The sequence below is a fragment of the Callithrix jacchus genome, chromosome 5 (assembly GCF_049354715.1).
Source record: "Callithrix jacchus isolate 240 chromosome 5, calJac240_pri, whole genome shotgun sequence".
NCBI lineage: Eukaryota > Metazoa > Chordata > Mammalia > Primates > Cebidae > Callithrix > Callithrix jacchus.
This window is the reverse complement of record NC_133506.1, coordinates 45,174,497-45,318,350: the sequence shown is the minus strand read 5'-3', so window position 1 is coordinate 45,318,350 and position 143,854 is coordinate 45,174,497. Positions and strand designations below refer to the sequence as shown.

Sequence of the window (143,854 nt, the reverse complement as noted above, 5' to 3'; positions counted from 1 at the left end):
ATTTAAAAATAAAACGGGCCAGGCGCAGTGGCTCAAGCCTGTAATCCCAGCACTTTGGGAGGCCGAGGTGGGCGGATCATGAGCTCAAGAGATCGAGACCATCCTGGCCAACATGGTGAAACCCCGTCTCTACTAAAAATACAAAAAAATTAGCTGGGTGTGGTGGCGTGCACCTGTAGTCCCACCTACCTGGGAGGCTGAGGCAGGAGAATTTGCTTGAATCCAAGAGGTGGAGGTTGCAGTGAGCTGAGATTACGCCACTGCCCTCCAGCCTGGTGCCTGGCGATAGAGCAAGACTCTGCCTCAAAAAAATAAAATAAAAAGCGAAGCCTCAAATTTCCCCTGACATCTCATTGGCTAAAAGCTGGACCAGGTGCCCGTCCTGGACCAATTCCTGTAGAACGGAGTGGACTTACTGTGTCTACTTACGCCAGATCATGATTTATCTGCTATGGCTGGAGAGCAACCCACTCTCCAAAGATGAAGGGATTTCGATCTGGTAGCTCAGCCCCAAATCAAGATGAATTGGGCAGGCATATGTGGAGATAGAGTGAGAATGGCTGCAGGATAGTAAAGGCAGCATGTCAGTTCTAGTCCTCTGGGAAGCAGATGCTACAGTGGAGCTAGGAGGGCCAGAGGGAGGAGTGTCATGCTTGTGAAAGACGAAACTGGGTGAAAGTGACACTGAGCAGGGGAGCCTCAGATGGCAATGCAGGACTGACAAAGGCTTTGTCAGCTCAGCTGGGAGCTCCAGAACAAACACTGTTTGTTAGGGGAGTCCCATGTTGGGCAGCACTGGTCAGGTTCCAGTTCCCACCGTGCAGGTCCTTGGCTGGAGGCTGCTCAGGAATAGCTGGCCTTGGCTTGAAAGTTAAGGCAGATCCCGGGGTGGACATGGTGGCTCACGCCTGTAATCCTAGCACTTTGGGAGACCAAGGTGGGCGAATCATGAGGTCAGGCCAAGGTGTAAAACTCCGTCTCTACTAAAAATATAAAAATTAGCACGGCATTGTGTGAAACCCCATTTTCACATCCTGGCCAAGGTGTGAAACCCTGTCTCTACTAAAAAGACAAAAATTAGCTGGGCGTGGTGGCAGGTGCCTGTAATCCCAGCTACTCTGGAGGCTGAGGCAATAGAATTGCTTGAACCCAGGAGGCAGAGGTTGCAGTGAGCTGAGATCGTGCCACTGCACTCCAGCCTGGCACCAAAGCTAGACTCCATCTCAAAAAAAAAAAGGCAAATCCCAAATGAGCTGTAGCTGAAGGCTGTTGGCTAACTACATGCTTTGCAGGGGAACAGCAAGTTCTTTCTCAAAGTTCTATTCCTCCAGGGCCACCACAAGGTACCCAGCGTCTGGCCTAGTTGTACCCAAGGAAGTCAACTTTGAGGTGACAAATCCATTTCTTCCCAGACCAGCATCAGACCTGATAGAGTAAGAAGAGAGACTGAGATTGTGATATCAGGCTCAATTCAGAAATTGTCTCATTTTTTTGAAAAACATTTTCCCCCACATAGAATTTTTTGCTTTTTGAGACAGAGTCTCACTCCATCACCAGGAATGCAGTGGCATGATCTCAGTTCATTGCAACCTCTGCCTCCCAAGTTCAAGCGATTCTCATGCCTCAGCCTCCCAAGTAGCTGGGACTATAGGGATGAGCCACCATACCTGGCTAATTTTTGTCTTTTTAGTAGAGATGGGGTTTTGCTAAGTTGGCCAGGCTGGTCTTTAACGTCTGACCTCAAGTGATCTGCCACCTTGGCCTCCCAAAGTCCGGGAATTACAAGTGTGAGTCACCACACACAGCTTGGAATATTTTTATTATAGTAAAATTAGAAATTGCACATGGGTGCAAAGAAGATAAAAGTTAGTCATGGCCAGATGTGGTGGCTCACGCCTGTAATCCCAATACTTTGGGAGGCCTCAGCAGGAGGATTGCTTGAGCCTAGGAGTTCAAGAACAGCCTGGGCAACATGGCAAAACCTCATCTCTACAAAGATGTTTAAAATTAGCTGAGTGTGGTGGCACACACCTATAATAGTTCCAGTTGCTTGGGGGACTGAGCTGGGAGGATTGCTTGAGCCCAAGAAGTGGAGGATGCAATGAGCCATGATTGCACCACTGCACTTCAGCCTGGTGACAGAGCAAGAGCCTGTCTGAAAAACATAAAAAATAGAAAAGATTGGCTGGGCACAGTGGCTCACACCTATAATCCCAGCACTTTGGGAGGCTGAGGCAAACAGATCACCTGAGTTCAGGTGTGTGAGACCAACCTAACCAACATGAAGAAACCTGTCTCTACTAAAAACACAAAATTAGCCAAAAGTGGTGGTACATGCCTGTAATCCCTGCTACTCAGGAGGGAGTCAGGAGGATCGCTTGAACCCAGGAAGCAGAGGTTGCAGGGAGAGGAGACCCCACCGTTGCACAAGAGCAACAAGAGCAAGACTCCTTCTCAGAAAGAAGGGCAGGCACAGTGGCTCACGCCTCCCAAAGTGGCTCACTTTGGGAGGCTGTGGCAGGTGGATCATGAGGTCAAGAGATCGAGACCATCCTGGTCAACAAGGTGAAACCCCGTCTCTACTAAAAATAAAAAAATTAGCTGGGCATGGTGGTGCGCGCCTGTAGTACCAGCTACTCGGGAGGCTGAGGCAGGAGAATTGCCTGAACCCAGGAGGCGGAGGTTGCGGTGAGCCGAGATCGTGCCATTGCATTCCAGTCTGGGTAACAACAGCGAAACTCCATCTCAAAAAAAATAAAAATAAAAATAAAATAAAATAAAAAATAAAAAAGGTTAGTCATAATTCTCCCATCCTGAATGGGAGGATAATAGCTAATGATTATATGGACTGTTTGTTTATTATGTGCTAGGCATTGTGATAAACAATTCATATACATTGTCTCATTTAATCCCAGCTCTGCTACTTAGTCTCCCTATACCTCAGTTTGCTCATTTGCCCAATGGCATTTATAATACTATCTGTCACCTGGGGTTGTTCTGCGGATTCAATAAGTTAATTGATGTGAGGCACTTGGAACATTGCCGGGTTTCACAAAAATGCTCAACAAATATTAGCTAATATCTTCATTACAAGTGTTCATTTTTTTATCCACAATTCTAACATCAAAAAAGGCTAACATACTGCAGGAGGAGGATAGGTATCAGAAAACAATAACAAACACTCTGACAACTAGAAACGTCTCTGAAAAACAAGACAGCCTTTTGGCTATGAAATGATCTGTTTTGGCCGGGCGCGGTGGCTCACGCCTATAATCCCAGCACTTTGGGAGGCCAAGGCGGGCGGATCACGAGGTCAAGAGATCGAGACCATCCTGGCCAACATGGTGAAACCCCGTCTCTACTAAAATATAAAAATTAGCTGGGCGTGGTGGCACACGCCTGTAGTCCCAGCGGGAGGCTGAGGCAGGAGAATTGCTTGAACCTGGGAGGCGGAGGTTGCGGTGAGCCGAGATCGCGCCACTGCACTCCAGCCTGGAGCCTGGCAACAGAGCGAGACTTGGTCTCAAAAAAAAAAAAAAGAAAAAGAAATGAACTGTTTCTCAGAAGTCTGGTGCCAGCACTCATTTAGAAGGAAATCCTGGCCTGAGCTGAAGTTATACATGATTTTACTGAACCCACATAGTGTAAATTTTGAAAGCCTGCTATCCGTTAAAGGGTTGCAGCCTTGTGATACTAATCTTCATGACAACACTATGAGGTGAGTACTATTAATAGCCTTGCTTTATAGAAAAGGCAGCTGAGTTGGAGTGATTTTCCCCAGGCCATCTAGCTAGGAGGTAGAAGAACAAGGGTTGGAACCCAGCAGGCTGATTCCAAAGCTTCTGTTTGGGTTTTTTTGTTTTTTCTGTTTTTAATAGAGACAGGATTTCACTCTGTCATCCAGAATGGAGTGCAGTGGGGCAATCATACCTCACTGTAACTCCTGGGCTCAAGCCATCTACTTGCTTTGGCCTCCCAAAGTGCTGGGATTACAGGTATGAGCCACCATACCTGACCTGGGAGGAACTGTGTTTGTCTGTTTGTTTGTTTGTTTGTTTGTTTTTGAGACTGAGAGCCACCATACCTGACCTGTGAGGAATTGTGTTTGTTTGAGACAGAGTTTTGCTCTTGTTACCCAGGCTGGAGTGCAATGGCGCCGTCTCAGTTCATTGCAACCTCTGCTTCACGAGTTCAAGTGATTCTCCTGCCTCAGCCTCCTGAGTAGCTGGGATTATAGGTGCACACCACCATACCAGGCTAATTTTGTATTTTTAGTAGAGTGGGGGTTTCTTCATGTTGGTCAGGCTGGTCTCCTGACCTCAGGTGATCTGCCCACCTTGACCTCCCAGAATGCTGGGATTCCGGGCATGAGCCACCACGCCCAGCCTTGTTTTCGTTTTTGTGACAGATCAAGATCAGGCTGGAGTGCAGTGATGCAATCTCAACTCACTGCTACCTCCGCCTCCTAGGTTCAGGTTATTCTCCTGCCTTAGCTTCCCAAGTAACTGAGATTACAGGTGCCCGTCACCACTCCTGGCTAATTTTTTGTATTTTTAGTAGAGACATGTTGGCCATGCTGGTCTCGAACTCCTGACCTCAAGTGATCCACCTGCCTTGGCCTCCCTAAGTGCTAGGATTATAGGCATGAGCCACTATGTCCATCTGGGAATTTTTTTAAAGCAGTTTTCTTTACTGCAGGACTATCCAGAACTTTTAGTCTGCCAACATGCTCTGTAAGTCTCCAGGAGGGTGCTATAGAATGCAGCCTTCCCAGACTCACAGACTGTGGATGTCAACGTCATTCTTCCCCAGGGGATCTCCCCATGCTATCACTTTGAGAACCTAGGAGGCCTAGTGGGTGGAACAGCCTGGAAGAACTAAGGACTCTAGGCAGAATAGGAGCAGGAAGGAGCAGAGCTAAGTGGACACTGGAGTCCTATCACCAATTAACTGTGTGTGACCTTGAAAAAAATCTCTCCTCCTCTCAGACACTTAGCCTCCTGACTCATAAAACACATGACAAAACCATCTTTGAAGTTCCTTAGCTTGCTAGCAGCATTTTCTCTCTTGTCTTTTGAAGAAGAAGCAGGCGGATGCATTTGAAGAAGACATTCACAAGGACTTCAAGGGGGTACAGCTGGTGTCAGGTTCCCCTTCCTGGAAATCCTTTGAAATTCCAGGCTGGGCTGGGTGAGCTGCTCAGGAGTGGGAAGCAGGCAGGAGGAACTCCAAATATCCCTCCAGCTCCAGGATGCTGAGTGCCAGATCATTTTCCAACCCGTTAGCATCTGAATTTGCCAGTGACATTTCTTTCTTTGTTGTTTCAATAGCTCTCTGAGACCATTTCAGCAAGAGCTAGGCTTGCCAGATTAAATGTATTTCTTTCTTGTGCTTAAAAGAAATATAAAACCAGCCAGGTACGGTGGCTCACGCCTGTAATCCCAGCACTTTGGGAGGCCGAGGCGGGCAGATCAGGAGGTCAAGAGATTGAGACCATCCTGGCCAACACGGTGAAACCCTGATTCTACTAAAAATACAAAAACATTAGCCGGGCGTGGTGGCACGCACCTGTGGTCACAGCTACTCGGGAGGCTGAGGCAGAAGAATCGCTTGAACCCAGGAGGCGGAGGTTGCAGGGAGCCAAGATTGCGCCACTGCACTCCAGCCTGGTGACAGAGCAAGACTCCGTCTCAAAAAAAAAAAAAAAAAGAAATATAAAACCTGGCTGGGTACGGTGGCTAACACCTGTAATCCTGGCACTTTGGGAGGCCAGGTGGATGGATCACCGGAATTTAGGAGTTTGTAGACCAGCCTGGGCAACATGGTAAAATCCCAACTCTACTAAAAATACAAAAAATTAGTCAGGCGTGGTGGAGCATGCCTGTAACCTCAGCTATTTGGGAGGCTGAGGCTCAAGAATCGCTTGAACCTGGGTCAAGGTGGTTGCAGTGAGCCGAGACTGCACCACTGCACTCCAGCCTGGGTGACAGAGCAAGAGCAAAAATAAAGTAAAACCCAAGTGTTCCACTTACTTTTGAAGTTTTATTGTCTAGTTTTTGAAATGGTGAAAGTTGGTCCCAGAGAAACAAAATTCAAGCACAATAAAAATATCTGAATGAAATAGGTCTCCCTCCCATCCCCCTCTGGTGCTTGTCCCCTTCCCCAGAGGTATTAAGCATTACCAGTCTTGTGTATCTCCTTTCAGGTGAACTTTAGATGTATGGAAGCATATATTGTTGTATCTGTTGGGATGATTTTGGCTGTAAGTACAAAACAATACTCAATCCGCAAATGCGTAATTTACATGTGAGGAGTCTGGATGTAGAACAGTTTCAAAGGTGGTTCATTTAGGGAAGCAGTGCTATCACCAAGGATCCAGATTCTTTCTCTCTTCCTGCTCTGGCATCCTTAGTGCTATGACTTTTGTGTCTTTTTTTAATTTTAATTTTTTAAATATTTATTTATTTATTTATTTGAGACGGAGTTTCGCTGTTGTTACCCAGACTGGAGTGCAATGGCACGATCTCGGCTCACTGCAACCTCCACCTCCTGGGTTCAAGCAATTCTCCTGCCTCAGCCTCTCGAGTAGCTGGGACTACAGGCTCACACTGCCATGCCTAGCTAATTTTTTATATTTTTAGTCGAGAAGGGGTTTTGGTCTCGATCTCTTGATCTCATGATCCACCTGCCTCGGCCTCCCAAAGTGCTGGGATTATAGGCGTGAGCCACCGCGCCCGGCCTTATTTATTTATTTTTGAGACGAAGTCTCGCTCTGTCACCCAGGCTGGAGTGACTTGGCTCACTGCAACCTCTGCCTCCCAGGTTCTTCTGCCTCAGCCTCCCAAGTAGCTGGGATTACAGGCACATGCAACCATGCCAGCTAATTGTTTATATTTTAGTAGAAACGGGGTTTCACCGTGTTGGACAGGATGATCTCGATCTCCTGACCTCGTGATCCACTCACCTCAGCCTCCAAAAGTGCTGGGATTACAGGTGTGAGCCACCACACCTGGCCATTTAATTTTTATTTTTTAATTTGAGACAGGGCTTCTTTCTGTTGCCCAGGCTGGAGTGCAGTGGTACAATCATGGCTCACTGCAGTTTTGACCTCCTGGGCTCAAGTGATCCTCCCACCTCAGCCTCAATAACAGCTGGGACTACAGGAACACATCACCACCACTCCAGGCTAATTAAAAACTTTTTTTTTTTTTAAGAGATAGGGTTTCACTATGTTGCCCAGACTGGTCTGGAACTCCTGGGCTCAGTCTTCCTGCCTCAGCCTCTCAAAGTGCTGAAATTACAGGTATAAGCCACTGTGCCTGACTTTTGCGTCTTGATACTGGGTGAGTCAGTAGCATGGGCAGAGGAGTATCCTGGAAGCCATTTCTCTGCCAGGACAACAAGCAACACTTTCTTTATTCACCGAAAAGATTGTGAGCTACAAGATTACATCCTGCTAAAGCTGAGTGCAGTGGTGCACACTTGTAGTCCCAGCTACTCAGGAGCTTGAGGTAGGAGAATCACTTGAGCCAAGGAGCTCAAGTCTAGCCTGGGCGACATAGTGAGACCCCCCTGCCCCCCAATCTCTATTTAAAAAAAAAAAAAAAGATTACATCCACTAAACCCAAATTTATTTTTTTCTTTGTTTTTTTTTTCTCAAACCCATACTGGCTAATACCAAACCCAAATTTAAGGGATTCCCTAATTCTTTTTTTTTTTTTTTTGAGACGGAGTTTCACTCTTATTACTCAGGCTGGAGTGCAATGGCGTGATCTCAGCTCACCGCAACCTCCACCTCCTGGGTTCAGGCAATTCTCCTGCCTCAGCCTCCTGAGTAGCTGGGATTACAGGCACGCGCCACCATGCCCAGCTAATTTTTTGTATTTTTAGTAGAGATGGGGTTTCACCATGTTGACCAGGATGGTCTTGATCTCTTGACCTTGTGATCCACCCGCCTTGGCCTCCCAAAGTGCTGGGATTACAGGCTTGAGCCACCGCGCCCGGCCCTGGATTCCCTAATTCATCTTTCCCTTAGCTGATCCCTGCCCATAGTTCCCCCAGTGCCACCCGATGCCTGGCAGGGAATGTTGGGGAGTTGGAGAAACAGTGTCCAACCAGTTGCAGCTAAAATACTTACCTTTGTAGATGTTGCAGAAACACATGACTGTGTGAACACATTGCTAGGGCTTTGGAAGGGGCTGTGCAATTGAAGAGCCCTGAACTCAGCTTTGCTTCATTCACTTAATGATGGCTCTAATTCCAGATTTTCAGAAAAGCTGGACAGGACTGGGTGATAAATCAGATGTAAAAAGTGAGTGAAGGCCGGGCGTGGTGGCTCACGCCTGTAATCCTAGCACTTTGGGAGGCCGAGGTGGGTGGATCACCTGAGGTCAGGAGTTCAAGACCAGCCTGGCCATCATGGTGAAACCCCATCTTTGAAAGAAAAAAAAAAAAGTGAGTGAAAGGCCAGGCATGGTGGCTCATGGCTGTAATTCCAGCACTTTAGTAGGACAAGGCAAGTTAGGAGTTCAAGACCAGCCTGGCCAACATGGTGAAACCCTGAAACCTTGTCTCTACTAAAAATACAAAAAAAAGGGCCGGGCACGGTGGCTCACACCTATAATCCCAGCACTTTGGGAGGCTGAGGTGGGCGGATCACCTGAGGTCAGGGGTTCAAGACCACCTAGCCAACAACTGTGAAACCCCGTCTCTACCAAAAATACGAAAATTATCAGGGCATGGTGGCAGGTCCCTGTAATGTCAGCTATTTGGGAGGCTAAGGAATGAGTATGAACCCAGGAGGCAGAGGCTGCAGTGAGCCAAGATCACACCATTGCACTCCAGCCTGTGCAAGAAGAGTGAAACTCCGTCTCAAAAAAAAAAAAAAAAAAAAGGCCAGGCGCAGTGGCTCACACCTGTAATCCCGGCACTTCAGGAGGCTGAGGTGGGCAGATCACCTGAGGTCAGGAGTTCAAGACCAGCCTGTCCAACGTGGTGAAATCCCGTCTCTATAAAAAAAAAAAAAAAAGAACTGGAGAGTAGGAGGAAACTGGGAAGCTTATCTAAGGTCACATAGCTAGTGGGTGGCAGGGCTGCCATCTGGACCAAGGTTGGCCTGGCCCCAAGTCCAAGCCTTTTCTATTCTAACAGGTTCTCTAGCCTAAATGTGTCCCTCCAGGATCAATGCTGTCTTTCTCGCTGCCTCTGCCTGGGCTGGCTTCTCTGTGTGTCACTGTGGCATCTCCTGTGGCTGAGCGTTAGTAACTGGCTAAAAGGATTCCTGCCTGTGGCCAGGAAAGGTTGCGTGCACTCTTCTTCCCCTCCATTATGGAAACAATCTATGTAGCCTGTGGCTGCAGCTGCAATGGAAATAGTCCTGGAAGGTTCCCAGACAACACACCTGCCCCAAATGGATCAATTTCTCCTGGCCTTCCTTTACTTAAAGATGAGAGATGTTTAGGATTCTGGTCACAGGCCTGGGTTACAACTGCAGCTCTTTCACTGCTGATGGTGCTACATGTCCTTGGGAAAGTTACTTATCTCCTCTGTGCCTCGATTTCCTCATCTGCAAAATTACGTTAATAACAGTAGCTATCTCACAGGGCTGTAGTAAGGGTCAAAGAGCCAGCGGATGTAAACTGTGTGGCTCTCTGCCTCTCTGGCACACCATCAGTCAACTGGCATTGCTCCCACCTCACACATGCCCTTCCCCCACAGTGTCTTAGCATATGCAATTCCCTCTCCCTGGAATGCCTTTCCTTCCCCTTTTATTAGTCTAATAGTCTACTTAATGACTATTCACCCTTCAGATCTTCCAACATTTTACTGTAACATTCACAAAGATAGGACTGCTTGTGTCCCAACACCCAGCACACACGGTATTTGGTATTTAGTTGACATTCATTATTTATTCACTGAGTGAATGACTAAGTTAATTAATAAGGTGAAAATTCAGTTAATGCTTACTCATTCAATAAATGTTCTGTACATGAGGATAATAAATACCCTCCTCACTGTATCATTAGGCTTGAAAATGCTGTGCATTTAGGTCAGGCAAAGTGGCTCACACCTGTAATCTCAGCGCTTTGGAAGGCCGGAACAAGTGGATCACTTTGAAGCCAGAAGTTTGAGACCAGCCAGACCAATACGGTGCAACACTGCCTCCACTAAAAATACAAAAAATAGCTGGGTGTGGTGGCGCACAACTGTAATCCCAACTACTCCGGAGGCTGAGGAATGAGAATGGCTTGAACCCAGGAGGCAGAGGTTGTAGTGAGCCAAGATGGCGCCTCTGCACTCCAGCCTGGGGGACAGAGTGAGGCTCTGTTTCAAAAACAAACCAAAAACCAAAAATGCTGTGCATTTGAGTATCTAGAGTGATATGTGGTCGGTAGCATTGAATAAGGTTTATTATTAGTGCTATTTTATATTATGATCATTTTTACATTTTTTTTCCTTTTTATGGAGACAGGGGTGTGGGGGAGGGGTGCTGCCAGGTTGCCCAGGCTGGTCTCAAACTCCTGGGCCCAAGTCATTCTCCTGTCTCTGCCTCCTTGAGGGCCGGGATTACAGGTGTCAGGCACCACGCCCAGCAATGACCATTGCTATTATTTCCCACAGGTGTTCTTGCCTCTTACTGGTGGGTTTAGGTGTTCTTGGCCCTGCTGTCATGGGCAGGCCCCTTCAGAGCTTCACCCTGGCAGCTGGGTCCACTTCTCCATCCAAGCAGCTTCAGCCTCCAGATGCAGGAATGTCCCTGTCTTGAGGAAACATTATCAGCTTCAGGCCTGACTTCTGCCTGGCTGTGGCTTCAGTCTCTTTGTAAATAACCATTCGGCAGCAGAACGTAGACACTTCCTGTGGTATCTCCCCGGTTTGTGGTGACCCACCTCTCTTTGAAACAGGTGCAACTATCTCAGGAAACCAGGCTTACAAGCTACTCAGCCCTGTCCTCCAGCCAGAATTGACTGGACAAAGATGGGCGCCTGACCGGATGAGCTGATTGGATCCTCTGTCCTGAGCTGTTCCTTAAAGGAAGGGGTTGTACATTCAGGTGCTGTGAGGCAGCCGGGTTTGCTCATGGGCTCAGAGAAGACAGAGAGAGAGAGAAAAGAGAGAGAAGCAGAGATGAGGAAACCTGTGGGCAGAGGAATAGAGACCAGGATGCGGCTGCCACAATTCCTGACGGCTTTTCGGGTGCTCATTTCAGAAATGTGGGGTCCACTGCCCTTGTGTTTCATGTGATAACAGCGATTCTCACAAAAAGTACAGCCAGGTGGCATAGTGGACACCTGTTGTCTTTGCCTTTCTGGCCTTGATACCCCTTCTGGAAACAGCACCTGCATTTTCCCTGGGGAGCTTCGGATCTCCTCCTTTCTGCCTGTGGGCACCCCTCTGCCTAGCTCTAGACAGGCAGACACAGCGATTGGTTCAGAAAAGGGCACGTGACCAGGCTAGACCCAGTGAGACTTCCTTCTGGGACTTTTTGTTCTTATCCCTGACAAACCAGAATCGCCTGGCTCTGCAGTTGCAGAGAGGCCATCTTGACCCAGGAGGGGAGGCACAGCAAAGGCTGGAGCACAGCACTAGAAATGGAGGGAGTGTCTCTGCAGCCACATGTTAACCTTGGGTCCAGCTGTGCTGGAAACTGGTACTTGTCCTGATGTTTTCAATTAAGGAGCAAAAAGAGAAGTTGAGTCTCCTCTTGCTCCAACCAAATTTAGTTGGGTTTCTGTAACAGTAGAAACACTCCTGACTGATACTCCTTATGGCGAATTTTCCCTTTTCTTTCTTTATATATTTTTTTTGTGACAGGGTCTTACTCTGTTACCCAGGCTGGAGAGCAGTAGCACAGTCATGGCTCACTGCAACCTCAAATTCCCTGGGCTCAGGTGATCCTCTGGCCTTGGCCTCCTGAGTAGCTGGGACTATAGGCACTCATCACCACACCTAGCTAATTTTTTGTAGAGATAGGGTTTTACCATGTTCAGTCGGGTCTCAAACTCCTGGTCTCAAGCAATCTGCCCGCCTTGCCCTCCCAAAGTGCTAGGATTACAGGCTGAGCCACCGAGCCCAGCCTCTCCCTTTTACTACAGTTAGAGCCAGGTTTAGTGGGTTATTTTCTGCCAGATCATAGACCTTGGACTGGGATATTGAGTCTCCATTATAATGCCCACACTTCTGTCCCATTCTCAGTGATTTTGTAGGTTCCCAGATTTTGGCCTTGGTTCTTTTTCCTTTCTCTTTTGAGAAACTGCTTGGGAAAAAGAGAAGTGGGAACTTCCATTCATCAAGTGATTACAATTTCAATAATTGTAACTTTCATGAGGAAGGCATTCTGATCAGCCCCATCTTGGGATACGGTGGTTTAGAGTCAGAAGTGAGATGAGGACCAATGAAGGCAGGATTTTACAGATGAGGAAACGGAGGCTCAAACTGGTGAAGTGACCTGCCAAAGATGACCCCTAAATACTGAGCTGGGATTTGGACTCTGCTCAACAGGACCTCAAAGCCTGGCTTTTAGCCACTACCTGTCCTGCCCAGCAACAAGAGCACTTTGATGCACGACCATCTGCCTAGGTGACATGCATTGGAGTCCCCAGGTTTATGTTTTCTCCCCTAAAAATTCCAGGTCTAGGTGTTTGTCTTAAAAAACAGGGCTGAGTGTGGTGGCTCATCCTGCGTTCACGCCCAGCACTTTGGGAGGCTGAGGTGGGCAGATCACACACAGGTCAAGAGTTGGAGACCAGCCTGACCAACATGGTGAAACCGTATTTCTACTAAAAAAAAAAAAATATATATATATATATATATACACACAATGATATATAAATATATATATATACAATTATATATATAAAATTAGCCATTAGCCAGGCATGGTGGCGCGCGCCTGTAATCTCAGCTACTCAGGAGGCTGAGGCAGGAGAACTGCTTGAGCCCAGGAGGCAGAGGTTGCAGTGAGCCGAAATCGTGCCACTGCACTCCAGCCTGGTGACGGAGTGAGACTCCATCTCAAAAAAAAAGTGCAGATCACTTGAGACCAGGAGTTTGAGACCCTCCTGGCTAATATGGTAAGACCCATCTCTACTAAAAATACAAAAATTAGCTGGGCATGGTGGCTCGTGCCTGTAATTCCAGCTACTTGGGAGGCTGAGGTAGAAGAATTGCTTGAACCAGGACCCTTGAGGCACAGGTTGCAGTGAGCTGAGATTGCGCCACTGAACTCCAGCCTGGGCTACAGACGAAGACTCCATCTCAAAAAAAAAAAAAAAAAAAAAAAAAAATTGCTGAGCGTGGTGGTGCACACCTGTAATCCAGCTACTGGCGAGGCTGAGGCAGGAGAATTGCTTGAACCCAGGAAGCAGAGGTTGCAGTGAACCAAGAATGTGCCACTGCACTCCAGCCTGAACAAGAGAGTGAGCTTCTATCTCAAATAAATAAAAATAAGTAAATAAGTAAAAATTTAAAAAAAGAATATTTAGTGACACTTGAAAAGTATATAAAATTCAAGTTTCAGTATTCAGAAATAAAATTTTATTGGCACATGGCCATACTCATTTGTGTATTTTGTTTTTTGCTCTGCAACGGCGGAGTCGAATAGTCATGGCAGAGACTGTACTGCCGACAAAGCCTAAAATCGGTATTATATGGCTCTTTACCTAAAAGGTTTGTCAACCCTGGCTGATTTGATTCTTAAAACATTTTTATCCCCTTTCTACGAGTCCTATTTTTATCTACTGTCACATATTTAATCCCTTTCTACCAATGAGAAGGCTGAGAGAGAAGTCTCAGAGAGGTTATGCCATGCCCAGGGTCACACAGCAGAAAAAAGCTAGGATCAGAGCTTGGGGATCCTGGCTTCTGAGTTCAGGCCTTAACCCTGAGCTAGAGCTAAGTCACAGCCTCTCTGCCTAGGACTCGCCCTGGGAATCCTCCAGCCTTCAGCTCGAAGTCCTGTGCTGGTGGAGGCCCATCCAGGGTGAGGAACTGCAGTGTCTCCTCAGATAGCCTCACAGGGCCCTTTGCCAGGCCCTTTTTTCCTCTGGAGCCTGGCCTGGCTCACACAGGCCACTCTGTGAGGCTGTGGGCAGGAGGCCTCTCTGGCCAGCAGTGTTCGGTTACTGCAGTGACATTCAATTGTTCCTAAGAGAGGAGGCCCGTTTTTGGCAGCTCCTGGACCTGGATTCCAGGAAGCTCGGCCTGACTCCCTTTCTGTTTGTTTCCCATCAGCGTATCTGCCTGTATCACTTTCCACCAGGTTACGTAAGTCAACCTGTTGCTTTCACTCTGTCATTCTTGCTGTTATTTCCTTACCACCTGAGCACGTCACCAGCCAGGGAGGAAGACTCAGGGCTTATAATAGGGGGGTGGGACAGGATACAGGGCATGTCTGTAGTTTATTGCTGCCAAGATGAGCCCAAACTTCAGCTCTGCCCAGTTCCAAGGCTCCAGGGATGCATGTCTTACCCTAGAGGAGCCCAGGACCTCAAACATGGAAAGAGATCCCTGGGGTGGCAGTGCAGCTTTGTGGGTGAAGAACCCATGCCTGTGTGGACACTAACATAGTCCACCTGCAGGCTAGCTTGGTAAGAGCTAGGAAAACAGGAAATGGACATTCAGACTGGAGGGAGATGTCTAGGTTCAACATCTCAGCTTGCCACTGGCTGGCTGTGTAATTTTTGGGCAAATTTCTAAAACAGGCTCAGATTCTGCATCTGAACTACAGAACAGCAACATTTGCTGCAGTTCTTTTTTTTTTTAAAGATGGGGTTTCTTTAAACCCAGGCTGGGTTGGCCAGGCTGGTCTTGAACTCCTGACCTCAGGTGATCCACCCAACTCGGCCTCCCAAAGTGCTAGGATTACAGGCATGAGCCACCGCGCCCGGCCTGAAATTCTATTTTTAATAGAGACAAGTTGAAAACCATCTAAATGGCCCTTGAGGCCAGGTGTTCATGATGAGCTTGGGTAACATAGTGAGACCCCATCTCTACAAAAAATTTAAAACTTAACCAGCACAGGGATATGCACCTGCAGTCTTTTTTTTTTTTGAGACGGAGTTTCATTCTGTTGCCCGGGCTGGAGTGCAGTGGCCAATCTTGGCAAACTCTGCCTCCCAGATTCAAGCAAGTCTCCTGCCTCTGCCTCCCAAGTAGCTGAGATTACAGGCACCCACCACCACACCCAGCTAATTTTTGTATTTTTAGTAGATCCAGGGTTTTGCCATGTTGGCCAGGCTGGTCTCGAACTCCTGACCTCAAGCAATCTGCCTGTCTTGGCCTCCCAAAGTGCTGGGACTATAGGTGTGAGCTACCATGCCCAGTCATGAGACCCTATCTCTAATAACAATAATAATAAAATTGGCCAAGTGTGGTGGCTAACATCTGTAATCCCACCACTTTGGGAGGCCAAGGCGAGAAAATTACTTGAGGCCAAGAGTTCGAGACCAACCTGGGCAAAAATAGAAAGACCCTCTCCCCAATCTTTATTTAAAAAACAAAAGAGAAAAGTAACTAAGTAAATAAGTAAATATCTCCTGATAGAAAATGGCTAAACATCAAGATCAAGATAATGGTATTAAAATAAATTAAAAAAGAAAAGAAAATGGATAAGCAAATTATGGCACATCCATACTATGGACTTCTATGCAGCAGGTAAAAAGAACGAGGCCTGTATGGCCTGATATGAAAAGCCTTCCAAATGCAGTGTTCGATGCAAAAAAGCAAGTAGCAGCCAGGTGCACTGGCTCTCGCCTGTAATCCCAGCACTTTGGGAGGCTGAGGTGGATGGATCACCTGAGGTCAGGAGTTTGAGACAAGCCTGACCAATATGGAGAAACCTTGTCTCTACTAAAAATACAAAATTAGCTGGGCATGGTGGCACATGCCTGTAATCCCAGCTCTTCGGGAGGTAGAGGCAGAAGAATCGCTTGAACCCAGGAGGCAGAGGTTGTAGTGAGCCAAGATCGTGCCCTTGCACTCCATCCAGGGCAGCAAGAGTGAAACTCCATCTCAAAAAATAATTAAAAAAAAAAACAAACAAAAACGAGCTGGGCGCGGTGGCTCAAACCTGTAATCCCAGCACTTTGGGAGGCCGATGTGGGTGGATCACAAGGTCAAGAGATCAAGACCATCCTGGTCAACATGGTGAAACCCCGTCTCTACTAAAAATTAGCTGGGCATGGTGGCATGTGCCTGTAATCCCAGCTACTCAGGAGGCTGAGGCAGGAGAATTCACTGAACCCAGGAGGCGGAGGTTGCGGTGAGCTGAGATCGCTCCATTGAACTCCAGCCTGGGTAACAAGAGCGAAACTCCGTCTCAAAAAAAAAAACCCCACACACATAAAAAAGAAGTGGCAGCAGAAGTGTATATGAAGCATGAAAATGTATGTAAAACACAAAAATGCAAAGTAGTCTGCGATGGCATATACAATGTAAATGCCCAGAAAAAAATATCTAGAACAGCTGATATACTTGTCACTAGCCACATGCAGCTGTTTACGTTTAAATGCAAATTAAGTACAACTAAATAAAATGTAGTTTGGTTCCTCAATGGCATCGGGCCCATTTCCAGTGTGGCTAGCAGCTAGTGTATTAGATGGTGCAGATACAGGATGTATGCATCACTGCAGAATCTTCTATTGGATGGTACTGGTCTAGAATAGCAAAGCCAAACTGAGAGCAGCAATTATGTTGGCACGGAGAGGAGCAAGGATTGCAGGGCGTTATTTACTTATTCATTTTTGTGATGGAGACGTGGTCTCACTATGTTACCCAGGCTGTCTCAAACTCTTCAGCTCAAGCAGTCCTCCCACTTCAGCCTCCCAAAGTACTGGGATGACAGGTGTGAGCCACCATGACTGGCTGCATTCTTTATTCTTTTTGTTTTTTTTTTTGACAGTATTTGTTTTTTAATTGTACTTTAGGTTCTGGGGTACATGTGCAGATCATGCAGGATTGTTGCATAGGTACATACATGGCGAGGCGGTTTGCTGCCTCCATCCCCCCATCACCTATACCTGGCATTTCTCCCCACGTTATCCCTCCCCACCCTCTCCATCCCCCACTGTCCCTCCCCTACCCCCCACAACAGACCCCAGTGTGTTATTCTTTTAAGCACATATTTACCGAGCATTTACTCTGTGCCAGGCACTGTCCTCAGCACTGAGACCACAGCTATGCATTAATCCATGCGTTCTGGGAGTTCCCATTCCAGGGGCTGATATGTCAAGTGGAAATAAGTGCTTTGGCAAAAAAAAAAAAAAACAGAGCAGGGGATATGGATAGAGAATGTTGGCAGATGGCACAGGATGATGATTAGTGACTTTTTTTTTTCACTTACTTGCATTTTTTTCTTTTTTTAAGACAGGGTTTCATCATGTTGGTCAGACTGGTCTTGAACTCCTGATCTCAGGTGATCTGCCCACCTTGGCCTCCAAAGTGATTGGATTTCAGGCATGAGCCACTACGCCTGGCCACTTACTTGCATTTTTTTTTTTAAAGACGAGACCTCCTTACTTTTTTTTTGAGACAAATTGAAAACCATCTAAATGATCCTTGAGGCCAGGTGTTCACAATGAGCTTGGGCAACATAGTGAGACCCTATCTCTACAAAAAGTTTAAAACTTAAAGCACAGGGATGTGCACCTATGGTCTTGGTTACTCAGGAGGCGGAGGTGGGAGGATCCTTTGAGCTCTGTCAACCAGGCTGGAGTGCAGTGGTGCCATCTTGGCTCATGGCAACCTCTGCCTCCCAGGTTCAAGTGTTTCTTCTGCCTCAACTTCCCAAGTAGCTGGGCCTACAGGTGTTAGCCACCACACCTGGCTAATTTTTTTTTAAATTTTTATTAGACATGAGGTTTCCCCATATTGGCCAGGCTGGTCTTGAACTCCTGACCTCATGATCCTCCAGCCTCGGCCTCCCAAAATGCTGTGATGACAGGCGCAAGTCACCACTCCTGGCCCTTCTTATCTTACATACTTTTACTTTTACTCCTTATGTGCTTTTTTTTTGAGACAGAGTTTCGCTGTTGTTACCCAGACTGGAGTGCAATGGCACGATCTCGGCTCACTGCAACCTCCGCCTTCTGGGTTCAAGCAATTCTCCTGCCTCAGCCTCCCGAGTAGCTGGGACTACAGGCGAGCACCACCATGCCCAGCTAATTTTTGTATTTTTAGTAGAGACGGGGTTTCACCTCGTTGACCAGGATGGTCTTGATCTCTTGACCTCGTGATCCCCACCTTGGCATCCCAAAGTGCTGGGATCATAGGTGTGAGCCACTGCGCCCGGCCTTCCTTATGTGCTTTTAAAACTATATAAAAGGAGAGCTGGGTGCGGTGGCTCACGCCTGTAATCCCAGAACTTTGGGAGGCCAAGACAGGAGGATCACTTGAGGTCAGGAGTTTGAGACCATCCTGGCCAACAGGGCAAAACTCCATCTCTAATGAAAATACAAAAATTAGCCAGGTGTGGTGGCACATGCCTGTAATCTTAGCTACTGGGGAGGCTGAGGCATGAGAATCATTTAAACCCAGGAGTCGAGGGTTGCAGTGAGCCAAGACCGAACCACTTCATTCTAGCCTAGGCAACAGAGTAAGATCTTTCTCAAAAAAGAAAAAAAAAAAAAGTGGGCCAGGTGCAGTGACTCATGCCTATAATCCCAGCACTTTGGGAGGCCAAGGCAGGTAGATCATGAGGTCAAGAGATCAAGACCATCCTGGCCAACATGGTGAAACCCCATCTCTCTATTAAAAAAAAAAAAAAAAAAAGTATATAAAAGGAAACAAACATGCCCCAGGGCTGGAGAGAGGAAACCTGAATTCCTACTCAGTTCTGCTCTTACCTTGTGTGCCCTATGCCAAGTGGCTTAACCTTTCTGGGCCCCCATTTCTTTATCTGCAATATGCATTAGATAATGTCTCCAAGGCCACCAGCTCTGCCCTCCTGTGCCTGGATGCTTCTGTGAGTTTCTTTACCTGTCCCGGAAACCCATGGATCAGTGGAATTCTTTGGAAGTATTAAAATGGCAAGATTCGGCAGGAACCAGTTGCAAGAATCACAACAATCCAGAGGAAGGAGGAGAAGAAACGAGAGACCTAGACAACCAGCAGAGGCTTCGATCTCCAGCAAACTGTCTAAGGGCTGCTTCCATGCACCTGGCTTAAAGCAATATAGCATTCCTTAGAAAGTCATGTTATAGGCTGGGTGCAGTGGCTCACGCCTGTAATCCCAGCACTTTGGGAGGCCTAGGTGGGCAGATCACCTGAGGTCAGGAGTTCGAGACCAGCCTGACCAAAATGGAGAAACCCTGTCTCTACTAAAAATACAAAATTAGCCGGGCATGGTGACACATGCCTGTAATCCCAGCTGCTCAGGAGGCTGAGTCAGTAGAATCATTTGAACCTGGAAGGCAGAGGTTGCAGTGAGCCGAGATCATGCTGTTGCACTCCAGCCCAGGAAACAAGAGCAAAATTCCATCTCAAAAATAAAAAGAGAAGAAGAAGACAAAATCATGTTGTAGCAGTACAGACAGACACTTCCTAATAATGGCTAATATTTCTTGAGCACTGACAATACTCTGGACACCCTTTACAAAGAAAATTCATTTAATCCTTGCAACAACCCTATGGAGGGAGTTCAGTATAATTTATCCACCCACATTTCACAGATGAAGAAACTGAAGTTCCAATAAGCTGAGTAACACTCAGTTACATAAGCAGAGTGGCTGGGCTGCATAGCGCTTGGTCTTAACCACTGTGCTTCAGCGCCTGCAGTGTGTAGGAAACTAAAACATAAGACAGAAGAAACCAAGGCGTTTGCTTATTTAAAGCAGTATATTCATGTGCCCTGGGTACACAGATGAAGTGGGGATTAATTCTTATTGAGCGTGTTGGGGTCTTCCTGCTTCTTGCCAGCCAGATGCCAGAAGAATCCTGAATCATGTTTCTCTGCTGAAAATCTTCCTTGGCTCCCACCTCATTCAGCATGAAAGCCAAAGTCTCACTGTGATCCATTGACAAGGCCTTCCATGATCGCTCACTTTGCCATGCCCTCTGACCTCACCCTTCCACTGTCTCAACCCACTCCTGCCAAGCTGGCTTCCTCCCTGCTCCTCTGTGCGCTTGCCTGAGCTGCGGCCTCCTCCAGGGAAGCTCTGTGGTGGAGGTTAGGTCTGAGCTGAGCCCAGCAGCGTGAGTAGGTGTATTTAGCCTAAGAAAGTAGGAAGGTGAGGGGAGAGAAAAGATGTGACACATAGCGTGAGAATGCATGGCTCATTCAGGGACTCCGAGGAAACCAGTGTGGTGGTGTTCCTAAGAAAGAAACTGAGTGGAAAATGGCAGGGGAGGAGTGGGAGAGGTGAGCAAAAGCTGCTTTATGCAGGAACTGGGAGGCATACCAGGCTGTTTGGATTTTCTCCCGAGGGCAATGGGGAGCTATGGAAGAGTTTATTTGCTCTTCATGTTTTTTAATTTTAATTTTTAAAATATTTTGTAGAGGTAAGGTCTTGCAACATTACCCATGCTGGTCTCAAACTCCTAGCCTCAAGTGATCCTCTGGCCTTGGCCTCCAAAAGTGTTGGGACTACAGGTGTGAGCTACCACATCTGGCTAGAAGGATTCTGAACAAAGAAAGAACAGGTTTGGGGCCGGGCGTAGTGGCTCACGCCTGTAATCCCACTACCTTGGGAGGCTAAGGCAAACAGATCCCTTGAACCCAGGAGTTTAGGACAAGCCTGGGCAAGATGGTGAAACCTTGTTACTACAAAAAATACAAAAATTAGCCAGGCATGGTGGAGCGCACCCATAGTCCCAGCTACTAAGGAGGGTGAGGCAGGAGGATCCCTTGAGTCCAGGAGGTGGAAGTTGCAGTGAGCTGAGATTATGCCACTGTACTCCAGCCTGGGTGATAGAGTGAAACTCTGTATCAAAAAGAAGGAAGGGAGGAGAGAAAGAGAGAGAGGAAGAAAGAAAGAGAGAGAGAGAGAAGAAAGAAGAAAGAAAGAAAAAGAGAAAGAAAGTAAGAAGAAAAGAAAGAATGGAGGGAGGGAAGGAAGGAAAAAAGAAAAAAAGCAAGCTGTAGAGAGAACCCCGATCTTCTCAAAGAAGACCTAAGTGATCATAAATAGAGTGTTGGTGGAAATATGGATAATAAAGGTCATTTTGATGAGGCCTCAGAGAGAAATGAGGAACATGTTACTGGATACAGGAGGAAAGTCAATTCTTGTTATAAAGCGCAAAGTACTTGCCTGAATTGTGTTTATGACCCACTATTTTGTGGAAGATAAGAATTTGTGAGGAACAAAAGTAGACATGTAGCTTAAGCTATTTCTTTTTTTTATATATAAAGATGGGGTTTCACCATCATGACCAGGCTGGTCTTGAACTCTTGACCTCAGGTGATCCACCCACCTTGGTCTCCCAAAGTGCTGGGATTACAGGGGTGAGCCCCCTCCCCTGGCCAAGCTATTTCTTTTTAGTTTATTTTTCGAGTTGGAGTCTGGCTCTGTTGCAGAGTCTGGTGTGCAGTGGCACAATCTTAGCTCACTGCAACCCCTGCCTCCTGCATTCAAGTGATTCTCATGCCTCAGCCTCCCTTGTAGCTGGGATTATAGGTGTGTGCCATTGTGCCCTATAGAAAGCCTATATAATTTTTGTATTTTTAGTAGAGATGGAGTTTTGCCATGTTGGTCAGGCTGGTCTCAAACTCCTAACCTCAAGTTATTGGCCCACTTCAGCCTCCCAAAATGCTGCGATTATAGGTGTGAGCCACATGCCTGGCCTACAGCTATTTTTAAGGAAAGAATTGAAGGTGCAGACTTCTCTTGACTGGTGCAGGGTTCTCTTGACTATTTACAGTAAAATGAGGTGAGAGAGAAATGACGTAAAGATGGAATTGTTGGCTGGGCGTGGTGGCTCATGCCTGTGACACCAGCACTTTGGGAGGCCGAGGCGGGTGGATCACCAGAGGTCAAGAGCTAGAGCCTGGCCAACATTGTGAAACCCTGTCTCTACTAAAAATACAAAAAACTAGCTGGACATGGTGGCAGGAGCCTGTAATGCCAGCTACTTGGGTGGCTGAGTCAGAAGAATTGCTTGAACCCAGGAGGCAGAGGTTGCAGTGAGCCAAGATTTCGCCACTGCACTCCAGTCTGGGTGACAGAGTGAGATTCTGTCTTACAAAAAAAAAAAAGAAAGGAATTGTTAATAAAAAAGGTAGAACTTAAAAATTTAAAAATTCCAGAAACAAAGAAAAAAAAAAGAAAGAAAAAAACTGAAAATTCCCAGCCTATCCATACTGGAAAAAAATAGAAGAGATATATAAGAGATAACAGCTGGGTGTGGTGGCTCAGGCCTGTAATCTGAGGCAAGAGGATAGCTTGAGGTAGGGAGATTGAGACCAGCCTGGGCAATGTAGAGACTCTGTTTCTACAACAAATTTAAAAAAAATAGCTGGGTGGCATGTGCCTGTAGTCCCAGCTACCTGAAGGGCTGAGGTAGGAGGATCACTTGAGCTTGGGAAGTCAAGGCTGCAGAAAGCCACAATCACACCACTGCACTTCGGTCTGGACAACAGAGCAAGACCCTGTCTCAACAAAGAGAGAGAGAGAGAGAGAGAGAGAGAGAGAGAGAGAGAACGAACAAAGGCATGCCCCAGGATACATTTAATAAGGAGATTAGTATGGGTCGCCATCTCAACAGAAACCAGGCTCTATTGTCCAAGAGAATGAAAGAAGGACCCCAAGGCCAGGCGAAGTGGTTCATGCCTGTAATCCTAGCACTTTGGGAGCTGTGGTGGGTGGATCACTTGAGGTCAGAAGTTTGAAACCAGCTTGACCTTCAAGGTGAAACCCGATCTCTACTAAAAATACAAAAATTAGCCAGGCATGGTGGCAGGCGCCTGTAATCCCAGCTACCTGGGAGACTGAGACAAGAGAATCTCTTGAACCTGGGAGGCAGAGGTTGCCATGAGCTGAGATCGTGCTATCGCACTCCAGCCTGGAGGATAGAGCCAGACTCAAAAAAAAGGCCGGGCACCGTGGCTTGTGTTTGTAATCTCAGCACTTTGGGAAGCTGAGGCGGGAGGATCACCCGAGGCCAGGGGGTTCGTGACCAGCCTGACCAATATGGAGAAACCCTGTCTCTACTGAAAATACAAAATTAGCCATGCAGAGTGGTGCATGCCTGTAGTCCCAGCTACTCAGGAGGCTGAGGCAGGAGAATCGCTTGAACCCAGGAGGCAGAGGTTGCAGTGAGCCGAGATTGTGCCAGCCTGGGCAACAAGAGCAAAACTCTGTCTCAAAACAAAAACAAAAGAAGAAGGACCCCAAAGACATTTCAGAGATGACTGGGGCGGCTCCTTCCATGATAGGCCACTTGTGCCAGGGCCCAGGGGACTGAGCAATGTCAAAGGAGGGGCCACAGGTGCCTGTGGGACTTTGGCTGCCATTGCCTCTCAACTCTGCCCTCCACACTCCATTTCTACCTCCTCAGCCACCCCAGAGGCTGCTCCAGTGGGCCCTGGTTTGGGGTGTGCTATGCCCAGGAAAGCTGTGGGGGTGTGGCTGCCTCCACCTAGGTTTCAAAGGATGCCCCAGAAGGCCTCAGGGCCTTGGCAGAAAAACAAGGCAGCAACAGGGTGTCTGTGGAGAGCCCCCATGAGGGCAATGCCCGGTGGAGTCATGGGTGTGGGGTGCCTGCAGGGGTGGGGCCACCCTGAGGCTCTAGACCAGTTGCACCACCAGAGCGTGATGCCAGCCTGGGACAGCCACAGGCACATGATTCCATGAGAGCTGTGGCATGGGCTGCACCCAGCAAAGCTGTGGGAACAGAACACTCAGAGCCTTGGGGGTCAAACCGTGGAGGCAGGATCTCCATCCCAGTGGGTCTAGAAGGCAGGGCACAGCCCCCAGTGGGCCTGGAGAGCAGAGGCTTGAGTCAAAGATTGTTCCTGAGACTTAAGGTTTTGGACTTGCATCCGATCTCTTACCCCTTTCCTCCTTCCTATTTCCCTTTTCTGGAATGTCTGTCCTATGCCTGTCCCATCAATGTATTTTGGTCTGAGTTCACAGGTTCACAGCTAGAGAGCAATTTGCTTCAGGATGAATTGTATCTTGAGTTTTACCAGTATTTTATTTTTATTTTATTTCATTTTCTTTTTTGAGACAGAGTCTTGCTCTGTCAGCCAGGCTGCAGTGCGGTTGTGATCTCAGCTCACTGCAACCTCCACCTCCCGGGTTCAAGCGATCCTCTCACCTCAACCTCCTGAGTAGCTGAGATTACAGGACTGTGCCACCATGTCCAGCTAATTTTTTTGTATTTTTAGTAGAGATGGGGTTTCACCATATTGGCCATGCTGGTCTTGAACTCCTGACCTCAAATGATTCACCCACCTCGGCCTCCCAAAGTGCTGGAATTACAAGCATGGGCTGATAGATGATTTAAGACTTTAGGGGCTATTGGGATGGGATGAATATATTTTGCATGCAAGAAGGATGTGAATTCTGGGGAGCCAGAGGAGCAGTGCTAAAATCTGAATGATTGTGTCCCCCCTACCAAATTCATATGTTGAAACTTAATCACCAGTGGGATAGTATTAGGAGGTGAGGCCTTGGAAAGGGTTTAGGTCATGAGGGTGGAACCACATAAATGGCATTAATGCCACATACAAAAGAGGTCCCAGAGCCAGGCACGGTGGCTCACACCTGTAATCCCAACACTTTGGGAGGCTGAGGCGGGCAGATCATGAGGTCAAGAGATTGAGTCCATCCTGGCCAACATGGTGAGAAACCCTGTCTCTACTAAAATACAAAAAATTAGCCGGGCAGGGTGGCGCACGCCTGTAGTCCCAGCTACTTGGGAGACTGAGGCAGGAGAATTGCTTGAACCCGGGAGGTGGAGGTTGCAGTGAGCTGAGATCTCACCACTGCACTCCAGCCTATTGCCTGGCAAGACTCTGTCTCAAAAAAAAAAAAAAAAATTTTTTTAAAAAGCATGGGGGAAAATAATCTATATTTATATTTTATGCACATATAAACTGGAAAAATGCAAGAAACTAACTATAGTAGTTAGGGGTGTGTGTGTGTGTGTTTATGTGTGTGTGCATGGCAAGGGGCAAGTAGTGATGGGAACTGGTTCAATTGAGAATAAAAGTGGGAGGGAGATTTTTTTACTGGATTAAAAAATATATGTATATGTAACAGCTTCATTGAAATATAATTTACATACCATACAATTTTTTCCTTTAAAGTATTCAATCTGCCAGGTGCAGTGGCTTGTCCTGTAATCCCTGTACTTTGGGAGGCCGAGGCGGGTGGATCACGAGGTCAAGAGATTGAGACCATCCTGGCCAACATGGTGAAACCCCGTCTCTACTAAAAATACAAAAAAAAATTAGCTGGGCATGGTGGCACGTGCCTGTAATCCCAGCTACTTGGGAGGCTAAGGCAGGAGAATTGCCTGAACCCAGGAGGAGAGGTTGCGGTGAGCCGAGATCGCGCCATTGCACTCCAGACTGGGTAAAAAGAGCAAAACTCCGTCTCAAAAAAAAAAAAAAAATTAGCCAGGCATGGTGGTGCACACCTGTAATCCCAGCTATCAGGAGGCCAAGGCAGGAGAATCGCTTGAACCTAGGAGGTGGAGGTTGCAATGAGCCGGGATCATGCCGCTGCACTCCAGTCTGGGTGACAGAGCGAGACTCTGTCTCTAAATTAATAAATATTCAATCTAATGGTTTTTAGCATATTCACAGAGTTGTACAACCCACAATCAATTTTAGAACATTTTCATCACATACTTAAGGAGCCTCATACCTATTAGCAGTCACTCCCCATTTCTCCCTATGCTCCCAGGCTTAGACAACTAATAATCCATGATAAATTTGCCTATTCTGTACATTTCCTATAAGTAGAATCATACAATATGTGGCCTTTTGTGTCTGGCTTTTCTCGTTTAGCATAACATTTTCAAGATTAATGCCTGGCTAGTCACAGTGACTTATGCCTCCAATCCCAGCACTTTGGGAGGCCAAGCGGGGAAGATCGCTTGAGCCCAGGAGTTTGAGATCAGCCTGGGCAACACAGCAAGATCTCATCTCTTAAAAAAAAAAAAAAATTAAAACAGCTGGGCATAGTGGCATGTACCTATGGTCCCAGATATGTGGGAGACAAAAGCAGGAAGATGGCTTGGAACTAAGAGTTGGAGGCTGCAGTGAGCCGTGATTGTGCCACTGCACTCCAGCATGGGTGACAGAATAAGACCTTGTCTCAAAAATTAAAAAGATTAATGCCTGCTGAAGCGGGTTATGGAGGTGCCTGCCTGTAATCCCAGCTACTCAGAAGGCTGAGGGAAGGGAATTACTTGAGCCTGTCTCAAAGTAAAGCCCTGTCTCAAAGAATAAAACAAAAGGTTCATTCCCGTTGGCCCATTGCAGTATGTAGCATAGTATGTAGCACACTTCTTTCAGTACATCATTCTTCATTTTTTTCTTTTGAGACAAGAACTCACTCTGTCGCCCAGGCTGGAGTGCAATGGTGCAATCCAGGCTCACTGTAGCCTCAACCTCCCCTGCTCAAACGATCCTCCCACTTCAGCCTCCTGAGTAGCTGTGACCATAGGTATACACCACTACACCTGGCTAATTAAAAAAATTTTTTTTTTTTGTAGGGATGATGTCTCACAATGTTGCCCTGGCTGGTCTCAAACTCCTGGGTTCAAGCAATCCTCCTGTCTCAGCTTCCCAAAGTGCTGGAATTACAGGCATAAGCCACCAAGCCCCGCCTCATCTTTTTTTTTTTTTTTTTTTTGGTTAATTTTCCATTGCATGACTATACCATATTTTGTTTATCCATTCATTAGTTGATGGGTATTTGGATTGTTTTCACCTTCCCCCCCATCCCTTTTTTTTTTTGACAGGGAGTCTTGTCGTCCAAGCTGGAGTGCAGTGACAGAATCTCAGTAATCTCAGCCTCCCGGATTCAAGTGATTCTTGTGCCTCAGCCTCCTGAGTAGCTGAGATTACAGGCACCCACCACCACATCTGGCTAATTTTTTGTATTTTTAGTAGAGACAGGGTTTCATCATGTTGGTCAGGTTGGTCTGGATCTCCTGACCCCAAGTGATTGCCCTCTTCGGCCTCCCAAAGTGCTGGGATTACTGGCATGAGCCACTGCACCCAGTAAGGTTTTTCCGCTTTTGGCTATGATGATGTAAAAGGAAAACAAATCTTGGGGCCCCATATTAGGAAGCTAAAGGGAAGTCAAGCCGGGAACTGCTTGGGGCCAACTTGCCTCCCATTCTATTCAAAGTCACCCCTCTGCTCACTGACATAAATGCGTATCTCATTGCCTCCTTTGGAGAGGCCAATCAGAAACTCAAAAGAATACAACCGTTTGAGCCAGGCGCAGTGGCCCTTGAGAGACTTTTAAGCAGCGAAGTGTGAAAATAAGTATTTTCAGCTATAGGAGCTCTAATACCTGGGAAAAAAAAGAAAGAAAGAAAAATGAGAAAAAAAAGAAAATAAGTATTTCAAAATCTAAACTGTTGAAACTAATTTAAAGTATTTCAAGCCTTAAGGGAATGTGATTATGGGATGCAAGTCCTCTGTAACCTATACAGCTGTAACCTAGGCAGGTGTTACCTCTCTATCTCTGATTATAATTAACCCTCTTGTGTACCTACATTGTTTTAGAAAATATTGTAAACAGGTGATGGTTCAGGCCTGTAATCTCGGCACTTTGGGAGGCCAAGGTGGGCGGAATCATGGGGTCAGAAGTTTGAGACCAGCCCGGCCAACATGGTGAACCCCAATCTCTACTAAAAATACAAAAATCAGCCGGGTGTGGTGGCGGGCGACTGTAATCCCAGCTACTCAGGAGGCTGAGACAGGAAAATCACTTGAACCTGGGAGGCAGAGGTTGCAGTGAGCCAAGATTGTGCTACTACATTCCAGCCTGGAAAACATTGTAAATGACTAAAGGGCACCAGGGAAGACCCCTTCCCTCTTCACTGTTCATCTTCATTACATAATAACTTCCCTCTTACCTTTCTCACACAAAGACTTCATGACTATCAACATACTGTCTTGAGATGGAATGTTAAATACACTCTTTAAAACTACAAAGGAAATAAAAACAAACCATATGGAAAAGAAAACAAACCATAACTAATTAAATGGTTGTACCTCATAAACCAGCCGTGTACAGAAAATGTTGTAACGAAGCCAGGTACAGTGGTTCATGCCTGTAATCCCAGCCACTTAGGAGGCTGAGATGGGAGTATGGCTTGAGCCCAGGAGTTTGAAGCGGCTATGAGCCCTGATGGCACCACTGCATTCCAGCCTGGGCAACAGAGGGAGACCTTATTTCTTAAAAAGAAAAAAATCATAATACTGTTAAATTTCTTTGTTTTCTGCCTATATAAGCAAGACCTTAACTTTTAACTTTTGAGCATCTCCCCATTTCTTTGGAGTCTGTGTTTCCGAGTGACCATTCACAGTTTATCTCTTGAATACACTCTTTAAAACTGGATTCTCAGCCGGGCGCAGTGGCTCACGCCTGTAATCCCAGCACGTTGGGAGGCCGAGGCAGGCGGATCATGAGGTCAGGAGATCCAGACCATCCTGGCCATGGTAAAACCCCGTCTCTACTAAAATTTAAAAAAATTAGCTGGGCGTGATGGCGCTCGGCTGTAGTCCCAGCTACTCAGGAAGCTGAAGCAGGGGAATCACTTGAATCTGGGAGGTGGAGGTTGCAGTGAGCCAAGATTGTGCCACTGCACTCCACCCTCAGGGACAGAGCGAGACTCTGTCTCAGAAAAAACCCACTAGATTATGATTCTTTTATTTCAGGTTGACAAAAGAAATAGGAACTGATTTGCATATGTGTGAATGTATGTGTGTGTTATCAGTATTTTATTTTATTTTATTTTTTGAGACAGAGTCTTGCTCTGTCATCTAGGCTGGGTGCAATGGCACCATCTCAGCTGCAACATCTGCCTCCTGGGTTCACGTGATTCTCCTGCCTCAGCCTCCCAAGTAGCTGGGATAGGCACCCACCACACAACCAGATAATTTTTGTATTTTTAGCAGGGATGGGATTTTGCCATGTTGGCCAGGCAGGTCTTGAACTCCTGGCCTCAGGTGATCTGCCCACCTCAGCCTCCCAAAGTGCTGTGATTACAGATGTGAGCCACCATGCCCGGCTCTCTCTCTATATATATATTCAATTGTATATAGATCCACAAATACTATTTTTTTTTTCTTTTTAAGACAGAGTCTTGCTCCGTCGCCAGGCGCCAGGCTGGAGTTCAGTGGTGCGATCTCGGCTCACTGCAACCTCTGCCTCCCGGGTTCAAGCAATTCTCCTGCCTCAGCCTCCCAAGTAGCTGGGACTACAGGTGCGTGCCACCCTGCCCAGCTAATTTTTGTATTTTAGCAGAGATGGGGTGGGCTGGCCAGGATACTCTCAATCTCTTGACCTCGTGATCTGCCCGCCTTGGCCTCCCAAAGTGCTGGGATTACAGGCATGAGCCACCTCGCCTTGCCCACAAATACTTTTTAACCTAACACTGTATCTTAGAGACTTTTCTACATCCTCTGTAGAGAGCTTCATCATTCTTCTTTTTTTTTTTTTTGGGGGGATAGAGTCTCACTGTCGACTATGCTGGAGTACAGTGGCTCAATCTTGGCTTACTGCAATCTCTGCCTCCTGGGTCCAAGTGATTCTCATCCCTCAGCCTCCTTTGTAGCTGGGATTACAGGTGTGTGCCATCCCACTCAACTAATTTTTTTATTTTTATTTATTTATTTATTTTTGAGATGGAGTTTCCCTCTTGTCTTCTAGGCTGGAATGCAGTGGCGTGATCTCAGCTCACTGCAACCTCTGCCTCCCAGGTTCAAGCGATTCTCCTGTCTCAGCCTCCCAGGTAACTGAGATTACAGGCACCCAACGCCTTGCCTGGCTAATTTTTTTTTTTTATTTTTAGTAGAGACAGGGTTTCACCATGTAGGCCAGGCTGGTCTTGAACTCCTGAGCTCAGGCGATCCACCTACCTCAGTCTCTTGAGGTGGGTGGGATTACAGGCGTAAATCACTCCACTGGGCCATGAAATCAAGGAATATTTACAGAATGCATTTATATCTGTAGTATCATTAACAGCAGGCAGAATTCCCTATGTTTACTAACATGAAATCTTTCCCGAGCACTGGTGTTCTAGGTAGGTTCAGTGAACCCTATACCCTCCTTTACGTCGAATCACTAATTGTTTGAAGAGTGCTCTTCAGCTATAGAATCACCAGCTGTGTACAAAAGCATAAAATCAAGAAGTTCTATACAGCATATTTCTAGCTATTAGAATTATATAATATTTATAAGGCCTATTTATAGCAATGAAATCATAAATGTTTACAGAGCACTTCCAGTGTTCAGAATTTTGGGGTGTTAGAACAAATAAGTTTTCCTTCTTATATATAGAATTATGAACTGTTGGTCGGGCACAGTGGCTCACGCCTGTAATCCCAGAACTTTGGGAGGCTGAGGCGGGCGGATCATCTGAGGTCAGGAGTTTGAGACCAGCCTGGACAACATGGTGAAACCCCATCTCTACCAAAAATATAAAAACTAGCCAGGTGTGGTGGCCCATGCCTGTAATCTCAGCTACTTGGGAGGCTGAGGTAGGAGAATCGCTTGAATCTGGGAGGCAGAGGTTGCTGTGAGCCAAGATTGTGCCATTGCACTCCAGCCTGGGTGGCAGAGTGAGACTCCGTCTCAAAAATAAATAAATAAAAATAATAAAATAAAAAAATCAAATTAGAATTATTGTTGAGGAACACCCTCATGTATGCAATGCATACAGAATCATGGAATGTTTATAGTCTTTCTTTTTCTTTCTTTCTTTTCTTTTTTTTTTTTTTGGAGAGGGAGTCTCACTGTCATCCTGGCTGGAGTGCAGTTGCAGTGGTGCGATCTCAGCTCACTATAACCTTCACCTCCCAGGTTCAAGTGATTCTCTTGCCTCAACTTCCCAAGTTATTGGGATTACAGGTGCCCAACACCATACCCGGCTGATTTTTGTATTTTTAGACGAAGTTTCACCATATTGGCCAGACTGGTCTCAAATTTCTGACCTCAGGTGATCCACCTGCCTTCACCTCCCAAAGTGCTGGGATTACAGATGTAAGCCACCGCACCCAGCTAGAGTCCTTTCTTGTGGCATGAATTTTGAACTGTTTGCAGAACATGCGTCATTGAATGTTTCCAGAACCATTTTGCTTATCATTATGGAACGTCTTCAGAGCTTCCTCATCTCTTTACACTCAAGGAATGTCAGCTGAACCCCCTTCTATGAGGAATCATGGAATGTTGGCTCAGCCTTCTACGGTATAAAATCATGAAATGTTACCAAACACATTCCTTACTATAAAATCTTGAACATAGTTTTCTCTTGAAGCTCAGCGTCTCAGGGCCTGCCATAGCTGCTGTAGTCAGGAGGGACAGTCAGTGGCCTGGTCAGTGGCCAGTAGCCTGCAGCATTTGCCTGTGGTTACAATGATGCGTTTAGCTCTCAGTCCCAAACCTTTCCTCAATGGAGTAACAGGAAAGCCATAGATGGTGAAACTTAAGTGAGAAATGGAGTGAAAGGGCTACCTGGTATCTATATATGAACATGCAGCTTGCACAAATACAGAAGAATATGCTGGGCGCGGTGGCTCAAGCCTATAATCCCAGCACTTTGGAAGGCCAAGGCGGGTGGATCACGAGGCCAAGAGATCGAGACCATCCTGGTCAACATGGTGAAACCCCGTCTCTACTAAAAATACAAGAAATTAGCTGGGCATGGTGGCATGTGCTTGTATTCCCAGCTACTCAGGAGGCTGAGGCGGGAGAATTGCCTGAACCCAGGGGGTGGAGGTTGCGGTGAGCCGAGATCGTGCCATTGCACTCCAGCCTGGGTAACAAGAGCGAAACTCCGTCTCAAAAAAAAAAAAAAAAAAAAAAGAATACAGAAGAATACATAGATGGAGCATTGTCTGTACATCTGGGTGAAATTTTAATAAGGTGTAATAATGTCCTTTATATCAGAGGTGTGGAAGAAGATGGAGAAATGATTGGGAGGCTGAGATGGGTGAATCACTTAAGATCAGGATTCAAGCCGGGCGTAGTGGCTCATGCCTGTAATCCAAGCACTTTGGAGGCCAAGGCGGGTGGATCACCTGAGGTCGGGGGTTCAAGACTAGCCTGACTAACGTGGTGAAACCCCTTCTTAAAAAAAAAAAAAAGATCAGGATTCAAGACCAGCCTGGGCAACGTGGTAAAATCCTGTCTCTACAAAAACTACAAAAAGTAGCCGGGCATGGTGGTGCATGCCTGCTATTCCAACTACTTAAGAGGCTGAGGCTGGAGAATCACTCAAACCTGGGAGGCGGAGCTTGCAGCGGAGACACACTATTGCATTCCAGCCTCGGTGGCAGAGCAAGACTCTGTCTTAAAAAAAAAGAAAGAAAAATAAGATGGAGAAATAGAGAATAGCATCTTTTGTTGGAGATTTAAAATATATATATATATTTCTAGACAATAAAGATTTGTTTTTCAAAAACATAAAAATAAATGAAATAAAATATTGAAACGTTTAACTCTATATTCCCTACTTACATATTGGAGAGGGCCAGGTTTGGTGGCTCATACCACACCTAGCACTTAGGGAGGCCGAGGTGGGCAGATCACTTGAGGTCAGGAGTTCAAGATTAGCCTGGCCAACATGGCGAAACCTTGTCTCTCCTTAAAATACAAAAATTAGCTAGGTGTGGTGGCTCACACCTGTAATCCCAGCTACCTGAGAGACTGAGGCAAGAGAATCGCTTGAACCTGAGAGGCAGAGGTTGCAATGAGCCAAGATCAAGCCACTGCATTCCAGCCTGGGGGACAGAGTGGGACTCCATCTCAAAAAAAAAGAATAAAATAAAATAGTCTAGGCATGGTGGCTCACACCTGTAATCCCAGCACTTTGGAAGGACGAGGCCAGGAGTTCGAGATCAGCCTGACCAACATAGAGAAACCCCGTCTCTATTAAAAATACAAAATTAGCCAGGCATGGTGGCGCATGCCTGTAATCCCAGCTACTTGAGAGGCTGAGGCAGGAGAATCTCTTGAACCCGGGAGGCAGAGGCTGCAGTGAGCTGAGATCCCACCACTGCACTCCAGCCTGGGCAAAAGAACAAGATTCTATCTCGAAAAAAAAAATTTACTATCGGTAATTCCTGCCCTTTGGGAGGCTGAGGTGGGAGGATCACTTGAGCCCGGGAGTGTGAGACCACCTTGGGTAACACAGTGATACCTTGTTTCTACAGAAAAAAATAAACTTTGCCAGGCATAGTGGTATGAGTCTGTGTCTCAAATACTTGGGAGGCCAAGGTGGGAGGATCACTTGAGCCCAAGAGGTAAAGATGCAGTGAGTGGTAATCATGTGACTGTATTCCAGCCTGGGTGACAGAGTGAGACCCTGTCTCAAAAGAAAAAAAAAAAAAAACAGGGTGGGGTAGCAAATGTAGAAAAAAAGAAAAAGAAAAAAAAATTAGTCTGTTTATAAAAAAACCTTTGCTCACCTATGCTCTAGTGGGAAAATATACTCCGATTTTTTTTAATCTTCAGTTTTTTTTCTTTTCACAGCAAACTCAGTTGAATTCATGAAAAGTTTCATTCAAACATTCATTCATTCATTCATTCAACCATTCATTCATTCAACCATTCATTCATTCATTCGACCAATATTTACCAAACACCTATTAAGTGCCTAGGGTGCTGATTTAGGCCCTAGGGTACAGAGATGAAAAAAGGACAGCTTTTTCAAGAATAGTCCTTGCCATCAAGGGCATTTCCTGTGGCTTTATGAAATCTAGCCATATTCTTACATAATTTACAAGAAACCAGTTGTGTGATCTTGGACAAATTTCTTAATCCTTCTAGACTTTAGTTTCGTTATCTGCAAATGAGAGTGGTAGTAGTACTTATCTCAAGATGTTGTTGTAAAAATTAAGGGTTTTGTTTGTTCTTTTTTTTTTTTTTTTAGAAACTCGATGTTTATTTTGCAGGTATCTTATATGTTGTTTAAGAGGCCACACAAGAACAGCTGAAGGCCATTCAGTGGTTGCTACTACCCATTCAGTGGCCTGAGCAGTAGGAGCTGCAGACCAGTCTTCCGTGGCAGGCTGGGCACTCCAGTCTTCAGTAGGGAACTGCTGCATAGGCACAGAGGGCACCTGCACACTTTCAGACCAGTCAGCAACCTCAGGCTGAGTAGCAATGAACTCACGAGCTGGAGCAGTCCATTCGCCCTGAAATTCCTCCTTGGTTACAGCCTTTTCAGCAGCAGCCTGCTCTTCTTTTTCAATCTCTTCGGGATCTCTGTAGAAGCAGAGATCAGGCATGACCTCCCATGGGTGTTCACGGGAAATGGTGCCACTTATGCGCAGAACTTCCCGAGCCAGCATCCACCACATCAAACCCACTGAGTGAGCTCCCTTGTTGTTGCATGGGATGGCAACGTCCACATAGCGTAGAGGAGAATCTGTGTTACACAGAGCAATGGTAGGTAGGTTAACATAAGACGCCTCTGTGAGAAGCTGGTGGTCAGCCCTTGGGTCAGTGGCCACAAGCAGCCGTGGCTCCCGGAAGGCTGCCTGGATCTGGTTGGTGGAGGTTCCAGGAGTAAAGCGGCCAGCAACTGGAGTGGCTCCAGTGGCAGCAGCAAACTTCAGCACGGCCCTCTGGCCAGTATTCCTGGAGGATGTAACACTGACATCAGCAGGGTTTTCAATGGCAACAATGACACGAGCTGCCTGGAGAAGCTTCTCCCAGGTCCGCTTCAGATTTATGATGTAGATGCCACCACTTTTCCTTTTATACATACACTGTTCCATCTGGAAGTCAAGGTTGGTGCCACCTAAATGGGTTCCTGCAGCCAGGAACTTAAGGACCTCCTCCTCCTTCATATGCAGGACATCAAGGGCTCCGGACATTGTGAAAGTTTCCCTTTAAGTTACGACGGGAATCCAGAACAATGCCGTATGGAGCCCTCGGCAGGTAGCGCGGAAAGCTGTTCCTTTTTTTTTTTAAGATGAAGTTTCACTCTTGTTGCCAAAGCTGGAGTGCAATGGCACAAACTTGGCTCACTGCAACCTCCGCCTCCCAGGTTCAAGCAATTCTCTTGCCTCAGCTTCCTGAGTAGCTGGGATTACAGGCATGCGCCACCATTGCCGGGCAATTTTGTATTTTTTAGTAGAGACGGGGTTTCTCCATGTTGGTCAGGCTGGTCTTGAACTTTCAACCTCAGGTGATCCCCCAGCCTCAGCTTCCCAAAGTGCTGGGATTACAGGCATGAGCCACTGTGCCCGGCCTGTTCTTTTGTTTCTGTTGTGTTGTTTTGTTTTAAGACAGGATCTTGCTGTGTCACCCAGGCTGGAGTGCAGTGGAGCGATCTGGGCTCACTGAAACCTCTGCCTCCCAGGTTCAAGCCATTCTCCTGCCTCAGCCTCCCGAGTACCTGGGACTACAGGCACGCAGCACCATGGCCCAGCTAATTTTTTGTATTTTCAGTATAGAGAAGTTTCCCTATGTTGGCCATGCTGGTCTTGAACTTCTGGATCAAATGAACCACCAACCTTGGTGGCTCCTGCCTATAAAGTGCCAGGATTATAGGCAGGAGCCACCACACCCAGCTGATTTAGTAAAAATTTTTTTTTGAGATGGAGACTTACCCCGTTGGTCATGCTGGAGTGCAATGGCACAATCTCAGCTCACTGCAATCTCCACCTCCCGAATTTAAGCAATTCTCCCACCTCCTGAGTAGCTTGTTACAGGTGTCCGCCACCATACCCAGCTAATTTTTTTTTTTTTTGTATTTTTTTTAGTAGAGACAGGGTTTCATCATGTTATCCAGGCTGGTCTCAAACCCCTGACCTTGTGATCCACCCACTTCGGCCTCCCAAAGTGCTGAGATTACAGGCATGAGCCACTGTGCCCAGTCGTTTGTTTGTTTGTTTGTTTGAGACGAAGTCTCACTCTTTCGCCTGGGCTGGAGTGCAGTGACAGGATCTTGGCTCACTGCAACCTCCACCTCCTGGATTCAGAAGATTCTCCTGCCTCAGCCTTTGGACTAGCTGGGACTACAGGTGTGTGCCACCACACCTGACTAATGTTTGTATTTTTAGTAGAGGTGGGGTTTCACCATGTTGGCCAAGCTGGTCTAAAACTCCAGACCTCAGGTGATCTGCCCACCTCTACCTTCCAAAGTACTGGGATTACAGGTGTGAACCACCATGTCTGGTTCTAATTTTTTTTTTTTTTAAATGGAGTTTCGCTCTTGTCACCCAGGCTGGAGTGGAATGCTGCAATCTTGGCTCACTGCTTCCGAGTTCAAGAGACTCTCCTTCCCCAGCCTCCCAAGTAGCTGGAATTACAGGTGCATGCCACCATGCCTGGCTAATTTTTATTTTTAGTAGAGATGGGGTTTCACCATGTTGTTCAGGCTTGTCTTGAACACCTGACCTCAAGTGATCTACCTTGCCCTCCCAAAGAGTTGGGATTACAGGCATGAGCCACCATGCCCAGACCATAAATTTTTATTTTTTTAAAATTTTATTTATTTATTTATTTATTTATTTAGAGATGGAGTTTTGCTCTTGTTGCTCAGGCTGGAGTGCAATGGAACTATCTTTACTCACTGCAACCTCTGCCTCCAGGGTTCATGCCATTCTCCTGCCTCAGTCTCCTGAGTTGCTGGGATTATAGGCATATGCCACCACACCCCACTAATTTTGTATTTTTAGTAGAGATGGGGTTTCTCCATGTTGGTCAGGCTGGTCTCGAACTCCCAACCTCAGGTGATCTGCCTACCTCAGCCTCCCAACCCATCTCAGCCTCCCAAAGTGCTGGGATGACAGTTGGGAGCAACTGCACCTGGCCCAAAAAAGAATTTTAAGGCCAGGCACAGTTGTTCACATCTGTAATCCCAGTGTTTTGGGAGGCCCAGGAGGGAGGATTGCTTGAGGCTAGGAGTTTGAGACCAGCCTGGGCAACATAATAAGACTCCATGTATATGATTTTTTAAAAAAGAAAAGTTTTAATACCGGGATATAGGTGCTTACAAAATCACCAGGAGGTCTGGAAGAGTAGAAATCAAGGGCCATTTTGGGCTTTTCATTTCAAGCTTCCTCCAGCAAGGCCATGTTCCCAAGGTTACCAAACTGCTGCTGTTCTGTCCCTGCCATCACCATGACCTCCAACCTACTGCCTCACACCCTCCTAAGAGGGGACTACACAGTGGACTCCACTGTAAACACTCCACTCAGCTGCCAGAACTGTTCCCTTGGCTGACACAGCCCCAAGATGACCTCTGCCTCTCTCCCACCCTCCAGATCTCGTGCAAATGAATGTAACTGACAGAACTTAATTTCCCACTGACCTAGCTGCAAGAGAGCCTGCTAAATGTTGTTTTAAGCTTCTGAGCCTCTTCCAACAGGAGAGTGAATGGAGGTTAAGAACATCTATCCAGTCCGGGTATGGTGGCTCAGGCCCGTAATCCCACCCAGCACTTTGGGAGGCTACAGTGGGTGGATCTCCTGAGGCAGAAGTTCAAGACCAGCTTGGCTAACATGGCAAAACTCTGTATCTAGTAAAAATACAAAAATTAGCTGGGTGTCCTGGCGGGCACCTGTAATGCCAGCTGTTTGGGAGGGTGAGGCAGGAGAATCACTTGAACCCAGGAGGCAGAGCTTGCAGTGAGCCAAGATCATGCCACTGCACTCCAGCCTGAGCAACAGAGTGGGACTCCGTCCAAAGGAAAAAAAAAAAAAAAAAAGAACATCCATCCAGAGTCAAGTCTAAAAATAATTCTGGGAGGTTTCAGGATGGGAAAAATATTTAAGCTGGGTCATAGAGGATGTGGAGAAAGAGAACACAGTATTTCCTGGTAGCAGAAACAGAGCACCTAAAGGCATGAAGGCATTGAAAAATAAAAACTTGGTGTGGTCCACAAATACCTGTTGTTTTTGCCTGCCCAGCAACAATTCCACTTGAATAACTGTACTTTGATTTCCCCTCGGGGAGCCGTCCCTCCCCACATAAGCCAAGTGGTTCACAGGAAGCTGATCTTGCTTCCTGGCTCCAGGGTGTGGGCGGATTGGGGCGTGGGGTTGGAGGTGTGGGCATGTGACCACTTCTGTCCAATTAGCACACTCCATCCCTTTAGTCACAGGGATTGGCTTAGGGAGGAACATGTGAATGAAGCCAGACCAGTGAGGCTTTATTATGAAATTTCTTTTTTGGCTAACTTAGCTGTGGAATGGAAGCCTGGAGCAGCTGGGAATGAGCTGGTCAAGAGGAACACGTGAATCTCATGAAACCAGCTCAGAGGGAAACGGAACTGAGATATTGAGAGAAACTAAGGGATACCGCATGAGCCGCGCTGTCCCAGGGAGCTGATGGCAGCTTTATTCCTAGTATCCTCTAACTAGAAACTATCCAAATGCCAGATGACAGCAGTTGACTGGAACGTAAACTATGGCGTATTCACACAACAGGATACTATTCAGCAATTAAAATGAATGGTTTTACAGTCTCACTCATCGGTATGCACGAATCTCAAAAACATGGTGAGCAAAAGCCAGATATAACAGCACAGATGCTTCTCGACAGATAGAGGGGCTACAGCCTGCTAAACGCACTGTGAGCTGAAAATACCATAAACTGAAAATGCATTGAATCCACCTGACCTACCAAACATCTTAGTTTAGCCTAGTGCACCTTAAATGTGCTTGGAACACTTATACTAGCCTAAAGTTGGGTAAAATTATCTAACACAATTTTTATAATATTTTATAATCAAGTGTTGAATATCTCATGTCATTTATTGAATACTGTACTGAAACTGAAAAACAGAATGATTGTATAGGTACTTGAAGTCCAGTTTCTTTCTCTTTTTTTTGGAGCTGGAGTCTTGTTCTGTCCCCCAGGCTGGAGTGCAGTGGTGCGATCTCCCCTCACTGCTACCTCTGCCTCCCGGGTTCAAGCAATTCTCATGCCTCAGCCTCCTGAGTACCTAGCATTACAGGCACCCGCCATGACATCCGGCTAATTACGTTTTGTATTTTTAGTAGAAACGAGGTTTCACCATGTAAGCCAAGCTGGCCTCGAACTCCTGACCTCAAAGGATTTGCTGTTCTTGGACTCTTGGCCTCCCAAAGTGCTGGGATTATAGGGCTGAGCCACCGTGCCCGGCCAGTACTTGATAAATATTAATATCTGTTGAATGAGGGAATGAGTTCTATCAGGCAATACTAGGAGCAATCTTCTCATGCCTTAGGCCTTCTTGTCCAGGATAGGAAAGACTGAGCAGAATTTAGGAAAGGGTTGTAAGTCAATTTTTATTTTTTATTTTCATTATTATATATGTATTTTTTGAGACGGAGTTTTGCTCTTGTTACCCAGGCTGGAGTGCAATGGCGCGATCTCGGCTCACTGCAACCTTCTGGGTTCAAGCAATTCTCCTGCCTCAGCCTCCCGAGTAGCTGGGACTACAGGCACACGCCACCATGCCCAGCTAATTTTTGTATTTTTAGTAGAGACGGGGTTTCACCTTATTGACGAGGATGGTCTTGATCTCTTGACCTCGTGATCCACCCACCTCGGCCTCCCAAAGTGCTGGGATTATTGGCGTGAGCCACCGCGCCCAGCCTATTATTACTATATGTTTTGAGAAGGAGTTTCAGTTGTCGCCGGGGCTGGAGTGCAATAGGTTCGATCTCAGCTCACTGCAACCTCTGCCTCCCAGGTTCAAGCGATTCTCTTGCCTTAGCCTCCCAAGTAGCTGGGACTACAGGCACGTGCCACCATGCCCGACTAATTTTTGTATTTTTAGTAGAGACAGGGTTTCACCATGTTGGCCAGGCTGGTCTCAAACTCCTAACCTCAAGTGATCCACTCTCCTTAGCCTCCCAAAGTGCTAGGATTACAGGTGTGAGCCACTACGCCCGGCCTATTTTATTTTATTTTTAATTTTTTAATTATTTTAGAGGCAGGGTCTCATTATGTTGTCCAGGCTGGAGTGCAGTGGCTATTCACAGGCATGATCCCACTACTAATCAACATGGGGGTTTTGACCTGCTCCATGCCCAACCTGGGCTGGTTCATCCCACTGTAGTCAACCTGGTGGTCCCCCCTGTCCTGGGAGGTCACCGTATTGATGCCGAAATTAGTGCAGACACCCAACTGACATAGCGCACTACAACACAGAACTCTTGGACTCAAGTGATCCTCCTGTCTCAGCCTCATGAGTAGCTGGGACTATAGGCTCATGCCACCACGCCTGGCTATGTCAGTTTTTTGACAGCGAAGACATAGTCCTGTATAGAATCAAAGCTCTTGGAGGCCTTTGCTAACTCTTTTTTTTTTTTTGAGACGGAGTTTCGCTGCTGTTACCCAGGCTGGAGTGCAATGACGCGATCTCAGCTCACCGCAATCTCCGCCTCTTGGGTTCAGGCAATTCTCCTGCCTCAGCCTCCTGAGTAGCTGGGATTACAGGTGTGCACCACCATGCCCAGCTAATTTTTTGTATTTTTAGTAGAGACGGGGTTTCACCATGTTGACCAGGATGGTCTCGATCTCTTGACCTCGTGATCTACCCACTTCGGCCTCCCAAAGTGCTGGGATTACAGGCTTGAGCCACCACACCCGGCGGCCTTTGCTAACTCTTATCTTACTCTCGCTCTTCAGAGGGGATTGGTGGCAGAAGGACCAAACCTTGGAAAATTCTGATCACAGTAACAGTGGGTGAAGCAGAAAATAAAGGAAGCCCTCCTTCACTGCTGCTGGGAGTGTAATTTGCTGCAACCATTTTGGAGAACACTTTAGAAAATAGCTAAGCAGAAGATTTGCATATCTCACCTGTTCACCAAATCCTCTCTTGTAAACCCTGTGCTCTGGATACACTGTTGCCCCTATGCACAAGTTACATATAGAAGTGTGTTGCAGCTGAACATGGTGGCTCATGTCTGTAATCCCAGCACTTTGTGAGACTGAGGCAGGGGGATGGGGGGAATCACTTGCGGTCAGGGGTTCAAGACCAGCCTGGACGATATGGTGAAAACCCATCTCTACTAAAAATACAAAAATTAGCTGGGCATGGTGGTGCACCTTTAATCCCAGCTACTCCGGAGGCTGAAGCAGGAGACTAGCTTGAACACAGGAGGCAGAAGTTGCAGTGAGCCAAGATAGCGCCACTACACTTCAGCTTGGGTGATAGAGCAAGACTTTCTCTCAAAAAAAAGAAAAAAGAAAAAGAAAAGGAAGTGTGGTGCTCCACTTACAATTGCTACTGCATAACAAATCATCCCAGCCATGCTTGGTGGCTCACGTAATCCCAGCATTCCACCCAGATTCACAGGAAGGGAAATTAGAGAAAGTTCTAGAAGAGCATGAGGACAGGAAATATTGTTGAGGGCGTCTTTGGAAAATACATTCTGCCACACACGTACATTGCAGTCATGTTTGTGCTGGTCCACCATCTCTTATCCAGAGCCCTTGGAGCTAAATGTGTTATGAGTTTTAGAAATTCTTACAATTTTAAAAGATAATATGGTGCATTCATGAAATCTATCATACTTCTTGAGAGGAATGGTTCATCATGTAAGCAAAAATCTAAACTTGGTGCGGTGGCCCACACCTATAGTCCCAGCTATTGAGGAGGCCAAGGCAGGAGGATCTATTGAGCCCAGGATGTTGATGCTGGAATGAGCTATGATCGCACCTCTGCACTCCAGCCTGGGTGACAGAGGGAGACCCTGTCTCAAAAAAAAAAAAAAAGTCCGCTTTGGGAGGCCGAGGAGTGTGGGATCACGAGGTCAAGAGATCAAGACCATCCTGGTCAACATGGTGAAACCCCGTCTCTACTAAAAATACAAAAAATTAGCTGGGCATGGTGGCGCACGCCTGTAATCCCAGCTACTCGGGAGGCTGAGGCAGGAGAATTGCCTGAACCCAGGAGGCAGAGGTCGCGGTGAGCCAAGATTGCGCCATTGCACTCCAGCCTGGGTAACAAGAGCGAAACCATCTCAAAAAAAAAAAAAAAAATCTAAATATTTCCTCAGTGGAACATATGAATATTCACATTAAGTGGCATAATGATTATAGATAGCTTTCTGTCTATTCAGACCAGGTTTTGCCACTAAAGAAGTTCAAGTCAGGTCAGATCTCGCTGCTAAAGCTAAATAAATTATAAAAAAGCCTTCCATTTTTAGGTTTCCTAGAATTTGAATTATGGCTAGGGATCTGAGGACCAGTATGAGCCAAAAATTGGAACAAACTTAAATAATATCATTAGAGAAAAGGATTTTAGAAGGTGAGGCCAAATTATATGATGAAATATTACACAGCAGTGAAAATGAATAAACTTGAGCAACATGTATGATTATGGAAATATAATAAAAATAATGTCAAGAGAAAGCGAGTTGCAGAAGAGTATATTTATGATAAGTAAAGATAGCCCAGGTTTTCTGTATTACAAATAGCTTCTGGTCTAGGGTGGTGGTTCATGCCTGTAATCTCAGCACTTTGGGAGGCTGAGGTGGGCAGATCACGTGAAGTCAGGAGTTGGAGACCAGCATGGCCAAGATGGTGAAACCCTGTCTCTACCAAAAATGCAATAATTAGCTGAGCCTGGTCATGCACGACTGCTGTCCCAGCTACTTGGGAGGCTGAGGCAAGAGAATCACTTGAGCCCAGGAGGCAGAGGTTGCAGTGAGCCAAGATCACACCATTGCACTCCAGCCTGGGTGACAGACTCTGTCTCAAAAAAAAAAAAAGCTCCCGTATCTCAGAGACTTTATTTATTGCTCATGGTACATGTCATTATTGGCCAAATGGGGTTGGGACAATCTCCTCCTCATTCTGGAATTCAGCTGGTGGGCCGCTGCTCTGAAGGTCATTGATGGTTATTTGGTGGAAGGAAATGTAGGGGGAAGGATGCACTGCCTCTTTTTTTCTTGAGACAGAGTCTCACTCTATCACCCAGGCTGGAGTGCAGTGGTAGGATCACAGGTCACTGCAACTTCTGCCTCCCAGGCTTAAGTGATTTTCATGCCTCAGCCTCCCGAGGAGCTGGAACTTCAGGCATGCACCACCACGCGCAGCTAATTTTTGTTAGAGACAGGTTTTCGCCATGTTGGCCAGGCTGGTCTTGAACTCCTGGTGTCCAGTGATCCTCTCAACTTGGCCTCCCAAATGCTGGGATTACAGTCATGAGCCACCACACCTGGTCCATGCACAGGCTCTTAAAGCTGCTGGCAGGAAGTAATGCCTGTCACTTCTCTTCTGAGCCTCAGTTTCACTGGAGAGGGGTGAGGGCTCACGTATAGCTTGGTTATCAGGGTAAACCACATGGTCAATGCTCAATCGACAGGAGTGCCCAGCACAGGAAGCATTTGGAGCTGTGGCTTCTGGGACCTCCTGAGCATTTACACACATACTGGTTCCCTTTGTCTCTCATGGCCTCTGGGTGTTTCAACAGAGACAGTTATTGCTATGTGATGTTATCTTGCTACTGATGATTACTGTTTATGGATTGTGCAATGTCCTCCTCAGGGTGGATGCCTGGAACCTTCTTCGGTGGAGTTTGAAAGGGTGAGCAGGCCAGGTGCTATGGATCACACTTGTAATCCCAGTACCTTGAGAGGCCAAGGCAGGAGGATTGCCTGAGGCCAGGAGTTCAAGACCACTCTAGTCAACATGGTGAGATCTGGTCTCTACACCAACAATAAAAACAGCTGGGCATGGTGGCCTGTAGTCCCAGAGCACGTTGTTAGTTGCAATTTTTAAGTTTAGGTTGTAGGTTCTTTTCTCTTCTTCTTTTTTCTTTTTGAGACAGAGTCTTGCTCTGTTACCCAGGCTGGAATGCTGTGGCGCAATCTCGGCTTACTGCTACCTCCGCCTCCTTCAAGCAATTCTCCTGCCTCAGCCTCCCAAGTAGCTGGGATTACAGGCACTATGCCTGGCTAATTTTTGTATTTTTACTAGAAACAGGGTTTCAACATCTTGGCCAGGCTGGTCTCAAACTCCTGACCTCAGGTGATCCGCCCACCTCAGCCTCCCAAAGTGCTGGGATTACAGGCAGGAGCCACTGCAACCGGCTGGATGTTTTCTTTATGTGTTTGATTTCGGCCAGCTTGCAATTAGGTGTTGACAAGCACAAGAGGCCCAATTTGTGCTCTCCTGAGATTTCACCAAGCACCTCCCTTTCTTTAGGCCACTCCCCTGCTCTAAAACCTCCAAGAGCTCTCTATGACTCACAGGAAAAATGTAAGAATAGTGATGGCTCTTGTGGATTGAGCACTTCCTACATATCAGGCACTTTATAGAGACACTATTTGTAATCTGTGCACAATCCCAGAAGGAAGGAACTGTCTGATCTCCATTTCACAGATGCAGAAATGGAGGTTCTGAGAGGTGAAGTGACTTGCCAAGATGACAGAGTGACGGCAAGGAAGAAGCTAGACTGGCAGCCAGATCCATCTGATTCTAGGGCCCATGCTGAGCCACAGGGTCAGGCCTCACCCCTCCAGCCTCACCCCTCGCCTCCTTCTTTTCCTTGGGGGACCAGCTGCTCCAACCAGGCAGGCCTCTTCTCACTGCTCCTTGAGCAAGCCTGTCTCAATGTCCCTTCAAAGACCATCTAGAATCTCACAGGACTCCTTTCCCTACTTTCACCCATGCTGAGTCCTGCCCTTATGACAGAGTCCCTCAGTTAGTCACTTTCCTGTCGGTCATATGTCACTAGGCTGCAAGCATGTCTTAATCATCTTTGTGTCCACCATGCTCAGTGCACACTCACTGTACACCTGTCATCCTTCAGCAATTATTCAGCTCCTACTGGCTGCTGAGCACTGTGCTAGGTGCAAGGATCCAGCAGAGAGTGAAACCAAATCCCTGCTCTCGTGAAGTGTATGTTCTGATCAGGAGATGAAAATGAACAAGTAGAATGTCAGGGGGATAAGAAGTGCTGTGGAGGAAAGTGAAGTTGAGGAAGCTATGGGTAGAGAGTGGTGGGATAGGGAAAGAAAAGCTACTTTTGAGGAAAGGTCTTTTTGAGAAGGTAACATTTGAGCAGAGATTAGAATACCGTGAGTTTATCTGAGGGACTGAATAGTTAAATGAATACATGAATAACTTGGAGATGAAAAAGGAGTGCAGAGGAAAGAGTTTGAGGTAGGAATGCCTGACCCCCTGTCACCTTTCTTTTTCTTCCATTTAAAAACATAACCAATTGGCCGGGTGCAGTGGTTCATGCCTGTCATCCCAGCACTTTGGGAGGCTGAGGTGAGTGGATCACCTGAGGTCAGGAGTTCAAGACCAGCCTTGCCAACATAGTGAAACCCTGTCTCAACTAAAAACACACAAAAAAATTAGCTGGGCTTGGTGGCGGGCTCCTGTAAAACCAGCTACTTTGGGAGGCTGAGGCAGGAGAATTGCTTGAACCCAGGAGGCAGAGGTTGCAGTGAGCTGAGATCACACAATTGCACTCCAGCCTGGGCAATAAGAGTGAAACTCTGTCTCAAAAAAAAAACCACACCAATTTATTTATTTCATTTATTTTAAGATGGAGTTTCACTCTGTCGCCCAGGATGGAGTGCAGTGGTGTAATCTCAGCTCATTGCAATCTCTGTCTCTGGAGTTCAAGCGATTCTTATGCCTCAGCCTCCCGAGTAGCTGGGATTACAGGCTGCCCACCACCATGCCCGGCTAATTTTTGTATTTTTGTATTTTTTTTTTTTGAGATGAAGTCTCACTCGTGCCTTTGCCCAGGCAGGAGTGCAATGGCACAATCTCAGCTCACTGCAACCTCTGCCTCCCAAGTTCAAGCAGTCCTCCTGCCTCAGCCTCCCAAGTAATTGGGATTACAGGCACGTGCTATCACGCCCAGATAATTTTTGTATTTTTTCGTAAAAATAGAGTTTCACCATGTTGGACATGCTGGTCTTCAAATTCCTGACCTCAAGTTATCTTGCTGTTTCAGCCTCCCAGAGTGCTGGGATTGCAGGCATGAGCCACTGCACCCAGCCTAAAAACATAACCAATTTATTTTGATGCCTTGTTATTTCAGATAGGACAGAAGTAGAGACTGACCATCTAAACTGTACATAGTTTAGATGTAGGATGGCTTCTCTTTCTCTGTTTATCCAGAATTGACTGGATATTACAGAATGTTATGGTATAATTGTTAATTCTCTTAAAATTACTGTGGTTTTGGAGGATAATGTAATTTTCCTTAGGATTTGATACTAAAGTATCAAGGCAGGAAGTTCCAGTAAGGCAGCAACTTACTTTTTTCGTAGTTTTTTGAGGCTGGAGTGCAGTGGCGCTATCTCAGCTCACTACAACCTCGACCTCCTGGGTTTAAAAGATCCTCCCACCTCAGCCTCCCAAGTAGCTGGGACTATAGGCATGCGCCATCATGCCCAGCTAATTATTTTGTATTTTTTGTGGAAATGGGGATTTGCCATGTTGGCCAGACTGGTCTCAAACACCTGAGCTCAAGTGATTCACGTGCCTTGGCCTCCCAGATTGCTGGGATTACAGGTGTAATTGCCTGGCCTACCTTTAAATATTTAGTAAAAAATAAAAAATTTTCAACATATGAATATAAATACATAAATGTGGAAAAATGATAACACTCATTGAATCCAGGTGGGGAGTGTGTACAGGTGTTTCTTGTACTATTCTTTCAACTTTTCTTTTTTTTGAAAAGGAGTCTTGCCCTGTCGCCCAGGCTGATGTGCAATGGCACGATCTTGGCTCACTGCAATCTCTGCCTCCCAGGTTCAAATGATTCTCCTGCCTCAGCCTCCCAAGTAGCTGGGATTACCAGTCCCCACCACCACACCCAGCTAATTTTTGTATTTTCAGTAGAAATGGGGTTTCACCATGTTGACCAGGCTGGTCTCGAACTCCTGACCCCATGATCCACCCACCTTGGCTTCCCAAAGTGCTGGGATTACAGGCATGAGCCACTGTGTCTGGCCCTATTCTTTCAACTTTTTTTTTTTTTTTTTTTTGAGACGGAGTTTCGCTATTGTTACCCAGACTGGAGTGCAATGGGACGATCTCGGCTCACCGCAACCTCCGCCTTCTGGGTTCAAGCAATTCTCCCGCCTCAGCCTCCTGAGTAGCTGGGACTACAGGTGCGCACCACCATGCCCAGCTAATTTTTTTATTTTTAGTAGAGACGGGGTTTCACCTCGTTGACCAGGATGGTCTCCATCTCTTGACCTCGTGATCCACCCACCTCGGCCTCCCAAAGTGCTGGGATTATAGGCGTGAGCCACCGCACCTGGCCAACTTTTCTTTTTTTTTCAACTTTTCTATATATTTGAAAATGTTTACTAGATGTGAAGGTTGGAAGGGGCTATTGTGTGGGCCAAGAAAAAATATTTGCAAGTTAGATGATTCCTGCTAGTCTGGGATTTGGTCTAGGGCCTTACAGGCACTATTTCATCTGATCCACATCACATCCCTGTGGGGTGGGCAGCACTGGGTCCAGTTCACAGGTGATGAATAGAGATGCTTAGAGAGGTAAGTGACTTGCCCAAAGTCACGCACGACTAGGAGAGGCCAAGCTGAGATTTGAGTCAGAATTCTCTGCTTTCCTTTTTTGTTGTTGAAGCCTCTTCTCTTCCACCATACCATTTCCCAGGGGCATTGAATTAGGTGGCAGCTAAGTGCACTTACTATGAGTTAGGCTTTGCATGTGTTACTTAAATCCTCGCAGCAACCTGATGAGGTTGCTACTAATAACATCCTCCATTTTACGGAGGCACAGAGAGTTTAACTTGCGTGAGGTCATAGAGTTAACAATAGAAGAGCTGGGGGTTGGAGAACCTGGGCAGTGTGGCTCTAGACCCCCACTTAAAGGATCAAATAAACACTGTAAAGTGTAGAAATCACTTTAGAAATATAAATCAGGATTATAGTTGATTCTCACAGAATCCCTGCAAAGTCCTCTCCCCTCCTCACTGCTTCTGGCATTCCGAGACAGTACCCTAGTTTCAGATGTATCTACACAGGGGACACTTGCCTCCCGGTCCAGCTCCTTGAAGCTACTGCCCCTGGCCATAAATCTCTAGCACTGCTCATTGCCTTCTGATGTCCTCTGGGCTGATGCTGTTTGGAAAACATTGTTTTGTATATGGTCACACACCCAGGTGATAGGGATAGGATACTGATTTGCCTGCAGGAAAATAATTAGAGGCCACACAGATCACAAGGTCAGGAGTTTGAGACCAGCCTGACCAATATGGTGAAACCCCGTATCTACTAAAAATACAAAAAAATTAGCTGGGCATGGTGGCGCATGCCTGTAATCCCAGCTACTTGGGAGGCTGAGGCAGGAGAATTGCTTGGACCCAGGAGGCAGAGGTTGCAGTGAGCTGAGATCGAGCCACTGTACTCCAGCCTGGGTGACAGAGCGAGACTCTGTCTCAAAACAACAACAACAACAACAACAACAAACCACTTAGAGACCACAAGGACGGCTGAGACAGTTACAACCTGGAGGTCAAGAGCCTGACATGGGAGGCAGGCCAGTTTTGATTTGAGCAGTCACTGTAAGGCTTGGGTGAATTGCCATTCCATCTAGAAACCTGTTTCCTCACTTGTACGATTGTAATAATAGAAGCATACATCTCAACACTGGTGGGGGGATTTCATGGCATTAGTAAAGTCCATGTTTCTCAGCAAAAGTCTAGAGATATTGACAGTTGTTATCATTATGCTATTTCTGATGCAGTAGGATGTGGACACTGACTAGAGCTCCAAGCTCATCCCTATTCCTCCCTCTATTTCACTGGATTTTATACATGTTGGCCTTGGATTCAACCCCAGGGGCAGATCAGCCCTTTTCCTACCTCAGGACCTTTGCACCTGCTGTTACTCCTGGTATGACTGTTCTTTCCCCAGCTTATTCTGAAGAGCTGGCTCTTTCTCATCCTTTTATGTCTCAGCTCATGTCACTTGCTCAGTGATGCCTTCCTTGACCACTCCAGCAGCCTGCAATACATCCTCCTGTTTTATCATACTCATATGTGTTATCAGTACCTGATATAACTAGTTGATTTGTTTCTTTCACCTCTCACATAAGTTTCAAGAAGAAAGAGATTTTATCGTTTTTTTTTCTTTGTAGCATGCTCAGTGCAACAACTGTCTGGCATTCAATCAATAAATGGTGAACTGAATGAATGAGTGAGTGAATGAATGAATGAAGGTGTATACCAGGCCGAACCCCCAAAGCCTTGCAATCCCCACTCTTCTGCCGCAGTGGGCAACGAGATCGGTCAGACTTTGTAGATGGCCCCTTGGCCCTGAGATAGGGGCAAGAGAGCGAGGAGCACTTGGGAGACGTTCCCCGACAGCTTGGGCGGTGGCCGCACTAGGGGAGGGGCTGTCGCCATTTGGCGATATTCCATGCGGGCTGCCGCGGGGGCCGGGCAGGGGTCGGCGGCGAGCGCAGGCGCGCGGGTCTTTTGCGACGGTGCCCGGCGGTGCTGGCTCCGCCTCCTGCGCGTGCGCCCCGCCCCGCCCCGCCGCTGCGCCCGCTCGGGGCCGCTCTGGCCCCCGCCCGCTTCATGTTGCCCGGCCCGCGGCGGCCGGCGGCTGGGAGCTGCGAGACAGCGGCGGCGAGTGGCGGCCCGCGAGGCCCGGGAGGTGGTGGCCGAGGCCCAGGCGGCGGCGGCGGCGGCCCAGGAGGCGGCGGACGGGGAGCGGCGGCAGCAGGCCCGGCCCGGCTCTCGAGCGGCCGCCTGGCTGCAGCATGCGCGCCCGCCGGGGGCTGCTGCGGCTGCCGCGCCGTTCGTTGCTCGCCGCGCTCTTCTTCTTTTCGCTCTCGTCCTCGCTGCTCTACTTCGTCTATGTGGCGCCCGGCATAGGTAGGAAGGGGGCTTGGGACCCCGGCAGCTGCGGCTCTGGCCTTCTAGGGACCGGGGGAATCCCCGCCCCTCCCTGAGGGGCCCCAGCCCGGAGGCGGCCCCGAGAGTGGTCCTCCGAAGACTCCCGGGTCCCGGCCCAGCTCTCTGGGTGTCCCGCGCCCAGCTCTCGGGGACGCCAGGACATTCCCGCCATCCGCCCCCTAAGGAGCTCCCGGGACCCTTTTCCCGCGCCAGCCTCCGGCCCACCCCGCCCCTCCTAACGCCGCCCTCGCGAACCGGACGACGCCTTCGCACCCGCCCTTTGCTCTGGGACCCCCTTCCCGCTGGAACTCGCACTTCCCGCTCCTCGGCTCGAGAACTCCCTCTTGCCCTTCCAGTCCCCGGGGTCTCCTGGAACCCCATTCCCGGCATTCCCCGCACCCCAAACCCCCGCCCCTCCTTGCCGAGCCCTTGTGCCCGGGTCTCAGGCCGCCCCACCTTCTCGGATCCCATCCATCTTCCCCGACTCCCCGTGACTCCATCGTTTCCTGCTCCCGTGAGCCCCCTGCCTCCCCTTTCTTCCTCCACTTCCCTGGTTACATCAACCTCCAGGTCCTCCTCCCTAACTCAGGTTCATCTCTTCAGTTGCCTGATATCTCTGCTTTCCGGTGGCACCCCCCTTCCCATTACAGAGGTCCACCCTCATTCAATTTTCTGCTAACCCCCTGATCGTCCCCTGCCTCCTCCCCATCTCCACCCGAACCTCGCGTACCCCAAAGGGCACATCCTTGTCACCTCTGCCCCCAGGCCCCCAGTCTTTCAGCCATAGCTTCTTTCTCAACTGAAGACCTGGAAAAGGGGTGCTGTCGGCGTTCCTTCTTTCTTCCACTTCTGCCCTCTCCCAGCCTTGAGGGTAGATGGTGGCTCTTCAGTATCGGATAATGCCTGCTCTGGGGACAAAGTTTAAATTGGCCCTAGAGAACGGGATATGACTGGGGCCTTTGGGAATTGGTACCAGGTGAGAAGGGGGAGAATGGAGGAAAGATGAAATAGGTACTCTTTCTTTTCAAAGAGTCTCTGGAGAAACTGACCTTCCCACCCCTCCCCTACCCCGCCTCAAGCATAGTCTTTTGTAAGACCACAGGGCAGCTTTTAGGACAGGAAGAGATCAGAAGGAAAGACAGCATGAAGGTTTAAGAGCAGAGGACACCAGAGGCCAGTCAGACTTGGATTCTAATCTCTGCCCTGGATGACCTTGGGCAGGTTACTAAGCCTTAGTTTTTCTCCTCTGTAAAATGGGAGTATGAATCCCAATGTCATACCGTGTTAAGGATAGAAGTAGATAAATGCCCTTTAAAAGCACTTAGCACTGTACCTGATGCTTGAAGAGTTTCAAAAATAAGTAAAGCAGCTATTACATGTAACTTCTAGGAAGAAGGGAGTTAGGTGGAAGGCTTAAGGGATGCGTTTGCCTGACTTGGCATTACTGTGAGTAAACCTCAGTTTATGGTGAGAAATGATCAGAAGATGCTGCTGGGACTGGGGCAGGGAGAGTAAATTCTGCTAGAAAAATTTTGGATTATATGGATGTTAGGAAAGGGTTGATGGTTTAGCTGTGGGGAAATGCCTTTTAGGATTGTAGCAATAACTAGTGCCATTCTCTTTTGACCTGTCAACACTGAACTAGCTGAATAGAGAAATTTCCAGATAGAGCAGGAGATTGTCTCCTGATTATTTTTTTAAGCATATTTTACTTGTAGTTAATGTTCATGTTTTGAACTATCAGCTAGATCTGGGAAGATAGAATCAGATTGCCCTGTTTACAAAGTGTCATAGGGAAAAGTGTCCCTCTAGGAAGGTATAGTATGTGGCCTGATGGATTTGATGAGTAGATTGTAAAAGAGTTGGGATTCTGGCAGAAAAGGAACAGATAACTAATTAGTGGAATTAATTGAGAAAAGAGTTCATTAGCATGTTGGCTATTAGACTCTAATAAAGATGGGTGTGAAAAGTTGGATTTGGACCTAGAGGCAGTCTTAGAGACATAACCTTTTTTTTCTCCTTTTGTGAAAGTGACAGGTATTTCTGGTCTGAGTCCATAAATCAGCTATATTTAAATGGAAAACAATACCCCACTGGGATGATAATCACCCTTTTGATTAGAAAGGTTAGAATCCAGATTATCCAACAGAATGGAACTTATCAACTTAATTAAGATTCCTCAACAGTAGATTTTTGGGTCAGTGGAACCCCTGTGTAAAGTGTTGTGCTACTGCCATGCCTAGAATCCTGTATCTAATAGCTGAAAAACATGTAGAGCACTTACATTTTCATTAGTACTGTATCTCCTTGAATGTAAGCCATCTGAAGGGCAATTCTACTTAGGATGGAAATTTTGTTCCTGGGAAAGGGGAACAATTAAAAACGGATGTGGAGTAGTTACATTTAGCTGTTTGCCCTTCCTAGCAATGAATTTTTTTTTTTTTTTTTGAGACAGAGTCTCGCTGTGTTGCCCAGGCTAGAGTGGAGTGATGTTCATAGCTTACTGCAGCCTTGACGGCCTGGGTGCACAAGTGATCCTCCTGCCTCAGCCTCCTGAGTAGCTGGGACTACAGGTACATGCCACCTTGCCTGGCTAACTTAAAACAAGTTTTTGTAGAAACAGCATCTGGCTATGATGCACAGGCTTTTTTAATGAACTTAAATTTTTCAAATGTCTAGCTTTGGACAGTGGGGTGGCAAATTTTTTTCCAAAGGTTAAGACAATCTGGAGAAATAAAGGGTTGTTTTATGTTCCTTGGGATAGGAACACCTTATTTGAACAATTACTAAAATGAGCTTAGAAAATAATATTAGGTTGAGCCAGATGAAATTTCTGTTTTTGCAGGTCAAAACAGTTGTATATCAGCAAGTTTCATGTAGTTCACTTTAATAAATTTCCCAGTGACAGTTCTGTTTTCTGGCACAGTGGAAAGTGTTGGTCTTGTATTTCCTTCCAGGTTTAACTTTTTCCAGTGCTTGCTTTTGATTTGCTTTGTATGCCCTGTGGCTACATTGTGCTCAAGGGCTAGAGATATCATCACTCCAAGAGTATATTACAGTTACCTTCAGAAATAGTAGACTTGAATTTGAAATAAGAAAAATCATGTTAGCTATAAATGTTTTTAAATTGTCCGTGTGTACTGTAACCCAGCCAAAATTTCAGCCTATTAACTTAGTGTTTTTGAGATCTAATGCCACTTAATAGGGGTGAGCTGTAGTCTAAGAGCACAGGCAACTTTTCTTGGACTTGAGAGTCATCTGTGAAACAGGATACCATCTTACCTAGAAAATTGGATAGGAGGAAAATGACTACATAAGACTGACAGTGTGTTTGCAGAAAATATAAAGTGCCCTAAGCTACTGTAAGAAGCCCATTCAATCCATTTAATGTTTTAAAAATATGGCTTCACTGGGATTTTTTTTTTTTTTTTTGAGATAGAGTTTTGCTCTTTTTGTCCAGGATGGAGTGAAATGGTGCAGTCTTGGCTCCCTGCAACCTCTGCCCCTGGGTTCAAGCGATTCTCCTGCTTCAGCTTCCCGAGTACCTGGGCGTATAGGTGACTGCCACCTCCAGCTAATTTTTGTATTTATAGTAGAGATGGGGTTTTGCCATGTTGGCCAGGCTGGTCTTGAACTCCTGACCTCGGGTGATCCACCCACCTCAGCCTGCCGAAGCACTGGGATTACAGACCATGCCTGGCCAGGAGTTGTGTTTGTATTGTTAATTTTAGAAGTAGTGTTTTATATCAGCCATTTAAAAGGAGAAGGTTGGAACAGAAAGTGAGAGAGTGAAAGAGAGAAAGTGGTAGATTTGAGAAAGACAGAGCAAGGTAATAACGTTGCATAAAAATGTGATGTCCCTTCTCTTCAACCCTCTACCCCCTAGCCTGTATGATTCTTAATTAATAAGGTGTTTTATTTGCAATGTTGAAATATCCCTATTTCCTTCAGGGTTTTACAGAAAACTTTGAACTTATTTATGACCTGTTAACTTAAAAAAAAAAAATCCAAGTGCTCAGAGTACTCCCATACTTCAGTCTAATCAGGTCTTTTAAAAGATAACAGAAGTGAGCTATTTATAAATATACTTATGAAGTGCTGATTTAAAATCTTAATAAGTTTATGGTGCCATCATATGGCAACTTTGCATAGAGGTTACTGACCTTAGCAAATTGTTAAAACAGTTACCAGTTTTGAGAGAGATACCTGTGGTTGGTTGGGGTAATTGTTTATGCACTGATGACATTTTATTAATTGAAATTCTGGGAGGGGGAAATTAAAAAAAAATCTGTTCTACATTTAATTTTTCTCTTTTTTCTTGATTACTGAAAAAAGGAGATGGGGAATGATTTTGACATTTTTGACCTGCTTAGATCCAAGAAAAGTTTGATTTATGGCTGGCTTTTGGAAGGCAGGAACCAGTAATTCTAATCTTACCTGATTTGACCGAATGACCTTGAGCAAGTCACTTGATTTCTTTGATCTGATACTTTCAAAAAATACCCAAAACTCTTTGAAAAACCAGAACTGTATTGTTGTCAAATTTATAGTGAATTTTTAAGAAATCATGCCTCAATAAAGTTAGTGAGATGCTTTTGTATACAGAAAGTTGAGAATTCATTTACGTTCTGTACCATCATTGGTCCTAAGATTTTATTTTATTTTTATTATTTGAGAATGAGTTATGCCCTTGTGGCCCAGGCTGGAGTGCAATGGTGCAGCCTGGCCTCACTGTAACCTCCACCTGCCGGGTTCAAGTGATCCTCCTGCCTCAGCCTCCCAAGTAGTTGGGATTACTGGTGCCTGCCACCATGCCTGGCTAATTTTTTTGTATTTTTAGTAGAGACGGGGTTTCACCATGGTTCGGCCAGGTAGGCTGGTCTCGAACACCCGACTTCAGGTGATCTGCCCATCTTGGCCTCCTAAATTACTGGGATTATAGGTGTGAGCCACCATGCCTGGCTGGTCCTAAGATTTTAGACAGAAGAAAAGAGGCTGGGCAAAGTGGCTCATCTGTGTAATCACAGCTCTCTGGGAAGCCAAGATGGGTGGATAGCTTGAGTCTAGGAGTTTGAGACCATCCTGGGCAATATAGTGATACCCTGTCTCTACTAAAAATACAAGTTAGTTGGATGTGGTGCATGCCTGTATTCCAGCTACTCGGGAGGCTGAGGAGGGAGGATCACCTGAACCTGGGATGTCGAGGCTGCAGTGAGCCATGATCGCATCACTGCACTCCAGTCTGGGCAACCAGAGTGAGATCCTATCTCCAAACAAACAAATGATTTTAGAGAAGATTCATGTTTTATATAATAAAATATAACTTTTCCTAATAACCACAGGACATTTTCAGATTTTCCCTAGTCAAGTGTAGTCTGAAAATTGCCTTTTTGTTCCCTCTCAGATGAAAAAGCCCTCTGAATCCCTCAGCACACTTAGTTTCTGAGCTTTCTAGAATGAAATACACATGGGGAAGTGTGGGTTACTTCATTTTAGAAAATTAAAGAGGCTTACCCTGTTAAGGACACCTTGTTTTTCCTCCTAATTCACATGCACTTCTGCCCACATATTTGAGTATAGTGTTTTCCATTCTTCTTAAGAGAAATTAATATTTGGAGAACAGGTTGATGTTACAAAACTAAACAGCACCACTTTTGACCAGGACTTTGGTGGTGGTTTATGTTCTCTTTGTAGAGTTTTTGCTATATTGGAAGCCATGTTTTGGGTTTGGAGTTGAAATTTTCTTTAGTAGTAGATATATGTCGGTTTTGGATAGTCTCAGCCATTCAAACAGTGTTAATGGTAAATTCCAGGACATCTAGCCCGCAGATGATTCTGCTCCAGCGTCAGTCAGCTCCCCCACCCCAGCTGAAGAGACTGGTGGGAGTCGTGTATAGTAATCACCAGGAAGGAGGGTCTCTGTGTTGCTATGCTTCTTTAGAGCTTTCTGAGAGTAGAAATTCCAAAGGAGTAGAAGGCCAGAATACAACTGTCTTCTTGCTTCCCTAAATTTTGCTGCTTTTTAGATCCTGGAAATATGTTGGGTACATCTAATCACATAAGGCAAAGAAAAACCTTAGCACATAAAAATGAGCAGTGTAATGCTGCTGAGGCCTGTCAAAGAAATAGAAAAAAAGAGGCCGGGTGCAGTGGCTCACGCCTGTAATTCCAGCACTTTAGGAGGCTGAGGCAGGTGGATCACCTGAGGTCAGGAGTTCGAGACCAGCTTGGCCAACATGGTGAAACCCTGTCTTTACTAAAAATACACACACACAAAAATTAGCCGGGCATAGTAGCATGCACCTGTAATCGCAGCTACTCGGGAGGCTGAGGCAGGATAATCACTTGAACCTGAGAGACAGAGGTTGCAGTGAGCCAAGATCATGCCATTGCATTCCAGCCTGGGCAACAAGGGCGAAACTCCATCTTAAAAAAAAAAAAAAGAGAGAGAGAAAAGGGAGGTTGACCTTTGCCAAGATAACAGATAATCGGAAGCAAGCAGATTGGGTGTGGACTTGAAAGAAGAACAGAGGCAGACTTATGTGCCCTGTCAGTGAAAGGGCAGTTATCCTTCAGTTTTTAGTAGTAGCCAGTAAAGGTATGCTTGGCTTTGCACAGTAGCTGTTTTTTCAGAGAATTGTGAGAAAAATTAATGGGATTTTTAGATCCACTAGCATTTGAGTGTCATGTCACCAGCTATGGAGATCTTTGAATTCTAAACTTTTGATTACGTCTCTCTTTTTATGGATGATCATATAAGTCCAGGTTGAATTGTTAACTTGCCCAAAGTTGAGAATTATTAAGATATTCCTGAGGCACGTATAATATGGTTGAAAAGAGATTTGAGGTTCAGATCAGCCCAGAAGTGGGCAGATTATTTTGTTTTCAAATACAGAATACTACCTTTCTCAGAGTATTTGTCAGAATTAAGTAGAATATGCATGTAAAAGGGCTTAGCACAGAGCTTGACACAAAGGTCCTTATGTTTATGATTCCTTTTTTTTTGAGACGGAGTTTTGCTCTTGTTGCCCAGGCTGGGGTGCAATGGCGTGATCTCAGCCCACTGCAACCTCTGTCTCCTGGGTTCAAGTGAGTCTCCTGCCTCAACCTCCCGAGTAGCTGGGATTACAGGTGCCTGCCACCATGCCTGGCTAATTTTTTTTTTTGATTTTTGGTAGAGATGGGGGTTTCACCATGTTGGCCAGGCTGGTCTCGAACTCCTGACCTCAGGTGATCCACCCACCTCCGCCTTCTAAAGTGCTGGGATTAAAGGTGTGAACTTTATGATTCCTGGCCATATGATTCTTTTTATTTATAACCATAGGAGGTGCCTGCCCTCTTGGTCTCATGCTTATATTAAACTGAGAGTTAGGTTTGGGCTCCTGTCTGACTTTACCAATAACTATGTATAAATTTTTTTTTTCCTGTTTTCTCATCTGTGAACTGAGGAAACTGGACTATTGTGCAAATTCTAGGGTCCCTTTTAGATCTGAAGTTTCTTTCTTTTTTTTTTTCTTTGTTTATATTTTTTTGTTAGATCTGAAGTTTCATGATTCTGAGCATGTGTGAATTGAACTTTTGAAGTAAAGAAGGAATAATTTTGTCAAGTAAAGACACTGTCTTTTCAAGTTCTGATTTCCCATTGACTTCATCTCCCCAGACTGCTGTGGTGAGAATGGTGAAATGCTTGTGTGTAATCTTCAGACTTTATAGTTTCACTGTTTGGGGTGAATGGCAAGGTCCCCACTCTGCAATGCCATTGCTTTGGGACATGAGCCTGGGAACTCAAGACTTGGTGTCTCTACATGGAAATCTATCTTTGAAATCATTGTCACTAAGGAAGGGGGAAGAAAAATTTGTGCTGTCTTGGTCAAAGGAAAGAAAATCAAAAAGAATTTTATGGAAATATCTTTGGGATGTTATTTTTTTTGGACCATTTTTTGTCCTGTGGGCTAATCCTTTTAAATTTTGATCTGCTAAGTCAGTCCTTTCCTCTGGCTTCACACTTCAGCTTCTAAGCGTGAAATAGAGCCCCAGACTCATTACCTCAATCCTCTAGGTAGTTGGATGTTAAATGAAAATGAATATTGCATTTGGATCCAGTAATTCTTTTTTTATGGTGGCTTTTGTACTGAGGAGCGTTTTGGCTCCTGCTGGTTGCGTGAATTCGGTGCTTTCCCAAGCATGGGAATCACATTAAATAATTTAGAGTGCTGCCCCTTCTCTAATTCCTCCCTTTTTTTTCTCCTTTTGTTAGTTTGAGTAAGCAATTATTAGACCCTGCATATTGTTCCTCTGCCTTTCCAGGTGATGGAGCTACCCAGGTACTTTGCAGCAACCAGAAGTAAACCTGGTCATTGTTTCTGAGGCACCTTCATTACTGTCATCAATTATGAACAGCTCTCTTAGGCAGTTAGTGGCCTAATTGTGAAGGTGAAAACTATCGTGGAGTGTTGGGTACCGGAAAGAGTACATTGTAAGAGAGCAGTGTCGTGTTTTTACATGTCAGTGGGTTCAGGGTATACTAGTGAGCACAGTTGTTTATTATGATTATTAAAAAGTTGTAGGATATTTAAATATTAGTATAGAGGTAACTTTTTCCACCCCCTCCCAAGTAGTCCTAAAAGTATGGTTAATTGACATTTAAACCTTTTTCTTAATTCTCCTGTGTTGAACAATTATAAGCTTGGAAAGATGGAGAGACAGGATTGTTTTTTCCTCACAGAGCTGCTCATTATCCCATTTGAAGTTCTTTCAGGAACCAAGTCTACATTGTATTTTTGATCAGGATGTATATATTTGCTGATAGGTAGACCATTGGCTGGTAAAGGTCATAAAATAGCATTTTCCTAAATACTGTGTTGTGCCTTGTTGATGTAATTAAAAAAGGAAAAAAAAAACTTTATTCCTGTTCAGAAAAATGACAGAATTGCCAACCTAAGGAAGTCAAACCAGATAGACAAAAATGATGGTAGACTGGCTTTGGGATTCATGATATACTTATTTTGAATCTGTATGTGTGGGTTTTGTTTTGTTTTGTTTTGTTTAAGACAGAGTCTCACCGTGTCATCCAGGCTGGAGTGCAGTGGCTGGATCTTGACTCACCTCAACCCCTGCTTCCTGGGTTCACGTGATTCTCCTGCCTCAGCCTCCTGAGTAGCTGGGTTTACAGGCATGCGCCACAACACCCAGCTAATTTGTTTTTGTATATATATATTTTTTAGTAGAGTGGGGCTTTGCCATGTTGGCCAGGCTGGTCTCAAACTCCGGACCTCAGGTAATCTGCCTGCCTTGGCCTCCTGAAGTGCTGGGATTACAGGCATGAGCCACCATGCCTGGTTGAATCTGTTTGTTTTAAATAAAAGCATTTAATCTTTTAACTTTTTAAGAAAAGCTTATTTGATCCATATCCTTATAATCTAAATAGTCATGAGAGGGAAGTTTTCTGGATTGTAATTTTCTTGTGCCTAGAATCATGCCCAGCACATTGTATGTACTAAATATTTAGTGAAAGAAGAAATTATTGTCTGAGTAGGTCAGCCTCTTGGTTGTTAGACTGCATTTACTTTGGGGAAAGGAATTAATTAATCCTGATTTTGAAGTGACTGAGTTAATTTTTTCCAAATCTACTTTGTACTTTGTTTTTTTTTTTTTTTTTGGTGGTAAAATATACAAAATTTGCCATGTATCTATTTTGGTAATGTAAGTAATGAAGTATACAGTTTAGTGGCATAAATTACATTCACAATGTTATACAGTAATCACTCACTTTTTTTTAAGGGTTTTTTTTGTTTGTTTGGTTTTTTGTTTTTTTGAGATGGAGTCTCGCTCTGTTGCCCAGGCTGGAGTGCAGTGGCATGATCATGGCTCACTGTAACCTCCGCCTCCTGGGTTCAAGCGATTCTCTTGCCTCAGCCTCCCGAGTAGTTGGGACTACAGGCATACACCACCATGCCTGGCTAATTTTTGTAATTTTGGTAGAGACGGGGTTTCACCATGTTGGCCAAGCTGGTCTTGAACTCCTGACCTCAAGTGATCCTCACAACTGAGCCTCCCAAAATGCCACGATTACACGCGTGAGTCACCTTGCCTGGTTGGGTGTTTAAATTTTTTTTTTTAATTTTATAATTTTTTTTCCTTTTATAGTAGAGACAGAGTCTCTCTATGTTGCCCAGGCTGGTCGCAAACTCCTGCACTCAAACAATCCTCTTGCCTTGGCCTCGCTCCTTAGCTGGACGTTCCAGGCTCAGGTGATTCTCCTGCCTCAACTTCCTAGTTAGCTAGGATTACAGGCATGGGCCATCATGCTTGGCCCTAGCCCTATTTTTCAACATTTCTTTTTTCCAAAATATTTTAGCACCCTAAACAGAAACTGTTCTTGTTAAGCAATAACTCCCCCAGCATATGTCATTTTTGTGTTTTTTTAATTATAGATACTCTGGTAGCTGTGAAATGGTATTTCATGGGTGTGTGCGTGTGTGTCTGTGTGTCTGTCCCTGTGTGTGTGGTGTTTTTTTTCCTTAAATGAGTCATGATGGTTTTGATGTGCATTTCTCTAATAAGGAGTGACCCATTTGTATATTTCGTTTGGAGAAATGGCAGTTCAGGTCCTTTGTTCATTCTCAAAGGATGAATTTTGTTGAGTTGTTAGGAGTTTTGTTTTTGTTTTTGAGAGGGGATCTCTGTTGCTCAGATTGGAGTGCAGTGGCTTGACGATGGCTCACTGCAGCCTCATCCTCCCAGGCTCAAGTAGTTCTCTAACCTCAGCCTCCCAAGCAGCTGAGACCACCAGTGCATGCCAGCACACCGGGCTGATTTTTAAATTATTTGTAGAGATGGGATCGCCCTGTGTAACCCAGGCTTCTCTCAAACTCCTGGGTAAAGCTGTCCTCTCACCCTCGGCCTCTCAAAGTGCTGGGATTACAGGCATGAGCTACTGTGCCCAGTCTGTTAGAAATTCTTTACAAATTCTGAATAATATTAAACCTTTATCAGATACATGATTTGCAAATATTTTCTATTCTGTGGGTTGGCTTCTTCACTTTTAATAGTGTCCTTTGATACACAAAAGTTTTTAATGAGACCCAATTATTTTTTCTTTTGTTCGTACTTTTTAAAATACACTACTTTGTAGCTATTATCACTTACCTTTGCCCCCTACAGTGTGCCCATTCCTTTTTCTGCCCATGAAGCTCTCTATAAGCTGCTGATGTGATTTTTGAGAAAGCAGGAGTCATTTCTTGTTGTTATTGTTGTTTCTCTTGCTCTAACTTGTTTAAGTTTGATGCTGGTTTCTTTATTATTCTTTGTCTTTATTTATTGAGACAGAGTCTAGCTCTGTTGCCCAGGCTGGAGTGCAGTTGTGTGATCTCGGCTCACTGCAACCTCCACTGTCCAGGTTCACGCGATTCTCCTGCCTCAGCCTCCTGAGTAGCTGGGATTACAGGCTCCCGCTACCACGGTAGCCCAGCTAATCTTTATATTTTTAGTAAAGACAGGGTTTCACTGCATTGGCCAGGCTGGTCTTGAACTCCTGACCTCGTGATCTGCCTACCTCAGCCTCCTAAAGTGCTGGGATTACAAGTGTGAGCCACTGCGCCCCGCCTATTTATTTTTTTGATTCAGAGTCTCACTCTGTCACCCAGGCTGGAGTGCAGTGGTGCCACCTTGGGTCACTGCAAACTCCGCCTCCCGTGTTCAAGCAGTTCTCCTGCCTCAGTCTCTCGAATAGCTGGAATTACAGGCCTGAGCCACCACGCCCGGCTAATATTTGTAATTTTAGAAGAGATGGGGTTTCACTGTGTTGACCAGGCTGGTCTCTACCCTTGACCTCAAGTGATCTGCCTGCCTCAGGCTCCCAAACTGCTGGGATTATAGGCATGAGCCACCATGCCCAGCCTATTCTTTATCTTTAAAATGGTTATTCTGTTTACCAAACTTCAAGTACAGTGCAGATTTCAATAAATGTTTCAGATGTTTGAAGAGTCCTATGAGCTCTCTTGATGAAAGGGGGACTCTGCATATCTTATTTGATATTTTTGGTTTGTTGGCTATTTTGTTCAATGGGACTGTAATATAACTTAAGTTTTAATGTTTTCTGGTTTGAATTGCAGCTCTCTAAAAGTGCATGGGCCAGATGTTGAAACAGCTAATTTTTGGTGTGAGGGACAGTACATTTTGCTAGTTAAACAGACATAAAATATTGGAGAGAAAATTGGGAAGTACATAATATAGTTAAAGAAACACGGGTTTCATTTTTTGCCACACAAGAATAAAACAGGATGATTTCAAAGATAAGAAAAAGTAAATTTTGATTGATATTTTTTTTTGAGGCGGAGTCTCACTCTGCCACCTAGGTTGGAATGCGATGGCATGATCTCAGCTCACTACAGCCTCTGCCTCCCAGGTTCAAGTGATTCTCCTGTCTCAGCCTCCTGAGTAGCCGGGATTACAGGCGCATGCCACCACCACGCCCAGCGAATTTTTATAATTTTGTGTTTCACCATGTTAGTCAGACTGGTTTCAATACCTTCAGGTGATCTACCAGCCTTGGCTTCCCAAAGTGCTGGGATTACAGGCCTGAGGCACCACACCCGGCCTGTTTTGTGTTTTCTCAGCCTCAAATTTCCATTAACCAGCATCATTTATGTTTTGCTGTTTAGTGATGAGTAGTTGCGATAAGGACCCTGAGGCATGACTTTGAGTTTGGTGTTGTGGGTCTTTGTTTTGCCTTCTGATTCTTTGAAAATTGGTAATGCTTTATCCACCAGAACATTGTTTGCCTATGCCTTCCTCATCCACAGCACAGGCTCTGGGTGGCAGGTGGTGACGAGAAACAGGCTGCCAAGATGGTCCCTGGATGACTAGGAGGGATGTGATGTGAACACAGGATTTTTTTTTTCTATTATCCTTTATAATATCAGAAAATGATGTCAAATGCTGACAAATAAGGAAATAGAAAAATCTAACATGTAAAAGCTGCTGGACTCCCACAACTCTGATATAGTAAAATTTGGGAATTTGATACATATTTTTTTCTGATATCAGCTGAACTGCAAATGTATTTATCTAAATGGAGTGATTAAAATGGTGATTAAAGGCAGGGGTGGGTACTTAGAAAACTTTTATGTTCTGGTGCCTGTGATAAAAGAGAAAAAATGACAAACTCGTCTTTGCATTTGCCTGATTTTGCTGTTTTCTAATAGCTAAATTCATTAATCTCTGTGTTACACCCCTGTAGTGTGCTAGGCTTGAAGCGTACACTGATGAACAAAGCAGACAGTATATCGCTGCTGTTTTTTGAGTCTTCTAAGGAGCATGGCTTCACTTTAGTAAAGTTTCAGTTTTAGGTGATTTTATATTTCTGGACAAATGTGTTTAATTGAGGGCCAATTCATCTGGTGTTCAGTTGGAGTTAACATTTCTTAATTGCCAGGAATAGTAGTGAATATAGTAATTACCCCTTATCCACAATTTCACTTTCTGCGGTTTCACTGAGGTCTGAAAATAGTAAATGGAAAATTCCAGAAATAATTCACAATTTTAAATTGTTCACCATTCTGGGTGGCGTGATTAAATCATTCACCATCTTGCTCTGTCCCCCTTTGTCTTGCCTGGGATGTGAGTCATTCCTTTTTGTCCAGCATATTTCCGCTGTGTATACATTTAGCAGTCATCTGGGTTATCACATCTCGTCATGGTGTCACAGTGCTTGTGTTCAAGTGGTCCTTATTTTTACTTTTATTACTTTTAATACTTTTAAAATTTAATTTTATGGCCAGGTGTGGTGGCTCATGCCTGTAATCCAAGCATTTTGGGAGGCTGAGGCCAGAGAATTGCTTAAGCCCAGGAGTTTGAGACCAGTGTAGGCAACCTGGGGGAAAAATTGTTTCTATAAAAATACAAATAAAAATTAGCCAGGTGTGGCACACGCCTGTAGTCCCAGCTACTTGGGATCACATGAGCCTGGGAGTGATGATTGCTCCAGTCTGGACGACAGAGTGAGACTCTCTCAGAAAAATTAATTTTACTTAATTATTTCTATTATTGTTATAATTGTTCCATTTTATTATTGTTGTAAACCAAATTGTAAAACCATTTTATTACTATATTTGTTGCAAACCAAAAAATATCTGAGACAGGTTTTAATCTATTTAGAAATTTATTTTGCCAAGGTTAAGGACGTGCACCCAGGCCCAAGGTGTGTGCCTTACTCCAAAGATAATTTTTCGGGCTTCGATATTTGAGAGAAGAAATTTTAAGGGCTGGGTGCGGTGGCTCACACCTGTAATTCCAGCACTTTGGGAGGCCGAGGCAGGTGGATCACGAGGTCAAGAGATCGAGACCATCCTGGCCAACACGGTGAAACCCTGTGTCTACTAAAAATACAAAAAAAAAAAAAAAAAAAATTTAAGAAGGTGTGGGTAGATAAGAGACAAATGGTTGCATTCTTTTGAGTCTTTGATTAGCTGTTCACATGCAGTGGGTGGGGGAGGAATAGTCCCTTATGCATTCATCTAGCTCATTGAATCTCCATTTTTACATGAGATAAAATACAGGGCAGAGGAAGCAATCAGATGTGCATTTGTCTCAGGTGAGCAGAGGAATGACTCACTTCTGTCCTTTGTCCCATACCTATGAAGATAAGCTGTCAATTTACATTGTCAGGGTGAAATTCAGCAGAATGATGGTAAGGTAAGGTTCTTGAGGTAAACAAGGAATTTCCTATTGGGCAGATTGTAAGGGAGGTAGGTTTGCGTGATGCCATTCCTAACTTGACTTTTCTCTTTGACTTAGTGAGTTTGGGGTTCCCAAGTTTATTTTCCTTTTACATTGTTGTTTATCTTTTACTGTGCCTAATTTATAAGTTAAAATTTACCGGCCAGGCACTGTGGCTCAAGCCTGTAATCCCAGAACTTTGGGAGGCCGAGGCAGGTGTATCACGAGGTCAAGAGATCGAGACCATCCTGGTCAACATGGTGAAACCCCGTCTCTACAAAATATAAAAAATTAACTGGACATGGTGGCTCGTGCCTATAATCCCAGCTACTCAGGAGGCTGAGGCAGGAGAATTGCCTGAACCCAGGAGGCGGAGGTTGTGGTGAGCCGAGATCACGCCATTGCACTCCAAACAAGAGCGAAACTCCGTCTCAACCAAAAAAAAATTTACCATAGATGTATAGGAAAAAACAATGTATTTAGATTTTGGTACTGTCTGCAGTTTCAGGCACCCACTGGGGAATTCCAGAACATATCCCTCTAAGATAAGGGAGGACTACTGTATGATTCATAGCACAGTTTTGGATTAATCATGTGTGGTGCAGTCAAATGCTTGATGGTTATATGGGGCCTTGTTTGTGGGCAGATGACTAGTGGGAGGTGTTATTTTTGCCCATTTAGGATTCAAGTTGGGTTTTAAGTTACAATTAAGCACTTTGTGTTTTATACAGTATGTATAAAATAATGCTTTGAAATGGCTGATCATGAATGTATTAAAATGGTTTATCTTGTACTGAGACAAGAATCTAGATGAAAAGGTTTGATAAACATAAGAAGGCAATCAGTACTGTTTGTCATTGTCGTCTACCCCAATACATTCGAAATGGGGTAGACATAGTAATTCTTTTTTTTTTTTTTTTTTTTTTTGAGACGGAGTTTCGCTCTTGTTACCCAGGCTGGAGTGCAATGGCGCTATCTTGGCTCATCGCAACCTCCGCCTCCTGGGTTCAGGCAATTCTCCTGCCTCAGCCCCCTGAGTAGCTGGGATTACAGGCACGAGCCACCGTGCCCGGCTAATTTTTTGTATTTTTAGTAGAGACAGGGTTTCACCGTGTTGACCAGGATAGTCTTGATCTCTTGACCTCGTGATCCACCCGCCTCGGCCTCCCAAAGTGCTGGGATTACAGGTGTGAGCCACCGCGCCCGGCAGTAATTCTTATATATTGCTATTAACATAATTTCTGATTTTTGGTTAGAAAAATATTTAAGTTAATGTCTTTCTTGTTGGTTTCAAATTTATGATAAAAGCTGTACCTTATGTCTTGAATCTGCTTGCCACGCTTTGCTTTGAGAGATGGTTTTTGCTTAGGCTACAATAAATTGTTTCATCTTTTCTAAAGAGGGATGAGGAAATGTTTACTTTGTGAAATTGGAAAACCATGTAGTGGGTGTGGAAAGTAGGTGTGTTGTTCATAAACAGCTCGTCTTGTGCTTCATACTATTGGATGGAAGGTAGAAATAAGCTGGCCTCTATTGCTAAGAGTTAAGAAATAAAAGCTAGGTTTTTATTTGTTGATGTCTGGTTGGGGCAACTGGAATCTTTCATTTGATTCATGCTTGTGTGAGTGAATGAGAGTGGGAGGAAGCTCAATGTTTTGGTTTTGGTGTGGGATTAATTTTCTCTTCCGTTAATTTGGCATACGTGACTTTTTCATTCTGGTTTGAAATATTAGAAATCTGAAGATTTGTGTGAATTAGATTGGGATTGGGATTTATTTGAATTTCATTTGGCACTAAGGAAAATTAACTTTAAGAGCTACTTTTGGATTGACTTTAGGTTCAAAGCTGTTTTTTCCTTAAGAATTTCATTTTATTATGGAAATTTTCTTTTCTTTTCTTTCTTTTTTTTTTGAGACAGAGTTTTGCTGTGTCCTCCAGTCTGGGGTGCAGTGGCACCATCTTGGCTCACTGCAGCCTCCGCTTCCCCGGTTCAAGTGATTCTCCTGCCTCAGCCTCTCGAGTAACTGGGATTTCTGGTGTGCGCCACCATGCTTAGTTAATTTTTGTAGTTTTTAGTAGAGACAGTGTTTTGCCATGTTGGCCAGGTTGGTCTTGAACTCTTGACCTCAGGTGATCTGCCTGCCTTGGCCTCCCGAGTAGCGGAGATTATAGGCGAGAGCCACTGTGCCCATTAACCTCAAAAACAGGGTCAGTTTATTTAATCAGGTAAAAACTGAGCCTTAGGAGTCAGACTTTGCTAAAAGAAAACAGTATTTTTTTCCACTGTCCTGAATATAACATTAAGGAAATAGGATTTGGTCAGATCTAGATAACATTTAATAATTTCAACTGTGTTAAAGACAAGTAATTTTTGATGTGACCATGAATTTGTCATAAAAAATATAAAAGGGAAAGGGATTCCATCCCCCTCCCTCTAAACAAAATGGAACATAAGCACAGGTTTAGGCTAATTCATAACCTGGATTTTTAGAGCTTTAACATAGCTGGGTTTCATATTTCTTCAGATGTCTTACCAAACCAGGTAACTAAATGAGTGTTTTTCTCTTTAAAAAGAAAAAAAAAGGACATGTCCCCTTTCTCTTTGCCCTCCCTTAATCATGGGGCTCCACTAGAATAGAGATGGGTGGGTAAAGAAGGAAACAGTGTTAGCAGCTCCAGTGAACTGATACGTGGTAGAGGAGGGTTGAAACTGTCATCACAGTGATGTTTCAAGAGGATTTAAGCTTTCTCATTATTCCGTCCTTCATTTGAACTCTCAGAACTTAGAGCCGGAAGTCTAAGGGCAAGAGTCCCTGCAAAGGACAGACCTTCCAGGCTGTGCTCCCTTGAAGGTGCCAATGCACTTGAGGAGCAGATGCCTTGGCTGCTGTAGTCAGGTACTCTGGGAGCAGACAGTGACTGCTTGGGTGTGAAGCACCTGTGTCTTTTTTGCTCCCCTGGCCTTGTCTTCTGGTAGTATTTTGCTAATTTCTTTTTTTTTTTTAATTAACCACTGTCAGGATCCAGACGTTGCTAATTTCTTTAGCTATTTATGTTGGCTTTGACCAAAGTCCATTGCAAAGCTTACAAGGGAAAAGAGGCAACAATATCCCTTTGAAGACTTATTTTGGCACAGATTTTGTGATTTTTTAAAAATAGTTATTCCTCAGTAGCCACAAATTAAACAACATCGATCTAATTTTGGTATTATCAGTTTATTAGTTCTATAATTAAAATAGTAAGACCATCTGCATAGATGGAAGCTATAGTTTCAGGTTGTATTGTATGTGTGAAAAACTGACTCTTGATTGTGCAGTTTGAATAAACTTCCCAGTGGATGATTTAGGTAAGCTGTGACATCAGAAACATTCCAGAATGAATCATGTTTAATTAGGATCTCACAAATGTTACCACCTTTGTTCTGTTGAACAATATTTTTAAACCACTAAATCAACTTGATTGATAAAAGGAAATTACAGTAACTTATAACCCTTTCATCACAAGTGTTTTCACTTGCTTCCTTCTCATTACACACACAGATATTTGAAAACTGCACTTCAGGAATTTCTGAGCTGAGAGAAAAAGGATGGTAGCAGTTTTTTTTAATTATTATTTTTTTGAGACGGCGTTTTGCTTTTGTTGCCCCGGGCTGGAGTACGATGGCGTAATCTTGGCTCACCGCAACCTCTGCCTCCTTGGTTCAAGCAATTCTCTTGCCTCGGTCTCCCGAGTAGCTGGGACTACATGTGCATGCTACCATGCACAGCTAATTTTTTGTATTTTTAGTAGAGACGGGGTTTCACCATGTTAGCCAGGATAGTCGCCATCTCCTGACCTCGTGATCCACTCACCTCAGCCTCCCAAAGTGCTGGGATTACAGGTGTGCGCCACCGTGCCTGGCCCCAGTGGCAGCAGTTTAATTCTGTGATTGTGCTAGAATAATCTTTTACAGTCTCTTTGCTATAAGATCATTTTCTGGCTAGTTCTGTTTTCCACACTATAATGAAACATAGTATCTTGATATAAGGTTATTTCTGGCAAGGGATTCTTGAAAGCTATGAAGAAAACATACCTGCTGTCTTTACCAATAATGTGGAAAACTTGATGGGAAATTCTAGCCCCTTTGATGTCAAATCTACTTAATCTCATTCCTTTACCATTAATAAATTTAAGTAGAAGAATTTCAAATTTCATTAAATGTTAAAACAATATATGTAATTAGTTTTTTTCCCTCGATTGTATTCCACAAAGTAAAGCTTTCTGAGAAATAAAGCTCTTCTCAGAAACCTGTTTGGATTTAGTGATTGTTTTTCTCCAGATTATTTTTTGTTGTTAAGAGTGAGTAAACTTTGAATGATTGAGTCTGTTAAGACATAGGTCAGATTGCCAGGTGCGGTGGCTCACTCCTGTAATCCCAGCACTTTGGGAGGCTGAGGCGGGCGGATCACCTGAGGTCAGAAGTTCGAGACCAGCCTGACCAATATGGTGAAACCCCATCGTTTAAAAAAAAAAAAAAAAGACATAGGTCAGATCAGTTGAGCAGGACCAAAGAATTGGGCTGCCCTGGTCACGAAACGTTTACTGTGATTATTTCCATTGTTTCTTCATACATGGCTGTGTGACCACAGCCTGCCCTTTATATCTGTAAAAGAGTTAAATCTGTGGTTAATTTGTGTGGCTTTCTCTAGCGGACTTTTCTAGCCCTTTGGAAGATCCCACTTGGAAGCATTAGACATAATGGAAACTCAGGGTATTTCTTTGATTCTGAGTTGCTGGAAATGATTAGGTTGAAACTCAATGTGTTGTTTTCTTTTCCACCCCGACTCTTCAGAAAGATATCTGTATGTACAGAATGGGAATACCATTGCCGGCATGCAGTTTATTCTTTTCTCCAAAGGTGTTTATATTAAATAGTTCTGCTATTACATGGCATAAGCATTCCTAACAATTACCACACTATGCCAATTGCTCAACAAAAGCCATAGAGATTATGAAAAAATTGGAGTTAGGTATAAAACATTCAAAACTGCATTAGTTACTCATGACCAAAAAACAAAAAGAACCTAATGAAAACAGTAGCACAAGTGTTCACATGTTAAATAGTTAAGGAATACTGTAAATATGGCACTTTACTTTGAAAAAGTAAAACTGTGGTTTGCTCATAGAAGTAGGCGTCAGAAGGGTTGCAGCTTCAGTTACTGTGAAGTGGTGGAAGGAGGGTTATCTGAAATGTCACTAAGAGTTGTAACATCAGATGTGTGTGACACCCACTTGGTGAACTGAGTGGCTGGTAGATGCTTGAGGTGTGTGTCTGTCTGTCTGTCCAGCTGAGTGTGGTTTTCTGGGTTTTCCTCATGGATGAAATTGTGCATATGCAAAGGCAGAGTTCAGGTTATGCTCATATTGTTCCCAGGTATATCAGTTGTGTTAGAGCAAACTTCCCTTCCCTTCCCTTCCCTTCCCTTTCCTCTTCCCTCTTCCCTCTCTTTCTTCTCCTTCTTCTCTTTCTTCTTCTTTTTTGAGACAGGGCCTTGCTGTGTCACCGAGGCTGGAGTGCAGTGGCATGAACATAGCTCATTGCATCCTTGACTTCCTGGGCCCAAGTGATCTTTCCATCTCAGCCTCCCAAGTAGCTAGGTCCAGTAACCAACTTAAAATTTTTTTGTAGGGACAAGGTCTCCCTATGTTGCTTAGGCTGGTCTGGGCTCAAGTGATCTTCCCACTTTGCCTTGCCAAAGTGTGGGGTTACATGTGTGAGCCACCATGCCCAGACTTTGATTTCTTTTTGATTTAGGAAGAGGGAGTTACAGTTTTCCCAAGAAAGTTATAGATGCCCAATGAGATGGTAGCTGTGAAGCCTAGGTAAACCCATTCTTTTCCCATCTAGGCACATTGCCTCTCTATACAGAAGGCACTTGAAAGTATGAGGAACATACTTTTTCTGACTTCTTTCTGGAAACGAATGTGAGAAGTAGGGTATTAATAAAACGTACATATACGTAAGCTGCCTGATGCTTTTTAAGGAAGAGTGGCTTAGACTTCTGCTAGCTTACTCAGTTGGTCAGGTCATCTCAGTTGTTATTTTTTGTAAATCTAACGAGTTGGCTAATTATGGAAAGTGAGGTGTCCATCCTGTCACTGAGTTCTTTTCCAGGTGCAGAGATTAATTTTGTTTTGCTTTTGTTCCCTTTAACTGTGGATAGGCATTTGTGAGGTTGATTTCTGGGATTGGGGAAACAAAGATACCTGCCCTGGAGTCAAACTGGCACCTTAACCTCATTTGCACTGCTCTCTAAACCTCTAGGGCCCAGCTAATCACCTGAGTATTAGCACACACTGCTGCCAGCAGGCTTTTTGAAAATGTCTTAAAAAGTGGTGGGGAAAGTAAGCTTGTTTCTTGATGGTATGTAACCATGAATAGTAAAGATGTTTATACTCAGAATTTATAGACTCCTAGAAATCAGATATAGAGAGCTTCCTTAGTCATCTAGCCGGGGGCCTTTAGAATCACTCAGCAAGGTAGAGACACTGTGTTGTGTTGTTAAGGACTTAGGGAATTCACCTGCATCTTGGAGAGAAAAACTGCAATGAGCTGTGGAGCCTAATAATTCTTAGCTCTTGTCCCCACTATGCAACTTACTGGTTTGGTGACTTTGAGCCAGTTACCAGACCACTCTGTTCCAGCTTAGTTTCTTCACGGGAATTTATATTAGTTTCTACCTGATAGTGAAGAACTTAGCAAAGTCCCTGCAGTGGCAAGCATATCCAATCAATGTTACTGCTACTGGGATTGATACTCTGCCAGTTGGGAGATTATAATCTTAGATGTGTTTTCAAGATGAATTCACAAACACAATCATACACATGTTGCATAAGGACAGGGATACATCCTGAAAAATTCGTTGTTAAGCAGTTTTGTCATTGTGGGAACATCATGGTAAGTATACCAACGTAGATGGTATAGCCTGTTAAACCCCTATAGTATAGCCTGTTATTCCTAGGCTACAAATCTGTACAGCATGTTACTGTACTGGATACTGTAGGTAAGTATATATTTGTGTAGCTAAATATATCTAAACAAAAGGTATAGTAAAAATACAGTATTATGATCTTAGAGGACCACCGTTGTATATGCAGCCAGTCATTGATCAAACATCATTTATACAGCACGTGACTGTGTAAGATACAACAAGATTTGAAGAATTGCAACATTTTTGATAAAGTTTTTTGGTATGTGTCTAATTTTCAAAAACATAATTGAGCTTACACTATATGTACAGTTTTATATACTAACTAAAAATCTTAAATGTATTCTGGAGGCAAAATGACAGGTTTTCAGTGGAAAGGATATTCAAAACTACTGGGCCTATGTTTATATTTTACAGATGGGAAAACAGAATCATGGAGAGGTTTAAAGGATTTACTCAGCCTCCTGGGCAATGCCGGTACTAGAATTGACTCCTAGTCTAGTTATTATTCCAAGGATTTTTACCAGTTCATATCAGGGATTCTCATAAAGTTGGCAGTGGATGATGATACGGTGATACCAATATATTTTCTGTTGTTTCTATTTTGTTTTGTTTTTTGAGACAGCGTCTCGCTCTGTCATCCAGGATGGAATGCAGTGATGTGATCATAGCTCACTGCAGCCTCGACTTCCATGGCTCAAGTGATCCTCCCGCCTCAGCCTCCTGAGTAGTTGGGACTACAGCACACGCCACCATGCCTGACTACTTTTTTTTTTGTTTTTTATTTTTCTAGTGACGGCTCTTGCTTTGTTGCCCAGGCTGGGATATTTTCTTTTGGATGGGAGTGAAAGGCTTGTATATAAATAGAAACAAAACAGCACACTCAACCATGCGTGGTGGCTCATGCCTGCAATCCCAGCACTTTGAAAGGCCAAGGCGGGCAGATCTCAAGGTCAAGAGATCAAGACCATCCTGGCTCACAGGATGAAACCCTGTCTCTACTAAGAATACAAAAATTAGTTGGGCGTAGTGGCGTGCGCCTCTAGTCCAAGCTACTCAGGAGTTTGAGGCAGGAGAATCACTTGAACCCCGAGGCAGAGGTTACAGTGAGTTGAGATTGCTCCACTGCACTCCAGCCTGGCGACAGAGTGTAAGACTCTGTCTCAAAACAACAACAAAAAACCAAACAGCACACTTAACATATCTATTGTTTTTATAAGGCACACTACAGTGAATACATTTAAAGAAACAAAAAAACCAGTAGGTGAGAATACTCTGAAGATAGTGAGAAAGCATAATTGAAAGGGAACATAGTTTTTTTTTTTTTTTTTTTGAGATGGAGTTTCTCTCTTGTTACTCAGGCTGGAGTGCAATGGCGCGATCTCGGCTCACTGCAACCTTCGCCTCCTGGGTTCAGGCAATTCTCCCGCCTCAGCCTCCCAGTAGCTGGGATTACAGGCACGCGCTACCATGCCCAGCTAATTTTTTTTTTTTATTTTTAGTAGAGACGGAGTTTCACCATGTTGATCAGGATGGTCTCGATCTCTTGACTTGGCGATCCACCCGCCTTGGCCCCCCGAAGTGCTGGGATTACAGGCTTGAGCCACCACGCCCGGCCAGGAACATAGTTTTTAAAATGGTTTAATTGCTACGTGATGCCTCTTTACAGACCGGGAGAAAGTGGGATGCCGAGGTGTGTTGTTGGAGAATGAGGTTACATGTACCTTTGGCTGGCAGCAAGGATAAATCAGGTACAAAGGGCATTCATTGTAGCTTCATAATCACAGTGTGTTAAAATCAGTCATTTGGGGGATTTTAATTTTTTTTTTAATTATTATTTTTTTCTCCCCATTCTCCATCTCCACTTGGGGATTATTACAGGTAGTCACAGCCGGGCATGGTGGCTCATGCCTATAATCCCCGCACTTTGGGAGGCCGAGGTGGGTGGATCACGAGGTCAAGAGATCGAGACCATCCTGGTCAATGAGGTGAAACCCTGTCTTTACTAAAAATACAAAAATTAGCTGGGCATGGTGGCGCGTGCCTGTAATCCCAGCTACTCGGGAGGGTGAGGCAGGAGAATTGCTTGAACCCAGAAGGCGGAGGTTGCAGAGAGCCGAGATCGTGCCATTGTACTCCAGTCTGGGTAACAACAGCAAAACTCCGTCTCAAAATAAATAAATAAATAAAAAATAAATGAACAGGTAGTAACTGCCTAGGGTTTTGTTTTTTCCCCAGTATCTTTATTTTGGATTATAAAAATAATACATTTCGTGTATAACATTTGGGAAATACAGCAAAGCATAAGGAAAATAAAGACAGTCGAAAATCTCATAACCGAAAGATAATACACTGTGAACATTTTCGTACTTTTTCTTCTGGCTCTTTTGGGAGGAGTATGTGTAATTTTTCAAAAGCATAATTGAGCTTATATGTACAGATTTATGTTAAAGTATAGCCTAGAGGCAAAGCAACAACATGGTGAAACCCCGTCTCTACTAAATATACAAAAAATTAGCTGGGCATGGTAGCGTGTGCCTGTAGTCCCAGCTACTCAGGAGGCTGAGGCAGGAGAATTGCCTGAACCCAGGAGGTGGGGGTTGCGGTGAGCCGAGATCGCGCCATTGCACTCCAGCCTGGTTAACGAGCGAAACTCCGTCTCAAAAAAAAGAAAATGTGGACTCTACCATATAACGCAGAAGAACATGCTTTGGTGTGTGGAATTTTTTGTTTGTAAGACTGTCACTCTGGCTGGAGTGCAGTGTGGCAGTTGTGGCTCACTGTAGCCTTGACCTCCCAGGCTCAAGTGATCCTCCCACCTTAGCCTTCTGAGTAGCTGGGACTATAAGTATGTAGTACCACCGAGCCTGGCTAATTTAAAAATTTTTTTGTGGCTGGGCGTGGTTGGCTCATGCCTGTAATCGCAGCACTTTGGGAAGCCAAGGAGGGTGGATCACGAGGTTGAAAGATCAAGACTGTCCTGGCCAACATGGTGAAACCTCGTCTCAAACTAAGAATACAAAAATTAGCTGGGCGCGGTGGCGTGTACCAGTAGTCCTAGCTACTTGGGAGGCTGAAGCAGGAGAATCACTTGAACCTAGGAGGCAGAGGTTGCAGTGAGCTGAAATTGTGTCACTTCACTCCAGCCTGACTCGGTATAAAAAAAAATTTTTTTTTTTTTAATAGAGACAGGGCCTCACTGTGTTGCCCAGTCTGGCCCCAAACTCCTGGGCTCAAGCAGTTTTCCCACCTCTGCCTCCCAAAGTGTTGGGATTACAGACGAGAGCCCCTGCTCCTGGCCAGGCAAGTACTTGATATAGGAGTAGTGTCTAAAGCTGGCTGATTGTCCTGCACCTTTGTTTTTATCATAATCACTCATTTTCCCCAACTATAGCTAGTCTCAAAAATTAATATAAATTACTTAATCTTCCAAGAATTTTTATGAAACACCCTGTTGATCATTTACTGCTCTTATCTGCTACCTGTTAAATAATCTGGGACCAGAACACAGGCATAATCTCCTAATTTACATTAAGTTATCTGGTTGCCAGTTAGAGCCAGGTAACTACAGTTCACTGCAGAGACAGCAATTCACTCTTGCCAAGAAAGGATTCCATTTGGGGATTCAATTTGGTTATATGCCGAAGGGAAAACCAGGTATTCAAGGAATATAAATTATAGATAAATTGCAATTTCAGGGTAAGGATTCTCTGCTAGAATATTTTATGCCTCCATGAATTCATAAAAATAGAAATTTAGGAAACAAGAATACCCGTGTTGAACATATGAATCGGTGTACCTTCTTTGGCCTAAATATTCCATTGAAAGATACTGGTAATAAATTAGTTATTAGATTGATCATCATTTAAATGGCTTACATATATTTAAGGATGTAACTTTTTTGCAACTTTTTATATATTTGTAAGTATTAAGTTTAGCTTCAGGAATATGGTTTCATTTACTTTATTTTAATTATTGTTATTTTTTAAGACGGGGTTTCACCATGTTGGTCAGGCTGGTCTTAAACTCCTGACCTTAGGTGATCTGCCTGCCTTGGCCTCTGAAGTATTTGGATTACTTGAGCCACCATGCCCAGCTGTTTTTTATTTAAATCCTCATTTACTATTTTATAATTAAAATATAATTGTTCTTTTTTTTTTTTTTGAGTTGGAGTTTTACTGTTGTTGCCCAGGCTGGAGTGCAGTGGCACAATCTCGGCTCACTGCAACCTCTACCTCCCAGGTTCGAGTGATTCTCCTGCCTCAGCCTCCCTAATAGCTGAGATTATAGGCGCCTGCCACCATGCCTGGGTAATTTTTGTGTTTTTAGTAGAGACAGAGTTTTGCCATGTTGGCCAGGCTGGTCTCAAACTCCCGACTCAGGTGATCCACTTGCCTCAGCCTCCCAGAGTGCTGGGAGTATAGTCGTGAGCCACTCACTGCACCTGGCCTTGACACTCATTTTGTTCTCTCTTTTGGCATGCCTGTTAATTTATACTGAAAACTGGGCATTGTATGTAAAAATATTGTAGCGAGCCTAGATGATTTTATAATATCTAGATGGCTCATACCATTTGCTAGGCAAATAGAATGGGGCCTGGTTCCATGTATCTTCTCTGAGCTGACCACAGCAAGGGCATGGTTTTGGCCAGGCCCCATCTCTTTTAGGTTTGCCCATACTCTTTGGAAGTATCCTGCAGGAGTTCTGGCTAAGAACTGGGGCCCTTTTCCCATGGTGTGTCCTGAACTTTAATCTTCTTCCCAGTACGTGGCATTGATGGAAACTGCTGTGCTAGTCAGAGGCGTTCTGCTTGGTTTCAGCCTTCTGACCTGTGCATCTTTGACATTTTGTAAAATATCTTCAGGGGAAAACACTTCGTTCTTTTCACAGGATCCTGGGCCCTTGTCTCTATTTTTGTTTCTTCAGGCCTGAGATCCTACCATGAGCCCTCCTGGTTTCTCTGCCGTGAATACTGGCCCTGGTCCTGTGCCCAGGCTGCTTGTCTGTTTCCTCTGCCTCCTTCCTGGCACCTAGAATTGGCAAATGCCCTGCGGGGCAAAGCAATTGCAGTATGTTGGCTTGCTCCTAAAGGGTTTACCCTTCTGGATTGTCTCTCTTCATGTCATAATAGCTTCAGCTGCTCTCCAAAGTCTTCAGACTTTATTTATTTTATTTTTCGTCTTTTTTTTTTTTTTTAACTTTTTGTGGAGAATGGGGTCTCGCTATATCGCCCAGCAGGTCTCGAACTCCTGGGCTCAAGCTGTCCTCCTGCCTCTGCCTCCCTAAGAGCTGGGATTACAGGCGTGAGCCACAACGCCTGGCTGAAAGTCTTCAGACTTAAAAAAAAAAATTTTTTTTTTTTTTTTTAATATTCTTTGGCTGTTGGAGTTGTTTCTCTGAGGGATCTCTGCTCTGCCACAGCTGCTCAGTCATTGCCAGAAGCAGAGGCTACTTTATGCAAACTTGCACATGTGCATTGTTCCTTATGTTGCAGAAAAGATGATGCTAGTCTGTGCTCCATTTATTAAGGAAGAAGTATTCAGTTTACAGAGAATTGAAAAGATCTGTTTTTTAATCCAATAAATGTGAACCATCCAATAGAAACTTAACATTTATGCGTTACTACTATACTTTCTGTCTAACAATGTCAGTGGTTAATTTAAAATTAACCACTTGGCTAGACACGGGGACTCATGCCTGTAATCCCAGCACTTTGGGAGGCCGAGGTGGACGGATCACAAGGTGAGGAGATTGAGACCATCCTGGCTAACAAGGTAAAATCCTGTCTCTACTAAAAATACAAAAATTAATTGGGCTTGGTGGCTTGTACCTGTAATACCAGCTACTAGGGAGGCCAAGGCAGGAGAATCACTTGAACCCAGGAGGTGGAGGTTGCAGTGAGCTGAGATCACTCTACTGCACTCCAGCCTGGTGACAGAGCAAGACTCCGTCTAAAATAAATGAATGAATGAATGAACGAATGAACAAAGAAGTTAAGGGATTTATATAAGGCGGACTTTCAACCTTGGTGCTGCTGACATGCTGCTTTGTTGTTGAGGCTGTCCTGTACATTGTAGCATGTTTTGCAGCCTCTTTGGCTTTTACCCAAGAAATGCCAGTAGCACCTCTCTCCGCCAGTGGTGACAACAAAAAATGCCCCCAGGTATTGCCAAGTGTGCCTTGGGAAGCAAAAGCACCCATAGTTGAGAACTACTGGCCTACAGGAAGGGATTAGTATTCCTAATTTGATATACTACCAGAAAAGCAGAGTTGGATTTTGAGTCTCTGACCATTGGACTGACTATATGCCAGCTTTAATTTTTTCTTGTTTTTATTTATTTATTTTTTGGTAGAGACGGGGTCTTGCTGTGTCACCCAGGTTGGAGTATAGTGGCATAATCCTAGCTCACTGCAGTCTCGAACTTCTGGGCCTAAGGGATCCTTCCACTTCACCCTTGTGAGTCGCTGGGACTAGAGGTGTGCGCCACCACACTTGCCTTCTTTTTTTTTTTTGGTAGAGACAGGGTCTTGGTATGTTGCCTAGGCAGGTCTCTAACCCCTGGCTTTAAGAGATTCCTTGCCTCGGTATCCCAGAGGGCTGGCGTGAGCCACTCCACCTGACCCAGCTTCATTCTTGACTGACAATTTGATGGTAAATTCTAAGGCCCTAAAATGGTTATAAAAGTAAATGGATTTTTTTTTTTTTTAACTATTGGCTTGTCGTCTGTGAATTGGGAACTTAGGTCACTTGGTTGCTTATTCTAGGGTTGAGAAGACAGACTCTTGGTCTCTAGACAGTAGTGTTACATCCTGTGTGTGATGTTTCTTGGGCTTCTGCAGAGCAGTTGTTGCAGTCTCTTTGTTGGATCTAATGCATGTACAGCAGTTCTTAAAAACTGACAGGAGCAAATCAACACAGAGAAATCTACTCGGAATATAAGTTACCGTTTGGAATGTAAGGTAGGAAGGAAATAAAGAGATCAGAATTAGGGCTAAAAACTAAGGAAGAAAAAGACAGCTTAGAAGAAAAATGACTTAGAGTGGACAATTTTGAATGACATGACACTGCCAAAAATGATTTAAGCTGTTAGCTTCTTTTTCTCTTATTCTGCAGGCATTTTCCAGTTTTCCACATCATTCTGCTTTGATGCCAAATGTCTTGTTAATAATGCATGGCTTTTTTATAGTACTCCCTTCCCATCATGCCTCTTAGGTGCTGAGTCAGAGGAGATTGTTACAGCAGCAGCTCAGGAGAAAGGAGAAATCCCTCTGCAGTGCTCAAATACTACCTTTTTTTTGAACATTTCTCTTGCAGCAAGCTTTTCACTTTAAATACTCTAAAGCTTCAATTCAGAGGATGCATTTTTCTTACTCTAAAAGAAGAAGACTTTAAAAACTATCTAAACATGTCTAATAATGTGAGGTTTTTGAAAGCTCTTAAAGTCGGGTCTGAATATTAGTGTGAATTATATTTGATTTCCAGGACAATAGCTGTTGTTTTTCTACTTTTTTACCTATTGTCTGGATATGACTCTTCCGAGTCCCTAATTTCTATTCTGTAAAATTTAAGATAATATTTTCACATAGCCTTTATGATAGATAGCTATAGGGGACAAACAGATAATTGAGGAAATGGGACAAAGGATTGTTCATTGAGCGCGGGGATCCAGGCTTGGATCCAGCATTTCTTTCCCCTACTCTTTACCAGCCCATTGCATTCTGGTGGCCTCAGAGGCTGACCTGTGAGACTCAGCAGTTGCTATCCTTACTGCTTTCAAAGGCTGGGCTGTCTTCATCATAGAGTTGTTCATTTTCTGTTGATTAGGAAATGCTATGTTGTGAAGGGCCCTGGTAGAGGGAAAGTAATTTTTGAAGCCCCTGGGTTTGTGGTGTCAGTTGAGAGGAGGCACCCACTGCATCTGCTGAAGCTCCTTTTAGAGTCGGTAGCATGGAGAAAGTGTCCCTAGGTAACATGGAGGAAGTGTTCCTAGGTCTGTGATATACATGTTAGCCTCTTAATCATGTTTGCCTTTAAATTGTGTAATACATCTTAACGAGCTTGGTAAGTCAGTTCACCTGATGGGGAGTGTTTGTTTAAGTACATAAATCAGGAGTTTCCTAGAGTGACTATTCTTTGTTGTCGTGGAGTTTTAAGGTAATTTAGAAATTGTTTACCTCTCTTCACAGTCAGAATAACAATATTGGTGAAAATAAAATAACAGCATGGAAACTCTGTGTACAATATTCACAACTTTTCTATAATTCTAGAATTACTCTAAACTTTCAGTTAAGGGACCAACTTTTTCTTTCTTTTTTTTTTTTTTGAGATGGAGTTTTGCTCTGTTGCCCAGCCTAGAGTACAGTGATGCGATCTCAGCTCACTGCAGCCTCCACCTCCATGTTGGCCAGGCTGGTCTTGAACTCCTGACCTCAGGTGATCCTCTCATCTGCCTAACCCTTCTCCAAAGTTGATACTTTAAACCATTAAACTATTTACCTGACAATTTAGCTTAAAGTTAAAAGGAAAACCAGAAAATACCTGTTAGACCAAACAAAACACAGTTATGTGCACATAGTTTGCAACTTCTAAGAAGAACATTATTTATGAAATAAAAACAATTTATTTCTAGGATAACTTTTATTATTTGAGTTTTAGTGGAGAATTTGTATTCGTTGTATATAAGCATATGTCACCTTTCCATATTCACTTTTTTTTCCCTCCCCAGAAACAGGGTCTCTTACTCTGTGGCCCACGCTGGAATGCAGTGGTATAGTCTCAGCTCACTGCAGCCTTGACCTCCTGGGCTCAAGCAATCTTCCCACCTCAGCTTCCCAAGTAGCTGGGACCACAGGTACACATCACCATGCCTGGCTAATGTTTTTTTATGTCGGTAGAGAAGGGGCCTTCCTATGTTGCCCAGGCTGGTCTTAAAGACCTGGGCTCAAGCAGTCCTCCTGCCTTAACCTCCCAAAGTGTTAGGATTGCAGATGTGAGCCACTGTACCTGGCCTAGAATTGGAGTCTTGAATTTTTGCCTTAGGCTCACTAACAGTGTTCTTTCAACTACATTTAACAAATGTTTATTGAGCTGCTATTATATGCTAGGCACTGGTATACCTGAACGAAACATGAAAATCCTGCTGGGATGGAGCTTATATTCAACTTTTCAACTACATTTAAACATATATTTGCTGGGCTGCTGCTTATATGCTAGGCACTGTGATACATGAACAAAACATAAAAATTCCTGCTTACATGGTGCTTATATGCTAGTGTGTAGGTGTGGTCAAACAAACTAAGAGGCAAATTGTGTGTCCTTTTAGGTAATTAGCGCTCTGGAAAAGCAGAGGAGGAGGAAAGTGGATTCTTTGGGGGAGTGGAAAGAGGAAAATTCGCAATTTAAAATATATTGTGATCAGGGAAGGTCTCACTGAAGTGAGGACTGAATAAAAGTATTCAGGAGGTGAGCAAGCAAGCAAGCCATGTGGTTGTCTGGGCAGCCCTGCCGAGAGAATGGCTGGGGCAGTGGCCCTTGGTGTGAGCTTGCATGGGGTGTCTTCAGGACAGGACAGCAAGACGGCCAATGTGGCTGGAACAGAGTGAGTAAGGTGCAGAGCTAGAGAGATGAGGTCAGAGGGATAAAGGAAATCATTTAAGAGCTGGTATAGACAGACTTGCTCTGTAAAAGGCCAGATGTAAATGTTTTTGACTCTGCAGTTCATAGCAACGACTCAGCTTCATCTGCAGTGCCAAAGCAGTGGTAGGCAGTGCACAAACGGGCACAGGGTATCCAGCAGTGGTATCTTCACACTGGCAGGCACTGGGCAGGATTCGCCCACCACCGCTTCTGACTCCTGGTTTAGAGCCTTGTCAGCCATTGTCCAGAGTTTGATGTATACTCTGAATGAAATGAGAATTCATTGGAGGGATCTGGCTCTGTTGTCCAGGCTGTAGTGAAGGGATGATGTAATCGCAGCTCTCTACAACCTCAACCTCACAGACTCAATTGCTCTTCCCACCTCAGCCTCCCAAGTGGCTGGGACTACAGGCACAAGCCACCATGCGTGACTAATATTTGTAATTTTGTAGAGATGGGATCTTGACATGTTGCCCAAGCTGATCTAAAACTCCTTAGCTCAAGCTATCTGTCCACCCAGCCTCCCAAAGTGCTGGGATTACAAGTGTGAGCCACCGCACATGACCTTCCTTGGAGGTTTTCAAATAGGGGAATTAGTAAATTTGACTTCTGTTTTAAAGGGATGCCACTAGTTGCCTAGTAGAGAATGAACTGATAAGGAATGAGGGTAAAAGGGTAGAGTTACCATGAACCAGGATGGGAAGACTGCAGTGGAACAGGCTCGTGGGTGGGAAAGACAGTGATCTGGCTTTGGACAAATTTGGGATAACTGTTTGGCTTCTGAGTGGAGATGATGAGGAGGCTGTTGGTCTACAAACCTGGTGCTCAGTGCAGAAGTCAGGGCTCAGTGTAAGAATTTGGGAATGTCCAGCAAACAGGTGGTATTTAAAATCGTGAGACTAGATGAGATCACCAAGGGAGTGAGTATAGATAGAGAAGAAGTTCAGGGTCTGAGCCTTGGGGCCTTGCAGCATTAAAATGAGAGACACTAGTTTGGGGCTGTTTTGTCACTTTGGGAGTGTTGATTCTTTGATTCTGATTATGCATGCATGTAGCACTTTTAACTCTTATACGGATTTTAAATACAGAACCTCAATGTCCTTCCTGCTAGGTTTATTATTTACCACCTATGTTCTTCTATTTTGTTTTCTTTAGTGATAGGGTCTTACTCTGTTGCTGAGGCTGGAGTCCAGTGGTGTGATTATAGTTCACTGTAAGCTAAAACTCCTGGGCCCAAACAAACCTCCAGCCTCAGCCTCCAGAGTAGCTGGGACAGGTACATGCCACCATGTCTGGGTAATTGTTTTTGGTAGAAATAAGGTCTGTCTATATATGTATATCTTTATCTATATCTGTATCTAAATCTAGATATATATAGACTATATATATGGCCATTTTAGGCTGCCCTACATATGGAGCAGCCATTCTTTTATTTCTTTGCTTTCTTAATAAACTTGCCTTCACTTTACAAAAAAAATAGCATTTAAATCATGTGAAGTATACAGTTCAGTGGCACAAAGTGCTGGAAGTTATTAAATTATAATTCTACTTTTTATATATAGTTTTTAAAAATTATGGTAAAATATACATGACATAAAATAAAACAGGCCATTTTAGGCTGCCTTGCCTGTTTTAGCCATTCTTTTATTTCTTTACTTTCTTAATAGACTTGCTTTCACTGTACCAAAAAAAAAAAAATTCAAATCATTTGAAGTCTACAATTCAGTGGTATTAAGTATAGTTCTCAGTAATATGCAACCATTACCACTATCCATTTCCACAACTTGGTTTCTTCATTCCAGACAAACTCTGCACCTATTAAAAACTAATTATTAGTCCCCTACTCCCCAGCCTCTAATAATCACCATTCTGCTTTCCGTGTCTGTGAATTTCCTTATTCTAGGTACCTCAGTTAAATGGAATCATGTAATATTTGTATTTTTGTGTTCTGGCATATTTCACTTAGCATGTTTTCAAGTTTCATCTGTGTTACAGCATGTGTCAGTGCTTTTTAAATTTAAATTTTATTATTTTATTTTAATTTTGCTAAACATCCTACAGTGCACATCAGTGCTTTTATTATTATTATTTTTTAAAACAACCTCTTATATCGAGCCTTTTTCTAACAGGAATTCTTTGCTGCAGAAAGGTCTCCATAGCTTAGCCTTGTGTTCTGAAACACTCATGGTCTCTGTGTCCAGAACGCTCTAAGAGCTTGTTGAAATGGCTCTTCAGCCCATGCAGCCCTCTTATTTGTGCTACTAGGAAAAAGCGATAATGTTATTGAGTAGCTGGATAGTTTACTCTCTGGCTAATATGATTTGATGGATTTTATTATATGGCATTTTAATCAAAAGATACACTTGTCTCATTTGAAATAGAAAACCTGAAAAAGTGACAGTTTAAAGGCAGCAATCAAGTCAACTAGATTTCTTCTGGAATTGTGATAAATGCAATGAAAATAATCTTGGAGAGCATGATTTTATTGCTTGCTCATTTGATAAATTGCTGAGCTTAGAGGCCGAGTCCTGTAATGTTTCCCTGTTTCTTCAAGGCAGGCATACTGAAAAAACTCAGTTATTAAGTATTTGCCGTATTTCCTAAATAACCTGTTTATGCTTTGCTTGATAACAGCAGTTTTTATGGCAGTGATGTGTGTTAAAGGAAAACCTGGCTCTCCTTTGGAGTTCTGGAGTCAGGTCCACCAAAAGTTCAGCTGACATGTGAAACAAGGTATTTGTTTAACCAACTTTCGTTGTTGTAGGAAAGACTCATTAATGTTCTTGATTGTGGTGCTAAAGAATGATGAGGGATAAAATGAAAATAAATTTTTAGATTCAGTTCAGGAGTGATGATTGCAAAACAACAATGACCAAACAAAAAAAAAAAAAAACCTTTTTAGTAAAAAACAAAAAAAAAGGAGGAAAAGAAAATTAGAGCCAAGAGGTTATTTTTAAGATGCAGCCGCAGTTCATTCTAGTTTCCAGTAGACCTTTTAGGTCATTTCTCATAATTTATTGAGTCATTCCAGCAGTTCTGAAAACAGTCAGCTATAATGAAAGTTGAAAAGGAAGATCATAGTATCCATTGTCCTCTCCTTTTGTACTGTGATTAACTTTGGATCTTGGCTTTAGGTTACCCTTCCTATCCTCAGCCCCTTTTAATAAAATCATGTGGTGGGCAAAGGATTAAATTAATATATCTAGGAGATTGGAGGAAACTTTGCTTCATGCTCCAGGAACCCTGGGAATTTCCCCCAGCCCCCATTACCAGGAACAGCACTAGCAGTGTTTATACTGAAGTGGATATGGAAGCCAAGGATCTTCAAGGTCTTAGTAGCAAGCCTAGTAGTGAGCTGTTAAGTCAAATCAAAGCAGCGATTGAATCTCAGCTTGTTTTTCTATAAAATGAGAGCAATAATACCTACTTTATCAAAGATCATTGAAACCTTTTAACTTTTAATCTTCTTGATTAAGGCTTGTGCTAGGAGGAGGTTGGAGAGAATGTGTCCTTGCTACATGTCTGTCTACTCCCACAGCCCCGAGAGCACCTGGATGGCTTCCAGGGCTTAGTGATTGTGTATTTTATGCATTAGTAGGCTTGTTTCAAGATATCTTGGCCAGATAATTATGAGGCTTGTCCTTCAGTGGCAGCACGCACACCAGCAGTTATATCCACATAAGGACTCATGGCGGGTGCCTGTCTTGCAGCTACAATAGCAAGACCTCTCCATCCTTGGAACAGTGAGAAGTGAACTCAGGAAAGGGCCTACATTCTTGTCCAGCCAAATTATTGTTTACCTGTCCTGGACTATAAATAATTCCATGACATATGTCCAATCCTGTGTGAGTTCCAGGGTTGGGTTTGCTTTTCTATTTTGATTCCCTTGAACTCACTGCAAAATTAGTAACCGAGTTGACCTTCATCTTTTAATTTATCCCAGAACTCTAGGCCTTGTGTGCTTGCCATATCAGGAGGAGTAAGATCAAGGCCCACTTCCAGTGTCATTTGATTGTCTACGCTGCCATTCTCTGTTCTGAAGAAATAAAGTTTGTTTGCTCTTTGTCCTAAGGTGGAACATGTCTTTTAGAGCACATGCTAACATATGATTTAAAAGATATTTCAGGCTGAGCGTGGTAACTCATGCCTGTAATTCCAGCACTTTGGGAGGCTGAGGTGGGTGGATCACCTGAGGTCAAGAGTTTGAGACCAGCCTGATCAACCTGGTGAAACTCCATCTCTACTAAAAATACAAAAATTAGCTGGGTGTGGTGGTGCACGCATGGTGGCCTATGTCTGTAATTCTAGCTACTCAGGAGGCTGAGGCAGGAGAATCACTTGAACTTGGGAGGCAGAGATTACAGTGAGCCAAGATCGCTCCACTGCACTCCAGGCTGGATGACAGAGTGAGATGCCATCTCAAAAAGAAATACATTTAAAAGATTTCACCTCTCAGAGCCAAATACAGATGTAATTTGGGGGGGGTATGATTTTTATTTTATACTGTGTTCTGATTATATGTAATTCTTGGTTTATCCTTTCAACTGCATAAGAAAAAAGCAATTTCCACTCTCTGCAGACAATTCTACTTCAGAAATAGATTGCAGAGTTTTCATGTATTCATTTTACCATTTGTTCTTAAGAAGGTGTACTTTAACGTAATTACCAATAAATGTTTGCACCTGGCATTTGGGATCAGAGAATGGTGTGAAATGGAGATAAAAATAGTAAGCATTAGCCCATGCCAAAGTTGTCAGTGACTTAAATAGTGCTATCCTGGAAATGCTGCTTTGGGGGAGCTAGAGCGGAGGGGTCATGCTGGGGGTGGTGCACAGAGGATGGGTGGTGCAGGTAGAAGATGCTTCTAAGCACCTTGTTAGGCTCAGTTTCTGTGGTATTATCTTAGGGCCAGACTTTTGGAAGGGTTATACTTGTACTTAAGTTTGTATGTGGGTCATACTTGTACCATGGGGGGGGTGTGGTTATTGATAACTGATTCCCTGTGGTTCCCTTTCCAGCCCATGCTCACCAGATGCCATTAGCAAGTTGCACCTTCCGATACCCTCAGGTTTTTCTTAGAAAGCTGCAGCAGAAATACCGCAGAGAGCAAAGAAGTCAGGGAAAAAAAAACATTTAAAGATAAGCACACAGGCCTAGTGCGTAATCGTAGCACTTTGGGAGGCAGAGGTGGGTGGATCACCTCTGAGGTCAGGAGTTCGAGACCAGCCTGGCCAACATGGTGAAACTTCATCCCTACTAAAAATACAAAAATTAGCTAGGTATGGTTGGCGCATGCCTGATATCCCAGCAACTTGGGATGCTGAGGCAGGAGAATCACCTGAACCTGGGAGTCAGAGGTTGCAGTGAACCGAGATTGTGCCACTGCACTCCAGCCTGGGCAACAAGAGTGAAACTGTCTCAAAAAAAAAAATTGTGTGTGTGTGTGTGTGTACACGCAGGCACATAAAAATATAAGCACGTACATGATGGGTATTGTAATGTCCCAATCCCATAATTTTGGAATGATTACATAGGTGGAATACAGAAGTCCCTGCTTTTCAGCATGACTTGCCTTCATTACTCACCAAAAAACAGCAGTACCAGTCATCTTAGTCACAGAGAATGCATGTCATTTAAACTTGTTCTTTTTTTTTTTTTTAAGTAGTCATTCGAATTTTATTTTATTTTATTTTATTTTTATTTTTTGAGACGGAGTTTCGCTCTTGTTACCCAGGCTGGAGTGCAATGGCGCGATCTTGGCTCATCGCAACCTCCGCCTCCTGGGTTCGGGCAATTCTCCCTCAGCCTCCCGAGTAGCTGGGATTACTGGCACACACCACCATGGCCAGCTAATTTTTTGTATTTTTAGTAGAGACAGGGTTTCACCATGTTGACCAGGATGGTCTCAATCTCTCGACCTCGTGATCCACCCGTCTCGGCCTCCCAAAGTGCTGGGATTACAGGCTTGAGCCACCGCGCCCGGCCCTTGAATTTTATTTTATTTTTTTGAGATGGAGTTTCGCTCTTGTTACCCAGGCTGGAGCGCGATCTTGGGTCACTGCAACCTCTGCCTCCTGGGTTCAGGCAATTCTCTTGCCTCAGCCTCCTGAGTAGCTGGGATTACAGGCACACGCCACCATGCCCAGCTAAACTTGTTCTTTTAAATAGTGAAAGCTAATGCTTTATGGTTTTATTCCGTGCCCCCCGCCCTCATTCCCCCATGGGCCAGACAGGCATTTCACCAACTTCTCTCCAGTTATGCATCCCCTTCCTTCATGTGACTTTCAGGTAGTTTGTATGCATCTGCTCTAGTCCTGGAACTGTGGGGCCTTCATTCACAGTAGCCAAGAGCGATGGGCTTTCTTAAGGAAGAAAGAGCTTAGTTGGCAGGTATACCTTGAGTTGAGTTGTGAAGGCACTCATTCATCCCTCTGTGTTTTTGATGGGATTAGTACAGTCTTCAATTCAATAGCTTAACTTCATCTCTGCTTTTATTACTGTTCCTAGCATAAATTATTTAGCACAAATGCAGACATAATCTCAGAAAATCACTTAGTGTCCTGCTGTGAGCATCATTTTCTTGAGTGTGTGGTGTTCTAATCACAAATTAGCAAAAGACACTTCAAGAAAGTCTTTCTGTGGATTCATTTAGAGGGAGTTTAGAAAGTTGTAGTCAGTGCTGTCTGATCACTTTTCTTTTAGGTGAAATTTTCTTTTATTCATAGTATCGTTAATAACTTTCCTATAAATAACTGTGCATGTGTGTGTGTAGTTTTAAAAGTCACTTTTTACTTGATAATATCTTAATCCCTTAAGGATTTGTCAATTACCCCATCAGTGGAATGAGTCACTTTATGAATAGGGATTCCGAAAATGCCAAACTTTCTTTGTGGGGGTGGGGGTTGGACTGGGGGAGGATGCATTAATAAAAACTCTAACTTTGAAGATGCCGGGAGGGCCTACAGACCTGTTGGAATTCAACAATTAGGTGTGTTTTAGTGTAGCCTCATAGTGCAGTGACCCAGCTGTAAAGATGAAGTCACTCATTCTTGTAATGATTTGCTAGCTTGTTGAACTGCAGTCTGGAGCTGAAAATTCTGCTTCTTTTGAACAGTGATATAATTGTGAAAAGCACAGATGGCTACTGATAGTTTTCAAATATTAGGCATTTGCTGATTTTAAAAATAACTGTGAGAAGGGGAAAACCAAGGTGAGAAGAGACTAAAAATCAAATAGTCACATTAGGTTTTGGATCTTCAGACAGCTGAAGAAACCAGACAACCTACAAAGATCCTAGATTTGCTTGGGTAGTTGTAGTTCAGGTGTTGCTTCCCTGTGGGTCGAGCCCCTAGTGCATTGACTGTAATAGGTTCTGGGGCAGAGGCACCTGCTGATAGCTCCACTGGGTCATTAGCAACTTTGAACACCCTCAGGAGCCTGGTTGTTAGGTGTGGTGGGAAATGTTAATTGGCCTCTGAGTGAACTAGGAGGTACTGTTAGGATTCTTACCCTTGATAAACTTACTCCCTCTGGCAGTCTTGTTAATATTTAAAAATAAAATGTAAATCTATTACAGGACATTGTAATTTAATTTTTGTTGCATTTCTGAGCCTTGTGGTTGCCAGCCAGCATAGGGTCAGTACTCTAAGGCCTCTGAACTTTCTGAGTTTTAACTCTCAGCTTGACTGTGGGGGTGTGCCGGCTTGGGAATTGATTTTTCTCTGAGAGTAACAGCAATCTTAGGAATTTGTGATTTTTTTTTGGTGCCTGCAAATGTTACAGAACACACGGAATAAGCCACCGGGCTGCTTATGGAAGGGGAAGGAAGGCACAGCTGGGTTTGAGTTGGGAGTGGCAAGAACTGAAATTCCAGAGTCAGGGGCCAGGTTTTATGGACTTTTCTGAGTCATGCTAAGCATGAGTAATTTGGACTTGACTTCGAAAGTGTTGGAAAGCCATTGAGAGACAACGGGAGGATATATTTATAATTTCTTTTAGCTAACCTGTGACATAGGTAAAGACTAAATGCAATTTTTTTTTTTTTTTTTTGGAGACAGAGTCTTGCTCTGCCACCCAGGCTGAGTGCAGTGGCATGATCCAGCTCACTGCAACCTCCGCCTCTCGGGTTCAAGAGATACTCCTGCTTCAACCTCCTGAGTAGCTGGAATTATAGGCATCCACCACTGTACCTAGCTAATTTTTGTATTTTTAGTAGAGACAGGCTTTCTCCATGTTGGCCAGGCTGGTCTTGAACTCTTAACCTCGTGATCCTCCTGCCTTGGCCTCCCAAAGTGCAGGGATTACACGTGTGAGCCACCATGCCCGGCCCTCTTCCTTTTTTTTTGTTAATAGGGATGTAGTCTCGCTATGCTGCCCAGGCTGGTCTCTAACTACTGGGCTCAAGTGATCCTCCCACCTTGGTCTCCGGTGCCTTCCTTTCCCTTCCATGAGCAGTCCTGTTGGCTTGTTCAATAACATTTGCAGACTCACCAAAAAAAGTTATTAATTCCTGGGATTTTGTAATTTCAAAGTGTTGGGATTACAGGCATGAGCCACCACACCTGACCCTAATTGCAGTTTTTGATTCTAAAGACTAAATAATACTTTATGAGCATATAGAAAAACCCTTGAATGCTTTAACTTCTTCTGTAAACATTGCTAGAGTCTTTATTCCCTCTCTAACAATTCTTGGCCCATTTATGGGATTTTTAATATTAGTATATTTGATTTAGGTTTAGTTGGCAATCTAGATACATCTGAAACCAAACTTTTCCCAGAACTGTTTATTATTAAAAAATTCAAACTTACAGAAAGGATAACACAATAAAAACATTGTCTTCCATCTGGAGTCAACAGTTATTAGTACTTTTTTTTTGGGAGATAGAGTCTTGCTCTGTCGCTAGGTGCCAGGCTGGAGTGCAGTGGTGCAATCTCGGCTCACCGCAACCTCTGCTTCCCGGGTTCAAGCAGTTCTCCTGCCTCAGCCTCCCAAGTAGCTGGGACTACAGGCACGCGCCACCATGCCCAGCTAATTTTTGTATTTTAGTAGAGATGGGGTTTCACCATGTTGGTCAGGATGGTTTCCATCTCTTGACCTCATGATCCGCCCACCTCGGCCTCCGAAAGTGCTGGGATTACAGGCAGGAGCCACCGCGCCTGGCCCAACAATTACTTCTATTTTGCTTTTTTTTTGTTTGAACTGTGGCTCTGCTTTCTCTGCTGAACCATGTTAAATTAAATTGTTGATAATTATCCAGGCAGTTAACCTTTAGATACTTAAGCAGATATCTCTTTAAAAAATGATATTCTCCTATTTAATCAAAGTACTTTTACTTCAACTAAGAAAATTAACAGGACTTTCATAATCTCTTCAATACTTGATCTTAGCCAAAAGTAGAAGTGATCATAATATTTTAATAGTCCACATGCAGTGGTGCTCAGAATGTTATTTGTAGCTGTCCCTTCCCCAAAATAACATACTACATTTGGTTATGTCTCAGAGTCTATAGTAGTTTTGTCGCCCTCCACCACTCATTATAATAACTTTGAGAAAGAGTTCAGGTCAGTTTTATGGCGTGTCCTACATTCTGGAATTGCCTAGTGTCACTTTGATGTGTTCCCCAATTTTTTTGAGATGGAGTCTTGCTCTGTCGCCCAGGCTTGGGGTGCAGTGGTATGATCTTGGCTTGCTACAACCTCCACCTCCCGGGTTCAAGTGATTCTCCTGCCTTAGCCTCCCTAGTAGCTGGGATTGCAGGCGCCCACCACCCCACTAATTTTTGTATTTTTAGTAGAGTTGGGGTTTTGCCATTTTGGACAGGCTGGTCCTGAACTCCGGACCTCAGGTGATTTGCCTACCTCAACTTCCTAAAGTGCTGGGATTACAGGTGTGAGCCACTGCGCCTGGCCAATGCTCTGTCATTTTGTAAACCAGATGATAAGTCTAAGAAGAGCTTGATTCGATTTAAATTAAAAGTTTTTTTTGGCAAGAATACTCAGAAGGTAATCCTAGTTTGTTCTAGTGTTGGTGATGCCCAGTTTGAGCACTTGGTTAAGTGGTACCTGTCTGATCTCTCCATTGTAAAGGGACGTTTCCCCCTTTGCAGTTATGTGATCTGTGGGAAGAATTTGTTTTTAATTTTTTTTTCAGAGTATAGCCTTACAGACTTTGTTGTGTTTTTGTTTGTTTTCTTTTTGAAATCCAAGCCCTTGGGGACGTTGAGGCCAAACCACCCACCTTGGCTTCCCAAAGGGCTTAGATTATAGGTGTGAGCCTCCTTGCCCGACTTCTTACAAATTTCCATCAATCAAGCTCTTCCAACACTCCCTTGGCCCTTCTGTTTCTGTGGACTTGGGTCTTGAATTGCTTTAAAATGTGAACATTACTTAGCTAAAGAAAGAAAAGTTTATGTCTGATCAAGTGACAGAGTCTGTCTGTCATAATAGATGAAAGAAAAATAGCCCAGCATTCTGAATGGCTCAGAGAACCTGTTTGCAGGACTACAAGTTGATATTTGCGAAAGACAAGCTGTCTTGAGGAGAGGAAGCGTTTCATTACCCACGAGGTGTTAAGGAAAGGCTTTGTTATGCTAAGTGTCTATGCCTTAGAGGCTAGAAATTTTCAAGTGCTTTCTCTGGCATCTTTTGCCTTTTTATGGAAAGCATGGCTCTGATTTCGTATGTTTGACAGTTTAGGTGTTAGTATCAGTTGGAATGGTGCCTTCTTGGAAGCACTTAAATTCCCAATGAGTAGATAACCCCATTAGTCTGTTAGAAATTTCCAGGCTAACCATAATGTGATTAAGATATATTCTCCCCACAGGACATGAAGAATAATCTTTCCAAAAGAGGATCAGGAGGGAGACCAAAGAACAGACTGTGGAAGGACGGTAGACTAGATAGAGGAAACTTGCTTGATAAGGTTAAAGCTAGAAGCACCAAGAGCTTTAGGATCATTATATATCATTTGGGGTAGGATAATTTGGGGATAGAATAACGGTTTGAGATTAGGAATGACTAGGGCCTGGAGTGTGAAGAGGGGAGGAAACTCTTATTAAGGCAGAAGTTTGGTTGTGTTTTGTGCTTTTTCCTGCCTCACACAAAAATGTATTGATTATTGCTGAAAAAAAAAAATGAAAAGAAAAAGACCCTGCCCAAAGTTAGCATTCCTAAAGTGTGTTCATCAAGTAGGTACTATGTGAAAGGAGTTCTCAGTAACTTTGGAAACTTTGAAATTTTGGGTCAGTTGATTTAAACAGACATGGTTACTGTAGTTTTTCACTACTGGAACAGAGAACCTCATTATCTTACATGGTTCTGATGTTCATGGAGATGTTGCATTATAACAAAGACAAGACAGTGTACATGACCTGTAATTCTGCCATGCAGAGGTAAAACAACATCTTGATATGTAATTTCTAAAACTGTATGCATATATTTTTTGTGTCTTTAACACAAATGTCATACTATATATAGTATATATACTATATAGTCTTTAGTCAATAGCTTAACTTCATCTCTGTTTTTATTACTGCTCCTAGCATAAATTATTTAGCACAAATGCAGACATAATCTCAGAAAATTACCTTTTTTTTTTTTGAGACTGTTTTACTCTGTCACCCAGGCTGGAGTGCAGTGGCGTGATTTCAGCTCACCGCAACCTCCGCCTTCCGGGTTCAAAGGATCCTCTCACCTCAGCCTTCCAAGTAGCTGGGCTTACAGGCATGTGCCTCCCCACTCGGCTGATTTTTATATTTTTGGTAGAGATGGGGTTTCGCCATGTTGACTAGGCTGATCTTGAACTCCTGATTTCAGGTGATCTGCCCGCCTTGGTCTCCCAAAGTGCTGGGATTATAGGCATGAGTGCCCAGCCTGCACAGTATGATTTTAAATAGTGAGTACTTCTAAAACAATATAATTATTTCAGTGACTGCTTAATTTGCCATGGTCTGATTTTGCCTTATTTTTTTTTCTAGACCCTTTTTTGCATAGATAGCTTGGAGTTTTGCTTTTATAAATAGTACAGAGGTAAACAGCCTTGAACACACTTGTTGTTTGTCCAATTATTTCTTTAGGATGAATACCTGAAAGTAGGAGCTATTGGGTTAGAGTATGAACATTTCACTTTGATCTGTATTGCCAGCTTCTCTAGAGGTTTTATCCATTTGTTTCCATTAACAAAGTATGGGATACCTGTTCCACCAAAGCCTATGAATGTTGGTGAGGCTTAGGTAGAACAGGTGTCAGTCTTTTGACTCATTTAGACAAGCAGTTTGTAGTGTCAACTTAAATTTTTATGTTACGTGTTTGCAGAGGGTTAGGAGAAACTTAGTTGTAGGCAGATAGCATTTCAGAGTTGAAGAAATTCAACTTTTTGCTATAGAATTGCATTCTTTTAAATCCTCACTCAACCAGAAACTACGGTGCATGCCTGTAGTCCCAGCTACTTGGGAGCTAAGGTGTGAAGATCTCTTGAGCTCAGGAATTTGAGACCAGTCTGGACAACATAGTAAGACCCTGTCTCAAAAAAAAAAAAAAAAAATCGGGCCAGGCGCAGTGGCTCAAGCCTGTAATCCCAGCACTTAGGGAGGCCGAGGCGGGTGGATCATGAGGTCAAGAGATCAAGACCATCCTGGTCAACATGGTGAAACCCCATCTCTACTACCAATACAAAAAATTAGCTGGGCATTGTGACGCGTGCCTGTAATCCCACCTACTCAGGAGGCTGAGGCAGGAGAATTGCCTGAACCCAGGATGCGGAGGTTGCGGTGAGCCGAGATCGCGTGCCATTGTACTCCAGACTGGGTAACAAGAGCGAAACTCGCGCCATTGCACTCCAGACTGGGTAACAAGAGCGAAACTCCGTCTCAAAAAAAAAAAAAATCATTACCGTCATAAAGAACATTGGTAAAACAGAAGGAAAAAAGTCATGTCACATCACTGTTACTGCTTAACAGCGAGACAAGTTAGGAAATTTGCCTCAAGTCTTTCTTAGTCTGATGCATGTTCTTATTCTTTAGCAATAGTTATCATGATATAGCAGAACTTTTTTCACGTTGTTAAAAATGTGATAGTCTATGGTAAATATTATGTATAAGGTATATGGTGATAAGGTTGTCTAGCTTTCACTTTTAAAGCTGTATAAGATTCCATCAAGTTTTGTGTCACAGTTTACGTGATGTTTTAGTAAGTGAAAGCAAGTTTATTAGAGAAAAGAAACAAAAGAATGGCTACTTCATAGGCAGAGCAGCACTGAGGGCTGCTGGTGGACTTCTATTGTTGATTTTGAGTTGTTTCCCAAGATTTTGCTTTTGGAAAACTTTGTGCATAAAACAGCCTCATATTTAGGATACTTTCCTTGAAATTGCTACTTCAGAAGGTATGAGCATTTTTATGGCTATTGTTGAATTTGCAAATAGTTTTCCCAAAAGGTTATACCAGTCTGCACGAACACCAGCAGAGTTGGTGAAGTATCAGTTTCATTGTGACCTTTTCTGGCTTATAGACTTTTTCTTTCGTGGTTGCAGAAAAACCAGTATGCTTCTACATCAAGAAAACAAGGCACCTCCTTCAAATGGCCATCACAGCATCTGTATGTCACGATGTAATTCTTTAATAAATAGCTGAATGCCTACTATTCCTCAGACACTGATGAAAAAAAGAATAAGAGTCTGTACTCTTAAGGAGCTTTTACAGCCTGTTACAAGAGAGAGACATGCTCAGATTTATAGAGGTCATAGATAGTTGGTATATCATTTGAGAAAGAGCCCAAAGATAGGTGTAGGCAGTTCTCATCTTGGGGGTGGGTTGATAACAGGAAAAGCTAGGAAAGGCTGGGCATGATGGCTCTCATATGTAATCCCAGCAGTTTGGGAGGCTGAGGCAGGAGGATTGCTGAAGCCCAGGAGTTTGAGACCAGCCTGGGCAACAAAGTGAGATTCTGTCTATACAAAAATAAAAAATTCACCAGGTGTGGTGGTGTGCACCTGTGGTCCCAGCTACGTAGGAGGCTAAGGCAGGAGGATTGCTTGAGCTAAGGAAGTGGAGACTGCAGTGAGCCGTGTTCATGCCACTGCAATCTAGCCTGGGTGACAGGACAAGACACTGTCTCAAAAAAAAAAACAAGTTTAGTATGAGCAGGTGTCACAAAAGTGTATTCATACAGAGGGGGTGTCAGTGGGGCGAGAGGCTGGAACCAGAAGGCGAGTCAGGGACAGGGATTGGTCGGGGGAGTAGAGGGGTGAAGAGCAGAGATTAGGACGAGGGGGTGTGGAGGTGAGGGGAGCAGAGCCTTTGTTCTGTTTTGGTTCCAGAGAGCAGTGTGGCAGAGCTGGCCTTGTGCCTCTAGCACATTCCCATCAGCAACATCTCTTTTCATACTATGATGCCCCTGCATTCACCTCAGGGTTGTTTTCATAAACGTAGTTGGTCAGTGCCAATAGTACCAGCAAGGTAATTTGTAGCTTTCTCCCACCCAAGCTTTCACTGAGGTTATGTGGCTGTGCGTGTGGATATTGGTACTTCTGAGGGGTGGGTAACTAACTGGTCATGGTATTAAGAATTTTCAGGGAAGCAAAGCTGAAGCTTAGATCAGTAAAATGTTTACAATAGGCTACCCAGTCAGCTAATATCTGTTTTAGACAGCAGTTTCATGTTTAATCTTATGTACAGTTTAATAATTTAACAGATGATAGACTAAATAGGTCAGCGGAAATGTTTTCAGGGTACTTCATAGCTGTTAATTTTTACCACTTGGATTTTTTTTTTTAATAGATAGGAATAGTAATTAGGGTGAAAAACAAAATCTTTGAATGACTTTGTGATTTTTCTGCCTCAAATGAGAAGGATTAGGAAAGCAAAAGATTCCTCAAGTTATTTTTTTCCCTCAAAATTATTTGTTTTGATTCTTTATTTTGTTAGTGTGTGTATGTGTCCCCCCTTGCCCCAGTTTTCTTTAAACACTTTTTGTGTGAAAATTGTCACACAATTGCTCCAAAATATTTAAATAGATAATGGGTATAAATTTTGCTGCCAAAAATTCCTTGTATCTCAAAAAAAGCTCTATTTTCTTTCTTAAATGTATGTTAACGTCTTCCAGTGCATAGTGTGAGTATCCAATATTTTAAGCAGATTTAAAATGCAAAAATTCATAATTCACATTAGAGCTTCAAACTCATAATAAAGATTTTGGATGCATTATAGTATGAGTATTGGCACCCACTCCTGAAGTGGAATATTGGAAACCTGAAATACATGACATGTTGACAGTAAAGATCCAGGTAATATTGGCCATGTGGGGTGGCTTGGCAACTCACACCTGAAATCCCAGCACTTTGGGAGGCCGAAGTGGGAGGATTGCTTGAGCCAGGGAGGTTAAGGCTGCAGTGAGCCATGATTGTGCCACTGCACTCCAGCCTGGGTGACAGAGCAGACCCTGTCGAAAACAAAGCAAAACAAAACAAAAACCGTTTCAAAAAGATCCAAGTAAAAGGAATCAAACGAAGTGTGGGCAGCATAGCAGCTGTGGATTCAGGGAATTGAGCATCTGAGAGGCAATAGAGCACACTTCATCAAAACCTGGACTCTGCTGTGAAATCTTGGCTGCACATGGTCAGATTGCATATTCAGACCTGAGTTTTTTCATCTCTAAAATGAGGGTAACAACCTACCTTTCAGTTATTGTGAAGACGAAATGAGATAACACACAGGCATTTGGAAAGGTACTGGCACACAAGGACTCCATAAATGCATTATTATTTGTGTAGCAATTCATCTCTTTATAAGCAGAATAAGCAGATTCTTTCTTTACCTGTTGTGCAGAGCAGTGAACACTGATCATCTGCTTGTTTGGGGGTAGGGTTCAGTTATTTTTCAGGTTATGCTTTTTCCACAAAGTAATGCTCTAAGAAGATAATGCAGGTTTTGCAGATACTCTAGCATGGCAGAAATCAAACTTCAGCATTTGTTTTTGACACATTTTGTTTGTTTTTCCTTAATTTTTATTGTATCTTATCTTACCAGTGTATTTTGTATTGGGGAATGGAAAGAGCAGTAGCAAGCATGAGTGTGAGAGGGAGCGTCCTATTCTATTTATTCCTTTTCTGCTTCTCTTCTCTTCAGATTCTCTTCCCTTTTCCCTGTTCTCTTTTTTTTTTTTTTTAAGAGACAGGGTTTCTCCATGTTGGTCAGGCTGGTCTCGAACTCCTGACCTCAGGTGATCCACCCTCCTCGGCCTCCCAAAGTGCTGGGATTACAGGCGTGAGCCAGCACGCCCGGCCTTCCCTGTTCTTTGGTCAAAAGCATGGACATGTTAATGAGATTGAACCTCTGGTTCATAGATTGGTTCCAGTGTTTTTCTGGAATTTATTTGACTGTGTTATAAATCCCACATTTTGTAGTCTGTAGGGGGTATTGACAACAAAGAGGTAATGTGAGTAAATCCAGGGAAAGAAAAGCCAGTCTAACAGACCCCCCTGAGCACTAAGCTGCACCTTTCCTGAGTGTCTTTCTTTCTTGCTCTGGTCAGTTGTCCCTGGCTTTATATCTTGACATTTTCCCTCTACTCTACAGGCCATGGAGACGTGGTGTTCCTCTGCATTGCTTCGTGTAGAAAGTATAGTTCTTGCTAAGATTCAGGCTGTCAACTTTTATTAACCAACTGGGATTCTACACACAGAGTCTTATTTAGTTCATCCAAGAATTTAGATCTGGTTACTAAAAAGTTCAGTCCTTAATCTGGAGCCAGGAATTTTGAGTAGGGTGGATTTACTTGTTCTGGTTGATTCCTACTCATTGGCCCACTGGAAATCCAATCCTGGACCATTTCTGCAATGTGATGGCTTTCAGAATCAAGTTCAGATCCAACGATAATGCATGAAACCCTTTCGCTCTTGCTCTCCCCATTTTTCTAGCCTCCCGTCTCATGTTCTTGGGATATATAACCTTCGCTCCAGCCATATGAAACTTCTTTAACCCCTCAGATGTATTTCCCCCTGGATGGCTGTTGGTTTTCATTTGTGCTGCTCCCTTTCCTGCTTCAGTGCACTTCTTGATAGAAGTGGAGGGAAAATGTCAAGATGTAAAGCCTGGGACAACTGACCAGAGCCAGAAAGAATGACACTCAGCAAAGGTGCAGCTTTGTGCTCGGGGGGTTCTGTTAGACTGGCTTTTCTTTCCCTGGATTTACTCACATCACCTCTTTGTTCTCAATACCCTCTGAAGGACCATATTCTAGAATTACCTCTTCTGAGGGTATTTTCCTGGACCCTGCTCCCTATGATCTAGAAGCCACTCTCCTGTGTCCCTGAAGAAACATGACTGTGCTTCCATTGCAAGGTAATGGCAGGGACTGTGTCTTATTTGTATCTCTTTATCCTTAGAGTAGAGGGCCATCCTGGAATATCATATGTGTATAATGAGTGTTGAATGATGCATGCTGAATTGTAGTTTGTAACATTTATAGAAGAGTTCACCATCTCTTTGTGGCTGGTGTTTTATAGAAGTGTAAAAAGTCCTTCAGACTTGATGTTTCTTCGTCACCATTATTATTCCTATTATTTCCCCCCGCCTTTTTTTTGTTTTTGGAGAGACAATATCTTGCTCTGTTACCCAGGCTGGAGTGCAGTGGGCAGCTCAAACTCCTGAGCTCAAAGGATCCTTCCCAAGTAGCTTGGGAGTACACCATCATGCCCAGCTGATTTAAAAAATTTTTGTAGAGACAGAGCCTCACTATGTACGGCCCAGGCTTTTCTCAAACTCCTAGCCTCAAGTGATCCTTCTGCTTATGCCTCCCGAAGTGCTGGGATTACAGACATGAGCCACTGTGTCCGGCTCTGTTTCTTCATTAAATAAAGTTGGGAACTTTACTTGGACACTCTTGGAGAGTAAGTGGCCACTTTACTTTCTCCTCTTGGAGAAAGCTTGAAGTCCAGCAGAACAATAACCCACTTAACCTGGCAGCTGCAACACATTTAATTATCAACTTTTTCTTTTGGAAAAAAATTACAAATCTGTAGAGACATTGAGAAAATAGTACAATAAATATATGCTCTTCACCTGAGTTCACCAACTGGTAGCATTTTGCCGTATTTACTTTAACTCTTTGTGTGCATACATAAGCTCATACATACATATATGCATATGCACACATTTTTTTTCTGAAACATTTGAAAGTAAAGTTGTAGACATCATGATGCTAAATCTCTAAATACTTCAGTATACATCTCCTAAGAATAAGCACATTCTACATAATCACAACACTATGATTACACTTAAGAAGCTTAACATTTAGTAATAACTGATATACATTCCATGTTTAATTTTTCTCACTTGTCTCAAAAATATCTATTTTCGCACTCTGATTTTTCTATTCAAAATTTAGTCAAAGTTCATGTATTGCATTTAGTTACATCTCTAGAATAGCCCCCACATTTTTTTTTTTGTCCAGATCAGTTATTCTGTAGAATATCCTATATTCTTTCAGCCTGAATTATCTATTTAGATGTATTTGGAGACTTCATCTCTAAAAAATATATATAAATGTTAGCTGGACGCGTGGGGGCACTTGACTAGTCCCAGCTCCTCCTGAGGCTGAGTTGGGAGGATCACTTGAGCCCAGCAGTTGGAGGCTTCAGTGAGCCATGATCATGCTGCTGTATTCCAACCTGGGTGACAGAGTGAGATCTCAACTCTTAAAAAAAAAAAATCCCACATTCTAGATTTATCTTCTTGTTTCCTCAATAGATTAGCAAGAATATTATATAGGAAATGAATATCTTACATTGAATTAGGAGGCTGGACTGTAGGTTGTTCTAATATTGGGGTTGCTGAGTTGAGACATTTGGTAAGGGGATGACCTGCTAGATCTTCCTCTTATACAGCAACATTACAAATGTCAGTTGTGATCAACATATAATTTGCGGGGTAGTGCATCGAGGATGTGTTTTGACTATCCTCTTCAATGACACTTTCACCTGAGGGCTTTAGCATCCGTTGATTTCCATGTCATGATTATGACCCAAATATGACTGTAATCAACGGAACTGCTAAACAGAGTTCCAGGCTTTTTATGGTTCTTTTTTCCGTAGAGTTCATCTCTGGAAGAATGTACCAGAGTTCTTTTCTGTGGGTTGCATTTTCAGTATGATTTATTATTAGAATTATTTGTTTGTGTTTGTATTTAGTTTTAGGGTTTGCCCATTTCCCCCTTTATCACAAATATATATATATATGTATATATATACACTTTTTTTTTTTTTTGAGATGAATTCTCACTATGTTGCCCTAGTTAGACTTAAACTCCTGGGCTCAAGCCATTCTCCTGCCTCCGCCTCCTAAGTAGCTGGGACCATAAGTGTGTTCTACCATGCCCAGCGATATAATTTTTAAAATATGTAAATGTGCAAAATATAAAAGGTATACTCAGGCGTCAGTCTTGTCCCTACTCCTTTACCCTGTCTCCATCCATTCCCTTATAGATTATCATTTTCATTAGTTTCTGGTTTACTCATCCTATTTTTGGGTTTTTTTAAATAAAAATATGTGAATGCATATAAATTTCCCTTTATTAAGTAGCATAAAACATCTTGGAAGTTAGTTCATGGATTTTGCTCATCTTATTTTGTGGGGAGGTAAATGTTTACAAGTAAGCGAAAGCTTGGTAAATTTTTAGACAATGAACATATCTGAATAACCAGTACTCAGGTTAAAAAATTATCAGAAGCTGCCTTCAACTCTCCTGCACCCGAGGGTAGCCATTCTCCTGACTTCTACACTGTAAATTAGCTGTGCCTGTTTTTGTATTTTAGCTTCATGGAATCATACCACACATGTTCTTTTGTGTCTGGCTTCTTTGCCTCACATAAAGTGTGAGAGATTGATTCCATGGATGCATGCAGTTCTAGTTTATTTATTCCTGTTGCTGTATTGTATTCCAAAATTGGGATAGGCTACAAATACTTAATCTCTTCTGAGTTCTTTCTAGTTTGGACTATAACAAATGCTTTCTCATTCTTTTTTATGGCCTTATGGGACTCCATCCATGGGGTGGGTATAAAAATTTATCCAACCAGTCTTCTCTGGATGGTCATTTAGTCTTTTTCCCCAGTGTTTTTCTACTACAAATATTATTGCACAAGGTTTTGAATAAACTTGTGCATTATATGGAACATGTTTTTAAAAGCTTTATGAGGAATGAGAGTAACAACATTTTGGGGGAAAGCTAATCTTTTTGGCAGAGCTGCTAAGTTGGTGGAAAGGAATTACTGAGCTTCTCTTAGGAACAGGTTAGTTCAGTGAAACTGGTTAACTTATAGTATTTTGGATTCCTCTCAGAAAGGAGGAGGGGGCTAATGCAAAATAAAGAGAAGGGCCTGAAATCCATCTCCATGCCTCCTGGAGCACAGCAGGTTCAGAAAACTGAGTTGTGTATTGTCTCAACTTATTTTTTTAATTCAGATATTTATTATGCATTCTCTGTGTTCCCCACACACTGTTCTAGCCACTGAGGGTACAGCATTGATGGAAGTAGGCAACAGCCTTGCCCTCATGGAGCTCACATTCTCATGGGAGATAAGATAAATTTAAAAATATGTAGTATGTTAAGTAGAAAACTAAAGCAGAGAAGGGCGATTGGTGTTTGGGTGTGTGTATGGGTGTGTTATATGTTTGCACGTGTTGGGAATGAGACACAGATTGTAAAAAGTGGTCAGGAAGGGAATCGTTTCTTTTCTGGTTCTGAACCCTCTTTTAGCTTACCAAGCCAACTGCAGCAAACATTAAGGATATACATTAAGGATCAGTGAGAAAAAGGAGTAGGTCTTCCTGTTAGAATCAGAGACAGAGAGGAAGAAAGGCCCTGTGGTGTGGCCAAGAGGTGGCCGAAGGGCGGGAGACCTAATCCTTTGCTCCCAGAAACTGTCCAGTTAAACCATGGCCCAAGGCTGCTAACAATGGCATCTGGATGGAAATTTCTAATTGTATAGACCTGAATGGGGCTTATTTTTCTCAACTGAATTATGGTTATATATAAGAGATCCCACCTCCTAGATAATGGGACTGGATAATAATTGCATTGTCTCATGAAGATGTAAAACAAATGATTAGTACCAACCAAATGGAAAGCAAAAAAAAACCCACAAAAACAGGAGTTGCAATTCTCATCTCTGATAAAATAGACTTTAAAGCAACAAAGACCAAAAGAAACAAGGACATTATATAAAGGATCAATGCAACAAGAAGAGCTAACGATCCTAAATATATACATACCCAATACAGGAGCACCCAGATACATAAGGCAAGTTCTTAATGACTTACAAAGAGACTTAGACTCCCACACAATAATAGTGGGAGACTTTAACACTACATTGTCAATATTAGACATATCAATGAGACAGAAAATTAACAAGGATATCCCGGACTTGAACTCAGACCTGGAACAAATAAACTGAACAAATATTTACAGAACTCTCCACCCCAAATCCACAAAACATACATTTTTCTCAGTATCACATCACACCTATTCTAAAAGTGACCACATAATTGGAGGTAAATCACTCCTCAGCAATTGCATAGCATTTCACCGGTTTAAATGAAATATTGGTTGGCTGCTTGTTTATTATTTTCTTCCCTTATTCCTTCCTGTCTCTATTGTTAAGCACGATTATTGGCATAAAAGAGGTTTTTAATACCCATGTTTAGACTGCATACTAGCCTGGGCAATAGAGGAAGATTCCCGTTCTCTCTCCCTCTTCCTCTTTCTCTCTTTCATTCTTTTTTTTCTTTCTCTCTTCTTTCTTTTTTCTCTTAAAAAAAACCAAATTATTAGTAAGTGTGGATTTGTGTTAAATGTTGTCTTCACATTTACCACACTGCACTATAATTTGTTGAATTTTGTCTGTACGTTCCTGATCTATTCAGCGTTGCCTTGTGCATGCTCAGCCTCCAGTGCCCTCGTACTGTGCCTAAAAAGCACACAGTAAAGCAGGTGCTCAGTAGACTTGTTGAAACAATGGAGGATTTAACCACTGTAAACCAACCTAAAATTGTTTTAACTGTGATTCAGCCACTATTCCTCAGGACCAGGTTGTTGGAGAATACTGCTTTCAGAATTTCCAAAATTGGCCAGGTGCGGTGGCTCACGTCCATAATCCCAGCACTTTGGGAGGCCAAGGCAGGTGGATTGCCTGAGGTCAGGAGTTCAAGACCAGCCTGGCCAACTTGGTAAAATTCCGTCTCTACAAAAATTAGCTGGGCATGATGGCAGATGCCTGTAATCCCAACTACTGAGAAGGCTGAGGCAGGAGTGTGGCTTGAACTGGGAAGTGGAGGTTGTAGTGAGCCAAGATCAAGCCACTGCACTACAGCCTCAGTGACAGAGCAAGATTCTGTCTCCAAAAACAGAGAAAAAGAAAACAAAGTAAGGCTCATCAAAATGTATGCAACACCTCAGTCTACCTCTGGTTTTGACTTCACTGACCATATGACCTTGGGCAAACTGCCCCCACCCCACTTGACTTCCTTATCTAAAATAAATGCTCCAGATGATATCAACTTCATAGAGATAGGAGTTTTAAATGAGATAATTTAGATTGAAACCAACATGTTCATGCATATGTACTTCCTAGTATAGGCAAGAGCCATGGGCTAAATTTATTAACAAGATTTCTTTTTAGTTGTTAATCAGACAGTGTCTCACTGTTGCCCAGGCTGGAGTGCAGTGGCAAAATTATGGTTCACTGTAGCCTTGATCTCCAGGGTGAGTAGCTGGGACTACAGGTGCCTGCTACCACACTTAGCTAGTATTTTCAAAATTTATTATTGTAGAGATGGGGTTTTGCTGTATTGCCCAGACTGGTCTTGAACTCCTGGCCTCAAGTGATCCTCCTGCCTCTGCCTCCTAAAGTGCTGGGATTACAGTTATGAGCCACTGCCTGCAGCCAGTAACAAGACTTTTAATAAAGACACCTGAAAGGTCTGACAGTTTGATCTGTATAACCAACTGCATGGGCACTGCACAGGAGAAGGGCAATTTAGCATCTCTAATAGATAAAGGGAATTTTGCCTCTAGCAAGCTTGATATGAATTGGTAATAGGGTATGACTGCTGTTTACTAACAACATTCAGCAAAGATTGATTACCTAACCATGTAATGGAAGTTTAAAAACTCTGTTTATAGAAATATCCCAAACTAAGTGCTGCAGAGACTCACTTGATGTGCTCATTTGGGAAATGGCAAGCTAGATAACTAAACAGCTCTCTTCTGGGAATTTCTGGGCCTTGAGTTACTGTGCATTTTGAGTCTCCAAAAAAAAGGGCTTGCTTTGACAGATCTTTGGTAACAGATGGAACAAAGCTGCTGGTGGTTTGTGTGTTTCTAGGTTCATTCTACTGCACTTGGACCACTGTTAGTGTGGTCACCACCCTTTGTCAAGTGTAGACAACTGGGCCAGTATTCAGAGAGAGCAGCCAGGATGTGGGGTGAAGTCGTGAAGATATCATGGGAGGGGCACACATGGAAGGGGCCTGATGGGGAATGGGTGGCTGGGGAGGGTTGAGAGAGAACCAGTGGGAAAAAGTGACTGGACCAGCCTGGCCAACATGGTGAAACCCCGACTCTAAGAAAAATACAAAAATTAACCAGGCGTGGTGGCATGCACTTTTATTCCCAGCTACTCGGGAGGCTGAGGCACGAGAATCATTTGAACCTGGAAGGCGGAGGTTGCAGTGACCCAAGATTGTGCCAGTGTAGATTTTCTTTGCTGATGGCTATATTTTCCCTGTTGCTCTGTGGTCTTGGAGGTTATAGTTCCCCAGTAGTGGGAAGCATTAGATGGTTTTGATGAGAGTTTCTTGAAATCCTATCCAATCCCAAGTTGTGGATTTTATGATTATTTCCTTTTGTTTGGCAATCTTTACTCCCTCAGTTTTGATTTGTTAAGCGTTGTGCTGGTTCTTTTGGATAATTAGAAAAAAACAGTAAGTGGTTTACGTGAATTTATTAGTTGAATGACAAGATTGACACGAGACAGCAAACTAAGTCAACATGTAAACACATTAAAGTTTTGATAGTCTATAGTAGACTAGCACAGAAATTGGAAAAAGGGGAAGACTGACATGGCACTGAAAGCTTCGCCAAGAAGTATGAAGGATTAACAGGATTTGCACAGCCGAAAGAGCAGACCCATTGCTGCAGCAGCAATTCAGGGATGAAGGCAAGAGACAGAGAAGGCTTTTGAGCAGGAACAGTGTGGATAAATCTGTAATTAAGAAAGATCCATCTGTCAGCTTTGTGCTTGTGATAAAGATGTGATCTATTTCCTTAAGAGTAAGCATTTAAGCCATGTGGGTGCTTGAAGTCTTTCAGAGAGAGGTTGTGGCTACAACATGGATGAGAAAGGTATAAAAGCTTAGTAGTGGTTAGGAGCACAGATACACCTGGTTCAAATCGCAGTGCTCTTACTTAACCTTGGTGAAGATACTTGGAGAAACTGAAGTCTGGAAGTTGTTTGTAAACTGGGTAGTGTTACTTGCCTCTTAGGATAATTATGAGGATTAAATGATATAAGGAATTCTGTAATTCAGTGCTCAATAAATGTTGCTTACATTTATTATGTGGCCAGAGTTCCCTAGAGCAGTGATCATAAAAGTGTGGTCCTTAGTCCAGCACCATTTATCACCTTCGAGCTTGTTACAAGTACAAATTCATGGGCCCCACTCAGACCAGCTGCATCAGTCCCTGTAGTGGGACCTAGGAAGCAGGCTTCTTAAAAGCACTCTGAGAGATGGGTGTGTAGTGTTAGGGAATGACTGCCATAGAGGAATCCTGTGGTTGGGATTCAAAGCTAAGAAAGGAAGAGTGTTTAAAGGAGGGTCTAAGCAACTTTGCGGTACTTTGCGGTACTTGGCAGTACAGAAGAAAGTGGGTAGTGAATTCTTGGCACCTAACTAAAAGCTTTACATGAAATTTTCAATAAATACTTGTTTGTTTTTTTAATTTAAAAAAGTCAAAGCTACCGCAAATTAAATAATTTTTTTTTTTATTATTGAAGACAACTGGCTTAGTAATATGTTGGGGATGAAAAGATTTCAAGGCAGTGGGAACATACTGTTCAGCTCAAATGATTAAAAAGAAAAAAAAAAGGACGACAGGACTGAATTAGAAATTTTATATTAGATGAAGTTTAAGTTTTAGATTTAACAAGTATTTACAGGTTGTACCCCTACTATGACTGGCAATGTGCTATATTCTGTAAACAGAAAATGAGGTGGTACTCTTGCTTTCAGAGAGTTCGCAGAGTTACACTTTTTTAATAATTTGAAGCTGCTTTTTTTCCTTAGAATCTTTCCTAGCTACTTAGAGAATAAACACAGTATGTGATCTATTCTCCAACCATGCCAGAGAAAGCATAGGGCTGTCTCCCAGTCAATGCAAGGCCGCATCTGAAACCGATTTCTGAAAGTATTCTGAATACTGGTCCTTTTTGCTTATTATTTTATGGCTTAGGATACACCTTAGAGATGATTTGAAATCCTTTGAAAGGTTTCATGTCTTTATTTAATGTTGGCCACGTGGGGTTTTTGACATTATGCTATCCCACCCCCACCTCTGTCATTTCCAGTATAAAGCACCAAACACGCTAGCTTGAAATACATTTAACTTCTAAGCTTTGTCCTTATTCCATTCAGTCATTATTTCCTGCCCAATGTGTATCGGATACTGCTTTAATAGTGATGAAATATAATGTCAACCAAGTGTCTCATCAAAGAGCCGGAATCCACATCCCAAGGCCAGATATATTAAGTGTGGAGGGGGCACTAGGGCCTGGTCCCGAGGTTAGCCAAGTGGTTAGATGCATCACCCCATACACCCACAGAATTTAGATTTGTAAATGTTCCACCCCTGTAACACATCCCCCTTTCACAATGATGAAGGGAAATTGAGGGAATTAGAGTGTGGTTAAGAAACTAGTTTTAAACTCACTGTTTCTTGAAAATAGATGGCATAGCACTGAAGTTTGCGAGTAGAATATAGGAATTACATCTTGATGTGTTTGTGACCTTCTAGTTTTATATCATAGAGCAACTTCAGGAAAATGAAAGTGGAGATCACGTTCCAAAGAAGACAAGATTGGCTGGTTAATCTGAATGCTAATTTGTTTTTGTTGTTGTTGTTGTTGTTTTAAAATTTTTTTTTTTTTTTTAAAGATGGGGTTTCACCATGATGGCCAGACTGGTCTTGAACTCCTGACCTCAGGTGATCCACCCACCTTGGCCTCCCAAAGTGGTAGGATTACAGGCGTGAGCCACTGTGCCCGGCCCCACTAGTTTGTTAAGAGCATGTTTTAATTGACCTTGGACCATACTTTGTCCTCATTACTTTGGACTTTTGGGCTAGGCTTGGTGGATAGTGCGCACTGCAAATATTCTTGGTTACTCCTTTTTCTTTCCAAATCCCCTAAGGGTAAGTGACTGGAGCCTCAGTCTGCCACTTTGAAAATGTTGCCAAGACAAGACTGTGACTTCAGTGCTTCCAGCAGGCAGAGAGTGAGTCGGTGGTCTTTTTCTCTGTGTAGAACCATGAACTCATTCTGAGAAGGTGAACTTAAAGAGAGCAGAAGCCTTTAAAAAAAAGTTTTAACTAATTCATGAAGGTCTTTCTGATGAACAGAGTGCTAGAATACAGACTGGGTATTTGGAGACCAGAAGGAATATATTTTTTTAAGTTTATGGTTTTTCTACAACTGCTGAATATTGACAGAAATTCAAATTCAATTTCTGGCTAAACCCTACTAGCTACTCAAAGGATGTTTGTGTCTTAAAGGGTATGGAAAATAGAGTTATGGCCGTGTAGGGTTTTAAAAGAACTAAAAGAGGATTTAAAGGTCCAAAAATAAAAAGAATCCATAGCTATGTGGTACATTTTTTTTTTAAATGATTGCTTCTGAATCTGCCTCTTTTTCTCCTTCCCTTTTGCTTTCTACAGTGAACACCTACCTCTTCATGATGCAAGCTCAAGGCATTCTGATCCGGGACAACGTGAGAACAATCGGTGCTCAGGTTTATGAGCAGGTGCTTAGGAGTGCTTATGCCAAGAGGAACAGCAGTGTAAATGACTCAGGTATATTTTTAGTAAAGAGGGGGTCTGATCAGAATGTCTCCTCCCAAGAGAGGTAAATTTGGTTGCAATAATTATTTTCTGTGGGAAAAGTGCATTGTAAAAGAGGGATTTGGCTGAGTTTTACTTTACTGCTGAAAAAGCTTTTGCCAAATGAATCCTCGTTCATTTTTGTTAACAATATGTCTCAGTCTGTTTGTGTTGCTATGAAAGAGTACTTGAGGGTGGGTAATTTACAAAGAAAAAGTATTATTTGGCTCATGGTTCTGCAGACTGTACAAAAGTGTGACACCAGCATCTGCTTCTGGAAGGGCCTCAGGCTGCTTCCACTTGTGGTGGAAGGGGAAGGTAAGCCAGTGTGTATGGTGAGAGGAAGCAGTGTGGCAGGTGGGAGGAGGGCAGTGCTAGGCTCTTCTTAACAACCAGCTCTTGTGGGAGCTAATGAGGAGAACTCACTCATTACCACAATAGCAGCAAGCCATTTATGAGAGATCTGCCTCTGTGACCCAAGGACCTCCTATAGTTCCACTTCCGTCATCGAGGATCAGATTTCAGCATGAAGTTTGTGGGGGGACAAACATATTTAAACTGTGGCACAATACATTAAGAGCAACTGGATGACTACTTTTTTTTCTTCTTGAGGTGGAGTTTTGCTCTTGTTGTCCAGGCTGGAGTGCAATGGGCAATCTTGGCTCACTGCAACCTCTAGTTCTCGGTTCAGGTGATTCTCGTGCCTCAGCTTCCTGAGTACCTGGGATTATAGGAGCACACCATCATGCCCAGCTAATTTTTGTATTTTCAGTAGAGACTGGGTTTCGTCATGTTGGCCAGGTTGATCTCAAACTCTCAAACTCCTGACCTCAAGTGATCCACCTACCTCTGCCTCCCAGAGTGCTGCTGGTATGTATTATAGCATGAGCCACTGCGCCCAACCTCTTTCTTTTTTTTTTTTTTTGAGACGGAGTTTCGCTCTTGTTACCCAGGCTGGAGTGCAATGGCGCGATCTCGGCTCACCGCAACCTCCACCTCCTAGGTTCAGGCAATTCTCCTGCCTCAGCCTCCTGAGTAGCTGGGATTACAGGCACACGCCACCATGCCCAGCTAATTTTTTGTATCTTTAGTAGAGACGGGGTTTCACCATGTTGACCAGGATGGTCTCGATCTCTTGACCTCGTGATCCACCCTCCTTGGCCTCCCAAAGTGCTGGGATTACAGGCTTGAGCCACCGTGCCTGGCCTGTTTCCATTTTTCATACATAGTACATATAATCTTGGGGAAGATGGAGCAGCTTGGTCATGTGACTCTTTCCCTAAACCCTGCAACCTGATTCTAGTTAGGTGAAGAAACTAGGGAGTACTGACTGTCCTTCCAGAACGTTCTTCCCTGCATAGCACTGAGTAGGGGAACATTTGTACCCTCATGACATTTATCCATTCTAGATATCATACTTCTGCAGCATTAGATGAGGCTAGAATGTCTGTCTCTCTGGGCATTTGGCAGTACTAGCAATTCTTTCAGAAGTTAAGAGGGGCGGATAGCAGGACCCCATTTCCACACACTGCTGGTATGGCAACACAGGATTTCACTACTTCTTGAGTTGTTGTCTTCAAAAAACTGAGTACAGAGGTGAGTTTCACCCTTGGTGGGTGTATCCAATGACCCATTAGTATTGAACTTGGTGTGCTTTTATTTACAAATTATCATATACCCAAATAATCCTTCCTTGTATCTCTCTGGCTAGAACAATCTATTTCTTGTTTAATATGTTTATTTCTAGATTGGAAGTCTTTGCCATCAGGGACTCTCTTGCTGTTGATTAGATACTTGACTCACATGATTTCATGTAGTTCCTCACAAGAACCCAGAATATAGTTACTCTGTCCCCATTGTAGGGATCAAAGGAACAAGGCATGCCTAAGTCATAAAAGTTGATGCAGCAGCGGGGTTAGGGTTTGCTGATTCTGTGACTCCAGGGCCTGCCCTCTGAATCCCAGTAATGGCTTTGTTCCTTTTGTCATCTTTGTATCCTTAGTACCTTATAAACTGCCTAGCACATAGGAAGTACTTGGTAAATTATTTTTGTATGCATGAATGAACAAATTTAACAAGAAAGCCAGTTTTAAGTGTTGTGTGTTTCTAAGGAGGTCACCATCCTGATGAGCTATTGTGTCAATAGCACTTCCCTTGGTGAGTAAGTACAGGTTGAGCATCCCAAATCAGAAATTACCAACTCCACACTGCTCCAGAATCCATGCATGATAAAACCTTGAGTGCCAACACGACACTTAAGGAAATACTCAATGGAGCAGATTTTAGAGTTTTAGATTTGGGTTGATCAGCGAAAAGTATAATGCAGATATTCCAAAATTCGAAAAAGTCAGAAATCTGAAACACTTCGGGTCCTAAGCATTTCAGATAAGGGATACCCAACCTGTACTGAAAAGAACAGAAAATAGTGTTTCATTGAAAGTATATTCAATGAAAACCTATCCTTCTTCTTTTTTTCCAAAGCAGTGGTCTATCTAGCACAGTCAGAGAGGGTATTCTGGGCCCAACACTGCTGAGACAGCCAAATGATTGACACCTCTGGCCCAGTCACTTCTGCCTGGAGCACTGTTGGCTTCATGGTGGTAACCTGAACTATGCCCCCTCCCCTGCTGAAATAATGCTGAGGCGCATACCCACATTTAGGTGTCTGCATTAGACCAAGCTTAGCTCACAAGCTTAGGGTAACATTTAAGTAATTGTTGGTTTTCTTTAAGTTTAAAAGCAATGGTAGTGATTATTGAATGAAAATAGACTTTTGGGGATGGGGACTGTGAACCTGGAAATAAGCCTGAAGTAGTGACCAGGAGAAGATTCCTGTGGTCACTGAACGCCGTTGGTTTGTGAGATTGTGAATCTGCAGAGTGAGTAAAGTCATGCTGGTGTGCTTTGTGTGCTGTTAGTGGAGTGGGTCATCGTCACCTCTTTCTCTCTGGTTTTAGGTGTCCAGTCTATAGTCTTTGATGTGGCTACCCTCCCAGTAGGTAGTCATCCTTAAGTGGACTAACTCTTGAAGAATGCTAATTCTCAATGTTTCACAGATATTTGTACCAATGGCAACTTTCTAGTATATATAAATTTCCATACTTTTTTCAAACAGAGAGGCAAGTGTTTGGTCTTTTCTCAAATGGGTGGGGAAAGTGGTGATTCTCGCTGGGATCCATTGGTCAGCACTTCCAGTTCCTTCTCAACTGGATTTGGTAACACAAGGGAGAAGGCAGGTTTTTACCCCCTCTAGGTATTCGGGTAGCAATACCAAACTTAGCTATACGTTGGAATTCCCTAGGAGCTTTCCAAAGTACTGATGTCTATTCCGGACTGCTAGAGATTCTTATTTAATTGGTCTGAGGTGTAGCCTGGTTGTTAGGATTGCATTTGTTTGTTTTTGTTTTGAGACAGTCTTGCTCTGTCACCCAGGCTGGAGTGCAGTGGTGCCATCTTGGCTCACTGCAACCTCCACATTGTAGGTTCCAGTGATTCTCCTGCTTCAGCCTCCTGAGTAGCTGGGACACTAGGCACGTGCCACCATGCCTGACTAATTTTTGTGTTTTTAGTAGAGATGAGGTTTCACCATGTTGCCCAGGCTGGTCTCAAACTCCTGGCTTCAAATGATCTGCTCACCTTGGCCTCCCAAGTGCTGGGATTACAGGCATGAGCCACCACACCCGGCCTGGTGTTAGGATTTTTGAAAGCTTCCTAGATGATTCTAATGTGCACCCAAGGCTGCTGAACCACTGGTCTGAACCAATGCTGAATAAGCAGCTGCTGTTGGACAGAAATGTTGGCCAATAAGCCCATGATATCAGCAGCCATTTGAACCTGTAGGTATGGGTCTGTTGTTTTCCCATTTTCTGTCTTTCTCTCTCTCTCTCTCTCTCTCTCTCTCTCTCTCTCTTTTTCTATGGAGACAGAGTCTTGCTCTGTCGCCCAGGCTGGAATGCAGTGGCATGATCTTGGCTTGCTGCAACCTCTGCCTCCCAGGTTCAAGCGATTCCCCTACCTCAGCCTCCTGAGTAGCTAGAATTACAGGTACTCACCACCACGCCCAGCTAATTTTTGTATTTTTAGGAGAGATGAGGTTTCACCATGTTGGTCTGGCTGATCTTGAACTCCTGACCTCAGATGATCCACCCACCTTGGCCCTCCAAAGTGCTGGGATTATAGGTGTGAGCTGGCCTGTTTTCCCATTTTCTTTTTTGAGACAAAGTCTCACTCTGTTGCCCAGGCTGGAGTGCAGTGGTGCTTTCTTCGCTCACTTCAACCCCTACCTCCTGGGTTCAAGCGATTCTCCTGACTCAGCCTCCCAAGTAGCTGGGACTACAGGTGCATGCCACCATGCCTGGCTAATTTTTTGTATTTGTAGTAGAAGTGGGGTTTCACAATGTTGGTCAGGCTGGTCTTGGACTCCTGACCTCAGTGATCCACTCACTTCAGCCTCCCAAAATACGGAGATTACAGGTGTGAGCCACCATGCCTGGCTTGTTCTCCCATTTTCTTTCTTTCTTTCTCTTTTTTTTGAGGCGGAGTTTCGCTCTTGTTACCCAGACTGGAGTGCAATAGCACAATCTCGGCTCACCGCAACCTCCGCCTCCTGGGTTTAGGCAATTCTCCTGCCTCAGCCTCCTGAGTAGCTGGGATTACAGGCACATGCCACCATGCCCAGCTAATTTTTTTTGTATTTTTAGTAGAGACAGGGTTTCACCATGTTGACCAGGATGGTCTCGATCTCTTGACCTCGTGATCCACCCTCCTCGGCCTCCCAAAGTGCTGGGATTACAGGCTTGAGCCACCGCACCTGGTTTGCATATAGTTTTACCTGGTCATGAGCAATTAATTTTCTCTCTTTTATTTTAAAAGGCTTCTATTGCTACTGAAAAGTAGACTGATTTGTTTATTTATTTGAGACAGAGTTTTGTCCCTGTTGCCCAGGCTGGAGTGCAGTGGTGCAATCTTGGCTCATTGCAACCTCCACCTCCTGGGTTCAAGCGATTCTCCTGCCCTAGCCTCCTGAGAAGCTGGGATTACAGGCACCCACAACAACATCTGGCTTTTTTGTGTGTTTTTGGTAGAGACAGGGTTTCACCATATTGGCCAGGCTGGTCTTGAACTCCTGACCTCAAGTGATCGCCTGTCTTGGCTTCCCAAGTAGACCTTATTTAAATTTTTATTTAGTTGTATTTATTTATTTATTTATTGAGACATAGTTTTGCTCTTGTTGCCCAGGCTGGAATGCAATGGCACAACCTTGGCTCACTGCAACCTCCGCCTCCCGGGTTTAAGTGATTCTCCAAACTCCAAATAGTTGAATCATTACAGTTAGAGATACTTTGTCTCTTGTCTCCTGTTTTTTAAATTCTAGTTTCCTGGTTAGGTTCTAGCTCTAGGGCTTGGGTCAGTCATTGACCAGAATGCTGATTATCTTCGTTTTTGTTGATTTGCTTCTGAAAAGACTTAGTGTGATACCTTTGGGAATTTCACTGCCTTCTCGTGAATGTATTGACTGTGCCACTGTTCCCAGCCATCTTCTCTTGCCACACATGGGCATATCACAAGCACAGGGACATTTTCTAGTACTTGTGAGGTCTTTTCATTTTTTTCTTAAGGAGAATACTTTCATGGATTAGATTCATCCAGAGTACTAATTAGATTGACGGATTCTTCACATAGATTTTTGAAGTAGTTACCTCCAGAAGGTTCAACCCAGGCCAGGTTTGCATGTATGAGCTGAGCTCAAAGAATTTCCGTTTAAATTATTACCTTTAAGGTTCTGTCTTGGTTCATGGGTTTTTGTTTGTTTTTTTGTTGTTGCTGTTTGGTTTGTTTTTTTAAAGATAGGATCTTACTCTGTCACCCATGCTGTAGTGCAATGGTGTGATCATGGCCCACTGCAGCCTCGACTTCCCAGGCTCAGGTGATCTTCCTGCCTCAGCCTCCCAAGTAGCTGGGAGCACAGGCATGCACTACCGTGCCTGGCTAATTTTTTAAATTATTTGTAGAGACAGGTTCCCAGCATATTTCCCACGCTGGTCTTGGCCTCCTGGGCTCAGGCAATCCTCCTGCCTCAGCCTCCCAAAGTGCTGGGATTATAGGCATGAGCTACCACACCCAGCCTGGTTTATGTCTGTATAAATTAGTCTCTACTATTCTTTATAAATGTAGGCTTAGTGTTTTTCAGGAAAGCTACTACTAAAAAGGACAGAAAGCATTCTGTTCCTTCACTTGTTAAGACACTTAAAATTCTCAAGTTGCCTCTCATTGAATTTTGTTCCCAGAGTACTTGCAGAGTAGGCAGCCGTGTGCATATAAAAAGGATTCAATGTGTTAGCCATTTGATTCTTGGAAACCTGTTCATAATGCTTTTTAAAAAATATCTTAGTTGAAGATTCTAGAATTCTAGGGTACAAAGTGAATTTGAACAGGATGTTTTAATTTTCATGGAATCAGCATGAATCCAAAAGGATTTAATATTCCGTGGGAAAAAACAAAAAAAGCAGTACAGAATACTGGAAAGATCTCTAATCCAGAGTGTAGTTGGAGCTTGTCATGCATTAGCCAGGGCTCCTGGTCTGAGTCCTGTGTATGTTGTTCCAGTCATTCATCTGTAAAAACTAAAGCTAGAAGGCCCTCTTCCTACTCTACAACTACAGCCCCCTAAGAAAAGACATCAGCCTTCACACTCTTCATATCCACTAACAGGGGCATACGTTCATGGTTTTTTAATGGCATAAACCCTTGAGGATGAGAACAGGAAAGGAGACCACAGCAAAAAATCTTGCTAGGTAGAAAGCAGAACCACTGATAAAGGACTTAACAAACCAAAGAAGACTGACTGCTCAAAGCAGCAACAGGAAAACCAGCATCCACCCCAGGATCCCCCAGAAGCTCGGGAACTAGCAATATTGGAAGTAGGAACAAAAGAGGCAACTAAAGGAGAGTTTGAAAGCTATTAAAAAGCAGTCAGGTACCCACACCCATCTCCCCATCCTGGCAAGAGCTGCAGGCTTAGTAACCCTAGAGATGGCAAAACAGAGCTCCTCAACCTGAGGATACCTGGCATGACCACAGTGTTTGAAAAGATGAGGATTACATATGCCCCAACTTCTTTCTCTTCCTTCTTAGTTTCCGGATGTTTATAGTCAGGACTCTATCATTCTGTCAGGAGATTTGAGTGGATTTATCTGGGGAATCTGATCAGACCAGGGGGAAAGACCCAACGATATTGACACTGGAGAGTTCAGTAAGAGAGGAGAAAAATGACTGCAAACCTGAAACAAGAATATTGTAAGAAATAAGCATTCAGGAAACAAGAGCTCTTCAAAATTAAAAATATGATAGCAGAGATGATGATTAAAGCAAGGATTGAGTAAAGTTGAGGAAATACGGAACATAGAACAGATAAATGGCAAGATGGAAAATAAGAGGTACTTACAGTACCAGGAGGTCCCACATCCAATTCTTGTTCTGTATTCTTCAGAAAGACAGCACAGAGTACAGAAGGGAGGAATCATCACTGAGAGAATACCCCCCCCCAAACATTCCAGAACAGAAAGACATGAATTAGCAAACTAAAGGCCCACCAAATGGCCAGCGCAGTAAGGGAAAGCAGACTTACAGCAAGGCACTCCAACATGACATTTCCTGACCAAAGAGAAAGTCCTTAACATTTCTAGCATGAAATTATTGGTTGTTTACAAAGGTCAAAAATTGAATGGCTTCAGAGTTAACAGCCACAGTGCAATCGAGAAGGCAGTGGGATAGCATCTTTACAGTTGTGCAGAATTGCTAGCCTCGAATTCTGTAAACCCAACCGATCTATGAATCAAGTGAGGAAGAGCAAAAACTATATCCAGATATGTAAGGTTTCAAAGCCATACTTATTACCCCTTCTTTTTTTTTAATTTCATAATTGAGATTTTATTGGTTGAGGATCAGTACAGACATTTCAATTTGTACACAATTCTTAACATGTATAACAAAAATCTAAAAAGCCATGCATTTTAATTCTTTTTTTTTTTTTTTTTTTTTTTTTTTTTTTTTTTGAGACAGAGTTTTGCTCTTGTTCTTGTTACCCAGGCTGGAGTGCAATGGCGCGATCTCGGCTTACCGCAACCTCCGCCTCCTGGGTTCAGGCAATTCTCCTGCCTCAGCCTCCCGAGTAGCTGGGATTACAGGCGCGCGCCACCGTGCCCACCTAATTTTTGTATTTTTAGTAGAGACGGGGTTTCACCATGTTGACCAGGATGGTCTCGATCTCTTGACCTCGTGATCCACCCTCCTCGGCCTCCCAAAGTGCTGGGATTACAGGCTTGAGCCACCGCGCCCGGCCTGTTATTCCAGTGGCTTTCCAACTTAAAATTTGGAAGCAGATTTTCCTTAAGAGACTATCAAGTACCTGTGTCTTCACATGCAGATAAGCTGTAACATACATCCCAGCAATTCACAGCTGAATAGCATGTACACTACTTATTCAAACGTTTAATCTTTCACAGCACAGGTAGGAAAACAGGACTACCACACCAAAGATGTTACAGAGTGCACACAGTTCTGACAGGGAGAGCCAGGATCAGAGTAGTTTTCTTTAGGAAGCAACTCTACTAAAAAACAACATGGGAATGGAAGTAATTTAAAATGTTCAAGACATTAAATGCAGGACTGACTCCATATTGCCATTTAATATGCTTTGTATTATATTCCTCTGGATTGTACAAGAAGGGAGACAGGGACCACTGAGAGACATGGTATATGGTATTAATCAGACTTGGCTTCTTTCCTGCTTCATCAGGGGCTGGACTCTGAGTTTTCATTTCCCCATTTTCTGTAGGTGAATGTTCTTTCTTTTCTTGGATAGCCACTTCAGCCTGTTTTCTCTTTGCTCCCCCTTTCCCTTTTGTTTGCACTTTTTTATCTGAAGATTTATCCTTTGCTGCTGCCTTTTTCAGCTTCGCTTCCACTTTTGCAGGAGGTTTCCCTGACAACTGCTCAGATCTCCTCTTGGGCTCTTCCTTGATGGCCCCTTCAGCGGAGCTGACCTTTCTTTTGGGCATCCTGGCGGCGGGGAGGTGCGTGCTGGGTGCCTGTGGGCCGAAAGCCTTTGTAAAGCTGGGTGGGCTACCTGGCCGCTGCCACTCCTCCCGCTGCCCGAACTGCCATCCCTTCCTAAGATGCTACTTGGAGGATGTGCTACCCAAGCAAGAAGAAGGGAAAAGTGGAACTTAGGGAAAATGAGATTTAGGACAGTCTTGGATAGGTGATGGTAGTCTCCAGGGCTCTGGTGGCGGGGTGCAAGGGAGGTGGCTTCTGCACATTTGGCATGGAAGAAAGCCAGAAGCAGCCACACCACCTCTGGGTGAATGAAGTTCAGAGAATACCTAATGCATGTATTAGGAGGAAATATCTTGGTGAAAGGTGTGGTGTTGAATTAGAATCATTGCATATACAACTGAGCAAACAGAAACAGGATGCGTAACTTTGCACATTTCTCATCTATGACTAGTACTTACAGCAGCATCATAATACAAAGACTGAAGATTGTCCTAACCACGGCTGTGACCGGTGACTGTTGGGAGACTGGGGAATGGAAAGGGGTCGTGTGGCAGTGGTGGCAGGAGGAAGGAAATAACGTCTTCACCTCCCATAGTGGGAGGCCAGTAGATAAGACTGAAAACAGAAGCATCACGACCAGCCGTACGGGCTGACAGAGGTGAATACTGATATAAATGCTAAAATTCTTGGCCAAAAGAAGGGCAGATCCTTCTTTTAGAAAATAAATGAGGCCGGGTACCTTAATTCCAGCACTTTGGGAGGCCGAGTTGGGTGGATCACTTGAGCAGGAGTTCAAAAGCAGCTTGTCCAACATGGCAAAACCCCGTCTTTTTAAAAAAAAAAAAAAAAAAAAGAAAGAAATGAGAGGTAGGAGATTGCTATTTTAAAAATGATGTTTAATGACAGTTGACTGTAAACTGAATGCATATAAACCTGTAAAATCAACAGGAATAGGAGCACAGGTTAAATACGTCATTTGGTTAACATTTTTGTTGATGAGTTCACATTTTCAGCTGCATCAAAGCGATAGTCCAGAGTCCTGTCTCTTTCCACCAAGATGATAGCTAAGAAAAAGACTCGTTTGGTAGGCATCTAATAATTGCACCGTTGATTACACATACCAGTCTGAGTTGCCTTTTTTCCTTTACCTCCCTAGATTATCCTCTTGACTTAAACCACAGTGAAACCTTCCTTCAAACTACAACATTTCTTCCTGAAGACTTCACCTACTTTGCAAACCATACCTGCCCTGAAAGGCTCCCTTCCATGAGTGAGTACAGCTCTGGCCCATCTTCCTCTGCTTTTAAAATGGATAAAGGGGAATGCACTCTTGATCTCTCTGTCTACCTATATAGAGAATATAAATACCTCCCTGCCACTGGAAACAGAGTCTGTGCGAGTCTTTTGTGCTCCTGGCTCCTCAAAGCCTGCTGCAAGGTTGCCTGTGTTCTTCGGTACCATTTTCCGCCTTTTCACTCTTTCTTTTGCACTTGCTTGTCCTTTGTAACTTGGGTTCTGTTTGAACTTCCTAGAGAAAGTATTAATACAGTCATTTATAGCTTCACAATCGGGACTTTCTGAGAAGTGCATCATTAGGTGATTTTATTGTTGTGGGAACCTCCTAGAGTATACTTCCACAAATCTAGATGGTGTAGCCTACTTCACTCCTAGGCTGTATGGTGTGGCCTGTTGCTCTAGGCTACAGATTTGTGCAGCATGGTACTATACAGCAATTGTAGCTCCATGGTAAGTATTTGTGTATCTAAACATAGAAAAGGTACAGTAAAAAATAAGGTATAAAAGATAAAAAATGGTACAGCTGTGTAGGGCACTTCCCATGAATGGAACTTACAGGAATGGAGGTTGCTTTGGTGAGTCAGTGCGTGAGTGGATGCGAAGGGAATGTGCATGTGAAGGCCTGGGACATGACTGTGCACTACTGTATACTTGAGCACTTAGGCTGCACTAAATTGATTCAGAAAAGATTTTTCTTTCTTTAATGATAGATTAACCTTACTATTATACCTTTTTACTTTATGAACTTGTTAACTTTTAAGAAGTTTATAAAAAGTTTTAAAAAACTGCAGCCTCGAACTGCTGGGCTCAAGTAATCCTCCCGCCTCAGCCTCTTGAGTAACTAGGACTACAAGTGTGTGTTGACATGCCTGGCTAATTTTTAAGTTATTATTATTTTTTAAGAGACGGGTGTTACTGTGTTGCCCAGGCTGGTCTTGAACTCCTGGCCTCAAACAATCCTTCCACCTAGGCCTAGACAACAAGGCTGCAGGGTGCCATGATTGTGCCACCTGCCTGGGCAACAGAGCATGACCCTGTGTCAGAGGGTAAAATAATGATTTAAAAATATAAAATAATAAATATATAAAGCAGTAACATAGTTTATCATTATCGAGTATGATGTACTCTAATTTAAATTGTATGTGCATACCTTTTTTGGGGGCGGCGGGGGGGGGCACACAGAATTTCGCTCTTGTTGCCCAGGCTGGAGTTCAGTGGCGTGGTCTCAGCTCACTGCAACCTTCGCCTCTTGGGATCAAGTGATTCTCCTGCTTAAGCCTCCAAGAAGTAGCTGGGATTACAGGCTCCCACCACAATGCCTAGCTAATTTTTATATTTTTAGTAGAGTTGGGGTTTCATTATGTTGGCCAAGCTGGTCTTGAACTCCTGGCCTCACGTGATTCGCCTGCCTCAGCCGTGAGCCACCGCTCCCAGTCTTGTGTTATACTTTTATATGATTGGCAGTGCAGTATATTTGTTTATACTAGCATCACCAGAAACACTTGAGTAACACAACAGTATTATGTCATCACTAGACAATAGGAAATTTTCAACTCCATTTTAATCTCACGCAACCACCATATATGCCATCTATCACTGGTGAAAATATCAGTGCACATGACTGTATAGGCAATCAGCTTTTGTCTTTTTAATATAAATCTCCCACTGGCTATAGTGCTGATCTTAGAGATGGGGGTCTCACTATGTTGCCGAGGATGGTCTCGAACTTCAGGGCTCAAGCAATCCTCCTGCTCATCCTCCTGAGTAGCTGGGACTACAGGCATGAGCCACCATGCCTTGCTTGGAAGTTATTTTCTTAACAAAGTGCTGGTTTAAAAAATTCTTAGATCTTTTTGTTCTGTTTTTGAATCTCATGTAATCTAAAACAAGGACGGTAAACTCTTTTACCTTTGCTATGTTTTTAGGCTGCTTAGATAGTTCCCATTTCTGTTTTTAAAACTTTTTTTAAGAAGTGAGATCAAGAAAAGGAAAATCTTACATTTACAAAGTTGACTTTTATGCTGAAACATAGTGAAAATAGAGAAAGTGTTAGAAATAGTCATGCATGGTATTTGAACATATTCTCATCCATATATGAATAATTAATTATGAGTATAGAAGTCGTGTTGGAAGCCTTACTGTTTAATTTGCATGTCTCACCACACATATATAGGTTTTCCTTTAAAACCTGCATTTGTCTGCATCTAGATATAAGCTTAGTTTGGGAAGGCTGAGATTTGTGTATCAGAAATAGGCTTTGACAGGTCTAAAATTAGTGTTATCACAGTTCATTATTTCAGTAGCATTTATAGATTGTTATTGTACCACTTCCTGACTGACTGAAGTCAGAGATATCCAGCATTCTGAGTTAGGACATAATCTTCAGGGTCCTGAGCCACTGGTGAATGGATTGAGAGAGGTAGTGTGTCTGTACTTGTATCAGGAGAAAACTGACATGACTCTAAGCTCAGCTGCATTTCTCCTTCTCAGAAAAGCTCAGCTGCAGCCAGGTGCAGGGGCTCAGGCCTTTAATCCCAGGAGTTTGGGAGGCCGAGTTGGGAGAATCACTGGAGCCCAGGAGTTTGAGACCAACCTGGACAACATAATGAGACTCTGTCTCTATTTATTAAAACATACTAATAAACTGAAGGGGGGAAAAAAAAAGGCCGGGCGAGGTGGCTTATGCCTGTAATTTCAGCACTTTGGGTGGCCAAGGTGGGTGGATCCCTTGAGGTCAGGAGTTCAAGACCAGCCTGGCCAACAAGGTGAAACCCCATCTCTACTAAAAATAAAAAATTAATTGGGTATGGTGGTGCATGCCTGTAATCTCAGCTACTCAGGAGGGTGAGGCAGGAAAATTGCCTACACCCAGAGGTGGAGGTTGCAGTGAGCTGAGGTCGCACCACTGCACTCTGCCTGGGCAACAGAGTCAGACTGCCAAAAAAAGAAAAAAACTCAGCTAAAAATCTTCATTTCTTCTGCCCCCTGACGGAAGCAGAACTCTAAAGCCTTAATTCCTTGATTTGCCTCTTTACCCTGATAATAGTGAGGAACTAAAATGCAGCGAGATGGAAAGTAGAGGAAAAGACTTCCATCCCTGCTAAAAACACATTATGCTAAAAAAGCATTGCATTTCTCCAGAGACTAAAACCTCAGGCAGAGGAAAACTTACCATTTTCTGACTTCTTAATCCCTTTTTCCTCTCACCATTCAGAGGGCCCAATAGACATAAACATGAGTGAAATTGCAATGGATTACATTCATGAACTCTTCTCCAAAGACCCAACCATCAAGCTCGGAGGTCACTGGAAGCCTTCTGATTGCATGCCTCGGTGGAAGGTAGGGTGTGAAGTCAGACCCACAATGCTGAGAAGCCCACCTGGGTTTTGCCTTTGGTCTGAATCACCATGCAATTAGCTAACCATGATGTTTTGTCATTTTTATCCTACCCCCTCATACAAAGTCTTTGTGTTGTGTAGAAACATTTTGGAGGAATGGGTTCCCACAAGGACTCTTTTGTAGACACAGAAATTTGCATTACTCTGATGGCCAAGCAGGACCCTTAGGACTTCCTGCCAGGAGTATTAACAAGGGGATGAGGGCATTGGTGGTCTCTACCCACCCATTTGCAGAAGTCTTCTGCACAGAGTCAGTGCTTCATGCCTGTTCTCCATTGGTTACTATAAGATTACTGGATTAAAAAGCAAAGTTATCTGGCTTGACATTGAGATTTTGTTTTTTTCTGCCAGACCATAGAAGCTGTGACCCCAGCTTAAGTCTATTCTTTCAACAGATACCTATTAAAATGCTTATTCTGTGCCAGCCTTGTTATGTGCTGGTGATGCAGCAGTGATCAAGGTGTATCTGGAGCAGATCAGTATCCAACCCATCGTGGGGATATAAAAACAACTTAATAACCAGCATTTGTACATTGCACATTGTAAGGGAAAATACTGTTTTGTGAAGCTTGTTTTAATTGTAAGTTTATAGATGTATTTTTGTCACAGTGTAGAATGTGTTTTTTCCTATGAGTTACGGCCTAGAATGAATTGCAGGCCCACCATGTACTATAAGATGTGGTATATATAAGAATAACATTCATCTAGGTCCAAGGGCTGACTTGCCAACATGGGTCTTTGTTTAGAGGAAGCTGAGCACAAGATAGCCAGCCTCCAAGAACTCCTGTGGGTTGGTCACCAATTCTGCAGGGTGGTCCTGTTAAGGAGTGAAAATGGAGAGTCCTAACTGTGCTGCTTTTGCCATGATGTGCTTCAGGTGGCGATCCTCATCCCCTTTCGGAACCGCCACGAGCACCTCCCAGTCCTGTTCAGACACCTGATTCCCATGCTTCAGCGCCAGCGCCTGCAGTTCGCATTTTATGTGGTTGAACAAGTGAGTGGTCCTTTCTTCTTTCTCTTAGACAGCAGTTTAGGATGCTGCAGGTTATCTACTGTTGGTGTGAAGAGCCAGCAAAACTGAAATCTTAGGATTAAGTTGCCTGAGGTGGGAAGGGGAGCAGAGAACAATTTTGTACTCCTGGTTTGAGATGTTTATTGCCCAGTACTGGGCACACTTGAATCCAGGAGAGAATTTTGTTTGCACATGAACAAAGGCCTCTTGTATGGTGGTTTTGCTGGTGTCTGCAGGCCTCAGCAAACTTCCCCTTAAGATGAAGAGCTGCAGCAAGATCCAGTGCAGAGGATGTGGCCTTGGAGACAAGAGACTGTAGTGCTTGTCCTCTGTCTGCTGTTAATTAACCAAGTGGCCAGGGACATTTGCAGACTTCTCTGAACCTCAGGGTTTGGTTTTGTTTTCATCTTAAAAATATTGGTAGTGGGCTGAGTGCAGTGGCTCACGCCTATAATCCCAGCACTTTCGGAGGCCACAGCAGGCTAATCACAAGGTCAAGAGATCAAGACCATCCTGGCCGACAAGGTGTAACCCTGTTTCTACTAAAAATGCAAAGATTAGCTGGGTATGGTGGTGCACACCTGTACTCCCAGCTTCTCAGGAGGCTGAGGCAGGAGAATCGCTTGAACCTGGGAGGCGGAGGTTGCAGTGAGCCAAGATTGCACCTTTGCACTCCAGCCTGGCGACAGAGTGAGACTCTGTCTCAAAAAAAAAAAAAAAAGAAAAAGTATATGTACCGAAGCAGATATAGAGGTCATAAACTGAGACTCTGTCTCCAAAGAAAAAAGAAAGAAAAAATATATGTATCGAAGCAGATATAGAGGTCATAAACTGAAGAAGATGCAGGTGGAAAATTCAGTCTGTAAATCTTTTTTTACCTGGTCCTGCATATTTTTTATTTGGCTTTAGATGGAACATAGCTGTCCTACTGTGGTTTTCTCTGCGCGGCCTAGTTTACATGCTTACGTTACTGACGTGGCTTCTGTAGGCCTTGTGAAGTATGTGATCCTTGAACTAGCGGTGCTGTATCCATAGATAAACGGAAGGTTGACAGATTTTCCTGAATACACTGATTGTCAACCTGAGGGCCTGTTGAACGCTCACCTCTCTCCCTGTGGGCACACTTTTGAGTCTTTTGCTCTAAGTGGTCAGCCTAGAGTTTGCCTTATACTGGAGTGAGGATTAAGGGCTAAGCACCACTGCTCAGCAAGGCCGGGCATCTGGGAAATGTTAACAGTCTATCTGCCTGTCCTAAGTTGGGTATTTTGATACTGGCAAGCGTGAGTCAGTGTAGCATTCGAACTGGTCTCTTCATGAGCCTGAATTCTTTGTCTCTATAGGCTTGAGTCCCTGGCATGCTCAGTGACTGTTGTCTTAGATTTTAAAAATAAAACAGGACAAAACCAAAAACCACTCTTTGTAGTAGATTTGGTTTATGAACAGCTACAGATTGGTTGATATGCTGAAGAGAGTGATTGGCAAGCAGTAAAAAGTAGAAATGGTAATATGCTCCCTTACCTTTGTGGAGTGGGGTACTCTTCTAAAGGCTATTATAAGATTGAATTTCTATCTTCAGTAGCCTTGAGAGAGAGAAGCTTGGGTTTGCTACCATTTATATTTTTAAAGAAAATGGGGCCCAGAGGTCCAGTGACTCCCCCCCCCCCCCCCCGTTGCCCAGGCTGGAGTGCAGTGGCGTGATCTTGGCTCACTGCAGTCTCGGCCTCCTGGGTTCAAGCAGTTCTCCTGCCTCAGCCTCGCCAGTACCTGGGATTACAGGCATCTGCCACCACGCCCAGGTAATGGTTTTGTGTTTTCAGTAGAGATGGGGTTTCACCATGTTAGCCAGACTAGTCTCAATCTCCTAATCCACCTGCCTCAGCCTCCCAAAATGCTGGGATTATAGGTGTGAGCCACTGCACCACCAGAGGTCCAGTGACTTCTGGGCCATACTGTGAGTGAGTTGAGGTGTGGTGCTGGACCTGGTTATACTAGCCCAGTGATCTTTTCCAGTTGGTTCTAATCAACTCTTCTTTAGGCACAGCAAAGGCAGTAAAGATTTTGCTTCAAGATTATTTTTAAAATAAAATTCTGTTTCTTTTAGGTTGGTACCCAGCCCTTTAATCGAGCCATGCTTTTCAACGTTGGCTTTCGAGAAGCGATGAAGGACCTGGATTGGGACTGTTTGATTTTTCATGATGTAGATCACATACCAGAAAGTGATCGCAACTATTATGGATGTGGACAGATGCCAAGGCATTTTGCAACCAAATTGGATAAGTATATGTATCTGTAAGTATTTTTTCCTCTTAATTAAAGAGGTTAAATCTGAAAGGATGATGAGCGATGTGAAGAAAAGGGAATCTAATTAGCTACGGCCTAGATGTCCATTAACTGATTGTTGGATAAGCAAAGTGTGTATATCCATATAATTGGAACACTATTTGGCAATAGAAAGGAACGAAGTACTGATATGTGCCAAAACATGGATGAACTTGGAAAACATTAAGAAGCTAGACACAAAGGGTCATGTATCACATGATTCTAATTACCTGAAATGTCCAGAATAAGCAAATCTATAGAGACAGAAAATCACTGAATGGTTATAAGGGGCTAAAGAGCATAGGGGGATTAGGGAGTGATTGCTAATGGGTGCAAGGCTTTGCAGGGGGCAGTGATAAAACATGTTAAAATAGATTGTGGTCCTGGTTGCACAATTCAGTGAATTATCTAAAACCATTGAATGATACACTCTAAATGGGTGAATTGTGTATGGATGTGTCAACACTATCTCACTCAAGCTATTAAAAATCAGCAAAAATTCATTTTGCTACTTTGATTGATACATGTCAGCATGAGGAAGCAAGTTCATATAGTTCAGGTCAGGAGCACGGAGAGCACTGTTTTTAGTCCTCAAATGAATAACGTTCTAGGGAAAACAATTACCCTGTAACACACAGACAGTTGATTTCCCACATCTCCTCCTAGGCTTCCTTATACTGAGTTCTTTGGTGGAGTGAGTGGCTTAACAGTGGAACAGTTTCGGAAAATCAACGGCTTTCCTAATGCTTTCTGGGGTTGGGGTGGAGAAGATGACGACCTCTGGAACAGGTACCTCTGTGCTGTTTTTGGGGTCTTCTAGAAATGCTACCTTAGACTGCAGACCGATGCTATCGGATAGAAATATGATGCAAACCATGTGTGTGATTTAAAATGTTCTAGTAGCTATAGTTTAAAAAGTTAAGAAAAAAAAAACAAATTGACCAGATGTAGTGGCTCACACTTATAATCCCAACACTTTGGGAGGCCGAGGTGGGAGGAGGGCCTAGGAGATTGAGGCCACAGTGAGCTATGAATATGCCACTACACTCTAGCTTGGGTGACAGATTGAGACCGGTCTTAAAAAATACACACACACACACACACACACACACACACAAATTACAAGTTTTGTTAAAAAAATCTTAATTTAAAAATATCTTAATATCTTAAAACAAGCTGTATATACCACCAAAGCAGCTATTTTCTTTTTTCTCCCTTGACATGGAAAAATAAACTTAAAATATAATTCAGCAGTTTTTTCTTCTAATAAAGAATATCCTCATTGTAAAATACAGATCAGTATAGAAATAAAATAAATTACCCTCAACAAGAAGCAAATGTTACCATTTCATTGAGTTTATTTTGTGTTTAAAAAGTGGCAGGTGAACAGTAATTTAAAATCTCTGTGCATCAGTTTTTAAAATCCCAAATCTCAGGATTGTGAGGATCAAATGATGTAATGTGTATGGAGCGCTGGCGGATCTGACATGTGATAAGCTCTCAATAGATGCTTTAATTACATCAGTATTAAATACTCTGTAAACAGGATCTGAAATGGCTCCATTTAATTCCATTATATAGATGCACTGTAATTGATGTAACTATTTCCTGTTGTATATTTAGAATTGGGGCCGGGCTTTTCCATTTCTCACTAGTTAGACTGTAATATAGTATTCTTTTGCTAAATTCCTGTAAGCAAATGTAGTCATTAAGGCTCTTTTTTTAAAGTTCTGTTCTTTAATTAATGTAAATAAGGTTATTAAAGAATATTATAACTAAGCGGCCCTCCTGCCATAAGGTTCTAACAAAACTTTCCACTTTACAAACATTCTGTGTACTAAATGCCCACTTCATTGGAACCACTCCAAACTGAAGAGTAGAATATGAGTGATATGTCTACATAGATTTAGCTGTGCCATCACATGAGGCTTGTATTATATAAATTTGTGTGAACAATCCTGTGTGCGAGTGGAATAAAATAATATTTTTATGGAATAAGTAAATAATAACCTAATAAGGAACAAAGGCAAAAGAACTTCCACCTGGTATCTGTTTACTTTGTAGCTTGGTTTTGAAAAGTATGTGTTTGTTGTTAATTACAAGTAATACTTTGCTGATAAAAAGTCAAATGATAGACTGGGTACCGTGGCTCACACCTGTAATCCCAGCTCTTTGCAAGGCCGAGGCTTGAGGATCACTTGAGCCCAGGAATTCAAAACCAGCCTGGGCAACAGTGAGACCTTGTCTCTCCAAAAACTAAAATAAATTAGCCAGTTGTGGTGGCACATGGATGTAGTCCCAGCTACTCAGGAGGCCCAGTTGGGATGCGAGGATTACTTGAGCCTGGGAGGTTGAGGCTACACTGCACCATGATGGCCCTACTGCACTCCCGCCTGGGCAACATGCAATGGACCCTGTCTCTTAAAAAAAAAAATTCAGAGGCCGGGCGCAATGGCTCACACCTGTAATCCCACTACTTTGGGAGGCCAAGGCGGGTGGATCACGAGGTCAAGAGATCGAGACCATCCTGGTCAACATGGTGAAACCCCCCGTCTCTACTAAAAATACAAAATATTAGCTGGGCATGGTGGCATCTGCCTGTAATCGCAGCTACTCAGGAGGCTAAGGCAGGAGAATTGCCTGAACCCAGGAGGCAGAAGTTGTGGTGAGACAAGGTCGCGCCATTGCACTCCAGCCTGGGTAAAGAGTGAAACTCTGTCTCAGAAAAGAAAAGTTCAGATGATACAAGTGTATAAGTGTTAATCCCCAGTTTGATTCTATTTTATTTCTAAGAAGAAGCCATTTCTTTCTGTACTTTTTTCCCTTTTTTTTTTTTTTTCCAGATGGGTTTTCTTTTTGTCTCCCAGGCTCAATCTTGTGGTGGCGAAATCTTGACTCACTGCAACCTTCACCTCCCGGGTTCCAGTTATTTTCCTATCTCAGCCTCCTGAATAGCTGGGATTACAGGCCTGTCCCACCATGCCCTGCTAATTGTATTTTTAGTAGAGATGGGGTTTCACCATGTTGGCCTCGCTGATCTCGAACTTCTGACCTCAAGTGATCCACTCGCCTCAGCCTCGCAAAGTGCTGGGATTACATGCATGAGCCACCAAGCCCAGCTGGTTTTTTCTGTTCACATGAAAACTTTAATTCAGTTAAAATTGAGTTTTAACTCAGTTTGTTTTCTTTTTTTTTTCTCCCCCTCCCCTTAACTTCAAGTGACACAGTGAGTCATTTGAGTGAGAAAGCTTTTGCTGTGTGTGATTTCCAGGGTAAGCTTGTAACGTGGCTTGTAGGCTTTGGTCACTCCTGGACTATTACCATTGTATCTAAAAGCCCGTTGTCTTGGTCTTGGACAGAGTCCAGAATGCAGGCTATTCTGTGAGCCGGCCAGAGGGTGACACAGGAAAGTACAAGTCCATTCCTCATCACCATCGAGGAGAAGTCCAGTTTCTTGGAAGGTCGGTGCAATTTATTTATGTCTCTTGAAAATAGCCCCTATACTTTCATGTCCAGATGTCTTAGAGCATATTACAACCCCTCCTCCTCTTCCCCTCTCCAGGGCCCTGTTCTGACAGCTGTTTGACAGTGCTTGCATGTATTTTAACTCTGAGTCAGACTAGTAGGGGGATCAGACCGTTGGTGAAAATGTCAACAGTAAGATTATTTTAAGGAAATCACTCATTCTATGTCTTCAGCATTGTGGTCTCCTCAGTAGCCTTTGAAGAGTTTGAGAAGAAACAGCTAGGATGAAAGTCCCTGAGGTGACAGAGCAGCTGGCCCCTTTCTGCAGGCTCCCATTCTGAACGGGTGTTCTGAGCTTCTGTCTGTGTGGTTGCAGTTGCTTGCAGTTGCTCTGTTACCCTTTTTTTTTTTTTTTTGGTCTTTTCTCAATTGTGGGAAAGACTGCACTCCAGACAGCCAATTCTAATTGCTGAAATTCTGTTTTCGTGGGAGTAAAATGGCACTGAATACAGAGTATGAACTTTCTCATCTGTTGTATTTTTAATGTTTTCCCTTCCACTTCCCCACTCTCTGACCTTGGCCAAGTTACCTAACATTCTCATTTGCTAGCAGGGGCTGGGTGGGCATTAAATGAAATAAGTAAAGCACCTGGCATGAAACACAGGAGGTGATTCTAATAACTGCACTCAGCCTGGCATAGCAGAGTGGCCATGCCCCCGCCTCATGCTACAGAAGGGCTGCAGTTGGTTGCATCGTCTGACTGCAGAGGTGTGGATCCTCACTCAGAGCCATCTCTTCTCTCTTCCGGCCCTAACAGGTACGCTCTGCTAAGGAAGTCAAAAGAACGGCAAGGGCTGGATGGCCTCAACAACCTGAACTACTTTGCAAACATCACATACGACGCCTTGTATAAAAACATAACTGTCAACCTGACACCCGAGCTGGCTCAGGTGAACGAGTACTGAGAGGAGAGAATGTACGTTTGCTTTACCCACCACCACCAAGAAAGCAGTCTGATGAGATTTTTTTGGGGGGGTCTACACAGCAAGAGAACAGAAATACAGTGTCTCATGAAGGATCACAGGGTTTGGGGGAAAATGTGACCGCACACGCACAAACGCCTTCACTGGATCGGCTGCTGGGACCGAGGGAGTGAGCTTGGGGACTTCCTTCGTCAGCACTGGCTTTCTATTTTCACAAGACAGACGTCTGTCCCGCTGCTCTCTCCCCGTCTCCTACCCCACATCCTGTCTTAGCCACAGGCTCCAGAACCCGTGATGAACTGTGATCTGCCGTGGTCCTGCCGTGCAGCCTGTCCCTACGTGTGACCTTGCAGCCTCTTGGCCTTCAGAGCAGAGGCAAACCCAGCACAGGGCAGCTGTGTTTTAGGAAGAGCAAATGAAACTCCACACCATTCTTCTATATCTCTGGTGTTCTCTTTGGTTTCATTTTTTTTAAAAAATTACCTTTGGGTGGGGATTGAGGGTGGAGGGGAGGGTGTTTGGGAAAGATAAATAGACATAAATATATAACAGTCACTTCTTGAAGAAGTATAATTGTAAATAAGCCATGTAAAATGCCTTTTTAAAATTTAATTTCTAGGTGGCTCCAGTTCAAACCTAGGGTTTATATATTAGACCATTTATTTGGTTGGCAAGTGCAGGAACTCAGTTAAAATGCAGTTGGAGGATGTCATCTCCCGAATGGCTGTCACCTTGGGAAGGGAGTGGATATAGGGCACGTCACAAAAGAACAAAATAACTCGACCTTTATTGCCGGGAGCTGGCTTCTGCCCCTTTCTTTCTCCCCACGAGTCTTGTCCTTGACTTCTGCTCTGGATTCACTCTTCCCAGTTGGCCACGTTCGAGGTCATCCCATTCTCGGCTAAGCGGGAGGCTGCTATTAGAGCAGGCTGCTTCCTGCCCGAAGCAGGCCCTCCGGGGCTCGCTGCACACACATGCCTGGCTCTCCAGGCTTCATGTTTAGTCCTTTAATCAGCATGTGGTTTGGGAGGGGGGTTGTATGGGAACCCCTCCCCCCCTTTTTTCTCTGTGGAAACTTGGCCACAGTTTCTGAACAATGTGCCTACATTACCAGCTGGCTTCAGTGATTCCTCTGTTTCCCTTTTGGTTTCTGGAAAGATTCTTTGTCAACATTAGTAACTGATACAGAGAACCAAGGAGCACTGGAGTAGGAAAGAATTCAGCCAGGGAGCCGGTGACACTTGTGTGCTGTGGGGCAGCTGGGATCCAGGAAAGACTGGATGGAAGCTCTGAAATTAGACCAACAAAGCTCCAGATGGCAAGAGCCCAAGTGCACTGCTTACACCCCCACCTGCATTTTCAAGTCATATTCTTTTTTTTTTTTTTTTAAAGACAGCGTCTGGCTCTGTCACCTGGGCTGGAGTACATCGGCACCATCACAGCTGACTGCAGCCTCCATCTCCCAGGCTCAAGCCATTTTCCCACCTCAGCCTTTCATGTAGCTGGGACTACAGGTGCACACCCCCATTCCTGGCTAATGTTTTGTATTTTTAGTAGAGCTGGGGTTTCGCTGTGTTGCCCCGACTCCTCTCAAACTCCTAGACTCAAGCAATCCACCCAACTTGACCTCCAAAGTATTGGGATTACGGGCAGGTGTGAGCCATCATGCCCAGCCTTGAAGTCATATTCTAAATTGGATTTGAAATTGTACCTCTTTGTTTTTCTCCCGAACCAAACCCCTCAATTTGTAGTCCCTGTCCGCTTCTGCAGAAATCTGGAAAATGCCAGTTTTCCTCTTGCCCTTCTTTTCCATACAACATATTTATATATTGTGGTGAGGAGTACTTTCTGAAGAGTACTTCATATTTTTTTTTTTTAATTGCCTTGTTTGCCTTCAACTTCCTTGATTTTCATGGTTTACATGGGTGTGTGTAGGGGGGAGTGTGTGTGTATATACGTGTGGGTTAGGGCTTTTGTGCTGCACGTGGTGGTTCTGTGGACATATGATCCCCGCAAACTGTGGGAGTGATTGGCCAGGACTTGTTTTCATGTTTGTGTTTTCTTTTGAAGAATACAGTGGTATTTAGAAAATAAATTGCATTGCAAAGCTCTTATCGGCTGGTATGAGAGAGCAGGCTCCTGCCCTTGAAAATGCTGGTAAGCTATAGCAGATGTTTTTTAAAACTTTTAAGCATTTCATGCTTTAAAATACCTTCACAAGGGAACATTACACCCAGAGGTTCATTTGGTTTTCCTTTGTTTTAGGGTGCATCTAGCAATAAAGGACCCCCGACCCCATTTCGCCCTCCACTGTGCAACCCCACCCCCACCGGACCTTTGTCCCTGCCTCAGCTTTTCTCCCCTTCTCATTCTCCTCTCCCTTTTCCTCACTGAAGGCTGTGAGTTGCTTTCATTGTGACAACACTGTGATGTCATTTGGAAGGATTTGCCAGTACAGACTGATTCTGAGTTACAGGCAGCAGTGTTGTTTGAAGCTCTACGTTACCGTAATTACTATCAAGTACACACTGTTGGCAAAAGACTAACACCTGACTTTTAAAATGCTGATTTGAGAACAAAAGGAAAGGTCTCTTTTCACTGCTTAAAGTGGGGTCCATCGATACCCTTGCGGTCGCAAGTCTATCTGATGAGTGTGGAATCTCTGAATGTAACTGTCATGCATCCACCGGGCCTTGAATATTATGTGGGAAATGTCATAGTTAAAAACGTACAGCGAGGCCCGTGTGCTGTTAATAAACGTGGAACTGTCATGTTTAAAAAAAACAGGAACCAAATGTGACCTTGTGCATATGTTGACAGCTGAAAATCTTTATGGCTACTGATGGGTGGCCCCTTAAATTAATCTTGTCTTTGATTGCTGTGTGCCGGGAAAGGTGTCCCTGTTGATGCTGTTTTTGGGGGAAAGGGGGTACTTGCAAGAATACTCATTTTGACATAATAGGTCCTCTTGTCAGAGATCCTCTACCACAGACATGAATAGCTGATCAGCAGCCACATGGATTGATTGTATCCACCACCATTGACAATAGCATTGAGCATAGCTAGCTTATTTCCATCCTATGTGTTTTTGAGCTCGCTCTTATGTTTTAAGAGGTGCCAGGGGTACATTTTTGCACTGAAATCTAAAGATGTTTTAAAAAACACTTTTCACAAAAAATAGTCCTTTGTCATTACATTATTTACTCATGTGTTTGTACATTTTTGTATGTTAATTTATGACTGATTTTTTCAGTAAAAAATACATATTCAAGAACCAAACCTTGGTGGTGGTTTCTTTTTGTCTAGGACAGGTGGGCTCCTTGGGTGGGGTCTTTTCCTTTTTTCTTTCCTTTCCTACAGGAGTTCAACTTCAGGCAGTTCAGCTGAGCTCTGGGTCTTGCTGGGGTAAATACTGCCTGACCCATTTTGCAGGTGGGTGGGCTGAGTGAACAACTGCGTGGTGTGACAGAAGCACTGCTCCCAGGGTGCTGCCAGGGAACGCCCACACAGGTTTTCTTTCAGGAATCACCCAGGTGGTACCAATAAGACAGTTGGGGAAGGGGACTTGGGGGTGAAGGGGATGGTGAGGGTTGATGGAGTTTGATTCCAAAAGGTTCTCTGGGATCAGTCTAGGGTTTATCCGCCTGATTCTGCTCAGAGATTGTTATGACTTCTGTGTTGAATGTTTGCCACTCACAGTATTAATAGTGTCAGATGCTGTGGACACAATAATAGAGAAAATAAGGATGGGTGGCCTCGTTAAGCTCACAGTTCACTGGCAGTTATGACTAAAATTGTATCCTCAATACATGCTCCAGAAGAGGAAGCTGTGGGTAATGAGTACATGGAAGGGCAGGCATCCGGTGGGAATGTAGGGAAGGTGGGAGCGGGTGAGCTAGGGGAGACAAGGAACATGGGTGCACAGCTGCAGGACAGGGAGGAAGCCAGTGTGGCTGGAGTGGAGAGCAGGGGGTGAATAGGGATGGCCAGCCTGGGAGATGGGCCTGGGCCTTGCAGTGCAGGGCTTTGCAGGCCAGGGTGAGGAGTTTGCATTTCATCCTTAGAGCAATGGATTGGAGAGTTTTCAGCAGGTAGGGCTGTGTGATGCAATTCAGATTCCATAGCAACTGTAAGAGACATCTCTGACTGCTGGGAAAATGGGCGGTGATACAGAAGCAGGGGCGAGGCAGCAGTGGGTGCAGGGACGATGGATGAGGGGAGACTGGGAGATGCTGAGGTCATGCCCCTAGGACCTGCCAGCAGTGATTGGCATGGAGGACTCCACCTAAGCTGCTGGCTTCCCACTTGCACTGATGACAGGGCCATTCCCTGAGATGGGGGCACTGGAGTCAGACCAGATTGGTGGGGCAGATATGAGATCAGTTGTGACTGCTGAGTTCAGGGAGTTTTGAGACAACTTGGCAGAGATGGCAGGATGGGGGACATGGGTGGACTGGGGAGTCTCTGGGTGGAGGAGGTTAGTGAGGACCCAGCAGTGGATGAGACTGATGGGGGATTGAGAACAAAAAGCACAGAGTGAGAGAAGGCGGCGACCTTGGCCCAGCTTCTGCAGGTTGAGAAAAGGAGGAAGAGTGAGGAGGCAGGAGGGAGAGTGGTCAGCAGCACTGAAGGCAGCAGACAAAGCAACATAAGAGGAAGAGGGAGAGAGAAACAGTGACTTGGCAATGGGCAGGTGTTGGAAATGTGGCAGGACCCGTTTTGCTGACCCGATGTGGAAGGAGGAGATAGCAGCAGAGTGTGGACATCTCTTGGATTTCCTGGAAAGGGGTAGAAAGAGAAGGTCAGGGCTGCAGGAAGCATTCGAGGCTGGGGGCTTGGGGGCTGAGATGGGGTCCAGGTTTTGGTTTTCCCACCAGAGAAGTTTGAGTGTGTTTTTTCTGAACACAGGGAATGTCTGAGAGAGGAAGACAGCTGAATATGTATAAGAGACCAGGTGATCGGGTGGGAATGTTCCTGAACTACTGGCAGGAGATGAGATTCAAACCAGAAAAACTCAACAGGAGGAATTGGGAGCTCGGTATAGGCCATCCCTTTGGCAGACACACATCCGGTGAAGTCCATTGTTGCTATGGAGAAGGTCAGAGATCCTTCCAGCCAGCTGCTGGAATTGGGATTCAGCAGAATTGCTTCCTGGCATCACCACTTCCTCCACACTCAACATCTTTTTTTAATTTTGAGGAGGTCCAGTAATAAACATAGTTTCTATTTATTAAGCACTTGCTATGTGCCAGGGCCCGTGCTAAGTGCATTACACAATGTGAGTTCTCAGCTCTTCGAGGCAGACACTGCCCCTTGTTCTAGAACAGGGCTTCTCCACGTTGCCCTTGACAAGTGGGGGAGCCGTCCTGCTCATTGCAGGGGGTTCAGCAACACCCCTGGCCTCCTCCCTCTAGGTACAAATCGAAATGGAACAGCTACTCTAGACAAACAAGCCACAGCTTGCCTGAGGTCACAAAGCCAGCAACTGAGCCAGCTGGGGGCATTTTTACCCCAGGGAAGATGCTCTTAACCCCTTAAGCTGCTTCTGCTGACCCAACTTTTTTGCATATATGCTCTAAATAGCTTTTGTTCACAGACACACCTGAAAAGTCTTATAAAAGTAGTGTGAATATGTGCTTGCTGGAAAATAAGTGTAAACCTCTCCTTTCATGTCAGCAGTTTGGCTGATGTCTAAATTTTTTTTTTTCTTTTGAGATGGAGTCTCACTCTATTTCCAAGGCTGGAGTGCAGTGGTGCAATTGTAGCTCACCTCAGCCTCAACCTCCTGGGCTCATGCGATCCTCCCGCCTCAGCCTCCTAAGTAGCTGGGACTACAAGCCCACGCCACCATGCTCAGGTAATTTTTATAATTTTTGTAGAGATGGGGTCTTGCCATGTTGCCTAGACTGGTCTTAAACTCCTGGGCTCCAGCTGTCTTCTTGCCTTGGCTTCCCAAAGTGCTGGTATTCCAGGTGTTAGCCACCATGTCCAGCCATTGGCTGATGTCCAGATCTATACCTGTATACCTACATGCATGCTTAGGAAAACAAAGGCATAGTTTAAAAACCGTGAGTTGTCGTACAATTACTTTTGTTTTTTTCTTAATGTTTCTGGAGACCTCTTTTCCGTGATTGAATAATTTTTTTCAAATAAAGCTCAGATGTTACGTTTTTGGAGAAGCTTTGATGAGCACCCCTGCTTTTCTGATTGTGGGTCTTGAGAATTCTCATTTCAGAAAGGTCCCGCCCAATACCCTGAAGGAAGGAATGCAGCACAGAGAGGTGGAGAAGACTGAACAGACAGCCTCACTGGGGTTCTCCACTCAGCCTATTAGTGTCAGACCATCCCCTTTTCATTCAATCACATTTCTACACTCAGTCATGCCTACCCAACGAAGTCCCCATCAAAGGCTCAAGAGGGCCAGGCCCGGTGGTTCATGCCCCTAATCCCAACATTTTGGGAGGCTAAGGTGGGTGGATCACTTAAGGTCAGGAGTTCGAGACCAGCCTGACCAATATAGGGAAACCCTTTCTCGACTAAAATAAAAAATTAGCTGCATGTGGTGGCACAGGCCAGTAATCTCAGCTCACTTAGGAGGCTGAGGCAGGAACTGCCTGAATGCTTGAGGCAGAGGTTGCAGTGAGCCAAGTATAATGTACTACAGCCTTGGTGACAGAGTGAGATCCTGTCTCAAAAAAAAAAACGGAAAAAAAGGCTCAGAGAGCTTCCAGATAGCTGAACACATGGAGGTTTATAGGAAGGTGAACAAGAACTGATCCACATTCTGGGAGTGTGGCGTGCCCCAACCCTATGGGGACAGGCTCAGGACCCTTCCAGACCTCACCACGTGCATCTCATCTGGCCGTTTACCTGTATCCTTTAAAGGAGCCTTTGTCTTAAACTGGTAGACGTCAGGAAGTTTCCCTGAGTTCTGTGAACCGCTCTAGCAAATTAATTAAACCCAAAGAGCAGGTCGTGGGGACCCCAGTTTGAAGCTGGTCTATCAGAAGTTCTGGAGACCTGGACTTGGGACTGGTGAGAAGGAAGGGACAGTCCTGGGGACTGAGCCCTCAATTCATGTGACCTGAAGCTATCTTCAGGTAGATGGCATCACAGTGGAATTGGGGGATGCCCTGCTGGTGTCCACTGCTTGGTGCTTGGGAAAAACACACATATTTGGCCATAGAAGTCTTCTGTGGCCAGCTGAGTTGGCTCACCCTTATAATCTCAGCACTTTGGGAGACTGAGGTGGGCAGATTACCTGAGATCAGAAGTTCGAGATCAGCCTGGCCAACATGGTGAAACTCTGTCTTGACTGAAAATACAAAAATTAGCTGGGCGTGATGGCAGCTGCCTATAATTCCAACTACTCTGGCAGCTGAAGAGGGAGAATCTCTTGAACCTGGGAGGCGGAGGTTGCAGTGAGCTGACATTGCACCACAGCACTCTAACCCAGGTGACAGAGTGAGACTCTGTCTCAAAAAAAAAAAAAAAAAAAGTCTTCTGTGTTGATTGTTGTAGTGTGAGAACAGAGGAAAAACAGTTGCTTTTTCTGCTCTCACAGGGGCCATCTGTAGTCTCTGTCACTCGGCTATTCAGCTTCTCAGTTCTGCCCCCATAGCTGAAGCAGCCCCAGATAACATGTAAACAAACAGGTATTCCAATAAAACTTTATTTAGAAAAACAGGTGGGTAGCCATAGTTTGTGAACCTCAGAGTTTGGCTAAAAATCAATAGAAATGTCAACAGTGAAGGAGGATTACAGAAGCAGGAAGTGACCCAGGGGACTAAGTAACAATGTGTCCTGGCTAGTTCATCACTATGTAACACACAATAGCAATAACATGGAAGGAAATCAAACCCCCAGAGGACAAAAAGTGGCTGAACAAGCCAGGCTCTGTCCGCACAGAGGAAAAGGAAGTGCCGCAAAGTGACAGATTACACAGGAACAAGAAACAGCAGGCCTGCAAGTGAAGAAAGGACACACCACAAGAAGGATGTGCTTCTTAGAACAGAACCCTGGGCCAGGTACTGTGGCTCATGCCTGTAATCCTGGCATTTTGGGAGGCTGAGGTGGGAGGATCACTTGAAACCAGGAGTTCAAGACCAACCTGGGCAACATGGCGAGGCCCCGTCTCTACAAAAAAATGTATAAAAATTAGCTGTGTGTTTGTATTTCCAACTACTCAGGAGGCTGAGATGGGAGGATCCTTTGAGCCTGGGAGGATGAGGCTGCAGTGAGCTATGATTGTACCACTGTACTCTAGCCTAGGCAACAGAGCGAGCCCCTGTGTCAAAAAACAAAAACAAAATTGTACATTCCTCAATCCTGGGACATGGCTAAAGTAGTCACTGGAGCCTTAGGGCAATAGAGACACTACATGTTTGTGTCTGTCAATCCACCTGAACAGATGATCAGAAAGGAAATAGAGGCCAGGTGCAGAGGCGTATGCCTGTAGTCCCAGCACTTTGGGAGGCTGAGGCAGGTGGGTCACCTGAGGTCGAGAGTTTGAGATCTGCATGGCCAACATGGTGAAACCCGTCTCTACTAAAAATACAAAAATTAGCCAGGCGTGGTGGTGGATGCCTGTAATCCCAGCTACTCAGGAGGCTGAGGCAGGAGAATCACTTGAACCCGGGAGCCAGAGGTTACAGTGAGTCAAGATCGTACCACTGCACTCCAGTCTGGGTGACAGCACAAGACTCCATCTCAAAAAAAAGAAGAAGAAGAAAAAAAAGACAAGGAACATAATAGAAGCAAAACAGTTTAGTACTGAAAGGAACTGTTGAGAGTCTTAGCTGCCTCTGTAACTCCCTGGCGTCACATATGCTCTGAAGTGCTGTTTTTGCCTTGCTTTGCTTTGTCTTTTCTTTTTTTTTGAGACAGAGTTTCGCTGTTGTTACCCAGAATGGAGTGCAATGGTGCAATCTTGGCTCACCGCAACCTCCGCCTCCTGGGTTCAGGCAATTCTCCTGCCTCAGCCTCCCGAGTAGCTGGGATTACAGGCACGCACCACCATGCCCAGCTAATTTTTGTATTTTTAGTAGAGACGGGGTTTCACCATGTTGACCAGGATGGTCTCGATCTCTTGACCTTGTGATCCACCCGCCTCAGCCTCCCAAAGTGCTGGGATTATAGGCGTGAGCCACTGCACCCAGCCTGCTTTGTCTTTTCTTTGGTCTTTCTTCCCAACTGGGACAGGGGACAAAGGACGCTGTTTTGCTCCCTGTTCTATCTCCAGCACCTAGTCCAGACTTTGGCATACTGTGGGACAGAAGGCATGGGGCAGGTGCTCAAATATTTGCTGAGTGAATGACAATGAACCTTCTCGATTTGATAGGTAAAGAACCAAATGAGATGAGATTCCAGATGTAGGAAGAGCCAGACACCCTCAGGCTGAACACACTCAGGAGCTGGGTGCTTTTGGCAATGTCACATTTCTCTGATCCTGTTTTCTCATTTGGAGAAGGGCGACGATAAGACCTTCCGCACAAGGTTATCGTGAAGAGGAAATGCCCCAACAAACGTGAGTTAGGAGCGCAGTGCTTCACACACAATAGGTGGTCAGTCAGCGGAACCGTGCATCACGGCAGCTTCACTACAAAGCACTGTATATAAATATAAGGTACTCTTGCTATTAAAGCCTTGTTTTCTGTTTTGTTCTTTTTTTTTAATGAGACAAGGTCTCTCTTTGTCAACCAGGCTGGAAGTGCAGTGTCATGAGCTCAGCTCACTGCAGGCTCGACCTCCTGGTCTCAAGTGATCCTCCTACTTCAGTCTCCTGAGTAGCTGGGACTACAGGCACGTGCCACCACACCAGGCTGATTTTTAAGTTATTTGTAGAGATGAGGTCTCCCTATGTTGCCCAGGCTGGTCTTGAACTCCTGGCCATAAGCATCCACCTTCCTTGGTCTCCTGAAGTTCTGGGATTACAGGCATGAGTCACCACATCCAACTTTAAAGCCTTATTTCTTTTTTCTTTTTTTTTGAGACAGAGTCTCACTCTGTCACCCAGGCTAGAGTGCAGTGGCGTGATCTCAGTTCACTGCAACCTCTGCCTCCCAGGTTCAAGCCATTTTCCTGCCTCAGCCTCCCAAATAGCTGGGATTATAGGTGCACGCCACCACACCCAGCTGATTTTTGTGCTTTTAGTAGAGACGAGGTTTCACCATGTTGGCCAGGCTGGTCTAGAACTCCTGACCTCGTGATCTGCCTGCCTCGGCCTCCAAAAGTGCTGGGATTACAGGCATGAGCCACCACGGAACTAGCATTTGAGTTGGCGTCAGGAGCTGCATGTTAGGCCTGGGCCGTTCTAGTGGTTTGTGACAGCATCAAGGCCACTCAGATATAAATACAACATAAGTAAAGACAATGGGTTTATTAGGATAAGGTGGCTTCAAGACAAGCCTCTTAGCCCAGGAGGCCATAGCAACTCTTTTTTTCTTTTCTTTTTCTTTTTTTTTTTGAGATGGTGTCTCACTCTGTTGCCCAGGCTGGAGTCCAGTGGCTTGATCAGCTCACTGCAACATCTGCCTCCCAGGTTCAAGCCATTTTCCTGCCTCAGCCTCCCCAGTAGTTGGGATTATAGGCGTGTGCCACCATGCCTGGCTAATTTTTGTATTTTTAGTAGGGATGGGGTTTCACCATGTTGGCCACGCTGGTCTCGAAATCCTGACCTCAAGTGATCCGCCCACCTTGGCCTCCCAAAGTGCTGGAATTACAGGCATGAGCCACCACGCCCGGCATAAATCTTTAGCCACTATTTATTGTGCTTGTTTTACAGATGAGGAAACAGCCTGAGCAAGGAAACTCTGGTCTAGTGAGAATTTGTATACGGCAAAGTGAAGTTTCAGGGTAGAGCTGTTTCCAAGCCACATTCTCATTTCACAATCAAATACAATTCAAAATCAAATATCAAAAGAAACCTCAAATTTTTAACTTCTTGAAAAATAGCTATTATTTCTAAACAGCCCCTGAATCAGAGGAAAATCAGAACCAAAGTGGAAACTTATCTAGTGTCATAAAAAGCAGACACTGTTCACACCAAAATGCATGAGAGGTAGCTAATGCTGCCCACAGAGGAAAATGTAGTCGTCTTTTTTTTTAGGGGAAAGCACGATCGCAGTCCCCCACTACCACAAATTATGCAGTCGAGTTTCCCACATTTGGGGAAATCGCAGGGGTCAGCACATCTGGAGTGCAATGGATAAGCCTCGCCCTGGGAAAACCACCTTCGTGATCGTGGTATCTCCTCCTGCCACCTAAGTATGAATATATAGTCTTAAGGACATTTATTATTTTAAGAAATTGAAAACAAAATGGATTAAGTATTTAACTTAACCAAATAGAAAATACAATTTTAAAGCCAAAAGAATAGGAATAAGAAATTGAAGGTAAACTCTGCAACTAATGAAATAGAAAAAACAAATGAGTGGAAGTGATAAATAAAATGAAAAAGGTGCTTTTTAAAAAGAAAGCACCAGAAGATAGAAAGATCAGGAGATAGATCCTGCCAAATCTGATTAAGGCAAAGAGCAAAAAGAACAAGATTAGGAGTAAGCAAGGAGACAGAATCGTGAAATCATTATTAAGCTATTCAACAAATAGATAACACCCACGATGCATTGGTTTCTGGTTTAGATGCCTCATGTAACAGAGGTGAGCAGGCAGACATGATTCCAATCCTTCATGGAGTTTATTCTGATGGGAGGAGACAGGAAATCAACCAGTAAAGTTATAAGATAGTTTCAAACAGCAAGAAGTGGTTTAAAAGGAAGGTAACATGTGAGGAATGTGGAACCTTTTAGATCAGTGATGAGGGAGGATCCCTCTGAGGAGGTGACGTGTCAGATGAGACTTGAAAGATGTAGAGTTGTCAGCCATGGGAAGATCTGAGGGAAGAGAATGTCAGCCAGCAGGAACAGAAAGAGCAAAGGCCCGTGGTAGAACAGAGCTGCCTCAAGAAAGAGAAAACACTGAAAATCATGATGGACTGTTCAAGAGAGAGAAAGAACGGTGGCTCACGCCTGTAATCCCAGCTCTTTGGGAGGCCAAGGTGGGTGGATCATGAGGTCAGGAGTTCGAGACCAGCCTGGCCAAGATGGTGAAACCCCCATCTCTACTAAAAATACAAACATCAGCCGGGCATGGTGGCGGGTGCTGGTAATCCCAGCTACTCAGGAGGCTGAGGCAGAGAATTGCTTGAACCTGGGAGTCTGAGGTTGCAGTGAGCTGAGATCATGCCACTGCACTCCAGCCTGGGTGACAGAACCAGACTCTGCCTTAAAAAAAAAAAAAAAAAGAAAGCCCAAGTGCAGTGACTCACATCTGTAATCTCAGCACTTTGGGAGGCCAAGATGGGTGGATCACAAGGTCAGTAGTTCAAGAACAACCTGGCCAATATGGTGAAACCCCATCTGTTCAAAAAATACAAAAACATTTAGCCGGGCATGGTGGCATGAAGGCCAGCTACTCAGGAGGCTGAGGCAGGAGAATCGCTTGAACCCAGGATGCAAAGGTTGCAGTGAGCCAAGATCATGCCACTGCACTCTGTCCTGGGCGACAGAGCAAGACCTAAAAAAAAAAGAGAGAGAGAGCTGAAGCACAGTGAAGGGAGAGATCATTGGCAGAGGCAGGGATCACTCACTATTTTATTCTGAGTGTGTTTTGATCTGGGAGGGCATTCAAAGGGTTTCAAGCAGTGGAGTGAAGTGATCTGATTTCTGTGCTGGGAGAGCCCCTCTGGCTTTAGGTTCCTGGTGGAGATTGGACTCTGTGTTGGTGAAGGGCCAAGCATGGATGCTGAGCTCTGGTGAGGCATCCAGCTGAGAGGTGATGTGTTGGCTCCAGGCGGTGGAAGTGAAGAGTAGTGGACCACAGTGAAGACTGTAGTCCACCACCTGGATTCCCCTTCAGGACAGAGGCTACAGGATTCACCTTCAGCCAAGGAGAACCACCTCGCCTAATACTGCCTCCTTCACAGAGGCAGCCTAGCTCTGATATCGTAAGGACCCCATCTCATGGCCCTGATGTGGGCAACTCAGAAGGGCTGTCTCAGCGTCTGAGTTCTGGTGAGGCCTCTGGTGTGCCTGCATTCCAGCCCCAACATCCCCTGCGCCCCTCCCCCCTTCCCCTACCCACTTCACAGGTGCTGTGCGGGAGAGTGCTCCCTGGTAAATCGCCTGGGTGCCCAGCTCTCTTTCTGAATCTGTTTCCCAGGGAACCCAACCAAAGACACTGATGGATCAGAAGAGTAGTACAAATAGAACGTGCCACTCAGTGGGAAGTCCTTGCTCCACAGATCATGATGATTCAGGGAAGGTCCCAGAGCCTTCAGCAGGTCATAGAACCTCTGGCAGAGCTGAGGTGACCCCAGCTCTCCTCTTCACAGCTCTGTTCCTCTTCCACCTGCAAACCAAGAGAGTCACAATGGAATGGCCCAAGGTCTGCAAAAACCAGAAATGTATCAGCAGGGCACATTTCTAAGAGAGGAAATTGCCACTCTTAGTGCTGCGAGTCTTTGTGGCTTTGGTTGCAATTGCGTGGGAGTGTGCTTTTTAGTTTGACAGTGCGCTCTTATAATTGGAGGATTAGGTCACTGGCATTCAAATCAGTCCCTCCCGAGAGACACTGCCAGTCTAGTTTCTGGTAAGCCTCAATTTCCCTGTCACTGCAGAGCCCCAGCTTTACATACTGGTGAAACCTTGGCCAGGAACAGTGACCTGAAACAGTGAAACTGTTCTCCTATTCTAAATTTGAACCATTCAGCCCTCTGGGTCTGCAGCTATCTGCTTCTCACTTGCTGGCTTCTTGGGTCAGAGTGGGGCTGCTTTCATTCATTCACTCGCTCACTCAGTCATGTTATTTATTCATCAGACATCT

At 44.0% G+C, this 143,854-nt stretch overlaps 1 protein-coding gene, 1 non-coding gene and 3 pseudogenes across 3 annotated transcripts; 2 read left to right on the top strand and 3 right to left on the bottom strand.

Annotated features, from left to right (window-relative positions):
- Positions 1-31,544: 31,544 nt before the first annotated feature.
- On the top strand, positions 31,545-33,928 carry LOC128931975 (small nuclear ribonucleoprotein F pseudogene; annotated as a pseudogene).
- A 69-nt stretch (positions 33,929-33,997) lies between these two features.
- LOC108591553 (small ribosomal subunit protein uS2 pseudogene) lies at positions 33,998-35,086 on the bottom strand (annotated as a pseudogene).
- Positions 35,087-49,657: 14,571 nt separating this feature from the next.
- B4GALT5 (beta-1,4-galactosyltransferase 5) lies at positions 49,658-133,252 on the top strand. Of its 2 annotated transcripts, none has more exons than XM_078371972.1 (9): positions 49,658-49,957; positions 108,282-108,416; positions 118,657-118,770; positions 122,011-122,135; positions 123,072-123,188; positions 125,308-125,495; positions 126,192-126,314; positions 128,885-128,986; positions 129,808-133,252. In XM_078371972.1, exons 1-9 carry the CDS (start codon positions 49,843-49,845, stop codon positions 129,953-129,955), a joined length of 1,167 nt encoding a protein of 388 aa, XP_078228098.1. In that variant the 5' UTR covers positions 49,658-49,842; the 3' UTR covers positions 129,956-133,252. The 2 variants fall into 2 exon arrangements, with proteins under 2 accessions (XP_078228098.1, XP_078228099.1); XM_078371973.1 differs by lacking the exon at positions 49,658-49,957 and adding an exon at positions 50,254-52,551.
- Positions 115,461-117,502, bottom strand: LOC108591535 (non-histone chromosomal protein HMG-14 pseudogene; annotated as a pseudogene).
- A 7,825-nt stretch (positions 133,253-141,077) lies between the features above and the next one.
- On the bottom strand, positions 141,078-141,242 carry LOC118154082 (U1 spliceosomal RNA). Its single transcript, XR_004744010.1, has one exon. It is a non-coding gene; the product is annotated as a U1 spliceosomal RNA (small nuclear RNA).
- Between the last annotated feature and the right edge of the window lie 2,612 nt (positions 141,243-143,854).

Bases quoted from the DNA above. Each gene is read 5' to 3' on its own strand.
- B4GALT5 (XM_078371972.1), top strand. From the start codon at position 49,843: ATGCGCGCCCGCCGGGGGCTGCTGCGGCTGCCGCGCCGTTCGTTGCTC. The intron at 108,417-118,656 runs GTATATTTTTAG...TTACCTCCCTAG, and splicing joins CAGCAGTGTAAATGACTCAG to ATTATCCTCTTGACTTAAAC. The intron at 126,315-128,884 runs GTACCTCTGTGC...GGTCTTGGACAG, and splicing joins GATGACGACCTCTGGAACAG to AGTCCAGAATGCAGGCTATT.